This window comes from Phascolarctos cinereus, unplaced genomic scaffold (genome assembly GCF_003287225.1).
Source record: "Phascolarctos cinereus isolate Bilbo 61053 unplaced genomic scaffold, phaCin_HiC Scaffold_2;HRSCAF=192, whole genome shotgun sequence".
NCBI lineage: Eukaryota > Metazoa > Chordata > Mammalia > Diprotodontia > Phascolarctidae > Phascolarctos > Phascolarctos cinereus.
This window is the reverse complement of record NW_027555625.1, coordinates 317,695,431-317,839,609: the sequence shown is the minus strand read 5'-3', so window position 1 is coordinate 317,839,609 and position 144,179 is coordinate 317,695,431. Positions and strand designations below refer to the sequence as shown.

The following is a 144,179-nucleotide window of genomic DNA, read 5'->3' as shown; positions in this document are numbered from 1 at the left end:
ACAACTGGAAACGACCTAAATGTCCAACAATAGAGGAACAGTTAAATAAATTGTAGTACATTAATATAATTCAATAGTGCAGTATAATATTGACAAATATGAGGAATACAAAGAAATCCTCAAAGAACTCTATGAAATAATGCAAAGAAGAAAAAAAGAACCAGGAGAATGAAATACATAATAATCTCAACCAAATAAGAAAGAAAGTGAATGAGAATGAATGGACAAGGAATCCTGATAAGGACTTAGAAGAAGTGACTGAAAAGTTGTTACGATGCATTAATTTAAATGTAAATAAATTCTAGGGAAATTTGTTGTATTAATATTCATTGTTAAGATTTTCATAAAACTTTTAAAAGATTACATCCTTAATGATTAACTTTGTGTCCCTAGACTAATCTAAGGACCCCTCTCAAATCTTAACTCTCTTTTTTGTCTATAATTTTTCCAGATCTCAAAGCTGATAGAGAGGAATCAGTGATTAATGATTAGTGAGAATGATCCCAAGTGGGTCTATATGTTTACTTGTGAAACGTTTGCTTCACGGAAATTATTTTAAGATGTTTTAATAAAAGAGTTGTGTTTTTTATTTGTTCTTCCCAAAGAAATGGAATGATATGGTTCTAATCTGGTTCTCAGATAAGGCTAATAAAGCCATGTATGGTCTGGACACTGAGATCACACTATCTGGTGGCAGCATATTCTAATTGCAAGAAAGGTACACAAGATCAAAGGCTCTTGATTGCTGAAATTGCAAAGCTATAAAATGACAATAAAACTTCACTCTAACAACTTAACTATGTGGCTGCCCTTTATAGGTGCAAACTTCCCTATCTCCTTACTGGAAAATTACCATTGATTCACCAGATATAATTAAGCAGTCATTTAGGTTGTGAACCATTATTTGGAAAGCCTTACCATTTTCTCAATAGGGTTACTAAGTAATGTCTCACATCTAGCAGGCATATTCTGGAAAATCTCTGAATCAGACAGCAGAATAGGCTTCCAGATATATATATAAACCATGCCTAAGTATTGAATGGTACCAAGACCAAGATAGCTTAAATCACTGAAATGGATAGCAGTGGATGATTCTTTGGAGATTTCATCTACTTTCCTGATCTCAATTATCACCTCTGCTAATGATGCCCCCTCCCTCAAATTACATCTCCACTCTCATCTCCAGAGCTCTAATATCATATTTCTAACTGCCCACTAGATATTTTTACCTAGGTATCCCACCAATATCTCAAATTCAACACATCTAAAACTGAATTTATCTTCCCCTCCTTCTAACATTTATATTTCTGCTGTTCAGTCACTCAGACTGGTAACCTTAATGTCATTTTTGATTCTTAACCTTCATTCGACCTCCCAAATCCAATTGGTTACCAACTCCTATCAATTCTACCTTTGTAATCAAATCAGCCCACTCCTATCTAGGTTATTCTAACTGCCCAGGCCTCATCTCTTCTCATTTAGACAACTGTAACCTCTTAACTGCATTGCTTCCTCCATCATATCCCCTCTACAATTCACTCTTAATATCACTGTCTGAAGAATCTTCATTTGAGATAATGCTTATAAAATGCTTTTTAAACCTTAAAGTGCTACATAAATGTCAGAAGTTGTTATGATTAATGTTATTTTTATTCTTCTCATCTTTTTTGATAAGGGTCACATAGAAATGGTCCTGGGACAATTCATTATCTTGCTATATTAATTCTTGAATGTTCTACAGGTGGATAAAATAACTGCATTTTGTAGTTGAGTAACAGTATTAGGATGCTAGCTCATCCTCTGAGGGCTCACTGACAGCACCCTTGGTACAACTTGAATGCAGACATTGCAACAGTGATAGTACCTCATTTTGTTTCTGTGTGATTTTGATATGTCTGCTACATGACTATATTTTGAAAGCTATTGGTTCCATGAAGCTTAGAGATTTGGTATGGTAATATGTATTAAAATGGCTCTTCTTAAATTTTTATGTCTCAATGTTGTGTCTAGGCAACTTTGCGCAACAGGTTAATTTATGATAATGGTCTGGCCAGCCAGTCAATAAACATTGGTCCCATTACAGTATAATTTACTGGCTGAGCTCTTCAGGATATTTTGAAGTTTGTCTTTATAGCATAGGGATTTGTCATCTGTCCATGAACAGTGAGATTCTAATGTATAATTCTAAGCTATCAGGTCATTTTTTGCTAGGTGTTTGAAAGGTGCTAAATCTTTATAGCCCATAATGAGATATTGCAGTTTCTATCATTCTCTTGAATACGCCAAATTGATTAATAAATCAGGGCTCCTTAAGGATGACATTTCTGTAGTTTTGGATGGCAATGACTTATTTCTGAGTTGACATCATAAGCTGACCCCTCTGTTCCTACAAACAAATCTGCTGGACTCAACTTGTTCTGGTCACATTACCCCTCTACTAAAAAGTTTTCAGAGGCTCCCTGTTGCCAAAGTATAAACTCCTGAGTGTGGCATCCAAGGTCTTCCACAATCCAGTTTCCCCCGTGCCTTCTCAGTATTCTGTCATCCTTCTCCCCTCCACATATACTATGTTCTAGGCAAAATGGATCCTTTTCTATTCTCCATTCTTGTCCTATCCTCTCCTATGTCCATGCCTTTACTTTTTCCCATTCCCTATTCCTAGAATGGATTCCTTCTCTCCCCTACCACACTTTTATCTGTTAAATGTCCTCCCTTCAAGGACCAAATAAGGTACAATCTTCTCCATAAAGCCTTTCCCATGCTCCCAGTTGCATGTAATTTCTCCCTCATTCCTCAAAACTTCTGACAGAACATTGCCTTGACGTTTCCTTTGTACTGACCACACTATCTTATATAACAGATATTTGTGTATTTACTTTTTCTCCCTTATTAGACTCTAAACCCTTGAGAGCAGGACTTTTGTCACATCTATCTTTATATTCCTAGCACTTACCATAGTGCCTTGCAATAGCAAGTACTTAATAATTGTTTATTGAATTGAATTGGAGGCCGTCAAAATGCTACAAACATGGTGAGACTCATGCTTTGGGGATCAAAGTTGCTCAGCCTTACCTTGCAGAAGATCTTCAGTAAATTAAAACAACTATGTATTTCTATCTAGTCTAGATACGCCAGACATTGCCCCAGTCAGTTTCAGAAATATATATGGACTCCAAACTCTCAAGGATTATCACCTACCATCCTCTATCCACTCAGTGCCCTTTATACGGAGTTGACAGTGGTCTGTGTACTTAGCTAAGAGCCCTAGATGTAGGAGAAAAACAAACAAATCATTTATTTGGCTTTGTGCTCTTGGAAGTAGATGGTAAAGCATTTCTCTCTTTTGGAAAACTAAACAGTTTACAGATAATGAAACTAAGCAGTTTGAGATAACTAAGCAGGTTCTTAGAACTGGCATCTTAGGATCTGGTAGTTAGCCACAAGAAACCCAGTTTTCTTTCTCCCAGAAGTCTCTTCCATAGTAATTATCTTCAGGGATAGGAATAACAGAAAACATAGGGAAAGTTTGGGAAGATGTACTCTGTCCTCATCTCTGCTTCTTAGAATGCCTTAGTTCAAATACCACCTCCTACAAGGCCTCTCCTTATTCTCAGCATCAGTAGTACTCTCCTCCCTGAAAGCATTTTGTGTATATTTTATACTGACTTATTAGTCAAGTTTCCTCTCTCTCCTCCTCCCCCCCCCACTCCCAACAGAATGGAAGCTCCTTGAAAGCAGGGGCTACCTCACTTGTCTTTGTATCCCAACACCTACCATAGTGCCACACATATCCTTAATAAATGCTTGTTGGGTGAATGAATGAATTAAATTAACTATAGAAATAAAATAAAATAAGATGATTTTTTTGTCACCTGTAAAGAGTACTGCTGCCCTTCTTAAATGGACTTGATGGTTTTGGGTATACTTTATGGTCTGCATCATAATGTTACATTTCCCCCTACATTTTTGTTCCTGGGGGGCAAAGGGGAGGGGAAGAAAAGGCATAATAAGTGGTGTCAATACAGATGCAATATTTATAAACCTCATTGCTGCTTCCCAAGGGCACAGACTATGGTACATGTGTGGTTAATATGATAGTACTTGATAAATAATAACAAATCTCTAAACACAAAATAACAGATCTCCACATCTTTGTTCATGATGCCCTGAAATGCTCTCTCCATTTTGCTCCACCTATCCTTGAAGGTCCAGCTAAAGTCTTTCCTCCTGTACTACAAAGCTTTTTTTCTTGATGGCTACAACAATCTCTCCCTTCTCTGAACCTCTGTAATACTTTTTTGTCTATCCCAATTATTTGGCACTTAATCATTTATTTAACTTGACATTCATATTTAACTTTTTGTGAATACAGGCAGAATTTGTGTCTTGTACTTCTTTGTATCCCTCACAGCTGCCAGCACGGTGCCACTATATTCAAATGAACAAATGAATGACTATTAATGAATGAACAAACCTCAGACTATCCATATACCATCCTGCGGAAGAGATATAGGTAGGGCCTCTCACATTTCTTAGCTATAGCTTGAATGTAAATATGAACAAAGCAAATCGTATCTTACTCTGAGAATCTCAGGGATATCACTGACTAATTTCATTCATTTATTTTCATTTATTAAGCAACACCAATTTTTTCTTTTTCTTTTTCTCCCCAAGTCCAGAGCTCTTTATTATTAAAGTATAATAACTAACATTTATGTAGGTTTGCAAAGCATTTTACATATATCTCATTTTATCCTCACAGCAACCCTGGGGAGGTGGGTGCTGTTATAAACGAGACAAGCAGTATAAGTGACTTTCCTAGAATTACAGAGCGAAGAAGTAGAGGCTTAATAAATCATTGATTGATTGATCCTAGTTCTGCTATCTAGGTCCAGACAAAATTAGGCTGTCTTCTATGTGCCAGCCCTTCAAGTATGTGAAGACTTTAGGTTGCCTGGTGGATAGAATGCTAGACTTGGAATCACATATGTATAAATTCTTCATCAACATGAATCTTAATAAAGTAGTTTATTCCAACAAGCACTTGACTTTTAAATTCCATAGTCTTAAAGACTGGAAACTTCCCATTTTCTTTCTCTTCAAGCCATGTCTTTACCTTGTCTGAATTCTGCTGCATCTCAGCCATGGCCAGTTTGGCAGTCAAAATTCTTCGGCACATCATCCTTGCAAGTTTAATGGCAGACACAGAGTAAGGGATGGAGGATTGGAAGGAGTGAGAACACTACCATTTTTTTTCTAAACAAAATAACGTTCATTCTCTAATTCTTCCTCTTCTTCCTAGGATACTTTTCTGCTCAAGGTGATATCCTTGGGGTTTATGTCATAGACACGGTAGTTTATAAGAGTTTACATGAGTTTACTTTCTAGTTCACTTCCAAAGTTAGGATATAATTTAGAAATATATAATGTGTGAAAGGCTACATTCTACTTAAACAGAAAAAAGTACCAACAGACCTACATTAAGGAGTAGGAAATAGATCATACAAAGTAGATATTACATAGAAGACATGTTAACTGTCCTCATGGAGCTTACAAATCAACCCAGATAAGACATTTAAACCAATTGTCTTGCACTTGCTACTATATTTAGTATTGCTATATTTAGCATTGATATATTGTCATATCGACTTAGTAACAGGTCAAAAGTACAACATCCAACCAAAGTACTTAAGCCAGTAGACTTCACTCTAGCTTCTTGTGAGTTTGCCTTGGGATATACCCTATGGGGTCCCTCCAGTATCTAACTATGCTAAGTAGACTACACTGGGCCTACTTTAAGCAATAATCTAGAGGATCTCTGGAGGAGGCTGGCTTAGTCGAAGGAACTTCCTAGCAGGATCAAACTAGCTCCAAGTACAGACCTCCTAGGATAATTCTGGGCAAGGCTATAACTATCAATTTATGTATCTAGAGCAGAAGAGTTAGGGGGCAGGAAGAGAAAGAATAAAATGTGAAGGTTCTAAGCTGCTTTAAAGTGATAAGGCAGCCCAGAGAAGGCCACTGCTACCACCATCTTACATTACAGGGAAAAAAGGCACACGTTTGGGATCGTTTTGTTAGTACCCTTTAAATTTTCCCAAGGGGACACCCCAGATTATCCTACTCTAGTCATGGCTCTGATGTGGGTTTCCTTAAGGCTATCCTGAGTCCAAACCTAGATCTGACAACAATCATCAGAAGCTTTCTTAAGTTTGTGGAGAGAAGATACATGTCCCAGAACAAGAGCTGGAGGGGTATTGGCAGCAATAGTGATGTTCATGTCAGGCTGAATAGGTTGAATTGTCTCACACTACCTTAGTGGCCCACATTGTTACAGCACCTTCTGTCAGCTGGTGAAACAATCCACTTCATTAGATCCAGGGAACAGTTTAGAGATGGTTTCAAAGCTAATATATCACATTTAATTCAAACCAACAAACAAGCACCTGTTGTGTGCTTGACAGTGTAACCATTAAGATAAACTAGTAGAGTTAGAAATCTGTTCCATAGTCATTTTCTAGGGATAGGGGTAAATGGAAGGTGGAATTGAATTTAGTCACCCTGAAACTACAGATCAGAGATCCAATGATAACAGCCAATGAAACAGGAAGGAGCAGGAAATGTCCAGTTATCCCATTCTTCTCCATTATGAAAAGCCATTACACCAAAGAATTCACCATGGCACTACCATTCACTTACAAAGAATTTGCAGACTACTCCTATTCCAGAAGAATTGCTGTGCCAAGGATCTTTATTGTACACTTCTTGTGGCAGCTTCCATTTTAAGAACTGGCAACATATAGTAAGAACCCTACAGCTCTCCTGTGAAGAGTTGAAATTGGGAACAAACATCTATTATAAAATAAACAAAGTAAGATTTGGCAGCCCTACTGAAGCTACTAGGTACCTGGTAGGTACCTGGGCGGGAAGATCCTTTTCCCAAAGAAGTGGTACCAAAAGTTGGTGTTCTCAAGAGCTACATCCTAGGTTAGCATGCATACCTTGGGCAGAAAATAAATGCCTAGTTGACCTGTTAATAAGCACACTTCTGACATGCTTATTATTGTGCACAAGCATGTGCTCTGAGTAGTCAATCTGCTGACCATTTTCCATTCCCTCCTGCCCTAAATGGCATATGTTTAAATTACAGTCCCCGCAACAAAACTGAGCAAATGGTCCTCCTCCCTACTAGCCCAATGGACCCAGAAAAGCCTTCATTATGCATTGTACCCTTAAAGATTTCACCCCAACATCTTATGTCACCTAGAATTTCTGATTTTCCTTTTGTCTCATAACCCATCTTATTCCTCATTTTGACTAATACTCCCCCCCCCAAGTTCCATTTCATCTCTTCTTCTAGTTCTGATGCCCAGATCTCTGCCATAGCCCTCCTCCCACTTTAGCAAATAGCTCTCCCCACCCAAAAAGGCTCATCCTTAATCCTTGATTTGCTGACAAATTAGTGGCAGGAGGTGATAGGACAGAAGCCAGTATAGAAATGGCAAATCTGGCCCCACTGTTTAAGACAAGTTTCCAAACTGACAGCCTGACCTCAGGAAGAAATCCCCCAGAAATCTCTATGATTTGCTTACTACATGGATGGGAGAAAATGGCAATGGCTCTTACCTCAGCAACAGCATCATCTTCATCCTGCAAATGGAGAAGCAATGGAATCAAGCTCTCTAGAATTTGGCCCTCTATGTCCTTTTTATCCTTGCGTTTCGCCACCTTAATGGAGTCTCCAAAGAGGTTCATAGCCAAAAGATGAATATTTGGTCTAGCCTAGGAAGGAGGTGCCCAAAAAGAGACTCAGTTAAACATAATCACTCTTGTAGTGTGGCAATAATCTGTTACCACTCTCTTGCTCAAATATCTTCAGTAGCTCCCTATTGCCTACTAGGTAAAGCTGAAAATACTCTGTCATATTCAAGGACCTCCATTCCTTGTGTCACTTTAAACTCTTGGCCTTATTTTATAACACTTGTTGTGTACTCTACACTCCAGCGAAACTAATCTACCTTCTGTCCCTTAAATGTGTCACATTTTCTGTCTTTATTTTTTTACTCATACAATTCCTTAAATATACTCCTTCCTATTCCTCTACTGAATTTCTACCCCAACCTTTCTAAGCCAACTGAAATGTCACCTCCTTTATGAAGCCTTGCCTAAATTCTGCCCTCCTACACTCATTGGTAATGACCTTTCCCTTCAGACCTCACGCAGCACTTTGCTTTGCATCTCTCTAATGCACCTGTCAGTGTTAATTTGCATTATCTATGTGTATGCTTCATTCTCCTACAGGGCAATAAGCTCCATGAGAGCAGAGATCCTATCTTATCTAAACTTTGTGTGTGTGTCTCCCTAGTATAGTGCTCTGCATTCAAAAACCATTATTAAACCATTATTAAATATTTCTTGAATTGGACTAAATTAGGTTGGATTAAACTGAACTCAGATAAATTGCTCACCTAGACAAATCATTTAATAATTCTGCATAATTATTATCTTGAAATTACTTGGCAGAAGGAAGGAAATCTAAGATGGGTAAGGATCAATAAGACACAGGAGATGGAAATATTTGGCCACTGCCTGCATATGAGCAATGGAGCCCTTTCTATCTGTCAGTTTATAACTGACGTGGAATAACAAATATACATATACCCTATTCATGTTATCTTTCTGCAAGCCAAGCACCCAGCTTTAGCACATTCAAATTCACCAATCAGTTTTTGAAAGTAAACTCAATCTTCCTTTCAACATGTCCTCCTTCCCCATCCTGTAAGGGAGTCTGTTGTTGAGAAAGAACACCAGACAAGAGGCCAGAAGAACTAGATTTTAGTCCTGGCTCTGCATACAACTTACTCTGTGACCTGAGCAAGCCACTTGACTTTGTGGTGCCTCAATTTTCTCACATATAAAATGAAAACAATAATGCTTATCCTAACTAGCTCATATGTATATCTTCAGCATCAAGTTAGACATGGATACAAGAATGCTCTGAAAATGATAAACATCTTACAAACGTAACAAATTAGCATTATTAACAACTCTAATCACCATACACATACTTATGTATGCATACATAATACATACATGTATACATATATATCCATGTGTGTATACATATATATATATACATATATATATATATACACATATATATTTTTAAAGTACTCCATACTTTGTAAAGTTTTCCCTTCCCTTCTTTGTCTTACATCACTAAATAGGGAGAATAGGGCCTGCATGGTAGTTTTGAGTGTAGTAAAGTCCATGGAATTAAGGAGATTTCGGAGTATATTGATGGACAATAAAACAATCCTTTCATCTGTTTCACTTAAACTGCTAAGAAGACTGGTATCATGCCCTTGATAGCTTCCTCCTGCATACCCAAAAAGAATTCAATTAGAACCTTACTTGCAAAAGTCAATATAATATATATTTCATCTCAGATTGTTTTAGCAAAAGTTATTTACCCTAGTCCTTCTTTAGTGCCTAGTGGTTTGATTTCCAACAGGAAACAATACCAGGTATGGAGAAAGAGATAGAGACAAGGTTCCCAAGGCATCCTTTAAAGCCCCTAAGGCTATTCCTAACCCAATGGCCAGGTCTGATCAGGATGGAATATATTGCTATATCTCTGCCTCATTGACTTCTCTCTTAGATTGTAAGCTACTGGAGGGCAGAAATACTGTCTGTTTAATTTGTTTTGTGAGCTGATAATAATGATATTTATGATGAGTATACTATTAGCACAAGTTTCACGATTTTAGGTATGTGAGGCACCTGAGAGTATTCAACGGTTGTTTATTATACCTGGTAATAAGAGGTTGGTATATACTTTATATATGCTTTAAAATCAGTAATTCTATAGTTTTTTTTATTACAAGGGAAGGTTCTCTGGGGAGAATTGGGAAGTGACAGTGATATAAACACAATTTTAAAAAAAAAAGGTTATCAGTAGTTCTGGGACCTCTCTCTCACCTTTCCTTGATGATGACAGAGAAGGTTGTCTATTCCTTTCAGGCTGAGGACTCTGAATTGCTGATTTTCATGGTGCAGCCATTCTTCTAATCGAGTGATGGTATATCTGCTAGGAAGCCTCTTGGCCAGTGGACTCTGGAAAAGCTACATGTTGAGTGATAATAGCAAAATGATTAGAAAACTTGCTATTCACTGGAGAGAAAACACCACCCCCACCCCCACCCTCAATCATACACTTTGAGATTACAAGTCTGTATGAAGCTCATGAAGCTTCTACTGGTAAATTACTAATTTTTTTCATCCCACCCCTGAATATCCAAGATAGAATGGAGAACTCACCCAGCATTATTTCTGGGGCACAGCCTGGGAGGGAACTTATTGTCTTACATCCCTTCTGTACCCTACTTCTAAAGAATGATTCTTACCTCAACAAAGAAGGCTGCAGATGTAAGTCTATGTTTCTCATTCCCTCGATTAAGTAAAGGAATTAGCAAGTATAAGACCTTATGAGCAAGGATATCATGGTTTTCCAATAAAGCACTGTAAAGAAGAGGATTGGTATGATAATCCTATGTCAGAATGGGACTTGCCCAGGGGTTAACTGGAGCCACTGCACAGGGGCCCTTCAGGTAATCTGAACTTTCTGCATGGGATAAAGGTCTAAGGAGGGTGTGACAGTGGCCTGAATTCCTGCAAAATCTGCCTGGTGGCTTAGAATTATCAGTATTTGCCCTGCTCGCTTTGTGGAGGTCTTCCCACAGGCCACATACTATTAATTTCTTTAGGAGGCTAGGCTAAGAAAAGTACCATGACTAATAATGAAACACTGATGTCTTACTGGGCAAGAAGAGACACTCCTTCAAGATGAAAATTTTCTCCTTCTAGAAGCTTCCATCCTTTTTTCTTTTCCATGGCATCAAATTCATACCGACATGCTGTTCTTAGGAGGAGGGTCTTGGTAGCTTGCATGGCAAAGCTAAATGAAACCAATGCCAGAAATGAATGGATCCAATGTTTTCCTCACAGAAAAATCACATTTATACAACCTAAGCTCCATGCTCTGGTCTCACCACTGAGGGATGAGTACAAGCCCTAACAATAATTGTGAACCAGAGAATATATAATTGTATTTCTCTTCATTTCAGCTCCATTAAAATTCCCTTAATGTGCAAGAAACCCAAATGGGTAATATTGCCCGGGAAGACCTTACACTCCTACTTCCTAGCATTTGGAAATCCAATTAATTTTCTTTAGGGGAGGCATAGGTAGAAGACAGGATTGGTGACTATAATATGGGTGCTCTGAAGGATGAACAATACCTACTACTTTCTAAAACTGCTAAACTGTCCCACTTCTTATACTTGTAATAAGGACTTAAAATAAAATATTAGATTTGGAAAGGACACGAGAAATCGTCTAGTCCAAGAGGAGGTAACTGAGGCCCAGAGTGGGTAATTGGTTAGAGTGAGGTCTCATTGCCAATAAGTGGGAAAGTCAGGACTAGAAGCCATGCTTTCTGAGTCTTGCTTAGTCAAGTGTGAACTTTGCATTATCACGCTGCTTCTTCTCACAGCACCTTTCCTGAAAGAAGGCAAAATGATACACCAAGGACACCCAAAGGAGTTCCCACCAGCCCTATATATAAAAGGATGAAAAGCCATGAGGCAAAAATAAAATAAAGAACAGCACCATGGAAGTAATATTGTCTACATCTCAGTATTAACCTTGGGCACTTCTTTTTGCCTACTAAGGTTGTCACAGACAACCTGCCGGACATACTCTGATACTTCTCTTGTTGTCCCACTCTTTTGCAGAGAGCTTGCTTGGTACCTCTTGGTCAGGCCTAGCTACCAACAAAATGCTACAGGAAGTCAATGAGAGTGTCTAGTGACCCTCTTATTTTCTCTCTGTCTCATTAACTTTAAGCATGAGTATTATAACTAGCAGTACCTCAAAGGGGTAGAGGTGGAAGTCACTTCTTCCTTGGTATACACACCATTTGGGATAGTGATATCTGACATTGTAAGGCCAATGCTGTGATGGACCTGAATGAGGAGGGCCATGAGGAGTTGCGGGAAAAGTCAACACATTGCTGCTCAGAGCTTATTTCCCACAAATACCTCATAAAGAGCATCGGTTGCCTGAAAGAAACAGAAAGATACACATAATACCTGCCCACCCTAGTGCTAAGTTCCCATTTCACTTTTCTTCACACCAGCACATCTTACCTTAACCCCTTGTCTTACTGGTATAAGAGAACCTTATCAACATAAGCAAAAGAAATGAGAAAATTGCTCTTTGGTGGAGGTGCACTTGAACCCATGCTGTACATTACTGATGATAGAATTTGTTAAATATCAGAGCCAAGAGGGTCCTGAAATATGCCCTAGTCCAACCCCTCCTTGCAGATGAGACAAAGTGCATGGAGAAGAAGTGAACTGCTTAAGGTCATACAATTCAATGATGGCAGAGCTGGGTCTAACCCCCAGGTCTCTTCATTTCCAATTCAGTGCTCTTTCTGCATGGCATTACCACAGGGAGCCTCCAAGAATCACTATCTGAGTTTAGAGTTGCTGAACAAGAAGGCCTTGAGAGGAAGAGGGAAGAGGGAGAAGGGAGAAGGGAAGATAAAGAAGAAAATGACATCCCACCTAGCCACCTTTTTTTTTAAGGGTTGAAATCTATCCCAACACTTTTTAGCAACTTCAAAGCATCCCAGGTTAGTATCTGAATCCAGCTTTTCCTCTTCTCTTTTTCTTTTCCCTCCCATTTACACCGCATGTATCTTGTATATATGTGGTTGTTTACATGTTGTCTTAGAATGTGAGCTTCTTAAGGGCAGGGACTTTGTTTTTACCTTTCTTTGTATCCCTGGCACTTAGTATAGTGCCTGTCAAATAATAAGAACTTAATAAATGCTTGTTGACTCATTGACTCACTTCTCTGGATCACTAGAAATATATGCTAGGAAGCAGACACATTTGGCATGAGGATTAGAGGCATAAGCTAGGAATGAAGATGGGTCGAGAAGGTAGCTGTACCAAACTGGTAAGTCTTTTCACAAGCCATTCACCTTCCTCCCTCCACTTCCTTCCCTGTTCCCCTTGCTCCTTTCCCCCACATAGCACTCAGTACAGCACAGTGGGCTCAATCCGTGGGATATAAAAGTAGATAAGAGCTATAAAAGGGAGAACTCCTTCAATCTTTGTGCCTGCTTTCCAGACACCCCTGTCTATAACAGAGAGAACTCTACTGAAGATGGGAAAGGACATAAGATGGGTTACCGCCACAGCTACATAGTCCATCTTTTCCTAATACCCAGTGTGACACTCCTGAAGCTTCCGCAGCAGTCTCCACAGAATCCAAGTAGTGTTGGGCAAGTCAACATCAAGAGTCCTCCACAACTCAGACAAATGTCTGAAAATATCCCAAAGACCTTAGACAGAGGGAAAACAATGATTCAAGGAGCTAAAAAAACCCCATCATGTTGTCTGCTGGGAAGCCTCATTATGGCAAAAGTCATTGGTCTCAGTTCAGTTCCCCAGGACATGAGAAAACCCACCTTGTTAGAGCCGGTGAGCTATCTACCTCATTAGGCATAGAGATTGGAATTATTCTCTTCATCCTTATATGGATCTCAGCAAATTTTCTTAATAGTAAGTCATATGGGTTGAGCTTTCCCACCTCACCCAGACCGATATCTTTTTTTGCTTGTTTCTTTCTTGATTGAGTACCAGCACTGTTGACTCAAAAGCTGTGGGAGGTGGGGGAGAGGAGGAAATCATGACCAGGGAGACATGGGAAGAGCCAAGGAGGAAATGGAAGAGCCACCTACACAGTCATCTTGAAATCTCTTCTGTAAATATGTGGGCATCTTTGGTTTCCTGGGCCCCTGCTGTTCCCAAATTGTATTGTTCACTTGACAAACTTGATTAGTGCAAAAATTATAGCGTATTCCTTGCCTAAAAAAATATTCTAAGACATCTCAGACAGAATACTAAGCTTGACTACTAATGGGAAAATATGGAAGAGATATCTGAAAGTGTATGTGGCAGGGAAAAAAATGCCACTTCTAGAATGAAATGAAGAAATCTCTCTGCTCACCATTATTAATTACCTACAACAAGCCAACTTCTCTGAATTCTTGAGTTATTTCTACAGAGAACAGATGAGGTGCTCTTAGAAAATGGATTAATTCGAGCCATAAGTAAGTGCCTTTTTTTTTTAGTCTGTGGTTTGCTTGTCAATTTGCTGAGAATGCTTCAGGAAGAAAATGAGGGAATCTACTAAAACAGGGAAGCCTCCAGGGACTTGAGGAGGCACAGACCTTTTAAAAAACATGTGGATTGAGAGGTAGAATGGAATAAATTATCACACATAAGACAGACAAGAAAAAGCTTTTATAGTGGAGGGGAAATGGGGGAAGGTGAGAGGGAATGAGTGAATCTTATTCTCACAGGATTTGGCTTAAGGAGGGAATAACATACACACTCAATTGGGTATGGAAATCTGTCTTACTCTACAGAAAATAGGGGGGGAAGGGGATAAGAGAGCAGGAGGATGATAGAGGGGAGGGCAGATTGGGGGGGGGGTAATCAGAAGCAAACACTTCTGAGGAAGGACAGGGTCAAAAGAGAGAATAGAATAAATGGGGGGCAGGATAGGATGAAGTGAAATATACTTAGTTTTTCACAACATGACTACCATGGAAGTGTTTTGCATGACTACACATGTATAACCTATACTGAGTTGCTTGCCTTCTCAATGAGGGTGGGTGTGGAGGGAGGAAGGGAGAAAATTTTGAACCCAAAATTTTAAAAACAAAAGTTAAAAAAAATTTGTTTTTACATGCAACTGGGAAATAAGATATACAGGAAATGGGGTATAGAAATCTATCCTCCCCTACACGAAAATTGAAGGGGAAGGGGATAAGAGAAGAGGGGGAGAGATAGAAGGGAGGACAGGTTAGGGGTATTCAGAATGCATGCCATCTTGGGGTGGGGGAAGGGGGGAGATGGGGTGAAAATTTGGAACTCAAAGTTTTAGAAACACATGTTTTAAAAAAAATGTTTTCACATGCAACTGGGAAATAAGAAATACAGGAAATGGGGTACAGAAGTCTATCCTACTCTACAAGAAAATAGAATGGGAAGGGGATAAGAAAAGGGAGGGGGGAGAGATAGAAGAGAAGGCAGATCAGGGGAAGGGGTATTCAGAATGCATGCCATCTTGGGGTGGGGGAGGGACGAGATGGGGAGAAAATTTGGAACTCAAAACCTTGTGGAAGTGAATGTTGAAGACTAAAAATAAATTAATTTTTTAAAAAAACATGTGAATTGGTGAGGGAGGACACTACAGACAGAGTTGCAGCTGCCAAAAGAGCTAGAGATAGAGCTTAGAACAACTGCACTATGAGGAGAAACTAGCCATTAGCAGAGGAAAGAAGTGCCCTACCATTCAGCTTACCAGCTGCTACCGTAAACTTGTGGTACCTTGGGTAGCGAATTTGTACACATTACACAGTACTCTAAGCCCAGACTGGTGAATTAGGCTTTCTAATGGTCTTGACATTGCCAAAGAGTGTAGAGTTAGAGATAAGGACTGGACCTATGATTTCATATAAAGAACATAAAGAACTTATGGATGAGGAAACTCCTTCTGCTAATGAATTTATAGTCTTAGAGAGTTGCCTAGAGTATTAAAAGATAAAGTGATCTGCTGGGGTCACATGGCCAGTACATATGAAGCAGCATTTGAGCAAAGGTCTTCCTGGTTCCAAAGCCAGTTCTTTATCTACCAACCAATGCTGCCTCTCATAAGAATATAGTATTTCTCCCTCCAAAATATAGCATTCAACATACAGACATGGTCAATACTGAAAATAGTTGAGAATACAGAGGAGCAGAATTCCAGGAACTATCAATATACAAACTATTTAACAGTACATGTATATATGTATATTTTATACTATATATATATATATATGAATATGTGTATATAAAATTTGTCAAGAATATAGGAACAGCTAAGTTTCTTTACTAAATTGTTTCTATTCCTACCACCCATCAAAATCCTGATGTGATCCTAAGGATCAAGTAGAGGTCCTTGGAGATCTCCTTTGCCTGTCAAATGGAATTGGATGAAACAATAGGTGGTTGAGCACCACATCTGTATACTTGGGCCTGGAGATGAACAGGCTCACAATGCTCAAGGCCTGTTGGCGGGCATTAGGTTGACTGATGACGGGCAGCCGGACGCAAATAGCTCCTATGATGTCTGATACCTGAGATGAAAACAGTAAGCAACTACAACCTTGCTACTGTGTGTGACTGGATTTTAGTGCCATTCTTGTGGCCTCTAGAACTAAGAGAGGGACTCTCTAAGGCAACAGACAAGACTGAAAATGGGATATTCCTTTATCCTATCTTTTATGCAAATATGTGATAACATATTATGCGAGTTAATTTTTTTCTCCCAATGAGGCTATAAATTACTGAAGGGTAAGGCCCCCGTCTTAAATCTCTTTTGTATTTCTCTCACTATGCACATAGTAAATACTCAGCTCAACAAATGCCTACTTACTAAATGAAATAAAGAAAGCTTAGACACTGGTACAGCCTGAGTAAAGTTCTGGGCCAGGGTCCCTCTAGCAGCTGCACTGTATCCTCTAAGATAAGGTTTAACAGCCTAGCTTCAAATGTAACCATAAGCTTTAAAACTGACCTAGGCAACTAAGCAATAGGTTTGTTCCCCACATTTCTGATACAGGAGGTTAGTTCTCATGAATCTCTCACCTTCTCAAATCGTGTTTCAGCACTTTTAACCAATGTCACCAGCAACTCTCCTGCTGATTGTTGAGTACAAGGACGTTTCAGATTTTTCAGCCCATCCAAGGTAGTCACTATAAAATGACCAAGTTCATTTGGACTGAGAAAAACTTCAAAGACCTGAAACACATTAAGAGAAATGAACTCTCAGAAGTAGGGTCTGGTATAAAAGAGCCCCAAACCAAGAGCCAGTATCCTGGGCCTCTAGCTCCATCTGTCTCTGCCATTAACTAGCTCTGCAAAGTTGGGCAAATCACTTATTCTCTCCGAACTTCAGATTCTTCATCTGTAAAAAATTGTTAAAGGTCTTAGTAATGTAGGCTCTAATTAATAAATAACAACAAGGAAATAACAGGTGGGCTTAAGCAAAGATCCTTAACTTAGGATCCAAGGACCTTTTAGGGATCCATGGATACAGTAATATCTGCCCCACCTACCTCGCAGGTTTATTGTGAGGATAGAATGAGATGATGCATGTCTAAAGCATCTTAAGAAGCATAAAGTGTGACATAAATGAAGGTGATTCCATCCTTGATTCCTACACTGCTACATAAGTTGTACAAAGTGTTTCCATCACAAGGACCCTGGAGTAGGTGTATAGGCTTTATGACATGCATTTTTAAAGATGAGAAAACTAAGAAACAGAGATGAAGTGACCTGCTCAGGATCACATGTGTTTGACCTGAGATTCAAACTTGGATCTTCTGACTCTCAGACTAGTGGGCTTTCCACCACACCCAGCTGTCTAACAAGGTGCAATTACTGATACCCTAGAGGCTAGAGAGATGACTTGGAGAAAAGAAGGCTTAGATTTAGACAAAGTACTATATCAAATCCTTCTGTACCACCACTGTGCCTCAAATCATTCAAGTCAAGTCATATTAAGTCAATCCAAAAACTTTGAATCTTTGACCTTGAAAAAGATGAGAATATTTATAGGCCAAGTGGGAAGAGGTGGGAAGAGAAGAGCTTCTATAATATTCAAATAATTCTTTCTGCAGATCAAGGGTTCTTAACTTTTTTGTGTGTCATGGAACCCTTTGGTTTTTTGGTGAAATCTATGGACGCTTTACAGAATAATGTTTTCAAATAACTAGAGTAAATACTAAATTTCAGTTAGATTGTAACAAAAATAAAGACATGAATTTTTTTTCCCATCCAAGTTCTCAGATCCTCTGAAAAATATTCATGTATTTCTTTAAGGTCCAGGAGTCCTAGGTTAAGAATCTTTGCTTTAGACCCATCTATAACTCTTTGCTATTAGCTTTTAGGTAAACATTTCCAAGACTTTTAACAACACATACATTTTTTTTTAGGAGCAGACTAATAGATCATTACTCTATTTAGGGTAATATCTGTAATCCATCATAGTTACATATTATTTATTCTCTAATACATACCACTGTACAAAGAGAAACTACTCACCTTCATTAAGGAAACATGATCTACTTTTGATATAATTTCAGTACGATCTATTCTTAGGAAATACTTATTTTCCCAGTAGCAAAGGCTGGATATTTAGGATTGCTTAGGAGGGATTTTTACTTAGGTACAAGTTGGTCTTGATGGCCTGTGAAGTCTCTCAGCTTTCAGACTTGGTGATGTGATGATTCTGTGATTGTACTAAGTTTTCTACATTCTGTCATCCATTCTCTTAGTGACGAGGCCATGCTTTTGCCAATACAAATGACACACAATTGCATGGGGTTAGGGGTGCAATCTGTGAGAGAAGAATTGCATGGTTCATTCCTATGCAGTTTTCCATGAGCAGGGATCCAACCTGTGATCTTGGCCTCCTTCACACCATCTTCTAACTAACCAAGCAGACTAGGCCAGATCTATGCGGAGTGTTGAGAGAAACCAAGCACCTGCCTTCCAGAATCACGTCAATTACCTTTGCAATTTTGAAGGGGTTGCTGTAGAACTGTTTGATGCTGCAAATTTCTAGGAATTCTTTACATTTTTTCACTGCTTCTTTTAAACTCTGGTGATTCTTTTTGTCATTAGTGATACCTGAAAAATACATGGAATATGTTGCACACTTTCATCTTTGCTTCTTTTCTGAAGATTTTATAAATTAGTGTCCAGTGACTGAAGATCTTCATCTAATCTGCAACTGAATATTAGTATCTCCATGCCCAATTTACAGTGTTTTTATAACTATGATTTTATTTTTGCCTGAAAATACATGCAATTGTCTGCCAGCTTCCCTGAGGCAGCGACAGATTGGCAACTGTTCACAGATAAATCGGGCTACCGATGGTTACTTGTAGACTAAGAGACAAACTATCCTAGCAGGAAGTTTTAAAGAGAAAAATATCAATAGGAAAGATGGAGGATGTGTGTACATGGGGCAGAAGGAGGCTGGTTTGGGACAAGAGGGGCATAAGATGACAATGTATAGGAAGAGGAGGGATTCCAGACTGAAGACTTGCTCTAAACAGAACAGAGTGGATACTACCTCTTCTATTTGTTTCTGTCCCAAGTTTGGCCAACACAATCATCTAGGTTAGTACCCTGCTGATTAGCAGAGAGTCCCAGGATGCAGTGACTCCTGTTGCACTGCTGATGTGCACTGTGCACTGTGGCCACATACATTCCAGCAATTTTACTACTGCCTCTCAGATAAAATACAGACTACTCCATTTGGCATTTAAAAACCCTCCACAATCTTGTTCCAAACTGTATGATTATGCTGATTTCACATTTTACCCCCTCTCAAATACTCTCCAGCCCAACCAATGCTCATTTTCGGGTCCCAAAATTCTCCTTCTTGCATCTCTTCTTTCGTACAGACGCTCCCCCATGAGTGGTGCACTCTCTCTCATGCCTCTTGGGTGCCCTCGCTACCTTCAAGGCATAGCTCAAATGCTGCCTTCCTCACTAAGCCCTTCTGGATCTCCACCTCCTGCTCCACCCCAGGCACCACTGCTTCTCCCTGCCCACAAAGGACTTTGAATTTCTCTTGTATAGAGTCCCTATTTACTTTTCTGTGTAAATGTGGGTCTTCATTTCCTAAAACAAATAAGCTCCTTAAGGGTAGGGACTGTTGATATTTGTCTTTTTATCCCCAGTATCCAGCACAGACCTGGACAATCATTTGACAATGACAATTAGCTTTTATTAAGTGTCTACTGTTTCTTGCAATGTGCTAGATGCTACTGTACCCAAATATAATGAATGAAATAATCTATTTAAAAAGAGCTTATACACACAGTAGGTGCTTAATAAATACCCGTTGAATTGAATAACAACAACCCATATTTCTAGAGCCTTCTAAGATATATAAAACACTTTCCTTATAACAGCCCTGAGAAGCAGGTAAGGAAAATATTACTATAGGTGGTTTTTGCCTAGGGTCACAAAGTACCTAGTGTCAAAGCTGGGATTCAAATACAGGCATTCTGACGTTGAATCCAGCATTCTTTCTACTGTAACATATTGTCATATAGAGAAGTTTGGCCCATCGAACCATCTTGCTAGCTGGCATGTAGACTCTGGTGGCTTAGACTCTCTCAGCCTGTGGCTGCATTGCTTGGTCTCTACCCAGGGACTGTATGACTTGCCTGTCCTTCTCTTGTCCAGTTTTGGTTTTTTTAAAGCTTTCTGCAATGGAAAGAATGACGGTGGGGAGAAGTAGCTTATTATTGCCTAAAGAAGAAACCACTGAGGTCCTGCAGGGTTTAGGTGTTTACTTACACTTCAGCCTCAGGGTGATGTGGAGCAGGTAGTGGGTGCCCTCTGCAGCCTCTTGAGCCACTTCCTCCACCGGGTCCCCACAAAGCAGGGCCATCAGAGCCACCAGGTTCCCCAGTTTTTGAAACTGCAGAGGGGGCTAATTAGGAGGGAAAAGAGAAATGAATGAGTTAGCACCACCAGCTCTCTTTGGACTTGCTCTCCTGGTACTATACTTCAAACTTTACATTAGAGTTGTCATGATTCTACCCTAATGAAGGGCAGGTTTTGTTAGCAGCCTTCTGACCTCTCTCTGTTTGACTATAATTAACAACTGTGGACCCAGAGTCACCCACACCCAGCAGGCAGTATGAAAACAAGGAACTCCTGACCTAAGATGAGCATTTCACTCCCTTACTAACATCACTCTCGCTAATCACTTGGGCCTTGCTTCCTGGTCTAGGTTTATAATACTAACTTGCTCCTTAGCTAAATTGCCTGAGTTTGACTGCCTGCTTTCCTAGAAGGTGAGGATTTTGGTCATGGGAATATCCATAGGATTTAGAGCTAGAGAGGACCTTAGAGATCATTGAGTCCAATCTCCCCATTTTCCAGATGAGGAAACTGAGTTCCAGAGGAGCTGAGTAGCTTACACAAGGTCATACAGCTAGTAAGCAGCAGATCTAGGATTTGAATGTGGATCTTCAAACTCCCAAGCCAGTGTTCTTTCCATTTTACTATGCTGTCTCTCAGGTCTGTCAGGTGTGCTTCAGGGGCTGTGACCCTATAGGCCATTCCCATGTCATTGCTTCCCACCCCCCAGAAAGGCAATACTTCACAGGGGCTCATATCCAGGGCCCTTTTTGGGGTGGTCATAGAAAAATGGGAAACATAGTTCTTTGGGGGCCTATAGGAAAGAATCTAAAGCTTTACACCGAATCTACATTTTAGTCTAGTCCCAAGAGGCAAAGGTACTGAGCTGTGCTTCTAGTCTGTTTCCAAAATACTCCCTTGATAAGAAACTCTGAAGATTCCATTGAATGGAAAGGGATTTAAATGGATGGGAAGAGTCTCAAGAAAGATCTGTCTTCCCTAAACTGCAGCCAAGATGAAAGGTAGAGAAGACAGCTCTATTCAGAACAGTCAAATATAAATTTAGGAAGGGAGCTCAATTATTAGAGTCAGAAGAAATGGGCTAATCACTTGAGTCCAAAGGGTCACTTCTTTTTATGCCTTGGAATAGAGGAAAAAAGGAAGTGATACAGTTTGTGTATCATTTCAGTGGACAAATAAGGATACAGGATAGCTTGTTTATCTTTTCTGTTAGAAAAATAAAGAAGCTAGTACAATCCTACTAAATTTTCTCAGAGGTAGGATGGTTTCTGACCCACTTCACTCCCTAATTCAAGGGTGGCTTACTTGCAGGTTGAGATGTCTAGATAGGCATCCCAGCATTTGAGACACGCTGACTGTAGCTCTTTCACGTTCATGGTCTTTTGCTGACCGTAACCATGGCTCCATGTGCTGGAGGAAAAAGGGAGAACAAGTGTATTAATCAAATTCAATGGGACAGATGAGGGATTCCCAAATTACCTTTACTCAAATCACATGAGAATTAGGAGGCAGGACACCCCCCCACCATGCTCTTCTGTAACTGTCATATTATTTTTTGAATAGAGAAGTAATGCAATAGAGTTGGAACAGGAGATATAGTACAAAGAGCACAGGCCAGGACTCAGGAGGCCTGAACACTGCAGCTAACTAGCAGGATCACTTTGGGCAAATGACTAAATCTTTGAGTGCCTCAATTTTATTACACATAAAATGGGGATAACAATAATTTCCTTGCCTACTTCAAAGGGTCGTTGTGAGAATTAGCTGAGATAAGAGATGTAAAACTTTTTTTCTAAAGCATTAAATACCGCATTAGCACAGGTTTTGTTAGCATTACTGCTTTTTCTAGGGTGAGATCATCTGTCGTGCACTTCCCATACGGAAGGGAGTCCAAGTATTCATATGATCTTTGGTGCCTAGGACACAGGGCAAAACTTCTTCCTTTACCTTCCCCCCCCAACTAATAATCATTTTATTTTCCACTTCATTGTAACTTCAAAATTAGCAATTTAAACTCACTTTCACCCTAATTACCTTGAGAGAGAAATGAAAGTTAGTTTACAGCTTGAATTATCTAATACTTTCTCTTTCACTTGAGATTTAGTCTCCAAATGTCTAGCAACTGATGGTAGGACTATGTTACAAAGTTCTTGTGCCTATAACATATTGTATCCCTTGGTTTCCTTTCATTATTCCAGGCATAATTCCATACCATTTAAATAAGAAAGCCCTAGTACCTAGGGCATCTTTACTTGGGGCTAAATCCATACTCGCCACAACTACTGTACAACCCTGAGTGACAGAAAATCATACTATAGAATCACAGAATTTGAGATCTGGAAGAGATCTCAGCAACCATCTAGTCCAATCCATACCTGCAGATGAATCCCAACTACAACATGCCTAACAAGGAGCCATCCTACCTTTATCTGAATCCCCGAGTGATGGATAACCTGCTGCCTCCAGTCCTTGAGAGCTCTATTATTAGAAAGTTTTTCCTTACACCATACTTAACTTTGCTTTTTTGCTTCTTCTCCTTAACTGTTCCTTGTTCTGTGCTTTGAGGCCAAACAAAACAAATCTAATCCCTTTCATGTGACAGCCCTTCAAATACTTGAAGACAGCTATCATATTCCCCCTTAAGTCTTTTCTTCACCAGGCTTGAATACCCCAGTTCTACCGTATATCATCATGCCTTAAAGTTTAAAAAGCATTTCCACATATATCATCATAGCTGAATCTTCCAACATTCCTTGTGAGGTAGATGATACAGGTACATTACCCACATTAACCAATGAGGAACCTAAAGCTAAGAACTGAGTGACCTGTGCAATGTCACAGAGCTGTGGCTAAGCCACAAACACAGGTCTTTTGACTTCATGTCCATGGCTCTTTCCAATATATCTTGTGCTGTACAAAAGCTCATTTTGGAAGAAAGGGCATCTTTGATCTTCCTCCCAGATTCTGGACCCTAATATACTGTAGCTATAGAGCTGCACTAAAACTGTCCCCAGGCTATATCAAGCCCTAAATGCTATCTCCTTTATTCTCTCTATGGTAAAGTTCCACTAAGAGTTAAAAGGTGTGATCTGTTTTATGACCATTATTATATTCATTATGAATTGTCAGATTGGACTAGCCTCTGTTCACATTAACAATGTATTCAAACATCTGCTTCTGCATAGAAACATAAATATTAAATTTCATAATTGTTTGCTATTTTTTCCCATTCTAGTTGAGTATAAAGTTTCCTTGATTTGAATTTCCCTGATTATTAGGGAATCTGAGCATCTCTCCACATGGTTAGGCAGTTTATATTTTCTCCTTTGAAAATTGTCCCTTAATTTCCATTGACTACTGATTCATTGTGGAATACATACATCACCAATTTTAAAGCTATGTAATGATTTCATATGGATTCTGGTGGTTAGAACAACTCTTTATTTTAATAAATATTTTGACTAAATATTTCTCTAGTTCATTTGTTTTCTTTAATATTAGAGGTATTTCTTTTTGCTGTATGAAATCATTTTTATTTGTGAATAATCAAACTCACTATGTCTCTTAATAATCTCTTTCCATTGTTTCAGTGATAAAAAATGGTTTTCCACTCTATATTTGGGACCTAATCTATTATTCCTTTTTCTCCTAGTTTTTTAAATTGGAGAGTTTTTTCCATTTACATATCTTTACAACTGTTAGGGTTGTTTTTCCTATTCATTCTATTGGAAGTGAATATACACTTTCTTACTCTTACCCTTTCTGTTATTAACCTAAATAAACTTAATAAAACCATTCTAAAGAAAGCTCCAGCCAAATAGCTGAGTGTTTGTAACTAAGCAGCTTCTTTGTATCACCTTAAAACAGGGGTAAAGGCACCAAATAAAATAAAAGAACAGTGCAAAAAGATGGGACAGAAGGAAACTCTAAAAAGAAAAACTTCACAGTAAAACTAACAGAATGACTAAAGAAATGAATAAATAAAAAAGCGCTAATATAACAAAAAACAAATAAATATTATGGGGCAAAGGAAATCCATGTATAATCTCTGCAATGAAAGAGTAAGACTATACTAACCCTGGACTCTGGCTGCCCCAGCAATGTTAGAAGGCGGCAAAGCCAATAACCCATATGGTGGTTTACATAAAGGAAGCTCTGACATCTGTAAAACTGGCAATAAAACTGCTGAGAGAAGAATTCAGAAGACTGACATGAGAACTAATGAAAGAAAAGAAAATGGAAAGTTTCAATGAAACAGCAGATTCTGAGTGGAATGGCACAGGAAGAAATAAAGAATTCAGTGTCAAAAGAACAAACAACAGAGGAATATTTTTTATAAAAGGCAAAACTAGAAAAGACCTTCAGATCACTACAAGATAAAACAAGCACTAAAGGACAGAGCTCAGCAAGACTATCTGAGAATGATTGGTATTCCAGAAAAAAATTACAAAGTCTGAATACCATATTCTAGAAAACCTTACAAGAAAATTGTTCAGAAGTACTGAAAACACAAGGTAGCATGCAAATCAATATAGGCTTTAGGATGCCAACATAAAGGAATGAGAAATTTCAATCACCTAGAAATGGGGTCATGAAGTTCTAGAGCTTCCATGTAAAAGAATATTACAAGTAGCCAAGATGAAGCAATTCATGTGTAAGAAAATACTATGATAACTGCACATGTATAACCTATATTTGATCACTTACCATCTCAGGGACAGGGGAGAGGAGGGGGGAAAGGAGGGATAGAATTTGGAACTCAAAACTTTAAAATAAAAATGTTTTTAAAAATGGGAAAAAAAGAAAATACTATGAATTTCACAAGATGATTCAGCAATGATGAAAAGGCTAGAATGTGAACTGTAAAGTAATATAATAGATGTATGTATATATGTAATATATATAATGTATATAATGTAATAATGCAATAGAATGTAAACTGTAATGTAAACTGAAAAGTGAGAAAAACCAGTCTGACTTCCAATATTATAGATTCTTCTAAACTAAGCATATGCCATCAAGAGAAAAGCTGGTTTTGCCCCTCCTCTTCCTTGTTCTCTGGTTCTAGAACTTTCATGAGCTTAGTCACCAGAGGGAATGACAAAAGTCACAAGGTACATGGAAAAGGCAATGAGCATTTTCTTTCAGCCTAAAAAAGCCTCAGTGGAAGATGCTAACTGAAGGGGAGGAGTATGGGGAAATACTACATGTACCCTGTGGTAAAGGAGAGGTAAATGAAATTGAATTTCTCTAAACGTGGCAGGGAGTAAGAACAGGGGACCTTTGATTTAGAAGAGCCAAGTTGGGTTTTGATCACTTTAGCTAACCTTTTATGTGCCCATAAACAGTGCTATTGGTATAATTAAAAGTGTCTTAAATGCAGCCCCAAAGTATGTTGGCCTAGATAATTTCATTCTAAAAGAACTATAACATATGAAAACAATGTTTATTCTTGGTTTCAGGGAACTGATGATGGAACACATATCTCTCCTTTTGATAAAGTAATATAGACTATATAGGTATAGACTGTTGCAAATATAATTACTACATTGGCTTATTTTGTTTAATAATTCTTTGGCATAAGAGAGGATTCTGTTGGGGGAAATGGGATTCTGTTATTGGAAAGTGATGGCGGTGCAAAAAAAAAAAAGCATCCAAAGAACATTTTTCAAAGAACTCCAACACTTGGTGTAGAGAGTGCATGGCAAGTATAGAGGTGGGGGCATAGGAGAGTAGCAGCAAATCATTGCAAGAGAGCAAGTGATGCTAAACTTATTATGGGAAAGGAAAACCTTTTGGGGCAACTCAATTCAACTCAACAAGCATTTATTAATTACTCACTTGTGCCAGGCACCATCCTATAGATTGGGGATACAAAGACGAAAATAAAAGTCACTTTCCTCTAGAGGCCTTTTGAAGACAATGGAGACAGTCTTCAGACAAGCACTAAGGGAAAGTAAGGACACTACAAAAGTTGCCATGATTGGTCAGGACTGGGTAGAGGCCACAAAGCTGTGAATGTGGGAGCTGAAAGAAATCAAGCTATGGAAGTGGTGATGCGAGCAGCAGTGAGGGAAGTGATCAGATTCCAGGGGAAGCAAGAAAACACTCAATACAGAATAAGCCCTTCACTGAGGTCTCTATCAATTCAACGACACTAGGACTTCTCTTAATGCTTCACATATTGTTGCTGCAAACTTCAGCAGAAACTAAGACCAAACCATTCTGAAGGAAGCGTAATAATAAACAGCCCTCATCAGGAAGTTGGACTGTGACTATTCTTATTCTTTTTTTTGATAAAGGCAATAAGAACTGTCTGATGGACTGGTAACCAGTCCCTTCTCTGCCCTTGACTGTTTTAACTACTTTATGTTGAAATGTAGATTGGAAACATTTTGCTTTCAGGGACTCTACCTAAAGGTGAGCCAAAACAAGCCAGACCCTGAGATGCCCAAAGGAATATCTGGGTGAAAGCAGAAGCCACAGATGTTATTAATCATGAATAACTTCTAAAGTTGAACTTGAGTCTTGAGTCCAATTTGGGTAGTGGACCTTATATTAACTTGAGATTCATGAATCTTAACCTATCTTCCAGGTCCATCACTTAATTCCTCATGTTTTCCAATTCTTTGGATAATTCAGTGATTTCTGCTCTTGTTATTTTCTCCAATTAATCTGCAGTGGCAATACCTCTATTTTCCACTGAAATAGTCTGTTTTGGATTCGTTCTCTTGATTCATTTAGATTTTACATTATGTTCCCCATATTGATAATTTTCTTCATTACTTCTTCCTGAACTTGTTTTTTGCAACTTTTAATTCCAGCTTGTTTTTTTTCCCAAGATTTTAAACTTAATCCAAAGGAATTTTTTTCCATTGTCTCACCCTCTCTGGATTTCCCAAAGGCCCAGATAATTCAGAGAGGGTAAGGTACTAGTTGAGATAAATTCTGGAATTTCCCTGTGTGGGGAGGTGGTAGTTGTCTGTGTAGAAGTAATACCTCCCATATCACCTACTACAGAGGATACTCTAAAAAGAGCATGGCTATAATTTACTCCTTTTGAGACCTCTTGGTGCATCTGAAGTGATAACAAATTGGCCTTAGAAGAAGAAGAAGCCATCACAATCATCTGCTGTCCAGAACTTGCTGAGAACTGAGAACAGCTATGCTGTGTCCTTCCTAACATTTGGCTAGGGTCTGCATGATTTTCAAGAGGCTTTGCTTCTCTACTCTCCTCTGTCCTTGAGGGATAATAGCCATGTCCTCTCCCTCCCCAATATTTCATGAACTGAGGTACTCCAGCACAGAAGAATGCGGATGGGGAGCGGGGAGCAGGGTAGTATACCATATCTTACCCTGGGTATTAAGGGTAATAAGCTGGAGTGGCTGGTCCCTAGGCAAGGAGTAGCACAGTGTGTTTGTTTTACTTTCATTTTTAACTTTACTCATACTAAACTGAAGTTACACATATGTTGCCAGCCTTAACTGGTTGGATACAGGGAGGTAAAGAAATTATGGGAGAGAGATAATTATTCCAAACAGTGGAATCTAAGCTAAGATAATTGAAGTAATTACTATTTTGTTTTTTAAGTATTAAAGTATAAAAGTTGTGACACACATAGGAGAAAAAGTCACTATCAGCAGTCAAAACGAAAGGGGAAATGAACTAGCCATCACTGAAAGGAACTGTTCAAGCAAAGTGTCTGGTAGCTGGTTGAGAGGTTGTACTCAATCACTTCAAACCCCCCTGGCTGGATTTTAAACCATTTGACAGCTATCTCCCTGTATGTCAAAGGGAAAAATAAATCTGAAGTTATTTCTGGAAAAAACAAAAAGGAGGGAGCTGGCTTCTCTACGGAGGAAGTACATTCCAAATAATAATAAGGAGCACAAAAAAAGAGAAAGTGGTAGTTGGTGACTCCCTGCTCAGAGATACCAAGGTAGCTACCTGACAACCTCATAACAACAATAAAGATCTGTTGTCTTCCTGAGGTATGTATCCAAGATATAAAAGATAGCCTCCCAAGCCCGATTTAACCAAATGACTATTACCCACCTCTGGTGATTTATGTGAACACAAATGATACGCACCAGAAGAAACTTAAAATGCATGGCCAAAGAATATGATGTCTTGGATAGGAAATTGAAGATCAAAGTGGCATGGACATTGGGGTTTTTTTCCTAACGCTGCCCACTCTCAAGTGATGCAGAAGAGAAAAATTGATTTGAGATGTGAACTGATGGCTAAGATGATGTCTAAGAATCAGATATGTGTAATAGGGATGATAAGACTCTTAACCAAGAATGCAATGTATTTAACAAATGTTGGTAAAGATGTGTTAGTTCTGTATCTTACAAATCTAATCAAAGTGACTGCAAACTAAAAAAAAATATGTGGGAGGATAAAAATTCCTTAGGTATATATAGCAAACTAGATACCATAGAAAACAGCTATAACAAGTAGAAAAGATTAGAAGCTGAGACAACCAAAAGTCTATAGGAAACAAAATCCAAGAAAGAGACCAGTGTAAAATCCATGGACTCAAATCTTCATATAAAAATGTAAAAAGTTCAGTCAACAAGTAAGAAGAACTGGAAGTCCTAATGCAAAGAAGCAAATTTAATCTCATAGGTATCAATGAGACTTGGCAGAATGAAACCTATTATTGAAATATGGTTCTGAATAGAAAGACCTTATTCAAAAGAAGTAGGTGAGGTAGAAAGGAAGTAGTGAAATAGCATCATATATTAAGAAAGTATATTCATGTGAGGAAATCCAAGACCTGGAAGCAGGGAGCATTTGGACAAGCAGTGACTTTGTCAACAGAGTATACTAAATATATTAAGACTACATGGGCAGAAAGAGGAAAAGATGAGCAGTTCACAATAGAGGTATTGTATAGTAGTGACAAGAGCCTTTAATCATTTAAGACATCTACTAGATTTGTATTCTCTAGCAAAGTAACTAATAACTTGCTACATTCCCTTAATAATAATTTCATCCTTCTAAAAGTTGAGGAACAAACTAGGAGAAATTCTATCCTGGATCTGATTCTTACTAATATGGATGAACTAACTGCTAGCATATCAATGGTGAGAACATTGTGAAATGACAGCTCCTTCCTAGAGTTTATAACAGAGAAGGACTGGGCACAATCTGATATGTAATCTAGATTTCAGAAAGCAAATTTCAATGGTTCAGAAGAAGGTTAGGTAGGATTCCTTAAATTAAAACTCTGCATGGGAAGTTAGCCCAGTAGGGATGGAAAACTCTCAAAATGAAATTCTTTTTTGTGGGGGAAGGGGGTTGCTTTTTTAGGCAATTGGGGTTAAGTGACTTGCCCAGGGTCACACAGCTAGTAAGTGTCAAATGTTTGGTCTGAGGCCAGATTTGAACTCAGGTCCTCCTGACTTCAGGGCTGGTGCTCTATCCACTGTGCCACCTAGATGCCCCTTCAAAATGAAATTCTGAAGCCACAAAGGGAAGTAATTTCAAAGAGGAGGGAAATTAGGGATTGTCTAAAGAAACGAATGTGAATAAATAGGGAATCCACCAACCAATTTAGATTTAAAAGAGAAATGTATAGATGATGGAAGCAAGGGCAGGTTTCAGAGGATGAACAAAAGAGCATTGCACAGTCCTCTATAAATAGTGTCAGGAGTGTTAAAATTCAGAATGAACTGAGACTTGCTAAGGACAAAAAAAGGAGTTGGTTTTTAAGTGATATAAGGGGAAAGAGGAAGATCAAAGGATAAGACTGATGCTCAGGGAGTGCCTAATTGAATAAGACACATCTAAAGTCACATTCAACATGCAGATCAGTTGTGCTTTATTTTATGTTCATTTGTTATAAGGGCTTTTATTTTGAGGGGTAGAGGAGATATGGAGGGTAGGGTGGAGAGGGTAGTGATAAATGACACCAAAAAAGGAAGAAAAATGTCACTGAATTAGAATTATTTTAAAAATACACAGAAGAGAGTAAAAGAAAGTTCAGAAGGGGACAGAGACAAGAAGATCTGTGTTGGAACTAACATGTTAAATTTGAAATATACTTTTAAAAAAAGCTGTATGTAGTAGAGATTCACAGTTTTATAAGTAGTAGCTTTTTCCATTCTTCTTTGTATACAGAAATATCCATATTTGCTAACATCTGCCACATTCATAATATATTACTTATATATATAAAATTATATATAATATATAATGATATATGTAATATATAATAATTTTTATACATAATTTTAAACAGTTTTTTTAAAAGAGCATCTAGTTGTCCTTGATGAGCTTAAGTCACCCAATCCAGATGAACTACACCTTCAGATATTGAAAAAACTGGTAGATGTAATAATGCTGAGTTATTGTCAATGATATTTGAAAGACTGGAAGAATAGAAGGGGTGGGTGTTAGAAGACTAGATTAGGGCAAATATCAGAATTTTCAAAGAGGGAAGAGAACATAATCTATCAACTATTGGCCAGTGAACTTCACCACTTGACTTCTTTCAAAGGAATTTCTCCAATTCTGTGAAAAATTCTAGAACTGATCAATAAGAAATGTTCATTTACAAAGATGCATCTTGGCTTATTAGGAACAAGTCAATCAACAAGCATTTATTATGCACCTAATATAGGCCAGGTGCTATGCTAGGTGCTGAGGATACAAAGACAAAGAACAGAAACAATCCCTATTCCCAAAGAACTCTTCTATTGGGGAAAATAATATATGCATATAAACCTCTGTACTAATTAAACATAGAGAGAATAGAAAGCAAATACACAGTAGTTAAATAGAATATAGGGAGGGAGAGAGAGCATTAGAAGTTGTGTATGTTAGGGGGGATCAGGAAAGTGATGCTTGAGCTGTGTCTTAAAGGAAATATTCTATGAGGTGATGAGGGAATGAATTCCAGGTACAAAATATAACCAGTACAAAGGTAGGGAGATGGGAGAGGAGAGACTAGCTTTTTTTCATTTTTTGAAAGGTTAACTAAACGAGGAGATCAAGGGAATGAAGTATATACAGATTTCAGCAAAGCATTTGATAAAGAATTTTATTCTTATGGAGAAGATAGAGAGATGTAGACTATATGATAATATAATTAGAAGGATTCAGAATGAGCTGAATGAGTAAAATCAAAGAATAATCATTTATTGTTCAATGTTAGCTTGGCTGGAGGCCTACAGTAGAGTACGCTAGGCATCTATGTCTAGCTTTGTGCTTAAGATTTTTATCGGTAGCTTAAAAGTCATAAATGGCATATTTGTCAAATGTAAATGACACAAAGCTGGGAAGGATAGCTGAGATACTAGATGGCAATCAGGATTCAAAAAAGATCTTAGGCTAGATAGAGCATTGGGCTGAATCTAGTAAGATTAAATTAAATTAAAAAATAAAACTAAGATAAATATAAAGTTTTACACTTGGGTTCAAAAAATCATCTTCACAAGTACAGAGTGAAAAAGGCATAGTTTGATAGCAGTTTTCCTGGGAAGGGTGGAGAAGATCTAGGGGTTTTAGTAGACCATAAGCTCAAGGTAACTCAGCAGTGATATAGCAACTAAAAATCTAATGTGATCTTGGATTTCATTAAGAGAGGCATAGTTTCCAGTAATAAGGATGTGCTAGTCCCTCTGACTTCAGCCTTGGTCAGCCCACATCCAGAGTATGTGGACACCAGAAGCACACTAATAAGTTGCTCCAAAGGAGGGCAACCAGGATGGTAAAAAGCCTTGAGTCCATGTCCTCTCAGGAACAGTTGAAGAAATTGAGAATTGTAAATAGGCCACGGCCTAGAGAACAGAAACCTTAGGTTTTTGGTAGGGGGAGTATGATATGTGTTTTCAAGCATTTGAAGAGCTGTCATGTGGAAGAGGGATTTAGGTTGCTTCATCTGGTCCCAGGGCAGAAGCAGGAGCAATAGGTGGAAGTCACAAAGAAGCAAATTTAGCATTGAGGTCAGGAAAGGAAAATCCTGTCAACGAGAGCTATCCAAAAGTAGAATGGCAAGGGGGTTCCCACTCATTAGCGGTCTTCAAGAAGTCAGATAACCACTTGTCAGATACTGTGGGGATTCCTTTGGGGCATGGGATAGACAAGACAGCAACTGACATCCTTCCCAACTCTAAATTGTGATGCTGAGACTCTATGAAAGGGAGGTAGCACCAAAATCAAAGTGTACCTCTTTGTGTTCTATTTGGTCTTGTGGATTTTTTTTAACCAGGGTGAATTCTGGCTCAATGTCTTTGAATGTGTTATTAATCTGTCTGAGGTTGTCTATCTGGCAATTTTGCTTTTTTTCTTTTTCTCTCTGCATTATATCTGGACTTGAGCTCACAATAAGTTGCTGTGTCGTATTCCTATTGTCAGACTTTTCTTCATTCATTTTCCATTTGGATAGATTTTTGTGGGTGGATTTTTGAAAGACATTTGCCTTTTTCTTGGTCTTTCTCTTGATTGTTTCTTGAGGGACATGAGAGGAGCCCAGCTGCTTCCACATATTTCATACCACCAGCCTGACTCCACAGCCCTGCTGCCCCAAGCAAGAAGCATGGGCCTTTTCCAAGCAAGAAGCATGGGCCTTTTCCCCTCTATCTTCAATAGGGCTAAAGATTCTCTTTGAACAGGGGATTTTTTTTTTAGGCAATTGGGGTTAAGTGACTTGCCCAGGATCACACAGCTAGTAAGTGTCAAGTGTTTGGTATGAGGCCAGATTTGAACTCAGGTCCTCCTGACTTCAGGGCTGGTATTCTACCCACTGCGTCACCTAACTGCCCCTGGGATTTTTTTTTTCTACATACTTCTGGCTGTCAGGGTTATGAAAAGGGAACTCATTTGGGGATGAAAAGTGAGTTTTGTCTTTGCTGGCTATTCTCTCACCTCCCCCTTCTATGTCCCTACCTCCCAGTTAACCATCTACCTCCTGCTGCACACGGGCTGTCCAGGGGTACCCAATCAGGTATGTTCTCCTTGAGGAGTTCCCTCATACTCCAAAGTTATCTTTCATTCATTCAGGCAATTGATCGATTTTTTTTTCAGCCATATCCTGTGTGTTAAGTGTTGCAGAGGATGCAAATTTGAATAAACTCTGGTTTCTAACCTCCATAAGTTTATAGTAGAGATAAGGTATTGACATAAATACCCATAATAAAGATTATTTTTATATAGATGGTACAGAGTGTTCATTTCTGTCTGGAGTCCTAAGGGTTCATTTCTAGAAAAAGTAGCATTTGATATAGGTATTAAAGGGTGGTTTTAATTTCAAGAAATATGGGCAGGGTGGTGGTGATGAGGGCATTGTTGCTGCAGATTCCAGGTGGGGAGAAGGGGAAGATTAAGTCATCTAATTTGGTTGCAGCATGTATGGTATGGTAGGGTATGTATATAGAAGAATACAAAAATAAGCTAGTTTGGCCCATTTCTAAAGGTCCTGGATTGCCAGTGTCTTGCTCTCAACTAGACAGCAACCAGTTAGATGCCTACAGTTTATGTGTGAAATAATACACTCAGGTGTATTTCCATTTTAAAAGAGGGAACTAGAGGCAAAAGCCTTAACCTAACTAAATCTCTAAAAATGGAATTTCAGGCCTGCATCAAGTAGGTATAAGAAAAGTTTTGGACAAGGAAAGCTTTTAGTACTCTAAATCACATTTCTGGAGCTTTTCTGTTTACTCAGAAAGGCAACTTTGCTATTTTACTCCTGATAAAGTCCCAATAATCCTAGAGAGAAATAATAAGATTCTTCTTCTTTCATTTTTCATCTTCCACTAAAGAACAATTTTCTACCACTCCCCCAAAATCCTTTTTACCTCCAAAATTCGACCAAGATTTTCTGAATGTGGATCTTGCATCACCATACACTGAAGCATTTCACAGAATGCCTGAAATGTCTGCCTGTAGAGAGACTGAAAAGTCACAAGGTAAGTATTACACCAGACTCAAGAGGTTTCCAGCTTTCAAATATCCAGTATGCAAATGTTATTTCATCATTAATTTATAATCACACTTCACTTTTAACCAAGATACATATTCTTCAGCTTAATCAGTCATTTTATTTAACAAATTTGGCTCTAAATGACATTTGGTTCTTTCTAAAAGATAAAATACCGGAAATGTTACCATTGAAATTCAGAAGAGTTTTATAGGTTATTAAGACAAAACAGATAATTACCTCTGTGTTGTATTGTCCACTTGGCATAACTGTTTGAAGTATATTTAAAGTCTTTATGGAGGGCAGGGTTATTATGCTTTTAATAAGAACATTGAACAAGTCAGATCTATCTTCAGACCCATGCAGCAAATTGACATCCTGGTAACTAGGAAGAGAGAAATGCCAGAATTGATAAGATAGAGGAGTAGGAAAGGTGAGAAAATGTACAATTTAAATATAATAAGTGATAAATATGATAAAAAAAAGTGGAATAATTTGTTCATTACTCTGAGGGAAGAAATATAGAAGTGCAATGGTTTATCCTAGTCCTTTTGAACCTCTATTTAAAGGCTGAAAGGTTTCCAACTCTACCTTTCTGAAAAAAGAGTGGAGTGGTACTCAGCTTCATTTTATCCATTTTCTTAGTGTCCAATTGTCATACGTGTTTGTTGGATATACCCAGCACTGGTAGTAAACAAGTCAGCACACTGGCTGGGGACATAATGAAAGGATCTATGTTCCCAAGTGGCTTTGGAGCTCCATAATATCTGAATGTCCTTTAAAATCCTAAATTCCTTTGAATTGGTTACAGGGATACCTTAAACGAGATCAAAGACCTACTACCAAATAAATGGACATTTCTTACTCTTTCTTTCATAAATTGCACCTAGCCATAGTTCAAGTCAATTGGCTATGGCTTTGACCACAAATGAAAACACACTATGAAGGAGATGTTTTGCTGAGTTACCTCAGGTCAGTGATAGCAATGAAGACTTCCTGGCACACAGGACTAAAGAGAGAGTGAAGTGGTTCCTGTTGAATGAGCATCTGAAATGAGAGTGAAACAACCCAAGAGAATCACATTTTCAACTTGTCAGAAGACATACTAAGTGTAAAATCATTGGCTAAAAGGGTGAGAGTATATATATATATACATACACAGAGAGAGAGAGTAGGTATTTAAACAAAGCTTTCAAATTTACTGATACATTTTGTTTTGACACAAGAGATACTTCCCAAGGAACACTTAAACCACACTTTCCTCTCTCTCATTGTGCCCAAGTACAGGTTGTAAAAAAGTTAGTTTATAAATTGTTAACAGAAAGAGGAATGTGTCCTTTAACTTCAATAATTTGTTTCTCAACAATGACTTTGTATTTGACCAGTATTATTCTTTCTAAGTTGATATTATTTATACTGTAGCTACTATGTATGCTGTTCTTTGAGCTCTTGAAATCTTAATATTTATAATTCCTTACAGTGCGATAGTAATATTTCACTATTCATGTACTGTAATTTATTAAACCATTTCCCAGTTGTAAGTCACAAATACTGTTTCTTGCTTTCTGCTATCACAAATAACTTCATGCTTTAGCATTACAAATTTTTTTTTGGTACATGTGGGTCATTTCTTGCTGCCAAAAATGGTATGCAGTCATAGTAGAGGAATCTCTAGGTCAGAAGATATGCAGTAACTTTTCTTGATTGTATAATTCCAAATTGTTTCCCAAAATTCATAGCTCTACCAACAGTAAATTAGTGTGCCAATTTTACCACAGCCCTTCCATCAATGTGTTTTCTCATCTTTTCCAATCTTTCTTGTCTTGACAGAAATGAAGTGATATTTCATGTTTATTAAGTTGCATTTCTTTTGACCAGAGTGATTTTGAACATTTTTCAGGTGGTTATTTATAGGCTGTGGTATATGATAGTAATGGAATGCTATTGTGCTATAAGAAATGAAGAGCAGGAAGATTTCAGAAAAACCTACAGACTTATGTGAACTGATGCAAAGTGAAGTGAGCAGAGCCAAGAGAACACTCTACACAATAACAGCAATATTGCATGATGATTGACTGTGAATGACCTAGCTACTCTCAGCAAGATAGTGATCCAAGACAATCCCAAAGGACTCATGATGAAACATGTTATCCTCCTCCAGAGAAAGAACTGATAGAGTTTGAATGCAGATTGAAGCACACTATTTTCCCCTTTATTTTGTTCATGGTTTTTTGTTGTTGGGTTGGTTTTTTTGGTTTGAGTTTCTTCCACAAAATGACTAATATAGAAATATGTTTTACATGATTACACATGTATAACCTATATCAAATTGCCTGACTTTGCAAGAAGGGAGTGGGAGAGAAGGAGGGAGGGAGAGAATCTGTAACTCAACATTTAAAAAAAAAAAGTTAAAAATTGTTTTTACATGTAATTGGGGAAAAAATTTTTAAAAAAAGAACTCCTGCTCTAGACCATAACCTTGAAATTATTTTTCTCCTTTCTCCTTACCTCTCATACCCAATTAATCACAGAGTCTTTTTTTTTAAATTCTGAACCTAAGAGGTAAAATAAGCATTTCCATAACAAAGTAGAGTAGGGGGAAAAAAAGGATTGCACACGAAACTGCAAATCTATTATGTACAACTTACTTTTCCTTTTAAATATATAACAAAATTATCATGTAACTTTCTTTCCCTCTCCCTCTCCCCTGCCCTAGAAATAGCTATCATTAGGTACAAATGTATGTGTGTATGTAAAGCCATATTATACATAATTCTATTTATCAGTTTTTTCTCTGGATGCAGACAGCATCTTTCTTCATAGGTCCTTTGTAGTTTATTTGGGTATTTATAACAGTCAAAATTATTTGGTTGCCCAAAGTTGTTTTTAAACAATATTGCTGTTATTGTTCTCTTGGTTCTGCTCATTTTGCTCTTCATTATTTTGTACAGGTCTTTCCATGTTTTTCTAAAATCATCAAGCTCAGCATTTCTTACAGCACAGTAGTATTCCATCATGATTATATACTGCAACTTGTTCAGCCATTCCCCAATTGATGGGTATCCCTACAATTTCCAGTTCTTTGCCACACAAAGAGAGGTGCTATAAATATTTTACAATATATAGGTTCTTTTCCTTTTTCCCTACTCATCTTGGGAAACAGATCTAATAGTGGTATTGCTGGGTCAAAGGTTATAGGCAGTTTTATAACTCTTTGGGCATACCCCAAATTGCTCTACAAAATGGTTGGATTAGTTCACAGTTCCACCAACAGCAAATAAGTGTTCCAATTTTTCCACATTCCTTCCAACATTTGTCACTTTCTCCTTCAACCATTTTAGCCAATCTGGTAAATGTAAAATGATATCTCAAGGCTGTTTTAATTTGCATTTTCCTAATAATTATTTAGAGCATTTTATGTGACTATAAATTTTGATTTTTTTCATCAGAAAACTGCCTGTTCATATCCTTTGACCATTTATCAATTAGGGAATGACTCATATTCTTATAGATGGACAGAATTCTTCATCTGAGACACAAGACCATTATCTGAAAAATTGTCTATAAATTCCCCCCCCCCATTTTTGGCTTTCCTTCTGATCATGGCTACATTGGTTTTATTTCTACAAAACCTCTTTAATTTAACATAACTGAAATTATCCATTTTACACATCCTAATGTTCTCTATTTTTTGTTTATTCATAAATTGCCTGTCCATAAGTCTGATAATAATATGTTCCATATTATTCAAATTTTCTTGTAATATTTCCCTTTATATCTAAGTCATGTGTCCATTTTGATCGTATTTTGGTAAATGGTATAAGATATTAGTCAATGCCCAGTTTCTGTCAAACTGCTGTCCAGCTTTCATGACATTTTTTTTTTACCAAATAATGATTTCTTGTCCCCAAAACTCAAGTCTTTACATTTGTCAAACACAAGGTTATTATAGTAATTTGCTGCTGTAATTGTTTGTTTACTCTGTACCACTCATCTACCTTTCTATTTCTAAGCCAGTACCAGATAGTTTTAATAATTTACTGCCTTATAATATAGTTTAAGATCTGCTACTGCTAAACCTCCTTTCTTTACATTTTTTTCATTAGTTCCTTTGATATTTTTGACATTTTGTTCTTCCAAATAAATTTTGTTATTATTTTTTCTAACTCAGTAAAATAATTTTTTTTTGTAATTTAATTGGATGGCCTGAACATATAAATTAGTTTAGATAAAATGGTCATTTTTATTATATTGGCCCTGCCCACCCATGAACAATTAATATTTCTCTAATTATTTAAATATGATTTTATTTGTATGGAAAAAAATTTTAAATGTAATTTTGTTCATATAATTCCTGTGTTTTTTGGGCAGGTATTTTATACTGTTTAGAGTTATTTTAAATGAGGTACCTCATTTAAATAGGTAATAGGTAAATGCTGATGATTTATATGGGTTTACTTTATATCTTGCTACTTTGCTAAAATTATTGTTTCAACTAATTTTTTAGTTGTATCTTAAGGATTTTCCAAGTATATCATCATATTGTCTACAAAAAGAGACAGTCTTATTATCTCATTGCCTATTCTGATTCCTTCTATTTCTTTTTCTTCTCTTATTGCTGTTGCTAGAATTTCCAGAATAATACTGAATAATATTGGTGAAGGTAGGCATCCTTGTTTCACACCAGATCTTACTAGGAGGGCTTTTAGCTTATCCCCATTACAAATTATACTTGCTGATGATTTTAGATAAAGGCTTCTCATCAATTTAAGGAAAAATCCATTTATACCTATATTTTCAAGTGCTGGTAATAGAAATAAGTATTATACTTTATCAAAAACCTTTTCTGCCTCTACTGATATAATCATATGATTTTTGTGGCTTTTATTATTGACATAATCAATTATATTAGTAGTTCTCCTTAGTTAAACCATCCCTGCATGTTGAGGGCTGATCTTAAGAGTGTGATATGGGTTTAAGATCCAAGACAGAGTTTGACCTTTGCCCAGGCTTTTACCCAAAGGGCTCAATAATTAAGAAGCATGGCTTGCCAAATCTCTCCCTGTTAGGAGGTGCCTGAGACATTCCTTCTCACTCTTTGAACCTTAGATTTACATATTGACTCCTCTATTATAGGCGCCAGGAAAAAGCCTTGGAATTTACAACCCTATCTAGGAACTCTGATAAGGAGGAAATGTATGTTATCACATCCTTAGCAGATATTTTGGGGAGTATCTCATGGGGGGGGGACTCTTTTTATTTTTTTAAATTTTTTTTAGGCAATTGGGGTTAAGTGACTTGCCCAGGGTCACACAGGTAGTGTCAAGTGTTTGGTCTGAGGCCGGTTTTGAACTCAGGTCCTCCTGACTTCAGAGCCGGTGCTCTATCCACTGTGCCACCTAGCTTCCCCCAAAGATCTTGTCTTTCCATAATTCTTTTTTTTTCTAGGCAATGGGGTTAAGTGACTTGCCCAGGGTCACACAGCTAGTGTTATGTGTCTGAGGTCACATTTGAACTCAGGTCCTCCTGAATCCAGGGCCGGTGCTCTATCCACTGCGCCACCTAGCTGCCCCGGGGAGGACTCTTTGAAGTTAGGATGTATTTTCTCTAAATATCCTGTACCCTCAGAAAAATGAACTGAGTCAGTTCTGCTGCTCTGCCTGGCCCACTTTATTTTGCGCCTTTCCATTGGGTGCATTATCTGGTTGCGGGCAACATTTTGGTGTGTCGAACAGTGATGAAAAGTCCGAGAAACTGCGGTTCCCTTGTCCACTCCGGAGAAGAAAAAAAACCCTTGCTGGCTACTACACCAGGAGACGAGGTCCTTAAGTGGCTGGACGCTGCAGTACTAAGGTAAAGGGAATGAGGGTCATTACAGATTTCCCCTTAGCAATTTTACGGCTAAGAGGGGGAAAACCACCAGGTTTACGCGGGAGATTATAAATTACAAGAAATTGATTAGAAAGTTTAGAAACAGGTTCAGTACTTAGAGCATAAGAAATAGTGTCGCTTTGGAAAGGCCCACATCATACTTTAGGTCTTAAGAGGCGCCCTTAAGATCAAAAGTATGTGTCAGGCGCAAAGTGGAAAAAGAGATAGAGATTATTACCTAAGATTACTAAAGAAAATAGTAAAAGAAAGAGGTTTAGTTATTCCAAACAGTCAGCTACAGGAATTTTTAGAGTGTAGAAAAATGCTGCCCATGGTTTCCACAAGAAGGAACAATTGATTTAGAGAAATGGGAGATTGTAGGCAAGCAACTAAGTGAATACTACAGAGAAGAGGGCCCTGGTGCATTCTCGATTGCTACCTTTTTAATGTGGAATGTGTTAAAAATATGTGTTACACCCCTGGAGAAAGTACTAGTAGCTGAGAAAGTTATTTGGGTAGATAAGGGGGCAGGAACAGATGAGGAAGAAGAAATGCATAGGGCCTTTGAGGAACAGTTGAGCATAGTTGAGAAAGATGCGGAAGATGTGCATTCCCCTGAGCAACAGAAAGATGTGTATTTACCTTCAGTTAAACAACTGCCTGGGAGAAAATTTAAATGCAAGGGCTTGTTAGAAAAGGCTATACAAAGGGCAGAAAGCAGAGGGGAAGAAGTGCCCATGGACTTAAAATTAGCTAGGCAAATAAGTTTAAGCTTGTAGGAGAGAGGAGTATGTATAGCAAGCTTGAGGAAGGTATAATTTATTTGCACAGTGTGATTAGAGGTTTTGAAAGTAAAAAGGTTTTGAAACTTTTTGAGAATTGTTAGGAAAAAGTTCTCTTTCTTTTTTGCATTCTAAAGCCCTGGCCAAAGCTTTGGGTGTAAAATTGAAAGATTATCAAAGATAAATTGTTGGAAAATATTCTCTTCCTTTCTCTCACATTCCAACCTTGGCCAAGTTGGGGTGTGGCAGACAGAATGAGAATAGTTCTTTATGCATTTGGAATGCAATCAAAAGATAATTTAGCTCATTCAAATTAGTAATATGCTTGTTTCAAATTTTAAAAATCTAGTATCGTTACAGATTGGTGAACTTTTGTATTGCTTTGTGTTATGTCAAACAATTTTTAATAATTTAGATGTTACTAAAATGTGAATTAAAAAAGACTGAAAGACAGTGGGAAAGCTGTGTAAAACCCAGCTTAATTATTTTATCAAGTCTGGTTAATCTTGCTTTGTAATGTTTTATAACTATCAATTAGAAAGTCAGGTATTTCCGTCTTTACCTGTAATTAAAGAACAGCTCATAGTTAAAACAATTTGACTATCACTTATGAAAATTAACAGATTGTTAATTAAGTTATTTGAAGTTACATGTTAAAACCTAGAATTTTTAATTACTTATGAGTGAAAAGGAGGGGCAAAAGGCAATTCCCTCTACTTTGTAAATTTGCCAGGGCTCCTGAAAACTATCTGTTGTGGGCAAGGTCATCTGTCCTGGGGAAAAAAAAAGGGGGAGAGAGAGAGAGAGAGAGAGAGAGAGAGAGAGAGAGAGAGAGAGAGAGAGAGAGAGAGAGAGAGAGAGAGAGAGAGAGAGAGAGACTTGCTAGGATTATGCAGTTCCTAAATAATTAATTTAGCTTGCTGAGAAGCTGCAACTACATGAAATGATTTCTAATAATTGGCTTTTTTACCAGAACAAGTTTAAATTTGAGAAAGATGTTAAGTGAAATCTCTTATGTATGTGAGTTATAGTAAATCTTTGTTACTTATTACAACTCCATGAGAGTAAAATTAACTATATCTGGCTTTAAGCCATGATTAGTGAAACTTACTGCTTAAAAGACTCTTAGGACTATAATTTTGTTTTGAGTTTTAATTTGGGTATAGTCATTTCTATTAAATTAGTATTTGAAGTTTTCCTATTATGTTCCTTTAAGAAGGAATGCTTTCTACCATGTGCAAAAATTTTGTTCATAACACTATTAAACCTGTCGGGCAAAAATATTCCCAGACAAAAGTAATTTATTATATGGATGATAAACTTAGCGAACTTTCCTTATTAATGTGTGAACTTTAACTTTAACAAGTGTGAACTTTAACAGTCTCAAAGATTTATAATTACTCCTGATAAGGCACAAAAGAAACCACCCTTTGCTTACTTTAGACATATTGTTTCACAGTCTACTATCAGACCCCCAAAATATTACAAAATATGCAAGATTCTTTAAAAACTCTTAAAGATATTAACTTTAGCCTGCCTAATAGATCACCACTAATCAATTATTTTAAGATAAATTTAAACTAAGTAGAATAATAGATAGCTGAAAATTAATTCCCTTTAATTTGTGGGGGCAAGATATTTTACATCTAAGGGGAGCTGTTAGTTTGGGTGAAACAGTGGCTTTTGACAAAAAGGAAGCTTTTTACAGTAAAGCAATTAGTTGAACAAGACTTTTAAAAGGACATATAGAATTCTTTACAAATCCTTGGAATTCACCTGTTTTTGTTATTAAAATGAAGTCAGTGAAATAGAGGATGCTTCATGACCTCTGAGCTATTAATGAAGTCTCCTTTCACCCATTATGAATTCTGTTTCCTAGCCTTTGATAGTTATTGATTTAAAATATTGCTTTTTTACTATTCCACTGCAAGAAGCTGACAAATGTTGTTTTGCTTTTACAATACCCAGTGTTAATGCAGAACACCCTGCAACCAGGTTTCAATAGAAAGTCCTTCCTCAAGGCATGAAAAACAGCCCTACAATGTGTCAAAATTTTGTTAATAAAGCTATACAACCAATTAGGAAAAAATTTCTCAATGCAAAAATAATACACTATATAGTGACATACTTTGTAGCTGTTCCACTGAAAACTCACACATTTATTTCCTCAGCCTCAATTAGCTTTACAAGAATATGGGCTTATTATAGCCCAAGAAAAAGTTTAAGAAAAATCTCCATTTTCCTACCTAGGTCATATTGTCACTGAAACAACAGTGAAGCACTTAATGATTTTCAAAAACTTTTAGAGGATACTAATTAGTTTTGACCATCATTCCAAATTACTACAGAACAACTGGCTAATTTCTTTTTTACATTTAGAGGAGATCCTAATCTAAATTCCCCAGGACATTAACTCCTAAAGCAAAAAAGGAGCTTTATTTAGTCAAACAGAAAAATTCCTGAAGCTCAACTCACCCATATTTTTTTAAATGAAGAGGTACCAGGTGCTATTCTTAGTACTCCAGTGTCCCCTACAATTTTTAACTTACAGGAAATTTACTTTCTGTTATTAATTAACCTTATAATAAAAGGCAAATAGACACTCTTGTTTCCTCTTAAAGAACTGGCAAATTGCTATTACTATTTTTTCTGGTCATATTGATATTGATAATTACTTACCATTTCTTAAGATATTAACTTCTTTTACTAATTATTCATAGGTATTTCAAAAAGATTGTTAGATTTAACCCCATTCCTTCAGCACCCATGACATTCATGATGGGTTAAGTACAGGTATAGCAGGATATTATGAGCCTATTAATGTTGTTTCTGATAACAAGTAATCTGTTTATGTCTCTCAGAATATAGAGACTGCAAAGTTAAAATATATTACTAATACACAATTATATACTGAAAGCAATGCCATTATTGATTCTTAACTACAATGCTGCCACTTAACTTTTATTAAGCTTTTATTGAGCCTTTTATTAACTATATTCTGCCAATACAACAACCTTAACTGTAGAGAAGAAAACATTTTGTGACTATTTTTGAATAAACTCCTACAGTATTAGAAACATAGTATAAAGAATAATGATCATTTTTTAATTAACAGCCTGTTTCAAATGTATCAAGAGGCTTTTCTCCCAAACATATTTGACAATTGGATGTAACCTATATGCCTTCTTTTGAAAAGCTTTCTTATATTCATGTTATAATGGATACTTTTTCTTCTTTCATTTTTGCCACTTTACAAACAAGTGTACAATTAGTTAAATATGTGATCAATCATATTTTACAAGCCTTCACAGTTATGAGTGTACTTAAACAATCAAAACAGATAATGCTCCTGAGGAGCTTCCATTAGCAAAACATTTTCTTCCTTTTATGCTTTTTATAACATTTCTCTGATCACAAACATTTTATATAATTAAAAACAAAGATATTAAAATTATTCTTTTAAAAAAAAGGGGGAATCTGGGCTACTACCCCTCATTGATAATTGGTTATTAATTTTTGACAATTGGCTATTAATTTTTATAATTGGCTATTAATTTTCTAAATATTAACAAAGATGAGTACACTCCAGCCTAAAAACATCCAGAGGCCCGATCCATTACTGGATCCATTACTAACAAGGGGACAAGGGTATGCTTATATTTTTTCAGAAAACTTTGATAAACCTGTCCGGATACTGGGAAAAGATGTCAGAGCATGTATAACAACTCATAGCTTGAATACAGAGTATGAGAATTTGGGAAATGCACAGAAGGAGCCAATCTACAGTGACAAGTCCCTTCCCACATGGGGTCCAGTGAAAGCTCCCTCTCATCAGTGATAAAAGACTCCTGAACTTGTATTTTTAGTAATAGTAGCTTTACTTTCTGCTCAAGTGTGTAATGTACAGAGTGCTCAGCACTGGACTTATTTTTCCTTTTCCACCCTGGATGCAACCTCTCACATATATGGACAAATTGGGACTATACATACACTAATAACACCTGTATATTCGGAAGACAAGAAGATCCCTATCTCCAGGATAAAGTCAAGATTACAATTACCCTCAGATCTCTAGCATCCAGGACACCTATATGTTTTTCAAAATTTAGCAACAATATTGAATCCTGTTTTTTCCTTGTTACATCAGTTTTTAATACCAGTTTGTCTTATGGATATGTAACTTTTATTCAATCTAATACTACTTTTGAATAGTATGTTACTTGTGTCAATTGTACTCTCAAACAATGTATTGATAATAATGACTATATTGTATTTTTGGTAGAACAATCATCATTTGCTATTTTCCCTACCAACGTTTTACATGAATAGTTTCAGAATTCTGGTGAACATGTTCTTCAAATTATTACTTCCTCCTTAAGTCAATCGAAACAATTTATTGGTCTCCTTATTATTGGTTTAATCATTGTTGCTTCTTTTATTGTATCTACTGCTGTTTCATCTATTGTGCTACAATCTGAAATCTAAACTGCATAATTTGTATATGACTTAGCAAAAAATATGTTTAGTACTTAATGCACAAGAAGCTATTGATACATTGTATAAAGTCAATTTATTAGAACAATCAGTATTGTATTTAGCAGATAAGTTAGAACCCTTGAAAACAAGGTTGCTATTGCAATGTGATTACAGATATTCATATATTTACATTATCCTGCTACCCTATGATGCTTCAGATCCTAATATCTCATGAGACAAGACAAGTGCCTGCCTATTGGGGGCCTGGCACAATTCTAAATACCACCCAGGAGATTGCAGACAGTCATTCCCCAGGGGCCACCCAAAAAATCTGGCTGTAGAGATCTTAGAGAAATTAAGTGCGATCAACATATTTAAGAATTTACCTGCCTTGTTACTTCATGCATTTTCTTGGGCAGTATTATTCATAATACTATGTTTCATTATCCCCTGTATTGTTACCTTAATTAAATCAAGGATCACAGCGTTGGGAACAGATGTTCACCACCTCAAGCTGCGTGCTAATTCGAAAAGGGAGGAGCTTATTGAGGGCCCATCTTAAGAGTCTGATATGGGTTTAAGATCCAAGACAGAGTTTGACCTTTGCCCAGGCTTTTACCCAAAGGGCTCAACAATTAAGAAGCATGGCTCTCCAAATCTCTCCCTGTTAGGAGGTTCCTGAGACATTCCTTCTCTCTCTTTGAACCTTAGATTTACATATTCACTCCTCTATACAGGCACCAAGGGAAAAAGCCTTGGAATTTACCACCCTATCTAGGAACTCTGATAAGGAGGAAATGTATGTTATCACATCCTTAGCAGATGTTTCGGGGAGTGTCTCATGGGGAGGACTCTTTGAAGTTAGGATGGATTTTCTATATATATCCTGTACCCTCAGAAAAATAAACTGAGTTCTGCTGCTCTGCCTGGCCCACTTTATTTCACGCCTTTCCATTGGGTGCACTATCTGGTTGTGGGCAACACCTGCATTCCTGGTACAAATCCCACTAGTCACAACGTACAATCTTTGTAACATATTGTTATAATCTTCTAGCTAGAATTTTGTTTAGGATTTTTACATTCATATTCACGAATGAAACTGGTCTATAATTTTTTTTCTCTGTTTATATCCTTCCTGATTTAGGTATCAGTATAATAATAGTTTCATAAAATTTGTTTGGTAGGACTCCTTCTTTGCCTATTCTTTTTTTTTTAATCCAATCAACAAGCATTTATTTGATACCTACTGCATTCCAGTCATGGTGATAGGTGCTTGAGATGCTAAAACAAAAAACTGAAGCATCCCCTTCTCCAAAAGAGTCTTCGCTTTGCCTATTATTTCAAATAATTTATTTAATATTAGAATTAGTTGGTCTTTAAATGTTTGATAGAATCCACTTGTAAATCCATCTGGTCCTGGTGCTTTTTTCTTAGGAATCTCATTTATGGCCTGTTCAATTTCTTTTTCTAAAATAGGTTATTTAGATATTCTATTTCCTCTTCTGCTAATCTATGCAGTTTATATTTTTTGTAAATATTCTTTCATTTCACTTGAATTGTTAAATTTATTAGCATATAATTGTACAAAATAAAACCAACTCCTAGTTATATTTATTAATTCAATGGTTTTCTTACACTTGATTTTATTAATCTTGTCTTTAATTTTTAGAATTTCTAATTTAGAGTTTAATTGGGGATTTTTAGTTTGTTCTTTTTCTAGTTTTTTTAAATTGCAAACCCAATTCATTGGTCTGCTCCTTATTTTATTGCTGTAAGCATTTAGAGATAAACATTTTCTTCTGATTACTACTTTTGCTATATCCCATAGCTTTTGATATGTTGTCTCATTATTGTCATTCTCTTTAATGAAACTGTTTCCATGATTTGTTCTTTAACCCACTCTTATTTTACAATAGGTTGTTTAGACTCCAATTAGTTCTCATTCTATGTTTCCATGGTCCTTTATTAAATACAATTTTTATTGCATTGTGATCTGAAAATGATGCATTTAATATTTCTGCTTTTTGTTATAAAATATTTACACCCTAATATATGGTCAATCTTTTTTTTTTGCCTTTTTTTTGGGGGGGTGAGGTAATCAGGGTCAAGTGACTTGCCTAGGGTCACACAGCTAGTACGCGTCAGGTGTCTGAGGCCAGATTTGAAATCAGGCCCTCCTGACTCCAAGGCTGGGAGCTTTATTAACTGTGCCATCTAGCTGCCCCTATATAGTCAATCTTTGTAAAGGTATCAAGTACTGCTGAGAAAAGGTGTATTCCTTTCTATTCTCATTCAATTCTCTCTAGTTATCCATCATCTCTAGCATACCTAAACTTCTATTTACTTCCTTGACTTCTTTCTTATTTATTTTTTAGTTAGATTCATCTAGTTCTGAGAGGAGAAAATTAATGTCCCCAACTATTAAAGTACTACTGTCTATTTCCACCTGCAATTTATTTAACCTTTCTTTTAAAAATTTTAGATACTATGGTATTTGGTGCGTATAGGTTTAGTATTGATATTGCTTCATTATCTATTGTACCTTATATAATAATGTAGTTTCTCTGTTTATCTCTTTTAATTAAATCTATTTTAGCTTTAACTTTGTCTGAGATCATAAATTGTTACTCCTTGCTTTTTTTTTTATATTAGCTGAAGCATATTAAATTCTATTCCGGCCATTTATTTTAACTCTGTGTGCATCTCTCATTTTAAAAATGTGTTTCTTATAAACAACTTATTGTTGGATTCTGATTTTTAATTCATTCTGCTATCCATTTCAGTTTTATGGGTAAATTCATCCTATTCATATTCAAAGTTATAATTACTATTTGTGTATTTCCCTCCATCCTATTTTTCCTCACTATTGTCCTTCTCAGCTTCTCTTTTTACCCTATTCCTCCTCATCCATCTAGTTTACTTCTAATCACCCCTTCCCTAACTCATACCCTTTTAAAGAATCCTTTCTTCATTCTCCCTCCATACTGTCCTAAATCTTAATCTGCACACTCTACCTTATCCCATTCCCTCACCCTCTTATTTCTTTACAAATTTAAGACTTTTATACCCTTTCTAATATATATGTCGCTCCCTATACCCCAGATTTGACGACAGTAAGGTTCCAGCATTACCAGCCCTCCATTCCCATCTGTTTCCTCTATATCCATTCTTCCTTTCATGTCTCATTTGTATGAGATAATTACTCCTTTTTACCTTTTCCCAACAAATTTTGTTTTTTAGAATCACTCCATTATACTCAGCTTGGTCCCAACCTTTCTCCAAACTACCCAAGTAATAATGACAGTCTTAAGAATATTAAAAAACATTTTATGTATAAGAAGTAAACAGTTTAACTTATTGAGTCCCTTATAATTGGTCTTTAATGTTTACTTTATATTTCTCATGAATCTTATATGTTGAATTTTCCATTGAGTTCTGGTCTTTTTCTCACAAATACCTGAAAGTCTTTCAGTTCACTAAATATCCACTTTTTGTCATTCAGGAATATGCACAACTTTGCTAGGTAAGTTATTTTTGGTCATAACCTCAGCCTTTTGCTCTTTGAAATATTACGTTCCAAGACCTGCGGTCTTTTAGAGTGGAAGCTGCTAGGCCTTACGTAATGCTGATTGTAGCTCCACAGTATTCAAAGTGTTTTTTTCTTTTCTTATTGCTTGTACTATTTCCTCTTTAACCTGAGAGCTTTGAAACTTGGCTATGATATTTCTGTAAGTTTTCCCGCTGGAATGTCTTTCAGGTGGTGATCAGTAGATTTTTTTTCCTATTTCTACTTTACCCTCTTATTCTAGCATTTCAGGGCAATTTTCCTTAATAATTTCTTGTAATAGTCATTCCCCAATTGATAAGTGGTCAAAGGATATGAACAGGCAGTTTTCAGAGGAAGAAATTAAAACTATCTACAGTCACATGAAAAAATGCTCTAAATCACTATTGATTAGAGAAATGCTAATCAAAACAACTCTGAGGTACCACATCACACCTATCAGATTGGCCAACATGACAAAACAGGAAAATTATAAATGCTGGAGAAGATGTAGGAAAATTGGAACACTGATGCATTTGGTTGGTGGAATTGTGAACTGATCCAACTATTCTGGAGAGCAATTTGGAACTATGCCCAAAGGGCTATAAAAATGTGCATACCTCTGACCCAGCAATACCACTTCTAGGTCTATATCCCAAAGAGATCATAAAAATGGGAAAAGGACCCACATGCACAAAAATATTTATAGTGGTTCTTTTTGTGGTGGCAAAGAATTGGAAATTGAAGGGATATCTATCAATTGGGGAATGGCCGAACAAGTTGTGGTATATGAATGTAATGCTATAAGAAATGATGAGCAGGCAGACTTCAGAAAAACCTGGAAAGACTTATATGGTCTGATGCTGAGTGAAATGAGTAAAATCAGGAGAACATTGTACACAATAAGTCACACTGTGTGATGACTGACTTTGACAGACTTAGCTCTTCTCAGCAATGCAAGGATTTAGGACAACTCCAAAAGATTCATGATGGAAAATGCTATTCACATCCAGAGAAAGAACTTAGAAGTCTGAATGCAGATGGAAGCATACTATTTGCTCTCCTTTTCTTTTGTTGTTTTATTTTGTTTCTTCTTTCTCGTGGTTCCTTCCGTTAGTTCTAATTGTTCTTTACATCACAACTAATGGGAAAATATGCTTAATATGAATACATAAATAGAGCCTATATCAGACTGCATGCCGCCTTGGAGAGAGGGGAGAAGAGGGCAGAGGAGAAAAAAACTCAAAATCTTATGATAATTAATTATATAAAAATAGTTTCTTGTAAAATTGTATCAAGATTCCTTTTTGATTATAACTTTCAGGTAGCCCAACAATTCTTATGTTGTATCTCTTTGATCTGTCCTACAGATCAATTGTTTTTCTAGTGAGATGTTTCACATTCTCTTCTACTTTTTCAACCTTTTGATTTTGTCTTATTATTTCTTGGTGTCTTATAACATCATTTTCTTCCCCTTGCTCAACTGTAGTTTTCAAGGAGTTGTTTTCTTCCTTATGTTCTTGGATCTTTTTTCCCAATTGAATGACTTTCTTTTCATATTTTCTTAGATTGCTTTTTTTCCCCCCTAATTTTTCCTCAGTCTCTCTTATTTGATTTTTGAAGTCCTTTGTAAATTCTTCCAAGAACTCTTTTTGGGCTTACGACCATTTGACATTTCTCTTTGAGGTAAGAGTGGCTTTTTTTACTTCATTATCTTCCTCTGAATATGAACCCTAATTTTCTCTATTCCCATAGTAGCTGTCTATAGTTAGGTTCTTTCTCCTTTCTTACTCATTTTTATTTTTGCTTTGTTTTATTTTTAGCAGCTTATTATTGTAATCAGGTTCTAGTCCCGAGGTGTGGGTAATGATGTCCTGGGCCTCAGGTCCTTCTTATTATGATTTTCTGAACTCTGTAGGGGCCCAACCTCAGGCATTCCTCTTCACTCCTAAGCCATAGCTAGTGCCCCAGCCACTGTGTCCCATAAACACCTTTGCTCCCTACAATTCCTGCCATTGCTGCAAATTTCAGGTTTCTTTTCTGCCCTGACGCTGAAACCAAGGACTCCACTCTTCTACAAGTGCCCACAGGCAGCAGGGTTCCCTCCTGTCTGCTATTGTACTCAGTGGGCATGTGCTAGCTCCTTCTTGCCCACAGCAGCAGCCCAGGACCACATCTGGTCAGCATGGCTGTGCCTGGCATTCCAAGAAAGCAGAGGGTCTTTCAATCTTCCCTGCTCAGCTCTTCTACTTCCTCACTTTCTATGAGGTGAAAACTCCTGAGGCCAAATTTTCACCTCTGGAAGTTGTCTTTTCTGAGTACCTCTCAAGTTGTCTTAGGAAGACAACTGCTTTACCCCAACTTTTGTTTATTGTTGTCACTCTACACTCACTTTGAGGCAATGTTCTTTTTTTGTGTGTGTCCTGTCTTATTTGTGGAAGAAATTTGGAAAGCCTGGAATTTTCTGACCTAGTCCACCATCTTCCTTAATCACTGAGTCTTACTAAATTTTCCTCTGTCATTTTCTTCAGATTCACCTTGCCTACTCCTTTCCATTTCAACAGTTACTATCCTGGTCTTGATTCTTATTACCTTACCATGACATGCCCAATGACTACTGCTATGTACCCCTTCTCCAAGATGGGAAGACAAAAGTAATCTTAACAAGATATGTAGCTCTAGAATGAATTTGACCTATGTCTTTTAAAGCTAGAGGCTTTAAAGAGCTATGGCTAGGAAAGGAAGAAAAGGAGGGAAGAACTCCTTTCTAAACATAGGGTAAAAAGAATTATAGGAGATAAAATAGATAATATTGATTGCATAAAATTGAAAAGCTTCTGCACAAACAAAATCAATGCAGACAAAATTAAAAGGAAGTAGTTAATTGGGAAAAATCTTTGTGGCAGATTTGATAAAGATCTGCTATCTATGATATGTAGGAAATTCATTCAAATATATAAGATTAAGAGCCATTATATAGTAGATAAATGGTCAAAGGATATGAAAAGGCAATTTTCAAGAAAAGAAATCCAAACTAACCATAATCATATGTAAAATGTTACAAATCACTATTAATGTGAGAAACGCAAATTAAAACAAATAAATAGTTTTATCTCAATTCCATTAGAATGGCAAAAGTGACCAAAAAAGAAAAAGAAAATAACAATTATTAGAGAGAAAGGCTGGAGGAAATAGGAGGAAAGTTACAAGTAATGTACTATTATTAGTCAGCTATGAAATGGTCCAGCCATTCTAGAAAGCAAGTTGGAACTTCACACAAAAAGTAACTAAACGATGAATTTGCTTTGACTCAGTGATAAAACTAATAGGCTTATACCATTCATCCCACTCCCAAATAAAAGACAAAATGAAAAAACCTACATGTACAAAAATATATGGCAGCGCTTTTTGTGGTAACAAAGAACTAGAAAATAAGGGGGTACCCATCAATCGGTGAATGGTTCATCAAATTATTGTATATAAATGTGATGGAGTATTACTGTGCCATAAGAAAAAATAAAAGGGAGAAACATGATAAGGCTTATAAAAATTTATGCAGCATGAAATGAGCAGCACTACAGTGACTACATTGTAAAGAAAAAAACAACTTAGAAAGAATTAAGGGGGCAGCTAGGTGGTACAGTGGATAGAGCACTGGCCTTGCAGTCAGGAGGACCTGAGTTCAAATCTAGCCTCAGACACATAACATTCACAAGTCACTTAACCCCAATCACCTCACCAAAAGAAAAAAAATGACTGAAGAATTAAGAACTCTAATCAATGCAATGATCAGTCACAACCCCAGTGAATGAATGATCAAGCATGTTGCTACCCATCTCCTAGCTGAATGATATGCATGGATGTGAGATTTCATCTATCTATTTATCTATATAATTTCTTTTTTTTCCACTTAATAGTTTTTTTTAATTTTTTCCAATTACATGTAAAAACAGTTTTCAACATTCACTTTGTTTTGGGTTTTTTTGGGCTTTTTGGTAAGGCAATCAGGTTAAGTGACTTGCTCAGGGTCACACAGCTAGTAAGTGTCAAGTTTCTGAGGCCGGATTTGATCAACATTCATTTTTATAGGATTTTGAGCTCCAAATTGTTTTTTCTTCCTCCTTCTCTCCCCTTTCCCCTCCCCAAGCTGGCAAGCAATCTGATATAGGCTATACATGTATAATCATATTAAACATGAGATGTATATATATTTCACACATACAAATATATGGATTTATTTTGCTTGACAGGACTTACTTGACATGACATGTTTGTGTGTGTGTGTGTATGAATGTGTTTTAAATTCAACGGACAGGTTTTTTGGGGTGAGAAGTGAGAGAGATGAAACATTAAAAAAACCACAGAAGAGAACAGAAGGGAGTTTTAGAAGAGGATGCAAATAAGCAAAAGAGCTTTTAAACATGTTAAAAATATTTTATTTTCTATAAATATATAAACATATAAATAAAATAGAAATACATAAATATATTTACATATAAATAAAATACATATATATCATAGTAAAGATTTGAGGTTTCATATGTAATCCTTTTTTTCTGTTTCATGTATGCAGAAATTCTTGTGTAAATTGACATTTGTTAAATTCAAAATAATAAAAAGTTTTTTTAGAGAATGCATCTGATCTCTAGCTTTATCACAAACATTCTCCAATTCTAGTACATGTTATGTATAAGATCTGAAGCAGCATGAGCCTCAGCCCCAGATGGGCACAAACATTCATCATTATGATGAAATAGGGGGAGAAAGATACAGGCTCCAACACTGAAGCTGAGTCATGATCCTGCTCATATTCCATTCCTTTTCACAATCTTTCTGACCACCTCATCTATGCTACCCTGATAAAAAATAAACTAATCCTATTCTTGTTATTTGGGTCACCTAAATCCTCCGGGAGAAGTGCCAGTACAGCTAGCCTCTACTCCAGCTGATCTCTGCACTCATAAAGCCTCTGCAAGATCTCAAAGAAAATCCCACACATGGCTTGGAGGTGCTATCAGTGCTCTCTCACACCTCTGGACATCACAGTACCCCATTATCTATACAAGGCTAGCTCAGACTTTGATTGCTGCAAAATGCTTGTAGCCTATGTTATGCAGAGGTCACAGGTAACATTTTAGTTGTTGGCTAATACACTGATAGAATTTACAAGAATTCCCATTCCCACTCCAGAAATGAGAATAAAGGAAGTTGGTCTGCTGTTGGAATGGAGGCTAAGAGGGTGCCAAAGACAAACCTGGCTTACTTCTCGGTTTTGCCTGAGGCAGATCCTGATGCCCATATACAGTTATTATGCCATTAAAAATCTATTTGCAGGTAGGAGAGGAAGGATGAAAGCATTAGTACATACTGGTGAGCCACTGAAAATTTTGCTGGTGAAAAAATGAATCCTAGATAATTTATGAAAATTTAATGAGGCTGGAATACTCACAGTTATAGCATCCAAGATTTGTGAGATGTGTTCATGGATGAACGATTCAGTGGTTTCATCATAGGATAAAGTTCGGCTGAGAGTGGACAAAGATCACAAGAATGTCAGCTTTTCGAGATCACCCTGAATTCATGAGGAAAAAAAGAATTATACTTAAGGTTTTTTTTTTAATCATAGAATATTAGATCTTGAAGGGATCTCAGAGATAAACTAGTCTAACCTGCTTTTTACAGATGTGGAAAACAAGGCCCAGAGAACTTAAGTGCAGCCTCTTTTTTGTGGGGCTCAAATGCCCAGAATGCACATACGGAAGTGATTTGTTTGAGGTCACAAAATTAGGAGTAGAAACCTGGAACATAACACACCATCCTTTCCACTATACCAGGCTGCCCTTAATACCTTACATGCATATAATGCTTTTTTGATGCTTTTTTAAAACTTTTTTTAATTTTGAGGTTGAAATTCCCCCTATCCACCCCACTTCCATCCATTGAGAAGTCAAGCAGTATGATGCCCATCAAACACATGAGGTCATGCAAAACATTTTCATATTAGCCAAGTTGCAAAAATTTAAAAATAAAAAGCAAAATGAATAAAGTGATAAAAAGTGTGCTTTGACCTATACTCGAAGTTCATCAGTTTGCTTCCTGGAGGTGGATAGCATTTTTCATCTTGAGTCCTTTGGAATTGTCTTGGATCACTGCACTGATTACAGTAATTGAGTCTTTCACATTTGATCATCTTTACAATATTTCTGTAACTGTGTGCAGTGTTCTGGTTCTGCTCACCTAATTTTGCATCAGTTCACATACTCTTCCAAGGTTTTCTGAATCCATCCTTCTCATCATTTCTTACAACACAAGAGTATTTCATCACAGTCATATACCACAACTTGTTCAGCTATTCCCCAATTGATAGGCATCTCCTCAATTTCTAATTCTTTGCTGCCACAAAAAGAGCTTCGATAAATACTTTTGTACATATAGGTCCTTTTGTTTTTTCTTTGATCTCTTTGGGATATAGACCTAGAAGTGGTTTTGCTGGGTGAAAGGATATACACAGCTTTATATCCCTTGGAGCATAATTCCAAAATGCTCTCTAGAATGGTTGGATCAGTTCAGGACTCCACCAACAGTGCGTTAGTGTCCCAATTTATCCACATGCCTTCCAGTATTTGTCATTTTCCTTTTCTGTAATGTTAGCCAATCTGATAGGTGTGAGGTGATGCCTCAAAGTTCTTTTAATTTGCATTTCTCTAATCAATAATGATTTAAAGTATTTTTATATGACTAGTGATAGCTTTGATTTCTTCTGAAAATTGCCTGTTCATATCCTCTGATCATTTATCAATTGGGGAATGGCTCTTATTTTTATAATCTTGGTTCAGTTCCCTGCCTTTTGATAAATGAAGCCTTTATTAAAGAAATTTGTTGTAATCCCTTCCTCCTCCCACCTTGTTTCCTTTTAATTTTGGCTGCATTGGTTTTGTTTATGCAAAAACTTTTTAATTTCACGTAATCAAAATTATCAATTTTATCTCCCATGATCCTCTCTCTCCTTTGTTAGGTCATAAACTCTTGCTTTACCTACAAATAGAACTGTGAAGAAACTTTTCCAAATGTTTTAATATTTGTTATTTCATTTGATCCAATATTGTTATGTTAATTAGTATTATATATGTATTTTGTTTTGTCCTAAGACTTTTGTGTTGAAATTTATGATTTTACAAGCCAAAGAATAAATAAATATACAATCTTCATATTTCTCAGAAGATAGAGAATATGAGGGGAAATGCTACTACTAACCCAATTCAATTTGCCCAGCAAGAAGGATTTAAACTAGAAACAATGATAACCTAGGGATAAAAATCACCATTATTAATTCTAATATGTTAGAATTTATAATATCCAAAAATGGGGAGTATTAGGACTAGTTTAATGTGGTACCTAGATGTAAGGAAAGCAAATTTTTAAAAATTCAGAGAAAAGGCAGGTATATATAGATACTCTCAAAATGAAAATGGCTCAAGAAGGAGGAGGAGTTTCCAAAAACCAAATTCTAATGATACAATTATAAATGATCCCAATTAGGAAGAAACATAGAAGTAAGAACAAGAGAAGGAAATGAGGCTCACAAGGAGCCCTTGGAAGCACTCATATTTCCCCAAGGCCCTTATACAAAAGGCATGAGGATGAACACACAAAGAACAGTAAAAATAAAGGAGACCTTCCAGTCAGCCTGTAGAACAAGCATCGGAAAGGCTACAACCAGAATGAGGGTAGGCTTATGCTATGAAAATAGCAGAAAATGCTATAGAGGACAAAAACAGGGAAAGCAGAACTATTTCACTTCTGTTTATGTTCTCTGCCAATCACCTTCAGACTAAAAAGTGAAGAACAAATATAATTAAGAAGGGAATTTAAGCTAAAGGTAGTAAGTGCTTATGAGCATGGACCAGGTCCTAGAAAATTAAGTATCAATGAAAGAAGACGTATGAAAGTGTAGAAGTACCAATCAGAGATGATGTAAAGTCTGCTCATACCTTCCGATCACCATTAAGATAGTCCTGAATGGAATTTATCATCCTTTCTATTATAATCACACCTGGGGTCCCCTCAAGCTCCGATTGTATGACGTTTTCTGTAACAACTTTTAGAGAAGTTCCAGGGATATCAGAAATGTCTGAGTCTAATAAAAAAAAAAAAGAAAGGTGAAAGTTTAAAAGTTACCATGCTATGGTAAAATAGTAGGGTATAGTAAAAGGAATACTTGCAACAAATATGTATTAAGTTCCCTCTGTGAGGAATGGCACTCATGTCCTAGTCCATTAATATGTATATATGTGTATAGATTAAAATTAGAATGAAACAGAGTAGATTAGCACTTTGGGTTGTAGAAATTCAGATTAATAGAAGTTAAGTAATTTGTCCTAGGTCATACAGCTAGTAAGGATCTGAGGTGGGATTTGAACTCAGGCTTCCTGACTCCAGGCCCAGCACTCTATCTACTATGCTACCCAGCTGCTTCTGTTTTAACAGTGTGAATTCACAAAACACCTTGATCCCCATTTTGAAAGTATGTGGGGTGATACGTGATGATGAAATAAGAAGTGGTCCATATGAAGAGATAGAGATAGAGACTGGACCTGTGATTTCATAGGTTTAAGGAATTCTCAGGTAAAGAATCTCCTTCTGTCAATGCAGATCAGTATCTTCTCTGAAATTTAGAGTCTTGGAGCCTAGATGACTGAGCAGTTAAGTAACTTGCCCTGGCTGGCCAGTATATGTCAAAGGCAGGACTTGAACCCAGATCTTCCTGGATTTGAGGCTGGTTTTCTTCCATTATGCTAGCTGCCTCTTATATACATATAACTCTAATACAAAGACAAATAATTGCTAAGAGAAATCCAAAGTACAAAATACATTTGAAGAAAGACATCACTTCTAACTTGGAGACTGAAAAAGAGGCTTCATGGATAAAATGGTCCCTGGGGGAGTTTTCAGGCAAGGAAAGGATTTTCACAGATATGGGGGAGGGATGGGGTAGAGGAAGCCATCCTAAGAAGGAAGTAAAGAGTAAGTAACAGTAAAGAGATAATAAGGAGAAAAATGATAACAGAAAACTAAGCTGGCTACAACTACAGTTACCTGGAACATAAGGGATTGAATAGGAAGGGAAGTAGAGTGAAAAGTGCTGGAAGAATAGACTGGAGTCCAATTGTAAACAGCTCTGGACACCAGATACAGAAGCATGTACTTCAGTGGCCACTAAAAGTTTCTGATTTAATCAGAGTGATGAATTAACATTACAGGGGTAGTTGTGTGAAGGATGAGTGGAAGAAGGAAGAAACTAGAGGCAGAAATACTAGGAAGCAGGCTACTAGAGCTTAAAGAGGTCTGAACTTAAGGAGCAAGAAGAGAAATAGAAAGGAGAGAACAGATTAAAAAACCTATTGTGGAGGTAGAATCAATAAGCATTTGCTATTAATTGGATGTAGAATATGAGGGGAAAAGAAAATAAAAGGATGACTCCAAAGTTTGGAGTTTGGGTGACTAGAAGAAGGGTGGTACCAGAAATGGAAACAGAGATTTAGGTGGTAAGAAAATGAGTTCAGTTCTGAACATGTTGGGTTTGAGATGATGGTAGGACATGTAGAAGGTGGCTAAAAATATGGGAGAGGACTATAGGGCTCTTAGGAAATTCTGTCTTAGGTTGAACTGAAACTTGCTTTCCTATATTTTTTTCACTCATTAATACTTATTCTTCAACTGCCTTTCATATATCTTGATAGTGATCCTGTCCCCTATAAATCTTTTTTTTAAATATAGACGAAACACTCCTAATTCCTTTAACAAATTCTCATATGGCATGATTTTGAGTCCCCTTAACATCGGGCTCTCCCTCTTTGGGATTTGCTTCAGCATGATAATGGCACTCCTAAAACAAGGTGCCTAGAACTCAACAAAATTTTTCAGGTGAGGTCTGACTAGTTTGTTATTAGTGATACTGTATACAAATATAATCTCTTTTTTTTTTTCCTGGACACTAAACTTCTATAAGGTAGCCTAATGTACCACCTAGCCCATTTTAAGTACCAATTTGTCACGGGGATGCTCTAAGGTCAAGAATTAGAGTAAACCATAATTCTGCAAGAATTAAAACTGGTGGTCACTAACACAGGGCAATGGAGATGTGGCAGGTGTAAATAGGCTAATGTATATTACCAATGTTGACTTGCATACATGAAGTTGGATAAAAGATAATATCCAAGAGATGTAATGCCAACAAGGGAAGCAAGTGGATCATATAGTGACAGCAAGAGATCTTGCCCTGCAGTGATATCTACAAAATATTAAAACACTTGGAGGAAGGCCTCCTGTACATGGGATTACTCAATGGAAGGTTAAAGCAAAGACATAGACAAGAAGCATATGCAAAAAAAATGACCCATGAATGGGTCACAATCTGAAGCAGTACAGGAAGACCCTACACCAAAGAGATCAGAAATGGATCCAAATCCTGTTGATGATGTTAGACTTTTTTTGTCACTACAGCACATTACTGAATCATTTTGAGTTTGCAGTCGATTGTAGCTACTACATGTTTTATTTCACCTTTATCCCCAGGTAAAGAAATCTAGAAAGTAATAAATCTTTGAATCAGTGTTTTTGGAATTTTATTAAAATCTTCTTCATACAAATTGCTACCAAGCCACATCCTATCTACCTTGTGTTTCTGCAACTTTCTAAAATCTAAGCACAGAAAACTACATTCATCACTAACAATTTTCATTTGCTAGATTCAGCCTCTTTCTAGTCTGTAGAGTGATCATCAAAGATATTCAATATAGTGTATCACATTGTTATTTTCTTTTATTTATATATAGAAACAGGGCCACAAGAGCACTGGATTAAAGTCAAAAGGCCTGAGTTCTAATCCTGTTTCTGCCACTTACTACCTATGTGACATTGAACAAGTCACTTAACTTCTCTAAGTCTTGGTTTCCTCATCTGGAAAATGAAAAGGTTAGACTAAATGATCTCTAAATTCCCTTCTGGCTCTAAATTTTATGATTCTGAAGGTCATTCTTGTCTTCCTAACTTAGTTGCAAGTTCCCAAAGGATTGGGACCAGATTTGCAGCTTCTAAAGTGGTTAGTATAGTGCTTATACCCAGTTAGTTACTAGACAGATTTCTCAGCTTGACTTAAGAGAGGTTCTTTTTCTCCTTTGCCTATGACATCAAGGTTCCTTGAATTCTTCTTCATCCCTTCCAAGTTGCTTAGCTGTAAATCCACACTTCCAGAACCACTGCCAGAACTGTAGGGAGACACCATCTCTTCAATAGTGTTGAACCTAGTTATGAGCATAGTATTAAAAGAGAGCAATTTTTTTCCCTTGGGAGGGTAGAATTGTTGAGCTCTTTGTGAAAAATCAATGTTTTGCAAGTCTGAGCTATTCATCTGACCAAATAATGACTCCTGCCCATACGAGCTCAGAGAAAAGAAACAGTAGAATGTAATAAAACAGGTCACAGACCTGGGCTTACATCTTAGGTGGCACAGTAGAGTACTGGACCTGGAGCCTCCTGGAGGACCAGAGTTCAAATTTGCCCTTGGGAGCTTACTAGTTGTTTGACCCTGGGCAAGTCCCTTAACTTCTGCCTCAATTTCCTCATCTATAAAACAGGGATAATAACAGTACCTAACTTACAGGGCTATTGTGAGGATAAAATGAGATAATAATTGGAATGTACTTAGCAAACCCTAAAGGGATATACAAATACTGTCATTATTTGTGTGACTTTGGGCTAGTCACAATTTCTCTGGGCTTCAGTTTCCTCATCTGAAAAATAAGAGGGATGGACCTGATCTCTACAAGTCTTTTTAAGCTAAGTTTAGAGTTATGATTTTAATTATCAGCTTTTTTTACATACCCCACAAGCAGATTCTTATTGTTTCCTTAACTTCTTACCATGCTCCTAAAATAATTTTGTAACCAAGTCATACACAGGAGTGATTTAATAAGCATAATCTTTCCCTTAACTTCTCTCCCTCACTTTCAGGACTTGTACAATTATTTGGCAATGCAAAGGAAGTCAGATGAGATAGGAGCTAAATTCTATCAGAGTTCCTGTCTAGTGTTAGTCTCAATAAGGAATCCTGTACTAACCAGGAGGTAATTTAGGGTACAATACTAGTGGTGAGAAATGATCAATTAGTCTGAGTTAGGAAAAATTGTTTCATAGGTAAACACACAGGTAACACCGTTTGTTAGGCAGGAGAACACAGGAGGGCTCCTAACACCAACAGGTGTTCTAGCACAGGTTCACTTTTGATCCGATCAGACAGGAAGACAGCTTCAGAGGGGTTAAATAAACTTGCTTTATTCTAGTCTAGTCTTTTCATAAGGGTTGCTGACAATGGGAGCTCCAACTCCTACAGCATTCCCTAATCACACTTTTCGCAGAAGTGGGCTAGAATGGTAGGAGCTTCAATGGGGGCCAGCTGAGGCAAACACAGATTCTCCCCAAACCTTGATGGGGGCTGATCAAGGCAGGTACATGCATTCCTCTATGCAAAACTGAGTGAAACAATGTAAACAATGTGAGATCTCTCAGATGGACTGAGTGTAGCAATTTCTTAGACTGTTACAAACTCAAGGTTGGTTTCACTAGTCTGAATAGGCCCAAGTTTCAGGTTCCTAGAAAACACATGATTTGTACTGTTACATCAGCATCAGGTAATGGCTAATGCTAAAAAAGGATAAAATAGCTAGGATTGGTAGTATTATAATGAGATTCCTTGTTTCTGGGGTAGATTTTCGCGTTTTAGATTGTAAGGCTGAAATTCCTGTCCAATGGGAATTTAAGGCCAGTGGTGGGTGGGTATCTCTGCATTAGGACCATATAACCTTTGTTCTGGCCTTTGTGCCTTGCCTCGCTTTGCTCGGACTGCCGGACGAAGCAGATGCCTGCTTCTCGCGGGAACGTAATAAATCTTTCACTTCATACCTAGAAAATCTCTGAGTGTTATTTTTAGGTAGCTGTAGCACACAAAACCAAATCCCAAAATGGGGTCCCTTCTTACTGACCAGTGCCCACTTGATTTATAGGGCAACAGACAAAGAAGGCATCTTGCCAACATTAAGCTCACAGGTTAACTTTAGCAATATTGTCATGACCTAGCATAGTGCATGCATACATTACATCACCCCTATATGTGTACTGCGACTGCGCAGTAAAAATTGTTTTCTACCATAATTTGTGGGAAATATTATCTAGGATCCTGGAACTATTATCTAAAACAGAATAACAAAGTCCTCCTTACATACACTAAAATCCACCTTACTTACAAAAATGAAGTACATAATTTTGATTGGTTAAAAAATCCTCTTTTTTTGGTCTCTTTTCCATAAGGTTTGCTAGTAATAAATGACCTCTATTCTAAATTCACTCACCTCAACCCTCACACCCTCTTTTTCTATTCTTTCCTAGAAACTTCCAAGCCACAAGCCAGTACAGCTTTTGCTTTGCTGGACAATATCTAATTTCCTGATCTCAGATAGGAAAACAATCAAATGAACCTTCCTTCCTCCATATAAAGCCCTTGATCCTCGTTACCTGTATTATTGAACATCCATTGAATATCTGTGAATTAAAAACACTGAAATAAAGGCCTATCATTTTAAGTATTAAAATAAAATATTACCAAATTTGATATTTGTAAAGTGTAAATTAGCACAGTGCCTGGCACATAGTAGGCACTTAATTGTCTTTTCTAGTTTACTCTTCCTGCCACAAATCTTAAGGCCCAGTGACACAGGCAATTCTCCCTTTCTTCTCCTGCTCTCTGTAGTCCTTTTATTTTACTTTTCTTCCTGTGTCCTTTTCTCCCAAAAGTCACCTGGGGACAAAGACTTAGGCTGGTAAATAGGTAATTGCCTGGCATGGGAGGAGGCTGTAAAGCTTTGAGATCCAGCTCCCCAGGGAAACTACCATCAAAGGGAAGGGAATCAGAAAGTGATTCATAGGGGAAAATAAGGGGGGGGGCGCGGAGACTTAAATTACAAAAGATCTCATGAAGAAAACTCAAAGACTAAACATAAGCCAATAAATCAACAGGGAAAACATTAAAAGCATAAGCAAAGAAGCCTCCTTCCATGTTTTTTTTTTTTGCAGATGCATGGACCTGCTATCCTGATATTGTTCTGAACAGAAAAATTTTATACAACCTGATGACTGTGCAGCCCTTTAAAAGTTTTGTTTTTGTAATATACATAATACAAACATTTCTACTAAAAATGGAAAAACTGTGTAGTTTTATTATATTTATTATTGAATAATATAATGTTTTTCCTTTCCTGAAGGTAATATCAGGGGGGCTTTGAGCCTATCTTGCATAACGTCAGGTTTCTGAAATTAGCTAACTCTAGTAAAGTAATTACTAAGTCAATCATCATTTCACCATCTGAAAATAGAAAGGCCACCTATTTCATTCCAAACAGCCAGCCAGTCAGCCAAGATCACATGCTGATCCAATCTGAACCAATCCAATGGCAGTTGATAAACCAATTAGAATACAAAGAGCTTCAAGAAAGGAAAAACAACCATGTAAATAGAGATTCAGAATCAGCAATGTTTTGAAAAGAAAATCTCATCTGTGCTGCAACAATTCAGTGTGTGCTAGAGCGTCTCAGTCACTGAGTAGCTGTACACTCACGCAGTTTATTGGGAGCTTTGCTCCACACCAGTAAATCAGTCCAGACATCTATGAATAAATATTGCAAAATGAAGTAAAAGATTCAACACTTAAAAAGACAGAGGATCCTGTGGAATTTAAGAACATAGAACCACAAAATGCTGTCCCCAAGTGGTTTAAAAGAGAAATGAGAATTATGAGAGCAGAATTTTTGGATTGCATAGCAACAATAATTGATAGAAAAATTTGAATCTGGAATGATAAGACTCACCAAAGAAATAAAAGAGAGAAAAATCAATTGAGGATGCAAGTACACAAAAGTGAAGGACATTCTAGAAGAAGAGAAGAAAAAAACATTAAAATAAATTATACTCTCTGTCCAAACAAAACATGCTGACCTAGAAGACAGGGCAACTTAAGAGACAACCTGAGGATTATGCATCTATCAAAAGAACATAAGTCAAAAAACCTGAACACCAGAATGCAAGAAATTATACAAGAAAACTGCCCAGAACTTCTGAACACAGAAAATGCAATACTTGTTCAAAGAATTCACAGACCACTTCCGGAAAAAAACAAATAACAACCAAAAAAAACCCAAGAGTGCAGACTCCAAGACATAAAGTGGTTAAATTTACCAACTCAATTCAAAAACAAGAAGTTCTGCAAGTGACCAGGAGAAAGACCTTCAAATACAGTGAAAAGGAAATTAGAATATTATATATATAAATACATATGCATATAGATAGGTAAATAGGAGGCAGTTATGATGGGATGCTTGGGCCCCAGCCCTATGATCATGTCTCTGGAAGCCTCTCAATTTCTTAGTGGGCTCCTGTCCTGTAACAAAATTTTCTCTTGTTGCAGAACACAGTCTTATCAGAATGGACAGAGGGGTGCCTGGCCCAAAGATTTTTGTCCCTGGCTGGCTCACGGACTCTTCCTCCCACCATATCCCCAAGGTCCATGTCTCTGGCAGCTAAACAAAAAAACTGTCTTTTCTCCTTCCCTGTCTGGTATACTCCCTACACTTTCCCATTCATAGCTCCCAAAGACACCTGGACCCTTAGATTACCTAATTAGCATCCCTGGCATTCCTTTCCCATGCCCCTTTTCCATGTAAACCCCAGCACCAGCCTCAGTTTCTTGAAGGTTCCCTTATGCCCAATTTTGCTCAAGTGTTAACAATACACTTTTTGCCACTTGACTAAGCGAAGGCTTGAGTGTGAATTCATTCCAACCAACCCTGCCTTGGCATTCTCGGGTCCCAGTACCCCAAAACTTCTTCAGTTAGGTGGCTCAGTGGATAGAGCACTAGACATGAAGTCAGAAAGATCTGAATTCAAATCCAGCCTCAGACATTTACTAGCTGCACGAGCCTGACAAGTCATTTAATCTCTATTTGCCTTAACCCGATAGAGAAAGAAATGGCAAAACACTCTAGTATCTTTGCCAAAAAAATCCCACGGACAGTATGGTCCATGGGGTCATGAAGAGTCAACACAACTGAAATGACTGAACAACAATATAGGTAAATGTATATAAAACTGATATTTATGTAGCACTTTAAGTTTTGCAAAGCACTTTATATACATGATCTTATCTGAGCTTCAAAATAACCCTGGGAAATCAATTGTGTCTCCATTTTAGAGCTAAAATGGTGAACTGAGGCTCAAAGAGGTTAAATGATTTGCTCAGAGTCACACAGCCAATAAGTGTGAGAGGAATTTGGTTAAGAACTTAGTTAAGAATTTAGTGGTCAGCTTAATCTCTGGATAAAGAAATAAAACGTCTGCATTTCCTGAACCTCAAATAGGGACACATTATCTGAAAAAGAGTATTCCACCAGCAAAGCTTTAAAAAGCACATTTTCTTTACTTGCAATTGGGACTGGTTTGTAAACATGTTATAAAGAATGGTCACCTTAGACACAGTTCCAAGCACAAACAGGAATTGGAAGTAAGAAGCAGCTTAGAAGCCTCCTAGGTGACGAAAGAAGGCACCCTTCTACAATTAAGATTTTCTCTCAACTATCCCACAAAGCACCAAAGGCCCAGTCAAATAATCAAGAGTTAATTTATCCCATTGTCTTCCATACAACCCCCTTTTTCCGCGGGACCCTTTACTCTCATTGAGCAGTGTGCCGCAATGGGAAGGGCCCAGGCCTTGCAACCAGGCAGCAACACTTGTTAAGAGTTGGCAACATTTTACTAGCTGTGTGACTTTTAAGACTCAGTTTTCTCATCCATAAAATGGAAAGAACAATCCTTGTACTAGCTCCCGGCAAATGGAGTCTTAGAGGAAATGCTTATGTAATGGAATAAATGATTTCCATTTTTGTACAGCATTAAGATTTGCAAACTGGGAAGCAAAAGAATTGTGGTGCGTCAAGTAATTAAAATAATTAGAATTACATAGCTGCTATCCCAAACAAGGATGCCAAAATTTCGAGACTCCTCATTCCTATTCCTGTTTTTTGCCACCCAAAGCCTACTACTGTCCCTTTAAGATGAGCTATGAGAAGGCGAATGAATGACAAGGCCATTGGCCAATCAGCAGAAGCCCCGTTTCTGGTTCGGGTCCCCACCTCTTCTAGCCGTTTTCCTGAACCACCAGGAGCTTAACGGTTGCTATGCGGACTGTTCCATGAAGGCTCTGCTCCTGGGGGTGGATGGGCCTCGACGCACAGATTGTGTGCGTATTTTCAGGACCCTTCTCGAAAGATTCACACCAGAGCTTTACGAAGATGGATAAGAGATTTTAATTAGGGATAAAAAACCTGTCATTGGAGCCCATTCTCGGGAGAAAATATTCTGGCATAACCTTTCCACCTCCGCCGTTTAGTTGGAACCACTTTCTTGGGCGGAAGTCTGCGGCGCGCCAAGACCAGGGCTGGAGCTCGGAGAAATGGCGGTCCCGGGTGAGACGTTGGGCATGGCACTGGCTTGGTCTTGGGGAGCGGACCCACGAGGTCCTCGTCTCCCAAGAGGGAGACAGTGGAAACTGAATGCGCTCCGCACTTGAGCTGGAAAGGCGTGTTCTCCCGCCCTTTCGGAACAGGGTCATCTGCACGTTCCGGTTTCGCAGGGGAGGGCAGGGAGGAGGGGAGGGGAGGGCAGGGAGAGATTCGCTGACACCTTACGGGTCCCCGAGCGGCCCATCCCCAGCGGGACGTCCTCCTGCCGTGGGTGCGCGCGGGGGTGGGGGCGGGGAGAGGGGTAAGGGGAGACGCTCTGGCATTGGCTTTGGGGTGGGGGATCAGAGGAAGCGTGATGTGGCAAACGTGTTTGGGGCCCCGAGCAGCGTCAGGGAAGGCAGCTTGGTGCTCCTGGCCGGACTCATGTTTCAGTGACGATTTAAAGTTAGCGAAAGGCTACCTCGAAGCAGCCCCGTAGGAATCAGGGAAGTCGGGAGAGTTAGTGTTATCCCCGAGGCCTGGAGAGGTGAAGTGACTTGCCCAATAGAAGTAGGAAGGGTAGGAAGACTTAGGTGGTACCCAGGAGGTGATTGATTAAAAATGTTCATTCATTCCCTCAACATGCCTTCATTCCATTCATTCCTTCGATCAGTCAACATGTATTAAACGCTTACTACGTGCCGGGCACTGTGCTAAGTGATAGGGATACAGAAAGTGGCAAAAAACAGCCCCTGCCCTCAAGGAGTTGACAATCTAATGGAGAGAATTCCAGGGGCCTGCTCCATTGCCAGCCTCCAGTCTTAGGCCCCAGGAGAGAAGGAAGGACCTAGAGACCATCTAGCCCAACCCTCTTGTTTTTTTGCAGATGAAGGATCTGAGGTCCAGGGACGCTAAATGACTCGACCATGGTCACATATGTACTAAGTAGGAGCTTTTGACACAGTTGATCATCCTCTTCTTGATACCTTATTCTCTTGGGATTTTTGGAACACCTCTTTGTTCCGGTTCTTCTCCTACCCATCTGACCACTCCTCAGTCTCTTTTGCTGGATCTTCATCTTGGCCATGCCCACTCACTCACTAAGGAGAGGTGGTGTCCCACAGGGCTCTGAGCTGGGCCCTCTTTTCTTCTTTCTCCCTCTATACTATTTATTTCCTTTGGTGATCCTATCAGCTCCTGTATATTAAGTTACTGTTTCACATATCCTTATGAGTCTTAACCTCTCTGCTGATCTCAAGCTGCTTATTGAACATCTTGAACTTGATGCACTGTAGACATCTTACACTCAATATGTCTAAAGGTGAATTCATCATCTTTCTCTTCAAATCCTCCCTCCTTCCAAACTTCTGTTTCTGTCAAGAGTACCCAGTTACTTAGGCTCACAACCAAGGATTCATCCTCAATACCTCTCTCTCAGCTCCCATATCCAATCGGTTGCCAAATCCTATCATTTCTACCTTCATAACATCTCTTGTGGATGCCACCTTCTCTCCTTTGACACTGCCACTGCCCTTGTACAGGCCTTTATCATCTCCCACCTGGATTATTGTAATAGCCTTCTAGTTGATTAGCTTGCCACAAGCCTTCCCATTGCATCCCATCCTCCACTCAGGTGTCAAAGTGATTTTCCTAAAGTGCAGATCTAATCATGACAAACTACTCAATAAATTCTAATGACTCACCATCACCTTCAGGACTAAATATAATAATAATTGCTTACATTTATGTAGCTCCTGTGTGCCAGGCACTGTGCTAAGCAGAAACAACCCTGGAAGTAAGTACTATTATTAATCCCCGTTTTATAATTGAGGAAACTGAAGCAAACAGATTAAGTGACTTGCCTAAAGTTACACAGTACATGAGGTCAGATTTGAACTTCAGTCTTCTTGACTCCAGGACCATTATTCTGTTCATTGCTTAATTTAATTGTCTCTAGCTATATAAACCCGCTAGTATTCAAAGCACTTTATAACTGTATCCCACTTTTCCAGTCTTCTTAAACCTTCTTCCCCCATGATCTTAGGATACTGGCTTCTTTGCTGTTCCTTGAGCAAGACTCTCTATATCCCAGTTGGGAATTTTTACTGACTGTCCCCAAACCTGGAATGTTTTTTCTCATTTCTGCTTTCTGGCTTCTTTCAGTTCCCAGCTAAGATCCCACCTTTACAAGAAGTCTCCCAATCTGTCTTAATTCTAGTGCCTTCCCTCTGTTGATTACTTCTAGTTTATCCTGTATATAATTTATTTGTATGTAGCACTTTGCATGTTTTCACTCATTGCTAGGTGCTAGGAATTGCTAGATGGGGAATGGAAAGTTGAGTGAGGAGCTTATGGTCTAGTAGTGAGGAGAAGACGAGTATACCAATAACTGATCTATAAGATAGAATGCTATAAGTGATAACAATTACTATTGAGATTAGAAAGGGGAAATTATATTTCCTGGTAGGGAAATAATGGAGAGGTAACATTTAAGCTGGTCCTTGAAGTATCAGTAGAATTTCAAAAGTAATAATAGTTTACAGCTATAAATACTTTACATTCCTGATCTGATTTGACTGCTGCAACAACCCAATGGAGTAGGTAATAATGTAAGTTTTATCTCTTATTTATAGATTAGGAATGGGCTCAGAGAGGTTGAGTAACTTGCCTAAAATTACAAAGCTAGTAAATGATGGGACCAGGACTCCAGCCTACCAGGAGGAAGTGGGGAGGGGGCTGTGGAAGAGAATATTGCAGGTGGAGGAATCCCCATGAGCAAAGGAACAGAGGAAGTCAGAGTCATGTTCAGGGAATGACTCTTGGTGCGGCTTGGATGAACTAGGAATTTTAACAACTGAGGCAAATTGTTTTGGGAGTGGGGTCTAGGACATAATTGCTTTTGGGAGTGGTTGAAGTAGTCTCAGTGGTCTAGAAATAGGTCACAGGAGTTGAGGTTGAAAAACTGGGAGGCCAAGGTGAATAGTAAGAGTCAGGAATTGGGATAAAGAAGAGACTGAATCAGGTACTGAATTTATTGGGGAAGACAGGAACCTCCTTCCCTTCTGTTCATGGATAATAAGAATATGGACAGAATGAAGGGAACTTTAAAGGAGAGGTAGTTGCTGAGTGATGGTAACAGAGGAAGGTTCTCAGAGTGGCACTGGGAAGCGAGGAATATGCCAAGTTTTACCCCTGGCCATATTTGAGTGAGAGTAGAGCAACCAGCTTTGGACAGGGCTTCTAGAGATGTGATATCTTTAGAAGAAAATTAGGTTTAAGGAAAATGATAAATACTGGAGAAGGTGTGGGAAAATTGAAATACTAATGCATTGTTGGTGGAGTTATGAATTGATCCAACCATTCTGGAGAGCTATCTGGAACTATGCCCAAAGGGCTATAAAACTGTGAATATCCTTTGACCTAGCAATACCATTTCTAGGTCTGTATCCCAAAGAAATCATACAAATGGGAAATGGACCCACATGTACAAAAACATTTATAGCAGCTCTTTTTGTGGTGGCTAAGAATTAGAAATTGAGGGGATGCCCGTCAGTTGGAGAATGGCTGAACAAGTTGTAGTATATGAATGTAACGGAATGCTATCTATAAGAAATGATGAGCAAGCAGATTTCAGAAAAATCTGGAAAGACATATATAAACTGATGCTGAGTGAAGTGAGCAGAACCAGGAGAACATTGTACACAGTAACACAGTAACAGCCACATTGTGTGATGACTAACTTTGATAAATTTATGTCTTCTTAGCAATGCAAGGATCTAAAACAACTACAAAAGACTCATGATGGAAAATGTTGTCCATATCCAGAAAAAGAACTGGGGAGTCTGAATGCAGATCGAAGCATACTGTTTGTTTTCTCTCTCTTTTTTTTTGTTTCTTCTTTCTCATGGCTTCTCCCATTGGTTCTAATTCTTCTTTACAACATGACTAATGTGAAAATAGGTTTAATATGAATATATATATTGAGCCTATATCGATTTACATGCCATCTTGGGCTGGGGGGAGAGGAGACATGGGGAGAAGATTTGAAACTCAAAATCTTATGGAAGTGAATGTTGAAAACTAAAAATAAATTTATAAAAAGAAAAAAAGAAAACTAGGTTTAAATGAGATGGGAGCCAAAGATGGGAAGGTTAGGGAGGGAGAGATCTAGAATGAAAGAAGTTTGTTAACAGTAGAGAAGTATGCCATGGGGCACAGTAGAAAGGGAGGGCAAAGGCTGAATTGTAAGGGAATGGGTTTAGGACTATGCCTAGGACATATGTAGTAGGTGCTTGACTAATGATTATTGATCCATTAAGAGGTGTCAGGGGAAAGCAGATTTTCTTTTCTTTTTTAACTTATCTAGTATTTTATTTTTCCCCAGTTACATGTAAAAACAATTTTTAACATTAATTTCTAAAACTTTTAGTTCCAAATTCTCTCCCTTCCTTCCCCATCCCCCCAACCCCCATCAATAAGGCAAGCAGTTAGATATAGGTTAGACGTGTGTAGTCATGCAAAGCATTTCCATAATAGTCATGATGTGAAAGAAAACATAACCAAAAAAAAAACCTCAAGAAAAATAAAGAAAGGGGTGTTTTTTGAAGTATGCTTCAGTCTGCATTAAGACACCATCAGTCCTTTGTCTGGGAATGGATAGCTGAGAATAGCTAAGTTATTCACAGTTGATCATCCTATAGTAGTGCTGTTACTTTGTACACAATACATTTCACTTTTCAGCAGGTCATATAAATCTGGGAAAGGAGATTTTCTCACCCAGACAAAAGGTGCTTTGAATTACAAGGATCTGAGAGAAACAGCAAGAATTTATAACTATGGTGCATGGGGAAATACCAAGTATAGCGCTATTAAAATGGCCCCAAGGCATTAATTAAAATGATGTTCAGATGCCCCTGCAGATCTTGACCAAAGTGATGCTCCCTTAGTTAATTTGATCGGTTCTCTAGATGGCAAGGTGTATGTGGATTATTTGACCAGAGATATATCAGCTGTTACTATAGTCCTTGATAAATAGAGCTTTTTTGTGTGTTTGGTGTGAGAGAGGCCAGAGGAAGGTGTAAGGCAACAAGATCTTGCCTTCCAAGAAGTTTTTAACTGGGGAAGATGATGGACAACACCAGTGAGAACCATTTGTGTTGATCTTGGCCATCTTGTATGGCCAAGTTTTCTAGTCAAGACAGTATTATAGGGTCTGGTTTTCTGCTGCCGTCCCTTTTTTTTTTTCCTCCAGTAGGAAAGCAGCCCAAGAATGAGATGTGATGGCTGTGGGATCCTAGATGTTAGCAGCCCCAGGCCAGTAGGGAAGAGAGAGGCGTCTCAGATAAGCTTGGTGGTCTTATGTTGGTTCCAACTCTAAGATATGTGAAAAGGGAGTTTGTGAGAGATGTTGACGATGGAAATCTAAGGTGGAAACAGACTGGAGGGCTCTTAATACCAATCTGGTATTGAGGAGCCATGAAGATTTTTGACCAGAGACTAACATGATCAGAGTGTATTAGGAAAATCTTTGTTATTTGGGAAAAGTTACTTCCCTCCCTACAAAAGTATATACTCTCCACAAAAATTCTCCCATACCTGTCTTGTATAATCATAGCAGTTATAAATGTAAGCAGCCTTTTCTGAGTTATCAATCACTTTAAATGGCATTGGGATAGGATGTGGCTTATTTAATAGTCGTTATTAAAATAAATATCTTTTTCCCCAGGTTCCAACACCATCTTACTCTTGGCCCTAACCATCACAGTCATCCAGGCCCTAACACCCAGCCACTACCTCACTCAGCGTGATGTTGAACGATTGAAATCCTCTTTGAATCAGCCATTTTCAGATATGGAAACTGCGTTCTACTCCATCGTGGGACTCAGCAAGCTTGGTGCACAAGTGCCTGATGTAAAGGTGAGGTTTAAGACTTTGGTTTGCCTCCCAGTTTCTAAAGGCTCCTTCATTGCTATCTTCATTTCTTTTACTGGAGGGTTTTTTTTTTTAATATATCTCAAGCTTAAGTAAAGGACAGCAAGAGTTAATTCAGTTCATACATTTTTTATTTCAATACAAGTAAGTATTAGGCGCCTTTTTCAGGCTGGGTATTGTGCAGTGTGGGACATGAAGAGTATGTGATTTTGTACCTCTAGGAGCTTATAGTCTATTTGGAAGGCAAGATATAAACACTTAAGAGCATTACTAATAATACAAGGTAATAGAAGATAACTACCAGATGAGCAGGTAGTAAGTAAACTCTTTAGATTCAGTGTTCTAAGAAGAGAAAGATCACCTTGAGGCTAGTATGATCTAGGAGGGCATAGAAGAGGTGGTATTTGAGCTGGACTTGGAAGGATCCATAGGATTCAGAGAGGTAGAAGGAGAACATTCCAGGTGAGAGAAATGACATAAGCAAAGGAAACATCCACAAAACATGTTGAAGGCACAGTAAATAAATGAATTTGACTGGAATAAAATGTTTATTCCCAAAGGCTATAGAAAGCCAGTGACAGTTTTGAGGAGCTCTAAAAGAAATAATCCACCAATATTCTTATAATTACAGGAGTAAGGCGTTTTTCCTTTATTGATAACATGTAGCTACATGGGAGAGAAGCACTATAGATTGCAAGTTTTGTCTGGATAGCAAGCATCTCTCCATGGGTACAGGAAAACAGAACTTATCGAAATCTTGGGGAAACAGCTTAAAATCACAGGGTTTAAAATTTTAGGAGGGTAAGGAGTCTAAAGAAATGGTCACAAAATTTCATGGGTTCATTCAACTACAAACTGTTGAGGCTTAGCAAATTCTATGGGAGACTCCAGAGAAAGGAGAAAGATAAAATACTAAAATACTAAAAGATAATGGATTATCAAAAATTACACAGACAAGTAGTACAAGCCTTTTGTTCTATCTAGAAGCAACAAATTTCCACTCAGTTTCTTCAGGCTAGCCTTCATAGTAACAAAGAGCTTTCTAAAAACATAGCAGATAAGCTAAGCAGACATAGGGTCCTATTCCCACATCCCCCACTTTTTGTGCATAAGGGAAATAAATTAACTTCAATATCAGGACCTCTCTCATGAGCATGATATGGCAACCATCCCCAGTTAAGGATAAATGATCCTCATAGAGGTCAAGAACGATGAAGCAGAGCTCATGTCTTTGGGAGAGATTAATATTACCTTGCAAAAGGCAAAGGAGAGGTAGCAGTGACCAGGGGCTGTGGTAATGACACAGGGTTATATCTGATACCTAATCCCAAGTGCTAAGATGATAACACAGGTAGAGGATATGAAGATATCTCAAACTCTCCAAGTTTCCCCAAATCTAGCCAGGTACCGAACCATTCAAATTGATCCTTTATTTTGGGGTCATTATGATTATCTCTAAGATTCTCAGGAGAAGGAGAAATGTAGATACAGCTTTGCTGTCCCTTCTTTGCTAATTAGAACATCTGGTTTGTCTAATCTGTGTATTATTCAGTGATATGAAACAGAGCAGGATTTCTACCATCCCCATGAAATATCCCCTGTGGTAGGCCTATGCCTACCACAGTGGTTTTTATTTTAAATTTTTCATATATTAGTGAATGACATTGACAAAGGTATAATCAGTCTCAAGGTTCTAGAGTTCTTTTGTGGCTATGAAGCAACTTTGTGTATTCTCTTTGCTGAAGATTGGCAAATCTTTTTCCTCAGTCAAACTATCTGCATTTGTTTTTTGTTACTTTGCACCTGAGGCTTCAAAAAATCCAGGTAAAGGTGGCAGATGGCCCCTTGGGAATGGGGACAGAGTTGAAATGGGAAAGCCTTGGCAATTTACTGTAGTTTTGTTAGTAAGAACCTGGTATGGGCCCTTTTAGCAGGGTTCTAGGGAAGTCTTTCACATAGACTTAAGGTTCCTCTTGTTCTTTGGGCAAGACATTTTGTTACCTCAGTGTGAAAAACTTTGACTCATTTCATTAGTGTCTTACGGTGATTCAGGGTAGTATTTTAAATTGTAGCTCAGAGAATTGTCTTGCCATTAAATAAGTCCAGTTTTCTTGTTAGTGGTAGACCTTATGCTCATGAGAACTGTGGGTAAAATAACTTAAGACTTAACTTTCAGTAAAATTTTAGCTATCTTATTTAAAATCTATTTTATCATTCAATTATATCTACAGACTCAGGTAATATGGGCAGGGAAAACATTTTTGGATTTGGAATAGCTTATGGATTTCTTTTATTGTTTGTCCTGATAATATGTACCTCTGCCCTTATTGATAAGGGCACTAAAATTAGGAGTAAATTCTTTTTAAGAGTCTTTTGCCAATTATAACAGTATATGGTTTTATGCCAGTGTGGCTTTCATATATCCTGAATACATACATACATAAAACAACCCATATACCTTCATAGGAATAGTATTTAGATATTTAATAAATTAATTTGTATGTTTCTAAAAAGTCCCCACAGCAAGAATAAGCTGTTCTCTTTGCTCTTACAGAATTACCTACATCCTGGTCTTGGCAATGGTGCTTCTCATGAAGTATTGTTGGACCACACAGGAAAATTTTTAGAGCAAGCCAACTTTGAAAAACAGTTTCAATTAGCTTTTTCTTTTTGCTTATGTGTACCATGTCTTGGTGAATAGGACCAAGGTACAAGATTAAGCACAGCCATATGCTGTAGGTGCTTGGGTTACAGTTTGCCAGTCTCTAAACATCTTTCTTAGTTTCTGGGACCTAATCTTAGAGGTAGCAGTATCCTCAAGAGTAGACCATCAGAGACCAGTTCTTAGGGAGGGGGAAAAAAACAACACAGATGTAGCCTGTGGTTCAAGAAGGGCATATTCTATACTCTTAACTGCTGAGCTTATCTCATGAGAAGAAATACAGGGGGAGGTTAGCCATCACTACTCTTAGGATGTATATAAGAAAGTTATTTTACCCACCACTATGAATTCAAGAATATTTAGTGAAATGAACGTATCATCCTTCATAGGTCAGAGGATTTTATTATAAAGGAGGAAGAAGGAAGGACATACTTGTTACAGTATTAAGCTTCTGTCACATCTGGTTCTGAAAGTAACAGATTGACCTTTTTTAGTTATGTAAAGTCAAGGTTCCTTTAACTCTGTTTGATTTTGGTTTTAAAAGTCAGAAATATTTTTTTAAATAGCTTATTTATACATCATTATTTCATATCATTCAAAGGTTGTAATGCCAGAACTTGTAGCCTGATAGCTGGGAAACCTTTGGTTCATTTGTGGGTCAGGGTTACCTTTTCCCAGCCTTCACAAGACTGACCTTCTCAATAATCAGTATCTGCTTGGAACTGGGTTTAGGAATGTGCCATTTAGCGCTTCCAAATTGGTAACACTTGTATCACTAATTTATCAGTAAGCATTATTAAGTACTTTCTATGTGCTAAGCACTGTGGAAACTGTGACAAAAAGCAGAACTATTGCTGTACTCAAAGAACTTGGGAGGAGGGGGGCCTGACAGCATATACATACATAGGTATTTATGACATGTATACAAAGTAAATACCAAGATAGCCTTGGAGAAGAATGTACTAGCACCTGGGTGTACCAGTAAAGGCTTTATGCAGAAGAGGATGCTTGAGCTGAGTCTTGAAGGGAGCCCAACATTCCAAAAGGTGAGGTAAGGAAGGAGATGATACCAGTGATGGGAGACAGCCAGTGAAAAATCATTGAGAAAGGAAATGGAAAGACTGGCAAGTAAGCCAGTATGGCTAGACCATAGTGTTTGTGAACCAAGTAAGATGTGTGATTTCAAAGGTAGGAAGGGGTCAGATTGTGAGGCACTTATTTTTTTTTGGTGGTTCTTTTTTTTTTTAATTTATTTTGAATTATCAACAATCATTTCCGTAAGCTTTTGAGTTTTAAATTTTTCTCCCCCTCCCTTCCTACCTCCTTCCCCAAGATGGCTGCCATCTGATATAGGCTGTACATGTACATTCCTATTAAATATATTTTCATGTTAGTGATGTTGTAAGGAAGAATTAGAACCAATAGGACGAACCACCAGAAAGAGGAAATTAAAACACAACAGAAGAAAAAAAATAGCAAATAGTGTGCTTACATCTGCATTCAAACTCCATAGTTCTTTCTTCTTTGTGGATAGCATTTTCCATCATGAGGCCTTTGGAGATGTCTTAGATCCTTGTATTGCTGAGAAGGGTTAAGTCTATCAATATTAGTCATTGCACAATGTGGCTGTTATTGGGTACAACGTTCTCCTGCTTCTGCTCACTTCACTCAGCATCAGACCATGTAAGTCTTTCCAGGTTTTTCTGAAGTCAGCCTGTTCATCATTTCTTATAGCATAATAGTATTCCATTACATTCATATACCACAACTTGTTCAGCCATTCCCCAGTTGATGGGCATCCTCTCAATTTCCAATTCTTTGCTACCACAAAAAGAGCTGCTATAACTATTTTTGTACATGTGGGTCCTTTTCCCATTTGTATGATCTCTTTGGGATACAGCCCTAGAAGTGCTATTGCTTAGTCAAAGGGTATGCATATTTTTATAGCCCTTTGGGCATGGTTCCAAATTGCTCTCCAAAATGGTTTGATCATTTGTGAGGCACTTTAAATGTCAAGCAAAGGAGTTTTTATTTGATTCTAGAGGTAATAGGGGACCTCCTGGAGCAGGGGTGGGGAACTTGTGGCCTGGAGACCACATGTAACGCTCTAGGTCCTCATGTGCGGCACTTTGACCAAATCCAAACTTCACAGAACAAATCCCCTCTATAAAAGGATTTGTTATATAAAACTTGGACTCAGGCAAAAGGCCCCACCCAAGGACCCAGAAGGCCTTGAAGCCACAGGTTCCCCACCCCTGTGGGCCTGGAGTTTATCAAGTAGAACTGGTAACCTAGTAAGCCTTGTGCTATAGGAAAGTCACTTTAACATGTCTATAAAGGGTAGATTGGGAGACTTGAAACAGGGTAGCCTATGACTGGCAAAAGGCAATGAAGAGGGGCAGCTAGGTGGTGTAGTGGATAGAACTCTGGCCTTGGAGTCAGGAAGACTCAGTTCAAGCGCAGCCTCAGACATATAACACTAACTTTGTGACTCTGGGCAAGTCACTTAACCCCAATTGCCTCACCAAAAAAAAAAAAGGCAGTGAAGGCCTGGATTAGAGTTGTGACTCCGTGAGTAGAGAGAGGGAGACTTTTGGAAGAGATGTTTTGGAGATAGAATTGACATTTGTCATCTTTGGATATATTTCCACAGTCAAAGTGAGATCATAACCTTATAATAAGTAAAGCAATTTACATTCCCAAGAAATTCCATCTCACACAGTAAGTTCCGCTGCTTACAATTAAAGTAAGATGTAATTACACATCTGTGTAAGGTATTTGTTTAAAGGTGTAGCATAATACATGACAGCCATTAAGATTAATTCAGTAGAGTCCAGATTTTTCAGGGAACAAATCCCCACGTTCTTTATCACATTTTAATAACATTCTATAACGTATTGGTTCTTATGAACTGCACTATTTTTAAGCTCTGCTTTGTGTTCTTAAAATTGGCTCTGTCTGCTCTTAAAAGAATCTGATCTGATTTGAATAAATTCAGTATCAAAATAATACTAATAAATTGTTGTAAAGCACCATTTTTCCCATTGGTGGGAGAGGTTGAACAAGACACAGATACCTTTAGTCATTTTGTATAGAAAGGCTAATATACAAATGTATAAATTGTATAAAATCCACGTATCCTTTGGTTATTATTGTTCTGAAGTTTTAAAGTCCAAGCCCAGTTTTCCAACTCCTGTTGGTGTCCCCACCCCCCAATCTGTGATACCTGATGTCAGTCTGACTTAAATTGCCCAGTTCTAAGGTTACTTCATGATTTTAGCTTTCTTTTCCAGACCTACATCAGAATGGCCACATTGGTGAAATTAAGCCTGAAAATCATTAGTAGTCTCCCTAACTTCTTGGAAAAGAATTATCTCATTAGGAACATACTCTTGACTTAACCAGTTACTAACACGGAGCGGCTTATTCAGACTGGTTCCCATTAATTGACATTTTTCCACAAAAAAATGAAGCATTAATCTTCATGAGAGAAAATAAAATAATATGGTTGGTTGCAGATATTTAACGTTCTTAATTTCCAAATTAACAATTCGAAATAAATCCAGAGAAACTCCCATATAAAATTCTTTACAAATTCAGGTGTATTCCTTTTTTACTCAGTAAGTTCATATTCAAAATATCAGGCATATATTTTGTATTTCTGTAGAGTCATTAGTTTAAACTCCATAAATCTTAGTAACAAGAGAGTCTTTTCTTAACACAGTTTTGTTCTCATAATTGATATGATTTCTTCCTATGTCCCTTGATTGACCAGATCATGGGAAGGTAGTGTCACAATTTTGTTCTCATAATTGATATGATTTCTTCCTATGTCCCTTGATTGACCAGATCATGGGGAGGTAGTGTCTTCTCAAATTTTTATCCTTTTTCCTTTTTATGAGGGTTAATCCTACAGACTTGAAAGAGGGTATAAAAAGCCCAGCAAGTTCTTGCCATTATTCAACCATATAAACAATACCATCCTTTTTCTGGAATCCTTCCTAGCTTTGCTCTGTCAGGCTCTTAATAAATACCTAACCGTTTGGGCTTTTCTTCTTATTACCGTTTAAATTCTTGTATTTTTTTTTCCCCTTTGAGTCATCCCAAGTATAAAACTTCCACTTTTCTGGAGCTAGCAAGACCTAGGCCTCTACAGTATATTCAGACAACAAGCCAATGTACTTTTGGAGAAGACAAGGCAGGACAGATTTAAAGTACTTCCCTTCTTTTGTACCAGATCCCATTCCTCTCCCATTTAGCCTGTACATACAGTAGAAATGAAGGCAGCCAGTGCTGACAAAGACCCAGTAGCTTGATCATATAGGAGAATTTACGAAATAGATACTGTTGGGCTCATGGCTCACAAACAAGAACGACAACCATCAGGACCTGTGTCTCCTTTCCTGTAACTAACCTTATGATAGCTTGAATGAATCAGCAGTAAGAAAACAGACAGACATAGAGATGGATAAAATTCTGGCAACCAGGACCTTAGGGGGGAAAAGCCAGCAAACTTGTGCCTATAAAATCAACAGACAATAGAACCTTTTCCTGGGGAAGACTTGTGTTTTCTTGACAGGACTAATAGAATCAGAACCACAAGAGTAGAGGACAACCTTAGTTATACCCAACAGTGTGGCAAGGCATTGGCGGTCACAAAAACAGCAAAGTCTCCTTGAGTCAGAAATATAACAGATCAGGTACAGATGGCAGAAAGTCACCCACCCAGAGGCATCTCTGAGGCTGGGGTGGGGATCTCCATGAAGGGCCAGCCTTCAACCCAGAGCAGCTACCAAAGCTGCAAAGCCACTCATTTTGAAGAGCTTCTATTGAGAAAGAAATCAAACACACACAATCCATCTTGGGGAATTCCTTCTCAGAAATATGTGTTGGTTAAGCCAGGCAGTCTAAGACATCTGTGTATTCATTTCCTCTCAGAGATTAAATCTCTCTCACTTAGAGTGGGCCTAAAGAAGAACCATTAAGGTCTGAATCCTGCCACTTCCACCCCCCAAAGCCAGCATTCTGGGATCGGGGAACAGCTACGGCATCTGACTTCAGACCCAGGACTGTAGGAGAAATATTCTAACAGGCTTCTGCTAACTGGCCAAGACACGTTGTTTTCTTGTGTCTACGTGAGAGAGACTCATCCAGAGAGTAAGAATCTCTCATTCTTTGCACTAGTAGCCCGAGCACCTGGCCTAGTTTCTGGCACATACTCACTGGGCATTTAATAGACATTTGTTGATTGATCAAGAGTAGGCTTAGAGGCCAGATTCCACAGGACTAAGCTAAAGAAAGTGGAGTTTAAATAAGAAAAATGTGACACCCATATGCAGGGTAGCTTTAGAAAGGGAGCCTGGGAGACTAGTCAGGCTATTTCAGCAGTCCAGAAACAAAGTAATAGCTTACATTTATAGATAGTTTTAGGGTTTACAAAATACTTCCCTCACCTGAGCAAGATTTATGGCAGCAATGACAATAGAAAAGAAGAATGGAAGCAAGAGACATTAAAAAAGGATTAATTGGCAGGACTTTATAGATTTACTTGACAAATGCTTGAGGGAGGGGGAAGATTTCAAAGATGTTTTTAATTTTAATCCTGACTGACTTAAGGAACAGTAGTACTATTTATTTTTTTAAAAATTATTTATTTTTAGAGTTTTCAACATTGACTTCCACAAGATTTTGAGTTCCAGATTTTCTCCCCATCTCTCCCCCACCCCCACCCCATGATGGTATGCATTCTAAATACCCCTTCCCCCAATCTGCCCTCCCTTCTATCACCCTCCCCTTCTCTTATCCCCTTTCCCTTCTGTTTTCCTTTAGGGCAGGATAGATTTCTATACCCCTTTGCCTGTATATCTTATTTCCCAGTTGCATGTAAAAACACTTTTTAACACTCATTTTTAAAACTTTGAGTTCTGAATTCTCTCCCATCCTCCCTCCCCACCCACTTTCCTTGAGAAAGCAAGCCATTCGATATAGGTTATACATGGGTAGTCATGCAAAACGCTTCCATAGTAGTCGTATTGTGCAAGACTAACTATATTTCCCTCCATCCTCTCCCTCCTCCGGTTTAGTCTGTTCTCTCCTTTGACCCTGTCCCTCCTCAAAAGTGTTTGCTTCTGATTACCCCCTCCTCCAATCTGCCCTCCCTTCTGTCATCCCCCCCTCCCCCATGTGCTTCCCCCCATTTTCCTGTAGGGTAAGATAGATTTCCATATCCAATTGAGTGTGTATGTTATTCCCTCCTTCAGCCAAATCCAACAAGAGGAAGGAAGAATGATAGTACTACTGACAGAAATAAAAAAGTCAGGATTTGTTTTGTTTTGCTTTGTTTTTGGCTTTAGACATTTAAAGTTAGATTTGGTGGCAAAACATCTAAATGGCATCATCCAGCAGGCAGCTGGGGATGTAGGAGTAAGTTGGCTACACAGAGGTGTGATCTTTGTTGAGTTTGGTTCTGGACAAACAGGAATTGCATGTTCTGGTAAGCGTGCTAATATTTTGTAAATGGGTTAGAACTCTTAATTCAGGATCTTGATATTCATAATTTACTAAACATTGTCTTATGGAATTTATAGATTGGTTTAGAAAACAGCCTAAAAATGCTTTGGGGCTATTGATTGTAGTAAAATGTTGCTTCCTAAATTATACATTCTCTTTATTTTATGAAATATCTAGAAACTATGATATGAAAGATATATATGTGATAATAGCAGATTGTACCAAGGCCTCAAAGCTGTTCAATTTGCTGTCTAGCCAGTTGTTTGGACTGGACCCATCAAATTGAGAGTTATATCCTATTTGCTCCCATTTCGTTGCGTAGTGATGACATGACTCATTTTTCGTCTCTTGCTTTTTCAATTGGTGATAGAGATCTCCAAGCAGGGTATTGTTTTGCTTTTTGAAAACAGGTGAAAATATAGGTTTGACATTTTTAGCAGTGTTGGGAAGTGAATACATGAATTAAAATGGAAAGGAGTTATAGGAGTAAAGAGAGAGAGCCTTGTAGAATTCTTTTGAAATACAGTGTAAGAAGACTGTTCTCACTGCTTGTCAATCAGTTGACTGGGACTTTTCAAAGTTTAATGCTTTTGTAAAGTCTGATATGTGCCTTCCTCAAAGATTGCTGTTTCTATTATTAACTTAAGAAGCAGCAGTTTAAACTATAGTATCTTACACTGTGGGAAAAAAGACACCGAGTTACTCAAATTCACTTTAGCACATACACTTTAAAAATGCATTGCATTGCCCTCAAACTTCTAGCTGAAGTAATTTCACACAGATCTGTTTTAGTATCTTAATAACCAGATGTTATACTACAGCTTTTCCACAAGATGGAGACAAAGCATATGCTTAGCAAACTTTTTACATAGAGGAATTTGCGTGTTGCAGTAATTGGTTTCTCTTTCTCCCTGACTTAATTTACAATCTTCTAAAAGGTTTTCTTGTTTCCTTCCTTTCCACAATTGTCATTTTTTTCTAGATTCTTAGTTTATTCAGAATTTTAATGGAAATTCAGAGGTTTGTTGGGGTTTTTTTTTTAGATTCTTATTAATTGCTAAGCCATTTTTATTTTGTTTTTTAGGAGTTATTGGTTTTGTTCTGTTTTTGTAAGGTAATTGGGGCTAAGTGAGTTACCCAGCGTCACACAGCTAGTAAGTGTCAAGTGTCTGAGGCCAGATTTGAATTCAGGTCCTCCTGAATCCAGGGCTGGTGCTCTATCCACTGTTCTACCTAGCTGCCCCCTAAGCCATTTTAAAAATTTGTTTTGGGAAAAGACTCATGAGAGAAAATGCTATCTACATCTAGAGAAAGAACTGTGGAGTCTGAATGCAGATCAAAGCATATTATTTTCTTTTTTTGTTTTTTTCTCGTGGTTTTCCCCTTTTGTTCTGATTCTTCTTTCCCAACATGACTAATGTGGAAATATGTTTAATATGATTGTACATATATAGCCTATATTAGATTGCTTGCTGTCTTGGGCAGTGGGGAAGGGAAGGGAGGAGGAGGAAAAATTTAGAACTAAAAATCTTCTAAAAGTGAATGTTGAAAACTAAAAATAAATAAATTTTTAAAAAATTTGTTTTTGGAATAACTAGAACATGTATTATATCCTCACAAAACAATATTTAATGATGTTGTCTGTGTGAGAGTACCACCTTAGTATTTCTAACTTTAACTCAGTGTGCATCATGAGGTAAACCACAGTTCTACTTCTTTCAGTGAAAAATAGATGATCATAGGATAGAGTCATGTGTAAGTCAGTGTAGAGATAATCTATTATACAAGGTACTTGGGATTTTCCCCATTCCTCTTAAAATCACTACTTAGTCTTCTTTCTTTCTTTTTTTTCTTTAGCAAGCTTGTACCTTCATCAAGTCCAACCTAGATCCCAACAATCTTGACTCCCTTTTCTATGCTGCACAGTCCAGTCAGGTACTTTCAGGGTGTGAGGTAAGTCAAATCTCTTCAATCTAATATTACAACCACTGAACTACACAAACCTCTTTTGACATCCTTCATGTTATTGGGGTTTGGGGGAAGAATTGTTTGGGGTTTAAAAAAATAAAAGTATTATTGTTGTTGTTGTTGTTGTTTCCTAGAAGTTCTTTTTATAGCATTAATGAAGAGTTTAGTTTTTGCTTTTTTTTAATATGAAACTTTTTTTTTCCTGAATTTTGACTTTTTACGGCCTTATCTGTCTTAGAAGACAAGTGAACAATCCTTCTTGTAACAGTTTTTCCCCTTGCTGTTTAGAGATATCTTGATTTTCTTTTCTATCCCACCTTTTTTCTTGAAACAAAAGGAAAGAATAATATGTATGACAAATCCCTCCTCACCAAATTTCTAGAATGCTTATATTCCTGAATGTAGGACAGCCATTGTGCAGAGAAAAATGACCGTCCGAGTTAGGGATCAGAAGCATTAAAACATCAATGAGGATGTGCTGGCAAGTTTGATGCCTTTCCAGCATCACTTTGCTGTGACCAGAGGGAAGGGACCCTAGATTGCCTAGTTGCTTATACTGGATCTGAAATCCTCTGTGTTTCTACTATTCTTTCATAGATTTCTATTTCCAACGAGACCAAAGATCTGCTCCATGCAGCTGTGAGTGAAGATTCATCAGTCTCTCAAATCTACCATGCAGTTGGAGCCCTCAATGGCTTTGGCCTTCCTTTGGCATCTCAAGAAGCACTCGGTGCTCTCACTGCTCGTCTTAGTAAGGAGGAAACCGTGCTGGCGTGAGTCATTGTTAAGAAGCATTTCTTCAACTCCTAATAACCTGCAATACTATCCCTGTCACTGTGCTTAGAAAGTTGAATAGACAAGTTTTGCCCTCTAGGAGGAAGAAAATTACTAAACCAAGACATGAATGGACCATAAGGTATAGAGTCAGAGACAGAGGTAGGAAGGATAAGTTAATCTCATGGGTAAAGACTAAAAATAAGAGAGAGTATGTAATTGACAATAATATCGATTTACTAGGATTCATCAAGTATTTTCCTTACAGTAATCCTGTGAGCTAGGTATAGTTCAAGCTAATAATTATCATCCACATTTTACAGAAGAGACTCAGAGAGTTTAATTGATTTGCCCAAAATCACACAGCTACAAGGTATTATTAGAACTGGGTTTTGAACCCAGGTTTCCTACTTTAGGACCAAATTTCTCTCTGTGACATCACATTGCCTCTCAGTGATTAGTCATAAGGAGTTAGTTCTTTGTCTAGTCTGGCTGTACTGAGGATATTCCAAAAAGAAGTAAGGCAGAGTTTTAGGAATTCTTTAAATGAGATAAAAGTTGCTGGTGGCAGTTGGGGGGTGAGGGAGGGAGGTGAGAAAGAAAGGCTGTGGTGAATGAGGAAGGGGTTCTATATAGCAAATAGTCTAATGCCTTGAAAAAAGCATCTTCAATAGTAGTGGCTCACATTCTAATTTATTTAGTATTTAAAGCAATCTAACTTTTTGGATGGGCCATTTGTCCCCCTTACAAAGTAGATTTAAGAGAAAAAAGAATTTGAAAGTTGCCTATGTTGAATATTACAAATAAATCACCACAAATTGTTTGCATTGTGTTAGTTTGCTTAATACTCTCAAAAGGGAAGCAAATTGATGACTACGGAATAAGTGTTTAGTAAGGCTCATGACAAAGCTATCACTCTATAGCTAAGCAGATTTATTTTCATTTTTGAACTTCCTTTGAGAACTTCATATCTATGACATATCCCAAAACAAGAGGAAAGTTGTGTTTTAATTTTAAAATCCTTTTCTCTTACCTTCCTAGCTTTTTTCTGAGCTTTGTATCTATTATTGGAAAATGCTGAGATCTTGGTCATGTTTAAAGTTCAGTTTCATTCCCCAGCTGCATCATAGTAGTGATCCTTAAAGACTGTATTTCACATTGACTCTCATGCTTTCTTTTAGTGAACTAGCACTTCCTTGTTTTATAATAAAACATTTCAGTGGAGTAAGTTTTCCAGGGAACGTGGTAGAATTGTTGGAGATCATTGAACACAGGAAAATCTTTCACCTTGCATTCTCTAGAATATTGATTTTATAAATGGTGATTGAACCCTAGGCCAGACTCTGCCATTGGTCTATTACCTAAAAACAGTGAGCTCATTTGATCACCAGATGGCCTCAATTTTCTCTTTTTATCTAGAAGAGCACCATTTACATTTTTTGAGGTACTTTATGCCTTCACAGAGTAGATTTAGATGTGGAAGGGAGACTTAGAGAACATCTAATCCAGACTTCTAATTTTATGGAAGAGGAAACTGAGGTTTAGAAAGATTAAGTGGCCTAATTGCTGAAATAAACAGCAGGACCAAGATTAGAACCAGTTCTCCTGACTTGTAGTTCATTGTTTTCTCTAATGCGTTGTGTTGCTTTACAAAGGCAACATTTCTTTTATTGAGTCCATGCTCTGGGCATAGCATCATGCTAGGATTTGTGTGGCATTCAGAAATGTAAGATAGCCAGTTTGCAGTCTGTGAAAAATTAACAATGTAAGAGATATCTTTTTTTTGGGGGGGGGTAGGCAGTGAGGTTAAGTGACTTGCCCAGGGTCACACAGCTAGTAAGTGTTATGTGTCTGAGGCCGAATTCAAACTCAGGTCCTCCTGAATCCAGGGCCAGTGCTCCATCCGCCTAATGGCTTGGAAGGTTTGAATATACTAGTGGAAGTTAAGTGGATGATAGAATGCTATTTAATTTGTGTTCTTCCAAACACCTCTAGATGTTTTGTATTCCCTTTAGTGGCATGTTGCTAGTATCTCTTTGGGTGTCACAAAGTACCTGTGAGTTAGGGATCATACAAATATTATATTTGTTTGACTGTTGAGGAGGTAAAAGCACCAAAAGGCCAAGTTACCATCACATAAGCCCATCTAGGATGGTTTTTGGATCTCTTCCTTCCTTCTGGTGCCCTCTCTACTGCTCTTATGGCTTGTTCTGCTTCGTGACAGAGTGGAACAGATGGGGATGATGCAATAAGAAAGGAAAATAACTGATGCTGTTCTGGAAAGGGAAGAGTGCAGGGGTAGAAGGTGTCAAAAAACAATTTGTTGGTTTGTATTTTGGATGAATGGTTTTGCTAATATCTGCCTAGGATAATCTAAGATATAATAGACATTGAAACTGGTTTCTGAGATGGGGAAGCAGTATGGTTTACTGGAAACAGCACTGATCTGGGATCAGGAGACCTGAGTTCTAGTCCTGGCTCTGTCATGAACCAGCTATATGACCTTCCCCTCCCTGAGCCTCAGTTTCCTTATTTGTAAAATTAGGGAATTGTACCATTTGGTCTCTAAGGTCTCTTTTAGCATCCTATGATTATAAGTTTGACAATCACTAGGTTCTGTTTTCTAATTAGATCAGAAACTACTATTTTGTCTTTTGTTTAAATCAGATTGTTTCGAATAAGAATATGCATGTATATCGGAATACGCTTGCTCACTCCAGACTTGCCTTTTTTTCACTCTTACAGAACTATTCAGGCTTTACAGACGGCATCATACTTATCTCAGCAAGCTGATCTGAGTGGCATTGTAGAGGAGATTGAGGTAGGAACTGAGCATTCCACCTGGGAATGTTTACTTTTAATGCTTGACTGAAAACAATTATAAAAAAAGCCCTTCAAATTGGAAGGGACCTCAGATTGGGTCATCTAGTCTAGTCTTTACCTAAAGCATAAATACCTCCTATAGCATCCTCGATAATGATCAGCTTCTGATTGAAGAGCCAGAGCTGGGGAACTCCTTGCGGCCTGTTCCATTGTTGAACAACTCTCATCGTTTGGAAGTTGTTCCTTATGTAGTGAGCTAAAATCTGTTTCCCCCTGATTTCTACCCACTGGTCCTAGTTCTTCCCTTCTGGGACCAACTGTATGGTATAGTAGATCAGAAACTGAATTGAGACTCAGCAAACCTGCATTAAAATCCCAGTTTTGTCATTTATGACCTATCTGTATACCAGGCAAGTCTTTTTACCTCTCTGGGTTGCAGTGGTTTCCATCTCAGTGTGATGAGAGTATTTAACTAGCTGTTGCTAAGATACCTTCCAAGTCTAAATCCTGTGATCATAAGTCTAATTCCTTTATCACAGGATGGCACTTTAAATATTTGAAGACAGTGTCTGTCTGTTTGTCTGTCTGTCTGTCTCTCTCTCTCTCTCTCTCTCTCTCTCTGTCTTATAAGATCCCCTGTGGATTCTGATTCATCCCTAATACAGCGGGATTTATTACCTTATTTACCCTAGACTGCTGTTAGTGACCTGTCCCTTGTATTTGTGTAAGATAACATGGCACTCAAATAGGCTTTTATATTTGTTTCTACTCACTTTCATTTTCTCAGATTTGGCCCATCATTTTGGTCTTAAATGTGGATCTCTTTGGATCCCTATTGTAGTAGGATATCTGCAAATGGAACCATCTTCAGATGTTTTTCATCCTTCCATTTCAGTGATCTGTGTATTTAGGCTGTGACTCTAGGTGTTTTTCAGCTTGAAGATTCCATATGTGGATTTCGCTTTTACTCTCTCTAATCCCAGCAAGACAGTTTGTTCTGTTTCTCTAATGCCAGGTTGCTGTATGTTGGATAAGGAAAAATTATTTTCCCTATTAATAACAGTACATGCTTGCATAACTCTTTACTTTTTTATAAAGTACTCTCTTTAAAACAATTTGGTGAAGGAGGTAGAAGAAGATAATATGATGTTAATATCCCTATTTTATAAATGAGGAAACTGAGGCTCAGAGAAGTGACTTGTCCAGGTTCCTGTGGCTCACAAGAGGCAGGGCTGGATTTTGGGTCTTCTGACTCCCATGTTTAATATTCTTTCAATTCAAGAAATGTTTATCCAGTACCTCTTATGTATAGGGCACTGCTAGATACAAAGACAAAGATGAAATAATCTTTGCCCACAAGCTTCTATTCTGCTGGGGGATGCAATAAGTACACATGGTACAGCAAAAAGATCAGTGGCAGAGGATCTGAGTTCAAATTCTGCCTGTGCCACTGTCTGTGACAGTCAGCTAATCTCTCTGGGTCTCAATTTCTTCATTTGTAAAATGAGGGAGTTGGGCTAGATTGCCTCTTAATCTTTTTTCTGGATCTAAATGTATGATCCCAAGGAAATATGATCTGGTTTGAGAAAGAAGGGAATACTAATAGCTGAGGAGATCAGGAGAGGCTTCCTGTATGAAGTGACCCAAGTTGAATTTGGGGGGAAGGTAATGATCTTATAAGGCAGAGGAGAAGGGAGAGAATGAATTCTAGGTCTGGAGACACTTCTGCAAAGGTATGGGGATGGATGGAAAAAAAGATTGGCTCTCCCAGATTCCTGATGCTGCTTGTAAGTTGTGCATTGGAGTAAAGAGTGAGGCCTGTCTATATTGACAGATATCAGATGATCCTGTGATTGCTTTCTTTCTTGAGGAGCACTCTAGGTTTGCAGGAAACTTCTGAGATTCCTCAGAGCTCAGTATGCTCATTCTCATAGAATAATGATAAGCAGCTTTGTTTTAATTACACATATAGTTTCTTTGATTTGACATATTTTGGTTGTGTCTTTTTGTGGCAGGACCTTGTTGCTCGTTTAGATGACCTGGGTGGAGTGTATCTACAGTTTGAAGAAGGCTTAGAGCCCACAGCATTATTTGTTGCTGCCACCTACCAGCTCTCAGACCACGTGGGAACAGAGCCACCTTTTAAAGAGTATTAATTAGACAGTTAACAAAATATAAGACAAAAAACCTTTTATCTACTAATGCCAGATGGACTTTTTTTTTTTTACAAAGGCTAACTGTTAGAAAAATGTGAGAAAAATGTGATCACTTCAAATACACATTGGTAACCTAATGTACATGTTCACAGAAGCCCTGGTCAGAATTGTGAAGTAGATGAAATTCATATTCGTTGATCCTCTCCCTTTCCCCTAGCCCTACTTATTTCCTTTGTATTGTTCTCTGACCCTTCTTTTGCTCTTCTTCCTGTGGCTCTCCTCCAGGGAACGTTCTCATGCTTCATAATTACTCTTCTTTCCTGGTAGTTGAAATACCTTTTCCCCTGATTTGGATGACCTCAGCTAGCTGTTAGGAGACAATGTGGTTAAAGTAATCCCTAATAATCATCGAATCCTTTAGTCAGATGGCACTTCAGATGTCATTTAGTCTACCCATTACAAGGAGCATGAATCTGTGATGCAGTGGTCATCCAGCCCCTACTTGGATACATCCAGTGATGAGGAAAACTATATCCCAAGGTTCTTTTCCTACAGCTATAGTTTTTACATATTTCTTCCTTATACTGACTTAAAATTTTCATTAATCCTAGTTGTAACTCCTGGAGCCACTTGGAATAAGTCTAATTGTTCTTCCATACGACTTCTTTTAAGTACTTGGAGACAAAAACCAAACAAATATTATTTGCATATAGGTTTCATGTTGTTTATCCATTTCGCTGTTCTTGGTCTTGCCTCCTCCCCATTCTCACCCCTTGGATTCTCTCTATAGATATTTTTCTCCTGGCTATATAAACCCAGTTCCTTCTATGGATTCTTGTGTGACATAATGATTTTCTTTGCCCTCATGCATTCTAGCTAGCCAGTGTTCCTCTTAAGTGTGTGTAAATGACAGGTGATCTTAATCCTTGAATATGTTTCATTTTTTAAAGAAAGACCATGACTATTCAGATGCCTCTGTCATTGGTAGAGTAAATGTAGGCGATAACTTTTAAGCTGGGCTGCCTTTGTGCTTCTTTGTACTCATCCTTACTCAGAAGAACAGGAATCTACAGCAGCTGCCCCTCTTTTGAAAGTTTGCCAATCTCTGCCTCGGAGTATTTGTAAAGCAAGCTTCTGTTGTTCAATATTTAGAAGGAATGATTTGAATTAGATTATTGAAACTTCCCTGTTGCTATGCATTGTTAAACACTGGAATCTTCTCTAGAGAGTTCTTAGGAAATAGTAAACAATTAGTTGTCCAGGATGTTTGTATTATAGTCCTGCTTGAAAATCTCTGCACATTTCTTTCCAGTTTGAAGACTCTGCCTTATAGTTATTCATAGTAGTTTCATTTATATATAGGGCTTTTCCCTTCCACGTGAAAAAATTAACAAGCCAGAGTAGCTCACCTGCTTTAAAAGACCTTTTTTAAGTTCTTTCTGTAAGTGATAGTGGAGAAAAATATGCTACAGAGTGATAGAGACAATTTAGAACATCAGTACTCCAGGGTAGAGAAAAGACTGAGCTGATGAAACATATATTCAGGGATTAAGATCTTATGTCTTGGTTTTTCCAAAACAGGTGTGTGACCAGAGGAATTAATCCTGTTGTTACTTTTTACAGGGCAACTCTAGTGAGTAGTCACAGACTTTAAGGTGTCAGGGGCCAAGTGATAAAAAAAATATAATTGGTAAAATTACAGATCATGGTTTAATGTTGACTGAATTTCACTGTCAGGAACAAAAGGTTCTTGTTAGATAGTGAGGTATGTGTGTTATAGTTTGATGGAAGGAAGTATTTCCTCTTTAAACATGCCAGCTTCATAATTTTTATAAATACCTTTTATTCTTTTGGTTTAGGAATATCTTTTATTCTTAAATTCATCATTTAAAATCACTTCCAGATTTTTTTTTCTCTAAGCTAGTACATCATTTCCTAATGGATAATGGTTTAAGTTCCTTTCAGATGTAAATCTCTGGTTTTGAAAGTTCTTTTAAATAAAAATATAGCCCTAATTCGTCTTATAAGGATGGGATTTGGAGAAAGAAAGGTAGTGGAAATAGGAAGTGAAGGGATGTGGATTTAGTGAACAGTATATTTTGTTGTAAGTGCTACTACTGTGTACACTGTCTCATGTCCACAAGCATTAATTAAACATCTGCTATATGCCTGATTGTATGCTGAGCACTGGAGATATCTGGTGAAGGAGATAATATACAACAAGTACAAGCCAAGCAGGTAGAGAGGAGGACAGGAGGAAGAAAATTTTAGGCCAGCCAGTAAAAATGTATTTGATCATATACTTATGTGTGGATATATTTAATCTTAGGGAGTCGATTTGCCTTTATCTATACCTTTGATAAGTACATCAGTAATGTCACTAGCATAAACTACACAATAGTGAATTTTTTCTTTTAAAATTTCATGTCATCACAGTAATAATCTGCAGAAATATTTTAGTATGCACACATGATAAAAATTGGACCAAAGCCATCATATATTTCTGCTTATTCTCTTCCATTTATAAATTTCAGTTTATAACCAAAAGACCTTTTATGCCACTACCTAGAAAATGGAGGAGTGACTTTAGAAGGAGTTGACCTAATCCCCCCTTTGAAGCTGACAAAAAAACAGGAAGCATATTTCACATATTCTTTCTTACCTACTCATTATCTTGAGATGTTCCCCTTTTCCTTCAGGATCAAGTAATCCAGCTGGTGAATGCCGTTTTCAGCAAAAAGAATTTTGACTCTCTCTCTGAAGCCTTCAGTGTTGCTGCTGCCTCCGCTGCGTTTTCTCAGAATCGCTATCACCTTCCTGTTGTCATTGTTGCTGAGGGGTCAGCTTCAGTGTCTCACCAGCAACCTGTTCTCCGGGTAGGACTTCCACAAACTTACTTAGAGTCCACATTGAATAGCCAGTCATTGGTCTCATGAAGGAATACATGGTATTTAGGATACCACTCAATTCATGGAGGGAAACGATGCATGGATTTGCACCCTCTACAAATGCCTAATCCTTATGTTTAAGGTTAATTTTTCAAAGGATTTTAAAATAATACTAGCTTCTGTTGTGTGAGTTAACTGCATACGCAGCATTTCATTTCTGTGCCCATGATAGCCCAAGAGGCCTTCATCTGTAAGAATACACTCTTCAAGAGCAAGAGGAAGCTCAAAAGGGGATACAGACTAGCAGGGCAATTTTGTTACCATTATGTTAAATTTAATATGTACTTTTAAAAAAGTTGTATGTTGTAGAAGTTCACAGTTTCATATATTGCCCTCTTCTGTTGTTTATTGAAATGTTCATGATTGATATTTAAGGTCATAATTTTTAAATTTTTTCTAAAAAAGTAAACAGAAATGTACTCTCCAACACTAGACTCTTAGAAAATATATTGCTTTGAAATTTAAGATTCCTAGATTAACTCCTGTGTAATCTTAGAATTTGCTGAAATAGATAATTGAGTCCTTTTCATTCAAGGTAGTGAGGCTATAGCTGTCTTTCTTTTCCTTAAGTACCCATTGCATCACCCCGGTTTTCATCCATTAAGAGACCTTGCAGGATTCTATCATTGAATAATTCTAAAGTATAACTTTGTCAGGTAGAAATTGTGGCAGCTAGGTGGTGCCGCGGCTAGAGCACTAGGCCTGGAGTCAGGAAGACCCAAGTTCAAATATGGCCTCAGACGCTTACTAGCCGTGTGACCCTGGCCAAGTTACTTAACCTTTGTTTGTTTTAGTTTCTTCAACTGTAAAATGGGGATAATAATAGTACCTACTGCCCAAGGTTGTTGTGGGGATCAAATGAAATAGTATTTGCAAAGTGCTTAGCACAGTAACTAGCACAAAGTTGGTACTACAAAAATACTTATTCTCAATACCTTTCCCTTCCCTAGAAGTCATATGACATTAAATACTAGCATCACTTTGACATCCTTTTGAATATTTTTTTTTTATTGAACATTTTCAAACTTCTGTAGGCTCAAGAAGAATGCTTTTGAATATTTCAAGTCCAAGTGGGTGGGTTGACTGCAAACCAAAAATAAGCTGAAACCCTCCAAAGAAGTTCCTTTTGTAATATTTTCTAATATGTGTTAAACAATCTAGGACCCATCTATATGTCTGCAGTTGTCCCAATAGCAGTCATCTTCCAAAGGAATTCTGCTTGTTAAGAGTTTTTAGGCACTCTGCTGTAGCCTCCGTTGAAGTCCTCATAGTGGTGCCTCATTACAGTATAGTAGTGACCCTGGAATCTTGAAGGCTTTGCCACTGAAACCCAATCTAAGTCTTGCCAACTGGAAAAGGTTGAGATAACAGGTCTGGTAACAGATTGAATACCTTTCATCCAAAGACTGGCCCAAGTCGGTTCCAGAAGACTGGCAGCTTGGGGATGAATTTTTTTTTAGGTGTAACAATTGACAAACACTGGACAGAGGGGGGCTCACATTGTATGTTAGTGGAGTTTCTCTTGAAATGAAATAATGAATTCCTGAAGAATAATGTAAGTGTGATACATAGACAGCATGGTGTGGTCTCGGAGGTAAGAAATCCATGTGCTGGTTCTTGCTGTGCCATCCAATCCACTGTGTGTCCTTTGACATTTATCACTAACTAGGTCTCAGTTCCCACATCTGTATAAATGAAGGGTTTGGACTATGTGATCTCTAAGGTTCCTTCTAGTTCCAAAAGCTTGTGATCCAGTCCATTATTTACTATAAATGTTATCATTCAGGTCAGCTTGATTATATTTGATTTCTGATGTCAACTTATAGTCAAGAATTTTCTTAAGTAAATTCACCTGAGCAGATCTCTCCCGTAATTGTTTGAAAGGGGAAAAGGGAAAAAGCATTTATTAAATACCTACTATGTTCGAGGCACTAAACACAGATGTTTTACCAATATTATCTCATTAGATCCTTGAAACAGCCCTTTGATCTCCATTTTACAATTGAGGAAACCGAGGCAGACAGATCAAGTGACTTGCCTAGAGTCACACAGCCAGTATGAATAAATAAAAAGTAATCAGGTGATAGTCTTTTCTTCTACATGTAATTTTGTATTTCTTTCCAGCTGCAAGTTACTAATGTTATGTCACAACCACTGGCTCATGCTTCTGTCACACTAGAACGTGCTAAGTCTTCTTCTACTAAAAACACAGTCCTACAGCAGACTGCATTCACTCCTGCAGGGTAAGTCCTTAGACCACTCTGCTGGCCTTATAGCATATCTTTTAATTAAAAACAACAACAACAACAATTTCTTTCATTCAACAACGATTTATTGAGCGTCCGTCATATGCAGAGTGTGGTGATGAGCACTCAGCATACAATGATGTAAGATGTGATCCCAGCTTTTAAGAATCCTTTACTCTACTGGATATAAGATATTTGCATAGCAACTGTAATACAAGTAGACTGATAGAATATAAGGGAAGTACAAAGAATTACAGACTTTACTATATGAGAAGTCCAGTGTATTAAAGCCTTAGATTCATTTATAACATTACTTCAGCGCATGTAGAGATCATTCCTGGACCGGGTGGGGTGGGAGGAGGTGGAAACATGGAGGATCCAATAAAAGGTACATGAAGGAAAGAGCATTTTATATTACTGGTATGTTAATTTACTTTTAATAGTTAGCTGGAACTTACAGTTAGCTAAAGGCAGAGGCACTCACTGATATGGCATACTAAGAAAAAAGGCTGTAAAACATGTCTCTATAGACCTGGGGTATTGTTCTCCCATAAATACACAAAGCATCTGTGGTAAGAGTGGTTCTCTACGTAAAGTACATTGATAGTAAGGCACATACACAGTGAAAACATGCAGCCAAGGCAGCTCATGCCTCTAGCTCTTCAGGATCTTGACATCTTTTCCCTTCTCCTGGTGGCATCACACTGTCCCCTTTTCCTGGGGGCTGTTTTATCTCTACTGGGCAGGTAAGTCAGCTCAGTTCCCAAGGCCTGCTCTTGGCTAGCAAAATTAACTTGAGGAAAGGACATTTTATCAGGGTTTTGAGTAATGCAAAGGATTTCAACAGTTGGTATTTTCTTCTGTTACCTGGGTACATTTTATGTCTGTCCAACGAATCCACTGTTCCTGTCTTAGATTCTAAGTTCCTAGGGATGTGGGACTTGATCATATGGTATGTACCATAACACAAAAACACTTAAGTCTGGTTATGATAAATATCTGAGTATAACATTCCATGGAGAGGGAATGGTATGAGCAAAAACTTAGAGGTGGGGAATTGTAGTAGTCTCCTGGTTAATGAAAACAGCCATTTATTAATATCATGATTATAAAACCAAATCTAAGCTTATCTTTGGCTATAGAAATTCTTTGAATAAGCCTTCATTCTTATTTTACTTTCATACTTGGTTTATGGGCACAAAAAATTCTGGGCTTTTTATTTTTTTAAAAGTTGTCTTATAAAATTAAAAACATAGATCATAGTATCATAGATTTAAAGCTGGGAAGGACCTTCAAGGATATCTAGTCCATGCATCTCATTTTGCATGTGAGGTAACCAAGGTCTAGAGAGGTTAAAAGACTTGCCCAAGATCACACAGGAAGTAAGTGTCAAGAGCTGGGATTTGAACCCAGGTCCTTTAACTCCAAATCCAGATCTTTCTCTACTGCTGGTTCCATCTCTTATTACCTACCTTTTTGGGTAACTGAATGTTTGCAGTTGATCACATTGTTGTTTTAATAGCTTTTTAAAGCCTAACCAGCTTTTATCATTATCAGACTTAAGAAGCTTAGAATCTAAGATGGAAAGAACAGATTCATTGGACAGACAAAATATGCACAGGTAACAGAAGAAACATTTTTTAAAATACCAATTTGAAAAACAAAATAATTAATATAAAGAGGAAAAGTGCATAATGTGTACCCAGTAGTAAAGAGGTCCACGGGAGTTACATATTTTGATGGTTAGATTCAGGAATTCATCTTCTTTTTTAATTAGTCATGGAATTTTTAAGAGCTGCTATGAAAAAAGAAATAGAGTTTCACCTGCTAGGGGGTGTAGGATATCCCAAATAAAGTGTAACTTGGAAGACTTGGGCAAAACAAATTTGTTTGGGAAACAACAGAGGAGGTGGGATAGAAAGCAGTTAAAAGAAGTGAGATTAACTTGGGCAACCTTGAAATCAGAGTGAGACCCTTACTCTAGTTGTTATTAAAGTCAGCAGGTAAATAGTACCAGACTGTTGTATTAAAGAGGCAATATAATGTGGTTGTAGTAAATCCCTGGCTCTCCTACTTCCTATGAGATCAGAAATGAGTCGTTTAGCCTCTCTCTCTAAACCTATATTTCCTTCTCTGTACAAATGAGGTAAAAATCTATTCTGTTTATGTTATGGACTTTTTGAGCAAATTAAGAAATAATGAGTATAAAGCACATTATGAAATATAAATAACTAAGAAAGTTTTATAAAGCATTATTGTTGTTGTTGTTATTAATGACCTTCTTGAATAAGGCTTTGACAACTATGCTCCAATTCACATAGAGATGGTTTTGATCTGAACTTCATGAATGTCAAGCCTGCCAGTGGTTACTATGACTTCTCTATCCGCGTTGAAGGTGATAGCCACTACATTGCAAATATTGTAGAGGTAGGTGCTTTTCTTGTCATCTTTGTTGCTGTAGCAGTGTTGAAAACAGTGTGTAAACAGGAATAAATCATTTTTCATTTAGGGGATTTTGATCTCACCCTCTGACCAAGCCAGAGCAAGCCTATGGAAGAAAGTTAAATATTTGGACTGTCATTTAACAGTCTGCCAATGTTGTATTATATAAAAGAATTGAGTATATGTGCTTTACAGGTATTGTGAGTGAAGTGGCCTTTTTACATCAAGTTAAATGCTTGTTGATAGCTAAGCTTACATGGAGTGGTATATGATAGGCATTGAGAAGTTGCATATAATGTACAACCTATAGTCTTTTATAATGAGAATATGTTTGAGACTTTTAAAAATTCAGAGCAGTTGTAAAAGCAAAAATTATCTCATTTATCTAGTGATATCAGGGAATGAGCTCTCCCCAGTATGTGAATTTTGTGTGTGATAGGGGTTGTTTTGTTTTGTTTTGGCTGACACTTTTAATTTAACATTCCAGAAATGCCAGGACATATAAATTGAACTTTGTTTTCAAGATTTTTTTTTAATTTTAATTTATTTTTACCTACCCATTGAGAAGACAAGAAATAATACCCATTATACTTGTGAAGTCATGCAAAACATTTCTACACTAGACATGTTGTAAAGGAAAAAAGCAAGAAAAATTAAGAAAGTGAAAAAAAAATGCTTCAGTCTTCACTCAGAGTTCATTAGTTTTCTGTCTGGAGATGGATAGCATTTTTCATCATTAGTCCTTTGGGATTGTTGGGATCCCAATTGTTGGGATCAGTTGGGATCATCACATTGATCAGAGTGGCTAAGTCTTTCACAGTTGGTCATTGTTACAATATTGCTGTTTTCTTCTGGTTCTTCTCACTTCACTTTGCATCAGCTGCTATAATTCTTCCCAGGTGCTTCTAAAACCATACCCTTTGTCTTTTCTTATAGCACAATAGTATTCCTCACAGTCACATACCATAAGCTTGTTCAGCCATTCCTCAATTGATGGCTATCCCCTCAGTTTTCAGTTCTTTGCTACCACAAAAATAACTGCTATAAATATTTTTGTACATATAGGTCCTTTTTTTTCCTAAAAGCTAGAGATTTATTGTTATTTTGTGATTAATAAATTGTCAAATTGGCTATGACACTTTCCCACAACTAAATACCACCATTCACCAGTACAGAAGTTGGTACTTAACCAGATTGAGGAACAAGGCAGAAAGAGCAGACATGTGAACATCACTGGTAACTCAACTTACACTCTTTGTGCCTGTGTACTGCACATTATTCTCACCAAGGTAAAGTGTCCGAACAGATTAGGGGGGCAATATGGCTTCCACAACCTTTTTTTTGTAGCAAGCAGTTACAGAAGCAATAGAATTGAACTTCAATATTTCCCCTGATTTTATTGGTCTGCACCCATGTTACTTGAACATATTTCAGTTTTTTAAAACTATACACAAGGGAAACAAAAACCTGACCTAAGAGAATACTGAACCAGTCAGTCAAATACATGACTAACTTCTAGGTCATCTTTGAATTGGTTCTAAAGGAGTGTACCACCCTAACAGTTTGAGAATTAGGCAAATAGGATTTCTCTGGAAGAAAGTCTGTATAAAGAAAAGCCAAATGTTCTTACTATATAGTTAGAACAGCTCATGATCTTTCATCTGTAAATTATATTTCTATGCTACCCAATATCCATTTCAATTCAATTAGATTCTTGGTTACCAGGTATAATCCTGGTCCAATCTGGAGGCAGATTTCCTCCAAAATGTCTCCTTTCTGAGCCTCTGAAAAGCATAATGTTTGACTGTTTTTATAGGTAGGTCCTTTTTCTTTGATTTATTTGCAGTGATACCAGATCAAAGGGTATACACAAAGGTATGCCTTTTGGGCATAGTTCTATATTGTGCTCCAGAATAGTTGAACTAGTTCACAGTTCTACCAAACAGTGCAAGAGCGTATCTGTTTTTCCACATTGCCGCATCATTTTCCTTTTCTGTCACCTTAGCCAATCTTGTAGGTGTGAGGTAGTACCTCAGAGTTGTTTTAATTTGCATTTCTCTAATTATTAGTGATTTAGAACATTTTTTGGTATGATTATTGATAGTTTGACTTCTTCCTCTAAGAACTGCCTGTTCATATCCTTTGACCATGTATCAATTGAGAAATGGCTTTTATTTTTATAAATTTGGCTGTTCCCTACGTATTTGAAAAACAAGACCTTGATTAGAGAAACTTGCTGTAAAAAGTTTTCCCCTGTTTCCTGCTTTCCTTCTCATTTTGGCTCTGTTAGTTTTGTTTGGTGCAGAAACTTCTTAATTTTATGTAATCAGAATATTCATTTAACGTCCTATGAACCTTTGTATCTCTTATTTGGCCATAAATTCTTCCCTTATCCATAGATCTGCAACAGGTAATTTTTTTCCATGCTCCGCTAATTTGCTTTTTTTTATCACCCTTTATGGCTATATCATTACCCATTTTGAGCTTATCTTGGTATACTGTGTGAATTTTGATGGTAACTGAAATTTATGCCTTTTAAATAAACATCAGTCCTTTAATTTTTTTGTGAAACTCTTGTATGCACACTTTCTTGTTAGAGCATAGACTCAATGCCATCATTATGATAAGTCTTAAGAGCTTAATAAATGCTTGATCTAGTTGTGTGCCAGGCACTATGCTAAGTGCTGGGAATATTAGTACAGTTATCAAATGTTTTTTAAAACCAAGATCTCTAATTAAAGCATGAAGGGATACACACACACACACACACACACACACATTTAACTAATTTACAAAAATCATCTATTAAGGTATACAAAGATCATAATTTGCAATGAAATCTTGAATCTTTGAAGTAGTGAATTAAGCAATGGTTTTAGAGGTTGTCTTGCCTCAAAGTAAGGTTGAAAACCAAATGATTTCTTAGGGTCCTTTCTAGCTGATGGAAATGAGAATGGGGAAAGTAGTCAGGATAGCTGTTGATAAATCTCATTTATGTTTTAAGAAGAATGAGTTTTATTGATAGTCCCTAGGTGCTATTCCTAGTTTTATGCATGATTTAGGCATGTCATGTTTCCACTGTCCCAGTTTTTCCTCTTTAGTGAGAAACTACCACTTAGAAAGTGGTTTCAAGGACATTTGTCTAGTCCTCTGGGCTCTCAGAATTCCACTGTAATTGCTAATGGTAAGCATTTATCTCTCCAGAGAATAGTTTATTCATCGGTGAATCAAGCCTAGTATTTGTAAAATGCTTTTGTAGTAGTTAAAAAAAAACCTGAGAAATAAACGCACAGTAACAATAATTGCCAGTAGCTATTATTAATGTAAATACTAATGACTTCCATTTAAGTCATTGCCATCACTTTTTTAACATGATGATGGAGTTACTATTAGCATCCTGCCTGCCATATTCATCAAAGTGGGACTAATTCTTATTTATAAAGGCTGACCTCTGCTGCACATGTCAAATTTGCTTTCTAATTGCAATAATAATCTCACTTAGAGCATCAAAGCCAGCAGCCTGGTCCTGTTTAATCTCTCCCGGGGTGCCCTGAGTTGGCTGGAGTGCATTAAACACTGGCAGCTTTGCATGAAGGCCCCTAATAGCACTCATTGTTATTGGGCAAGTTGTCAGGGGAGCCATGGGTTTTGGAAGCTGTCATTAGCATTAATTGCCTCTAATGCACCATCATTTTTGACAGTGATGAACTAAACAGGATGGTTATTACTCCCAGCAGAAAGGCCACATTTCCTGGCATTAAGATATTTTTGTGATGTTTATGCCATATACTATAGTCACAAAAAGGGCCAGTGTGGACCAGCCCCCAAATCACCTATTGAATGAAAAACAAGTTCCCTGTTTTTCTTGTTAAAGCTGTGAAAGGACATTTTATAGTTTAAAAGAAGCAGCTAACTATCAGGAAACCTTTTAATTCTTCTTAGAAATGAGTCTGCTTAAGAGATGATATTGATGGTTTTTATTTTTTTGGTGTTTTAAGAGTAGAATTATTGTGACTTTCCTTTAAAATGCATTTTTAATTAACCATTTGTAGGTAAGTTTTGGAAACAAAGAGCTAGGAGTCTTCGTTTGGTGCTAACCCTAATATTATGAATGAGCATTTAAATAAGTGCTGCTACTGTTTAAAGGTTAACTTAAGTCTGATGTGATTTGACAGTCTGCCCTTTGGCACATTTAGGGGTGTGATTATATTATTTAGAATTATTTATTCTGATACCACAAAATGAATGTCTATGTATTATACTACAATATAATTTATCCATGTTCATAAAAGGCAAAGAGGAGAGATGAAAAAACCTGTCTTTCTACCCCTTCCAAAGGAGATGGTAATTCATACATGTGGAACATTGACTATAATGCTAGATTTCTTCAGTGTGATGGTTTGTTTTGCTGAAAAAAATTTCTCTTTAAAAAAACGTCTTTTGTTATAAGGGATTACTCTAGAAAGAGGGGGTTGTTATTATGGGGATTCTAGGTGATTTGAAATTGAGATAACAATAATGATCTTTTTTAAAAGAATATATGATCAGATTAAATGGAAATCTAGAGAACTGACTTAGTCTTCCCCATACCACTTATGCTACCTGTTTGTAGAGCAGGTCAGTAATCTATGTTTCTTTGATGAAAAGGGCTGTGATTTTTAAGAGTATTTTTACAATTCCCGATACTCTGTCATAGAAACAAATCTTTTTCTCATCACTACTACAAAGATTTTACTAAAATGTTTCCCCTAACTTCAGTGACTTACCCTGCTGAGGATTTTCTCCCTTGTGTTCTGGTTGGGGTTAAGACATGGGGGCTAAAAAGATTCCCTGTTTTTATCTTTGGGATTGGACTAATTCTTTGATCAGGAAAGAGTTTCCTGTGTAGAATAGGAGGCCTGGGGAAAGCTGCTTCTATTAGTCATGTCAGATATGATAACTAATCAGTGGGATTCCATTTTATGGCTTTATTTTCAATTAGAAGTGTGGGAATTAATATTCTTTTTAATATGACTAACAGTAGACTTCATTTATTTCTTTCTTATATTTCACTGTAGCTCAAAGTCAAGGTCTCCACTGAAGTTGGCATAACAAATGTGGATCTTTCTACTGTAGATAAAGATCAGAGCATTGCACCCAAAACGACAAGGTAAATACAACAGGGATATATACAAGGCCTTTAGAGCTGCCTCCTCATCTTCAGCCAGCTGAACTTGGATGGCAGTATCCAGAGAGGGGTCCCTGAGAACATCCTACCTCTCATGATTTCATTGCTGCATTAATACTCTTGTAGATTGTAGCTGGCTGCAGTTCCAGTCTGCATCCCAGAACTTCTGTGCATGGTAGGTCTTGGCCTGCTGGCAGGCTGAGACATATTCTAGTCTGGGTGCCCCAGTATTCCTCACAGGCATTGAGAAAATCCACAAGAGGCCCTAAAAGTGTTTCCTTTTGAGAATTTTCAAGCTCTGGATTGAGCATAAGCCGAGATTGTATTGTCTGGAAGTAGCTCCAGAGACCCAGTAGCTATATAACTTTCAAGCATTCTTGATGAAAAGACTAGAACTGAATAGAAAATTTGACTTTCAAATATGACTCAAGTGAAACATGAAAAGGTAAACAGGAAAGAGAAGTCATAAGAGACTTACTAAGGTTGAACTGTTTGCATTCCTGTATGGAAAGATGATATTTGTAACTCATGAGACCTTTGTCAGTATTAGGGTAATTGAAGGGAAAAAATTATATGTATGTGTATATATATGTATAGATAGTTAGAGGGCACAGGGTGAGTTGAAGATGAAGGGCTGATAATCTGGAGAATAAAATTAAGGGGTGAGAGAGGATTATACTGAGAGAAGGAGAAAGGGAGAGGTAGAACAGGTAAATTATCTCACATAAAACAGACAAGAAAAGGCCTTTACAGTGGAGGGGAAATGGGGGAAGGTGAGAGGGAATGAGTGAATCTCATTCTCATAGGATTTGGCTTAAGGAGGGAATAACATACACACTCAATTGGGTATGGAAATCTATCTTACCCTACAGGAAAATAGGAGGGGAAGGGGACAAGCAAGCAGGGGGAGGTTAGAGGGGAGGGCAGATTGGGGGAGGGGGTAATCAGAAGTAAACACTTCTGAGGAGAGACAAGGTCAAAAGAGAGAATAGAATACATGGGGGGTGAGATAGGATGAAGGGAAATATACTTAGTTTTTCACAACATGACTACTATGGAAGTGTTTTGTGTGACTAAAAAAAAGATTTTCTGATTTCTTCAAAATCTTAATTTCTTTTAGTTCAATAATATTCCAGTAGAGATATGCACCACAATTTGTTAAGCCATTCCCCAATAAATAGGGACATTCTCTTTCCAAAAAGAGAAAAAAGGTTGTAAGTAGTGAAGTTTATCTCTGTGCTTGTCAATTAGCAATTTTTCTGTGACATTACTTTTATATAATTACTTTGAGGATGAAATGAATGTTTGTCATAAGCACTTTGAAAAGCAGAATGTGCTATATTAGGGTAGGAGGTTCGTATTTTTGTAAGTGAAACCTGATTAGTCTCCAGTGGCATTTGGCTCATATGACCTGATGATATTAGCCTGAAATCTACGAACATAACTATGAGAAGAACAAATTTTCCTATTTGGTTTCAACTTCTGAGCAAATTATTTAAGTCCAATATTAAGTAGTAAAACAAACTGAGGATTTTGCCCTGAAAAATTTAAGAAAAGGAGAAAAATTCACGAAGTACCACATAGCTCTGTAGTTTAAATCCTTGGGTCATATTTCTAGGAACTTGTAGAAACAACACTATGACTACTTATACGTCTATGACAGAATGCCTCTAAAGCTTCCCTTGAGAGGCAGATGGACAGAAATAAAGTTTTTTCAATTTCTAAACAAACAGCACTTCCACTGGCCATACTCAGGAGACTCTTTAGTGAGACACTTTGTCATCACTCTAGAAAACAGGTAAGGACAGTTTGCTCAAGGACAACCATAAGCCTCTTTTTCACCAGCCTCTTCTCCTCATCCCTCCTGCTCCAGGTAGTAAGTACATGGTAAGAAGTTCTGATGTAATTAATCAATCAGTAAACATTTATCTAGCACCTCCTATGTACCAGGCACTGTGCTAAGCTCTGGATTGATTAGGTTGATGATTCTTTTTTCTTTTAAATTTTTATTTCTTTTTAACATTCATATTTTATATTTTGTATTCCAAATTCTCTCCCTCCATCACCTCCCACCTATTGAGAAGGCAGTCAAGATGATATCAATTATACGTGTAAAGTCTTTCGAAACATTTCCATGTTGTATTGGGGGGAGGTGGAAGAGTGGGGGGCTGCCCCCTCCAACAAAAGAAAGAAAGAAAAATTAAGAAAATAAAAAAAATGCTTCAATCTACACTCTGAATTCATCAATTCTATCTCTGGAGGTAGATGATAGCATTTTAAGTGATGACATTTTCTGAAACAAAAATGTCTCAATTCCCAGGCTCTGCACTCATTTCTGCCACTTCCTGCTGCCTCTATGGGCCCCAGGTTCCTCTTCTGAGTTGAACTAGATCAAGGTGAAGGCGTCAGACTCCCATCAGATAAATGTTTGTTTAAAGGTACAAACTAAAATACGTAGGATTACAAAAGAAATATATTGAAATATTTTTTAAAAACAAGTGCATAAACTCCAGGTTAGGGACCCCTGAACTAGATAACCTTATAAGGTCCCCATTACAGATTTTTTTTTAACCAAATGAATTAGTATTAGTATCAGTATTAGTACCCACTTTGGATACTTGGTACAGATCCTCTGAAAACTTGTTGTCTTTCTCTCTTTTAGGGTGGCCTACCCAGCTAAAGGAAAGGGCTCGTTCACTGTTGACAGCCACCAGAACTTTGCCTTGTCCTTCCAGCTGATTGATGTAAACACTGGTGCTGAGCTTACTCCTCACCAGGTCAGAAAAAAGCCACATTGAGCTTCCGATGTCACTTTTCAGCACAGATTCTTACAAGACAGTTGGGGTTAAGTGACTTGCCCAGGGTCACACAGCTAGTACGTGTTAAGTGTCTGAGTCTGGATTTTAACTCAGTTCCCCCTGACTCCAAGGCTGGAGTGCTATCCACTGTGCCACCTAGCTGTCCCTCACACAAATTCTTGAAGAGTACTCTTTTTAAGTTTAAAAATTAGCAATTGGTAGCCCTGGTGGACCAAATACAATACAAAACAAAACAACACAACAAACCCTTTAGATCCAAAGATTCAGGCTTCCTAGTTTCAAGTGTTTGCCAAGTACCCTGAAAATCCACCAAGGATTGAACTGTTTGTTCCTCGGTACTACTTTAATAACTTCTCCCACTACAGCTGTCAGGCCTTTTGCTTGGGGCATGCTTTTCTTGATGTAGGGCCAGCTGGTAGGTGTTAAAGAGAGATTAGCACCTAATTGAAGCTGTCTCCTTGGTGGAATAAGAAAAGTTGGTAGAACATTGAAAACAAAAATGTGGCAGCTGTTGGATACATTTCAAGCTGTCAAGAGCAAAGGAGGTTTAATTGTTGGTGGGGATCTCTAGAGAGAAGGATATCCTCTTAGGGAAAGTTACAGACAAATACTTTGTATGGCATGCTAGAGGAGAAAACATGGGGAAGAAACCACTTAAATCCTTTTATTCAAGGTTAATTTCTTAAATAATTTTTAAAAGTTTGTAAAAACATAAAATTAGTTTTTTAATGCCTGTGGGATGGCTTTACTTAGTTGGATCTCTTGCCAAGCTTTCTTTAAACTGGTTTTATACTCTTTGCTTCTCTCTACTTTATATATGTAAGAGGATATTACTTCTAGTCATCAGTCATTCTTCTTGGTAAGATTTTACAAATTTTTTTGGGGGGGGAGGCAGTTGGGGTTAAGTAACTTTCCCAGGGTCACGCAAGCTAGTGACTGTTACGTGCCTGAGGCTGGATTTGAACTCAGGTCCTCCTGACTCCAGGGCCACTGCTCTATCCACTGCGCCACCTAGCTGCCCCCCAAATTTTTGAATTTATATTCTAAACTGGTGTTGCCCTTAGCTACCATCTCTCTCCACTTGTCAAGTGTTTGCTGACCTGGGTGGTTTTGGGGCCCCCTTGATTACCTTTTTATGGCAGTTGATGTACATTGGCCAAACTTCCCTATAAAATTATTATAATTGTTGTCAGGGTCATTTCTCATGATCTGGTTTTCATAATCACTGTTACCTATTTGAATATCTAAGAATTGAATTGTTTCTATTTTATGTCATATTTATGCCATTTTATTCTGTTTTATGTCTTTTTCTCCTTGCTCATCTTGCTTTTTACTTATTCTGGTCTTTGCTCTGAATGGTATTGGTCTGACTTTACAGAGATGATTCAAGGATAATTAAATAAGAAGTCTTTTCCTTCATGTTAAAATATATTTCAGTTTTGTTTTTTGCAGTATCATTTGGTGTTCTCCAGGTCCAGTGTCTACCAATTTATCGAAGAAAGGGTTATATAAAGGCATAAGTCATAAGGCTTTTGTGTAGTCTACGTATCTTTGTCCTTTCTCATTTCTTTGTCCTGGACCATGTTTTCCCATATATTTCTCACTGTTCTCCCACTTTTCATCAAAGTCATCAAGTATCAGAGTGTAAGTTGATTTAGTTTGGAGGATTTTATCAAGTTCCTAGAATTTCTCTATCTTTTATATTCTGTAACTAAGAGTAGGGCCTAAACTGCAATTATTTTTAAGATGGTCTTTTTGCAAATACTTATAAGTATAAACAATATGAGATGACTCAAAATCACATGAAGTAAGGTTTCATGCTGTCTTTTGGCATACATAATTTAAAAAAAAATTTATTTCTCTCCTTGTGAGCTTTCTTCCATTTAGCTGCAGCTTCTTTTGTTATGGTTTTGTTTGTCATAGTAAGATCTAGATTGAAGAGATTCAACTCCACTGGTAGTTTATTCTACTCCATGGTCACTAGATAAGGATCTCACATATAGAGTGCCAGCATTCACCTGGATGAAAATGGAAGGGCAACAACAGAAGAAAATGGAAAAGAGCTTTAAAAGTTATAGTAAACCATTTTCACTCTTAATAATAGTGGAACTAGGGGCAGCTAGGTGGCACAGTGGATAGAGCACTGACCCTGGAGTCAGGAGGACCTGAGTTTGAATCTAGTCTCAGACCAGACACTTGATACTTACTAACTGTGTGACCCTGGGCAAGTCACTTAATCCCAATTGCCTCATATTAAAAAAAAAATTTTTTTTTAAAATAGTGGAACTACCAGACTTGAACTCTAACACGAATCCCAGATATACCTTCTAGGGGAGGTAGTAATGTCACTAAAGAGGACAGAGACAGGAAAGCAGCCATACTGGATCTTGGGTACTTGGGTGAGATCTGTGCTCGTGGTGGGTGACACAAATATGGTTGTGAGAGTGTTAAGGGGGTCTGTATTCAAGGTATCTGAAAGAGGTGCAGATGCCAAAGGCATAGAAAAAATGTAAACCTTGTTAATGTCCAAAAACAAAAAAAAAGCAGCTAAGAGAACATCAACAAGTCTGAACCTTTTGCCTAATTTTCCACATATAAAAAATTTCTGTGAGTCATCTCTGCATGAATCAAGATTATCCTTGATGAGGGTATTAGTAGGGAACAAGCAGGCTTTAGCAATCAATATTCAACAGTGGGCCACATCTTTACCATTTTGCAATTAACTGAGAAATGAAGAGAAGATGAGTCTTGATAAACATTTACCTCAAGGAGGTAAAAGAGCTAAAGGTTCCAAATACACCAAAATATTTATAGTACTTTTGCAGCGGCAAAGAACTTTAGCAAAGTAGTTAGCCATTAATTTTGGTGCAGAAAGTGAAATGGAATATTCCTGGATCATGAGAAATGACAAGAATTCAGAGAAGCATGGGAGTACTTACATGAATTGATGGCAGTAAAATCAGCAGAACTGGGAAAATTATATACATGATGATTGTATTAATGTAAACACAAGCCAAAAAATGAAATAAAAGGCTATGTAATTATAACAACTAAGCTTAGCACTGGGAAGAGTTTTTTTGTTTTGTTTTGTTTTTTTGGCTAGGCAGTGGGGTTAAGTGACTTGCCCAGAGTCACACAGCTAGTAAGTGCTATGTGTCTGAGGCTGGATTTGAACTCAGGTCCTCCTGAATCCAGGGCCAGTCCTCTATCCACTGCGCCATCTAGCTGCCCTGGCACTGGGAAGAGTTAAGAAAAATGTACTTACCTCCATTGTCAACATGAGAGACTATGGATGCAAACTATTACATATACTATCAAGCAGTGTAGTTGATGTATTGGTTGGGTTTTAAAATTTTTAATATTTTTCTCTTTCCTTTAAAGTATTTGTAGCAAAGGATGGCTTGCTGAGTAGGGGAGGGAAAGGTACATGTCTGCAGAAGAATGTGATATGAAAAGTAACATAAGATTAATTTTTTTTGAGAGATTCAGTTTTAAATGCCTTTAGTCCTAAACAATCATATTTGATATTTTGCATGAATTGACATTGGTCATGGTGACCTTATGTAGTTCTCCATATTAGGGAATAAGATTAGCCTGGATGAATGGTATTTATGTTTTAAAATAAGGCATATTGATGCTTTTTATTTTTACATCATTATCATTCCCTGATATATCACCTCCTCATGGAGGTCTCCCTTATAACAAAAAACAGTTAAGTAGAACAGTATGACACCATGATTGTGTCTAACAGTGAAACCACTAAATTTAAATCTAACAAGTCTAGAAAATTGGAAATGAACTGATGAGGCCTGCCTCATTTCCCTTTCTTTTCTTACCCTTCAGTGGAGAAGTTTATTATGCAGTGAAGTAACTAGAAGAAGAAAGGAAAAGTTGTAGTAATCAAGAGCTTGAATAATTCTATCTCAGATCTCTGTGAAACTGGCACCAGGATAGTCTGTCTACTTGCTCCACTCTGTTAGGCTTCTCTGTGACAGATCACAGGGCTGTCCTTGTGATGACGGAGCCAACAATTCAGTCTTGTTGACTAGATGTCAGACTCAAGGGCATTTTGGAAAATCTCAATGAAAGGTGGCTTTGTTGTTTCCCCCAGACATTTGTCCGTCTGCACAACCAGAAAACTGGTCAAGAAGTGGTGTTTGTTGCTGAACCAGATAACAAGAATGTGTACAAGTTTGAACTGGACACGTCTGAAAGAAAGAGTGAGTTTGACTCTGCCTCTGGTACTTACACCCTCTACTTGATCATTGGAGATGCCACCCTGGAGAATCCAATCCTCTGGAATGTGGTATGTACCTCAGTATCCCCAGATCCAATACTGATGACCCAGCCACAAGGAAATTACAATAAGAACATTTTTGCACAGTCTGATCTTGTCACTCTAGGCAGGATCAGATTGTCCTTTTGTGGATTATAGGTAAAAGCAGGACCTAAGGGGAAATTTTTGTCCTACTGGGTGCCAGAGATAAGGATGACTTTTAGGTAAATAGTCTAATTAATTCATTTGCTCAATTATTGATGGCCAGTTATGTGTAAAGCACTGTGCTAGATACCCTGGGGGATACAAAGATGTATAAGAGAAACTTTGTCCTTAAGGAACTTCCTTTAAGGGGTTGGGGTTAGGGGAGGAGGAGTAACATGAATAACTAACTATATTATATAAGGTAATACACAGGTTAAGTGCTGCATAAATAATGCAAAGTACTCAAGGAATTCAGAGGAGGAAGAGATCTTTTTTTTTTTTACTGGGAATTATCAGGGAAAGTTTTGTGTAATAGGAAAATATTAATGAAGGGCTTACTGTATGCTAAGTGCTGGAAGTATAAATACAGAATTGAGGCTGTCCTTGCACTGGGGACCTCCCATTCTAATGAGAAGTGATGGCACCTGTAGGAGGGGTCAGCTGGCAGGCTGATGGAAATGTCCAGTGGTCTTTAGTTCCGCAGCAGGTGAGATGGCTGGGCCCCTGTAGGGGCTACTCTTGCTGAGCCCTGCAGATGCCCTTTGATGTGTGAGCGGTTGGAGGCTGAAGTAGGGACAGGGAAATGGCTGTTCAGCTGGATTTCTGAAGCACAGATAGGCTTTGGAAGGTTGGAGAGGAAGGAAGAAGGTGAACAGAGGCAGAAGAGAACAAGACAGCCAGGTTGGCCAGATCACTGAAGTTCAGGCTGGGGAGTAGAGGGAGGAAATCCAGCTAGAAAGGTAGATTAGGACCAGATACTGGGAGGCCGTGGGGGGTAATTTGTCCTTTATGACAGACAGTGAGGCCATTGTATTTTCATGCTCCATCTAGGCGTTTTATCTGTATCTTTTCTACGATGGCTACTTCTTGAGGCAGAAATTCCAAAGCACTCAGTTTAAAAAAAAATTTTTTTTCAATTACTAAGCATTTATTTGCCGGCCCTCCTACATTCTCCCCAGTTGAGGGAGGGAAAAAAAGAAAAGAAAAAGAAAACCCTTGTAACTAAAATGCATAGTCAAGCAAAACTAATTTCCACATTGACCATGTCCAAAAATATGTTTTAGTCTGAATCTCTCACCTCTCAATCAAGAGGTGGGTAGCATGCAAAGCACTGTTTTGAAAATGATTTTGCTCTTTATAAGATGTCTTTGATTTGTGGGCTAATCCCCTCACTACTTTTGTTTTTTGGCTACAGCACAGAAGAGAACTGATTAGTTAATTCTCTGAAAAATGTGACCTCTCTTTTCCATCCCTATGTCTATTGCAATTCCATACATTTCTTTTGTAGGCTGATGTGGTAATTAAATTCCCTGAAGAAGATGCTCCCTCTACTATCCTGTCCAAGAACCTTTTCACTCCTAAACAGGAAATTCAGGTATGTGTTAAAAGGGAAAAGACTTGGACTTGTTAAGTAAGCATTGGGGAAAAGATCCAGTTCTAGCCAGTGGGATTAAGGGGCAGAAAGGCAGTGAACTACCAAGCTTGCTCTAACCTTTCTGTTAATGCACTGATGATGCTACCATAGGGATCCCAACCCTATCCCTGAGAATACCATGTGGTACCCAAATGTTATCGATCTGCTTAGGATGCTCTCCTTTTACATCCTTATAGTGGGTTGGGGTGGCTTACAAATGGAGACAGGCTTGTGTTAGTGGCATAAATGCAGGGTTGGGAGTCAGAAGCCCTTGGTTCTAGCCTTGACTCTTACTGTCTAGCTATATGACTTTAGGCAAGTCAGATAACAAACTTTAGACCTCAGTGTTCTCTTCTGTCAAACAGGAGCGAATAATACCATCCTTTACTTTATATTATCAAATGAGACATTAGATGTCAACGTACTTTGAAAGGTTAAAAGCACTTTACAAGTATAAGGTCTCACACTAAGATGAGTCTTAGGGGAGAGAGTAAGTCCGTGAGCAGTGGTAATAGCATGAGCACATGATCCTTAGCAGAAGTAGCAGAAGAGAGGCTTGTAGAGGAAATACAGCAGTAGGAGACTTGACAGGGTTTCTTTGAGTCACATTGCCTGGCAAGATAGAAATATAGTAGCAAGTTTAAGAAATGGAAGTGTGGTATTTTTCTCAGATTTATGTAATGGCCTGACCAAAAAATTAAGAGGAAGAAAAATGTTTGAACCTGTAAGAGAGACAAGCCAAAAGAGAAATAAAGAACCTATAATTCCTATAGAGGCATAGCAAAGAAATCACCTGTGACTAGAAACTTCAGTCATATTAATGATACCATTTAGGAGCAGTTCAGTTCAGTGAAAGGCAAAGGAAATAGAGACATTTAGTAGAAATTTGGCCACAGCAGGATCCAGTACATCTTGGAGATCAGAGAGCTCTCAGGTCTGGTATTTGGCCGCCTGCTTTGCATAATTTATGGATGTCCTCTTGATTGATTGCTTCCTCTGGCAGAATCACTCTGAGAAGGGATTTACTGAATTGTGCTCTGAGGATCATTTAGTTCCTTAAGGAGGAAGGTCATCTGTGGTTAGAAATTAAGCCCAGTAAAGTCAGGGCTCAGTTGTTTTGCAGTTAGGTAACTTGACACCTGAGGCACTTGACTATCATAACCATCTTTAGCGCCATCTGTAGGGACATTGGAGGGACCTATAGGTAATCCAGTCCAATCCCCTCATTTTACAGAGGGATAAAACTAAGTCCTAGAAAAAAGTAATTGATTTCCTCAATATGACACATAATAAAGGAGCCAAGTTTTATTATGTATGATAGCCACCTCTGTAGGGAAGGGAATGTACTAAAGTGTTTTTGCTGTATTTTCTGTTTTCAGCACTTATTTAGGGAGCCAGAGAAGAGACCACCTACTGTAGTGTCCAATACATTCACTGCCTTGATCCTTTCCCCCTTACTTTTGCTCTTCATTTTGGTGAGTAGACACAATTGATGTAATAATTTGTGTTTAGAGGATGAGTCAAAAGCAGCAACTCTGCCAAAGTATACTTGATGTTCTTTTATGGCATAGTTTAAAAGCAGCAGTGATGACTTAGAAACTGTGAACAAGCCAGATTCAGTAAGAAATGATATCCTGCAATGTAAGGTCTGTAGGGTGCCAGGCATATAAAGGTGAAATATGATGCAATCCCTGCCCTCAAAGAGCTTATAATTTAGTAGGGTAGATATGACATACACAAATAATTATGACCTGGATTAGGATGTGACAAAAGCAAAGAAGGAGGTAGAGGGCTGTGAGGGGGAAATCACTTTTCAGTGAGGGTGATTAGGGAAAAAAATATCTATCTTATGTACAACAAACATTATATTTCATGGGAGGTATGGTACCTGACCTGGACCTTGAAGAATGAAAAGGATGTCTGTATGTAGAAACATGGAGTTTCTGCACATAGACCATTGCAGTGGTATGTGTGGAGGTGGTTGGTAAGAAATAAAGTTGGAATGATAGATTAGAGTGAGATTGATGAGGGCTTTAAATGTCAGAATAAGGGATTGAGATTTTATTAAATTTAGTAGGTACTAGAAGAGTTAGAGGTTTCTTAGTAAAAGAATGACATGGTTGACTTATGGCTTACTCTGGTCATGGTGTGGAGGGTTAAACTAGAGGATAGTGAGATAGGAGGCTAGACCAGGTAGGTTAATCAAGAAGTTACTATGATCATCTAAACAAGAGGTAATCAATGAGGTTGTCAGTGAGAGTGCTGGCAGTAAGAAGGTAGAGATGAATACAAGAGATGTTGCAGAGGTGAAGTCAACAGGACTGGAGAGAGAGCTTTTGAGATATAAAGACAACAGGAGAGAGGAGCCAGAGATGACTGAAGTTTTGAATCTGAGTGATACTATTAATAGAAATGGTGGAATAGGAGGAGGGAAAGGTTTTGTGGGAAAGATTATTTTGTTTGGACATGTTGAATAAGGTGCTTGTGAGACATCCAAGTGGACCTAGCCAGTGTGCAGTTGGAAATGGAGGACAGGGTAGACATCTGGGAATCATTGCATAGGGCTGCTAATTGAAACAACGTAAACTGAACAAAGTCACCAAGGAAGGAGTGTTAAGAGAAAGGGGGAAAAGAGGCAAGCATAGATAGAGCTTTGGAGATAATACTTAGAAAATGGAGAGGGGAGACACAGAAATAGTTTAAGAGAGCCAGAAAGGTGTAACATTTGGAAACCAAGCGAGTTTCGAGGAAATAAGAAATGAAGAAGGGCATTGAATTTATTGATAAAGGTCAGGAGTGAATGGGTTGTAAGAGGAAATGATGAAGGGATAAGATAAAACTATGACTTTATGGGTTAACAAAGTTGAACCAAGGTTTGGGTTGGGTTTTAGTATAGAGCAAGGCTTCTTAAACTTTTTCCACTCAAGACTTCTTCAGCACTTCTTAAACTGTGGGTCTTGGGTTCTCGACCCACAGTTTAAGAGGTGCTGGATAGGGGATAATTGAACAAATGTTCAGCTGTAGAAGATTGGCTAAACAAATTAGGAAGTACTGTGTAGTTATTAAAATAGCTGGTGGACTATATTGATAAGTTGAATTGTGTATATGTAAAGGAAGTGAAAAAAGTAGAACTCAAAGTAATACGTAGAAACTGATTGCAGCTATACAAAAATACATCTGTACGATGACAAGGATTAGAAGAGAATTTGAAAAGCAGTAAGTAATGTTCCTTACAATCTTCTACAAATTTACACAATCTAGATAGTTAAATAAAATCTAAATGACGTGCTTTACATTTCTAAAAACTTGAACCAGGGTATGAAAAGCTTGCTAGTGATCCTCATTGTCTTGTATATCCTGGGGAGCAAACAGCACCACTTTGGTTTTATAGCAGATCCTACAACTACTAAGTTTGTCTTTACCCAATATTTGGACATTTTTAGGACTGGAAGCAGTTTGTGTGATGCAAGTGACTGTCTAGCTTTTTCAGTTTTGTGATTTTCTATCTTTTTACTCAAGTAGCTGTATGTCTGAAAGTTGGGATGCCTTGCCAGCAAACATAGTGAACTAATGACATGCCTATGATGGGGTGACTTGGGACTATTTTTTGTCACTGGGAGAAACTCTCATTCTTTCCAGACTGAACACAGGTTTTTAAGCCCATTTCGTTGTTGAATGGATTAGTAATGGCACTGACTGTGTGTTACCTGTATGTTAATGTCTTTTTAATGTGTGTTTTCCCATCTTGCAGTGGATTCGGCTTGGGGCCAACATTTCCAACTTCACCTTTGCTCCCAGCACTATTATCTTTCACCTGGGACACGCTGGTAAGTGCCCCAGACAGCTAATTCTGTTTCACCTTTCTGACATTCAGACTGCACAAGCAGAAGCCCTGTTAAGTGAACTCACAACCTATTAACTATAATGACTTAATAGGATAACATTTCTTTCTTCCTCCTGGCCTTTTAGAATGGTTAATATGGTGATAAACCTGTTTGGTCCATCAGCTTATGACAGGCTTCTCCAGGCAGCCCATTTACCTTCATTTAATAGCCATGTTCATTTCAAGAGATTACTTTATTATATCTTTACACTGAACCACCTTCCTAGATGAAGAGTGTTGATGGAGTTCCCCAGGGCTCTCCATACTGCACTAATGTTCACATTTACTGGAGGTAGTATCTGCCCACTTATTCAAAAGAAGCCTACTTCAGAGCCAAATGAGCTGATTCTACAGTGGGAATTTAGCATCCAAACCATGTGTAAAAGCACCATTTTATCATATAGGGGTTTATAAACCAATCTTATGACTTTAGTCTGTGCCCCTCATAGAACCTCATGCATAGTTCCTTCTTAGTACCCTTTGTCATCCTTCTTCCTTCTGGCCAAGAATGACTAGATTGAGATTCTCTTGGGCCCACTGTGATTAAAAAATAGACACCTTTAGTCTTGCCAGATCAGGCTAGAAGGAACCTGAAAGTGCTAATGACCCTTCATCTCCATAACTCTTTCACATACATTTTCTCATTTGATTCTCACAAGTATTCTGGGAGTTAGATATGGCTAGGATAATTACTTTTTCATCGGAGAGAAACAAGATATAGGTAGGCTAAATGAGTTGTCTAAGGTCACACTGCTAAGTGGTGGGTCCTAGGTCACTGCCACTAAGCCACCCTTTGTCCTTTCCATGTATTTTTTTCAGTTGTAGTATAGTCAAGGGTGCTATTTTTAAAGGTGTCACCACCATAGCAAGTTCTTGATTTCCTTCGGTGCCTGACATTCATATCCCTTCTCTTAGCTATGCTTGGCCTCATGTATGTCTATTGGACTCAACTCAACATGTTCCAGACCCTGAAGTACTTGGCCATCTTGGGGAGCATCACATTCCTGGCAGGCAACAGAATGCTGGCCTATAAAGCAGTTAAGAGGTAAAGTGGGGTGAGGTGGGAGCATTCTGAAGGAGGACAAGAGCCACCACGGGGATTGGTATCTCTTTACAAAATAATCTTGTTTTATGTTCTTAGTTAGTTCAGCTCTTTAATGGCCAAGCTCACTGGGGGTTTCCACCTGAACCTGTATGATGACTTTTGACATTTCAAGCAGACAGTAGTTTGCCTATTTCCAGTGGGCAAAACAGAAGCTAGTCAGTCAGCTGTTATCAGGGTGAATCCCTGTTGATATCAGTGCAGGTTGGGAGGTGGGGAGCATGAAGAAGGCAGCAAATGAAAAAGATGAACTGTTCAGTTATGAAGAAAATAACTAGAGATAATATGCTTCTTGGATTGGTATAATAGAATTAGCTTTGATCTCGTGACTTGGTGGATAAGGGCTGTATATTCTAAAAAGATATATATCTTTAAATACATAAAGGAGTACTTGTCACGTGGATCCAACTTAGAAGTAGACACTATAATCACTTTATACCAGAAAGGGGTCATTTACTGATCAGCATTAAGTATACCGAAGCCTCAGCAATTTTAAGTCTCTAGTGATTAAGAATGAGGATGGGGAATAATTACTCTATGATGATTAAAAGGGTTTAGAACATCTGGCATGAAATTTGCTTTAATTCACCACATATAAACATTGTCTTCCCTTCCTCTGCTAAAACTGAGAGGTTCCTTTTACGCATAATGTCAGTTACCCTGCCCTGTTAGCTCAGTAGAAATGCCATCCTGCATACCACTGAATTGCAGCAGGTCATGTCTGCAACCTTTGGTCCAGGGAAACCTTGTAAGATTCTCCTTCAGAACTTGAGACACTTTGTTTTCTCATCAAGTCGCTTTCCTAGAAGCAGCTACCTGTTCCTCCAGCCCCACGTCCTCCCAATGGGAGCCCTGACCTCCAGTGTCCTATAAGGAGTCTCCACAGTACTGACTCAAGGTCTTACCTTTTACCATGGGGGTACTACCTCTTTGACATGAGGAAAACAAGGCATTAAAAACTCAAATTCACCTGCTCCTTTAATTGCCAGCCCTTGTGGTGATTCTAGATACAGGATAACTTGAATTTCCAAACTGAAGTAAAGGCAGATGTAACTACAAAGAATTCTTTCTATATGGTTTGTCTCTGTTAAAACTTGCATTTTTCCAGCCAGCTAAAGGCTGTCAGATAAAGGTAAAAATCATGTTTTGTGGGCACAATACAGTTCTCTCCCTCTTCGCATTCACTTGGGTGTATGTACGTACACACACACACACACACACACACACACACACACACACACACACACACACACACACACGTCTGAGGGTGGTTGATACTTAGATTTGGTAGTATCTCATCTAATTTGGCCACCACTTTAGCAAATCAGAGGCTGACAAACACAGAACAGAAAGTTTTGCCATTTCCAAAGTGTCTATTGTAAGTCTTCCAACTGTCTTACTGTGGAGCACTGGACAAAGAAATATATGTGTACTCCTTGTGGTAGTCTGAGCTCCACCAGGGCTTCCCTTAGCTCGAGCACTTGCAGCAAGTTCATTTTTTTTTTCACCTTCCCAGCTCCTTCAGATACCTTCATTTACCTTTGCTGTGCCTTTTGATGGGAGCTGAGTGCTCCAAGCAATTTTTGAAACAGACTGGCATTCTCTTGTGACTTAGCATGTAGAATCCCAGAGACAGCAGAAATGCTTTAATTATGTGAAAATACTGCCCTTTTGAAGGTGCCCTGGCAAACCAAGCAGGAATGTGAGGGGAATTGTTTGACTTAGGGTTTGCACTTCTTGACCTTGCTGTTTGCTACTGGGAGAAGGTTGCCCTGCTGACTTGGGAGAGACAATTCTAACTGGAAAATAAGTGATACTAATGGAAGCCCTAATGGTGTGTGTGCCTTTTCTTTCTTCTGCTTAATTCTCCTCCTCACTATCCTTTCTTGATTCTCAAACCCTCTTTCCTTTGGCAGGATCGCTGCAGAACAGAGCAGTAGATTGGCAAAATATAGGACACTACGGTAAACCCAAAGGGGGGGTCTTACTAATGACCAGCTCTTCCCAGAAGTAAGGGCCCTTTCTGAATTTACCTGCCTCACGCATGTTGGTTGTTCCATCTAATTCTCACCTTCCTCACTTCCTGGGCCCAAGCAGTATTATTTGAAACTTCTTTCCAACCTGCTGGATAAATCTGGGACTCTGGAACATAACAACCCCACCCTGCCCCAGATAGGCCTGTTTTTTGGAGATCTCCACATTACTTTTACCAAAATGGTCCAGATGTCTCATGCCTTACATGAAGGATGCTATGACTCTCCTACTGTTCATTTTTATGAGGTGCTCTGTGCCTTTAAAGGGATTCCTTGCTGATCACAGTATAGTGGAATTCAGCTCAATGTAAGTGGGATCAAACTTTGACCACCTTCAAGGAGACCCCACTCAATGCCAAAAGGAACTCTTGTGAATCCCAAGGACCATGTTAGGAAGAGAAGCCAGAGTATTTGAGGTGAATGTTTTCTGTGATAGGTGTTTATGAAAAAGAGCAGTCAGTGCTGACGAGGGCCAAATTTAGTTAGTGGGACCTGCTGCTGTGGGCTTATGCAAGCAGTGTCTTTCATCCTTGTCATAAATTTTTGGTCACTTTGTAGACTTAGATCATGAGTCTCATTGAACTATGTGATAAGATGAAGTGGACACCAGAAAAAGGATTGGTGACCCCAAAAGCAAGGTGACTAGATAGCAAAGCTGGAATCAGAAAATAGGTTCCTGGAGTTCAGAAAATATCTAGGAGTGCCCTGGTCTGCCCCCTGTGATTCCAAAATAGCCAGTTAAAACCCTTTCTTCATTTTTAGGTCATTGTTAATGAGACCCCTTTCCAGGGGTTGGGAGTGATTGTTTGACACTTTTCAATCAGTTCCAGTAGGCTTGTAACTAGAAGGAAAATTATAATGATGATTGCATTTTAGAGGCCTGCCTATGGTTGTTACTTGTATTGAAAGCTGTTAAACCCAGCCAGACTGAAGCAGCATGGTTTTTGGTCATTCTCTCCAAAAGAGGAGAAATCAACATAGAATTTGACCTCATGCTATTTTATGAACCTAACCTGCTTTTCCTCAGCCCTCAGTGCAGAAAGATGGAACTCCTGGTTTTGTCATAAAGTCTGCTTCTTCTGTCTGAGGCCTGCTTGGAAAAGTAGTGGTATTGAAGTCCCTGTTCTTTCTGCTACATACTGATTATATTTAATTATAAAATGAGTCATTGGTTTGTTTCTCCCATATTACTTATGTTTAAGCCCAGATAGCTTTAGGGAAAGACAAGTTAACTTAATCATTTGGACTTAAGGGATTTTCTGAGGTTGGGATTTTAAGTAAAAGCCCTTGGTCTTTATATTTGTGTCCTTTTGAGTCTGAATTGGCAGAGTATTTCCTGTCCTTACATTCAAAAGGGCAAAAAGCTGCTAAATCACTTTGGGAGGGTTACAGTGCTTTGTACATAGTAGGCGTTCAATAAATGTTTGTTGGTTAATTAATTGATTGGAGTTAGGGTGGAGAACATCAAAGCAAATCGTCAAACCAAGGGAACAATCAGGAGTCGAGGTCAGGTAACCAGCCCGGGGTCGGAGATCCGGAGAGCAGGATCTGGAGTGAAGCAGAGGCAGCAAACAGGAAGCGAGGACAGGAGAACAGGAGATCAGGATCAGGTCGCCAAGGCAACAGCAGGAACACTGGAGAGCGGAGTCGGGTTGCTAAGCCAAGGTTAGGAACAGAGATCATAGTCAGGATGGGTAGGGGAAGCATAGAGATAGAATTTTAACTTATAGTTTTGGGGGGGGGGATGCAGATCATCAGCAAAATAAAGAGTACCTAGAGGTCCCAAATACCTAATGGTGCCTTCTCCACTTCACCCTGGCTTGAAAAGCTAATCTCTATTCTCACCTACCTGCTTTCCGCCAGGGCTTTAACATGCACTGAAAGGTAATAGGAGGAAGAAACTTCCTAGGACTCAAGGATATTACCTTTTTGTCCCCTTGTGCTACTCCCTTTCCTCCTCCACTCCCCTCTTCTTCCTTTCTCTCTCCCCTCCCCCCATCACATTTCTCAGTTATTCAGTGGAAATCAACCTACCACCCTTGATTCTTGGGCAAATATTTGAGTTTGAGGCATCAGCAGACAGTTTCTAGGCAGCATTTCTTAGCTAAAAAATCATTTTGTTCACACCTATACTTCTCATTAATCTCCCTCTTTTATTGCTTATCCTCTCCCCACTTTCCCATAAACTGGGTAGAAACATTGGGCTTAAAAGAATGCTTGGTTAAATAAGGGTGCTTTCATTGCATGCTTATGCTGCTGTCTGCATGTCAATTTCCATGTGAATGCATTCCATCTCTTCTGGTACTTGTCTTAGGAAGGAGGGATGGATTAGAAGCCAAACCAGAAAGCCTCTGGATATGTTGAATTTGGCTGCCCCTTTGGTTGCTTGTGGTTTCTAAGGAAAGGCTATTAAGTGTTTGTGTCCACCCTTGGAGTTTGTTTCTTCATTAGATTCCTGAACATCTCCGTAACTGAATCTTCACAATGTTGAATCCTCAGTGCTCTGTAGAACTACAGAGTGGAAGATGGCGTTCTTCTGAGCTTTTCTTTGTCCCTGACAGAGCTGGACTGATTTAATCACTTGAATTTATATACTCCACCTGTAACGTGGCCATAGCCAGGGCTGGAATTGTTGCCTGTTGTGCTTTTGCAAACTGGGAAAAGGGCTACAGGGAAGGAGGGATCATGATTACACAGTAAAATCTCCAGTGTTTTTCCCATGAGGTTTTGTTCTGGTGAGCCAGCTTCCCTTCCCAAAAACCAGGTTTTCCTTGGGTTGGAAGCATAGCTGGTCCAGTGGCAACTTGTAGCGGGTTTTGAAGCCCTTAATGCTTCCATGCATAAGACATTGTTTGGCAAGTTGGAGTCAACAAGATCCAGGCCAAATGTTCTTTAACAAACTTTTATCTGTTCCCTTGCTTTTCCTCTGGTTGAGATTCACCCTGTATTTGGGGGCTGTTTTGGATGTAGTATCACTGGCAACATTTTGTCTCTTCATATTTCCACATCCCATTCTCCATATTTGTTCATCATCTGTGTTTATGACCTTAAGAACCAGGATCTTTCAATGTCAGAGATGCTTGATGACCTGGTTGTTACTAGGTAGAACTGCAACAGCAGATTACAACCTGAGATAATTTTGCATTTCTCTCCCTCTTCTTTCAGAACAACACAGTAGTACCAGAAGGAAGAAGGAAAGTCTAAAAACTTAAAAGAATGTTCCATGGAATAGAAGCCAAGGAACAATTTATATCCTGGAGAGTGGAACATGGAACCAATTTTTGTTTAAAACAAACAAACAAAAAAAGTCCAGGATCTTATGGTTGTACTTTTGCTTGTCTTTTGTTTTGTCACTCTCCTATTGAGCAACTCTCTGTGAGCCTGGATGTTCGGTTCCTTTGGAATTGTGGCCATCAGCCATCAAGCGGCTGTGACGGATTTCTTAAGAATGCCCAGATGTTGAGTTTTGGAATGTTTGAAGTCTAATTACTGTGATTTGTAATAAAGAGTCTGATGAGAGAAACTGAGACCTCTGAGAGTTTTATTCAAATATTTCTGGGGTGGTGGATTTCTAGTGTGCATATCACATACTAGGTATAGAGTTCAGTTTGCTTGGCAGAAAAGCTAAGCAAGTTGACTGGAGCATTACTTTGGCAATTCTGGTCACGGTCTCATATAAATTCTCACTTGTTCTCATGTTAGGATTGGGAGTTTCCTTTGTTTTTATCCAGTGTGATTCTCTTTCCTAAGTGAACACCAGCTATATCTAGTATCTAACTTGCTTCAGCATCTAAGATTTCTGCTTTAACAAATATAGCGTGTAGTTTGTGGATGAGTGGGGCAGATACTGTCCAGGGTTCTGAAACAGGAGAGGCCGTATGAATTCTGTAATAGGGCCCACTTCTATTCTAATCAACAGAGGTGAGATCATAGACTCATAGATTTGGGGCTTTAAGGGACTTTGGAAGTCATCTAATCCAGCCGCCTCACAAATGAAGGAACAAAGGCTCAGAGTGGATGTGATGTCCCACAGATGGCGAGTAGCAGAGTCGGAATCTGAACTCACATTCTCTGATTCCAAATCTCAGGCTCTTTGTATTAAACCACAGTTAACCACTTTGCAATTGCAGTTACGTTCCCAAAAACAAGTATCTTGAAGCTTTGAGCAGGGTTGGCCTATCTATCTTTGTATTAAACCACAGTAAACCACTTTGCAATTGCAGTTATCTTCCCAAAAACAAGTATCTTGAAGCTTTGAGCAGGGTTGGCCTTATCTAAGTAGAATAATATGATGTGATTTCAGGTGCGTTGGAAAAGCCCCCTTTGCCCCAAAACCCTTTCATAAGACCTAAAATTCTTCACTGTTAACCTTTCCTGAAGTTGCACCATTTAAAAAATTCATAGTTCACCAATCATTTTGAGTGGCAGTTTAGAATTATGCTTAAAAAGTGACTAGGGGGCAGCTAGGTGGCGCAGTGGGTAGAGCACAACCTTAGAGTCAGGAGGACCTGAATTCAAATCTGGCCTCAGACCAAACACTTAACACTTACTAGATGTGTGACCCTGGGCAAGTCACTTAACCCCAATTGCCTAAATCCAGAGATTCCACTGCTAGGCAGATCAAAGACAGAAATAAGGAAACCACATATCCCAAAGTACTGATTGATTTTAGTTCTTTGTGGCAGCAAAGAACTGGAAGTAAAAAATGACCATTGATAGGGCAATGGCTAAACAAACTGCAACACATTGATAGAAGAGAAAGAAACAATTTGAAAAATTTAGAGAAGTAAAGGAAGCCAGTATAGTGTGATGGATGGGGCACTGGAACCCTTAAGACCTTGAATCCTGCCTCAGACATTCAGTAACTTTGTGATCGTGGTTAAGTCATTTCACCTCAGGTACCTTCTCTGTAAAGTGATGGGGTTGAACTTGATGGCCTCGAAGGTCCCTTCTGATCTAAAACCTGATCCTGTGACTTACATGAACTGATACAAAGGATCAAGTCAAAAAGTAAAACAACATAACGATATAAACAACTAAAAAATAGAAACTGAACACTAATGATTAATGACCAACCATAGTCCCTGAGAAGAGTAGAGAAAAATAGGCCAGTCTTCTCTCTTTGCAAAAGTAGGGGATTATGGATGGAATATTGCATATTTTGTCAGACGTAGTTCATGTGTTGGCTTGTTTTGCTGAATTACCTTTTTAAATCTTTGTTTTAAAGGATGACTTGCTGAAGGAAGGAGGAAAGGATATGCTTAGAAAGAAAGGTGGTATAAAAATAAGATTTGTTTTTGTTTTTTGTTTTGTTTTTTAAGAAAATGAATCCCTCTCCCCCAAATAAATTTATGTGAGTTAATGGATCATTTTTAAAAAAACAAATAACTTTGGATTAGTTGGGCTATTAAATCATTCATATTTCAGGGTAAAATTTTTTAATAATCAAATGTATTTTCTCCTAACATCTGCTGGGAGCAATTATATTGAGAACAGAAATGTTGATCTAGGAGGTTAAAGAGAGGCATTTTGAAACCTAAGACACTTGGGAAAAGGACGCCTGGGTAGGATAGTGGAGTGTGCAGGTTAAGGCAACATGGGTATCCCTGGTAGGTAGGCAAATGGGACGCTTGCAGGTTTATTTTTTTGGATCTTGTTTCCCTTTCCAGAAAAAGTATTGACCTTCTTTTATTGCTGTGTGTTGTGCCAAATCCTTTATTCCTTTTAATTACAACTTCCTTTGCTTTTCCCTTTAAATTATCTCAGGCTGATAATGAAGCATTCTTCTCCTTGGTAGAGAGGCTATGGATAAGAGGTGCAGAATTTATAGGTAGCCAAGGTGTTTATTTATTCCCTTGACTATGCCCGTTTGCTAACAAGGAAAGCTTTTTTGGGGGGAAGGCAGCTGGTGGGTAGCGAGAGCAGTACAAAAAGTCTATATGGAAAAGAAAGGAAAAAAGCATCAACACAACAGTGTAATCTACATAAAAGAGAACAGGAGGAAGTTCAGGAGGCCTGGCAAGCTGTACAGTTTTGTTACCACTGTGTTAAATTTAATAGAGACTGAGAAAAGCAAACTACACACAAATTCATGGTTTCATATACAGCCCTCTTTATATATTGAAATGTTCATGTTTTTGGATGTTTAAAGTTCATAATAAAAGAAAATTGTTTTTAATCCTAGAAAATGCCTGCACCTTGTTCTCTCTGTTTCTTTGTTCCATCTGCCTAGCCACTGCCTCTTTGTTTGTTTGTTCTTTTGGTGAGGCAATTAAGTGACTTGCCTAGGGTCACACAGCTAGTATGTGTCAAGTGTCGGAGATCAGATTTGAACTCAGGTCCTGATTCCAAGATCAGAGCTTTGTCTACTGTATGCCTAGCTGCCCCATTGCTACTGCTTCTTTAAGGTCCTCTAGGTTTTACCATCTGTCCTGGCTTCTAGACACCTGATGTTGTCATCTGATTTACTGATATAATCTATGGATACTTAGATCTTGGCATCTACCCTGCCAACTTACCTTTCGGTAAGCCCCTTCTGGGCCTTTTTTTCCTATCTGCCCTGACACAACTTTCTTTTGTGGGTTATCTCCCCCCAAATCAGAGTATGAGCTCCTTGAGGCCAGTGACTGTCTGACTTTTTCTACTCTTCTTTAATAAACCCTTTTCCATTCTTTCATTCATCTCCCTGGCGTAGGAAGCAGACTTTCAGGTAAGTATAGCTGTGCCCAGGACACTAGCACTGCCTGGGAACAGCATGTAAGTCTTTCTGTATTTAGCCAATTAGAAGGAGCTGTCTCATTTCAGAGGTATACCCATCTGTGGGGCTGTTACTGTATGTTTCCTGAAGGACCAATTCTCCCCTTGAAAGTTGTATATTTCACAGATTTAGAAACAAATAGACGATAGATCAAAAATAAAATGGTTCCAATATCCAATAGTGGGGAAAGTTCTCTCCATATGTTCATAGGGAAAGGTTAAGGCTTATAAGACACCCATTAGTGTAGCTGTTAATTGTAATAATTATACTTGTATAATTATACATTGTATTATATATTATAATTATTGCTACATTATAGTAATAAAAATTTTAATATATAATGATTCTAATTGTTATTACATGACAGTAATTCTAATTGTACATATAAACTCAGTAGTATGGGTTCCAGTGGCCATTATTTCATTTGAAAAACTTAGATTGAGACATTCCAATTTTGCTATTGTAGGTACAGGCCAAATCAACTAACCAAAAATGGTTAGAGAGTGTCTGATATGTGTGGAGTGTAGGAAAGGGGATTGTAAAAGATGGGCCTGTGAGCTTTGTGATTCTGACTTGTTGATTCCATGCAGTACTTCCTTCTCTTACTTTTCCTCACTAAATTCTCTTTCTCAGCTCCCAGAAATGTCTTGCTTACCCTCAATATCCCTCATGCAGTCTCTTAAGATTGCTCTCCCTTCTTGTTTTCATTGCTGCCATCGACACAGGATGCTGAGTGCTCCCATAGTTCTTACCTTCCACTTTGGCTTTTCAAGAGTGGGACATTAACGGGTGGTTAGTGTCACAGGTCTTCCTGATTTATCCTTCAAGTAGTTCTCAGGGGAAAAAAATGCTTTGTAGACCTTATGAGTTTGACTTCCAAAACAAATTTGACTCCTATTCTTCAAGACCACATATAGACTAAGAAAAAAGCAAACTGTACAAAATCGTAGCTTCGTATACAACCGTCTTCTGTTCTTTGTATACCGAAATGTTCATGTTTGTGGATGTTGAAGTTTGTAATAAAAAAGAATTTGTCAAGTCATGGCTTAATTCTGTTTCTTGGGCAAGGTTTCAGATTTGGAAAAGAGATTGGATTTGGGGATTTTGTAAATGAAATGGAAGCTGCCAGGCCAAAACAAAGTTTTTCAATAACCTCATTTTTATATCATGATCTCAATTATAATGTAGATTGATTGTGGCCAATAGATCGTTAGGCCAATCTGATCTTCCTCTAAAAAGATCAAAAGAGGTTTAAAGGGAATGGGACATTGGTGAATATACGTATATACATATACATTATATATATACATTTTATATATATATCTGGAACACTGCTTGAATTACTTTGCTGTTTTTCTCAGCAATACAATGATCCAAGACAATTCCAAAGGACTCATGATGAAAAATTCTATCCACATCTAGAGAAAGAAGTGATAGAGCCTGAATGCAGATTGAAGCATGCTATTTTTCACTTTATTTTTTTATAGTTTTTCTTTTGGTCTGTTTCTTCTTTCATAACATGACTAGTATGGAAATATGTTATATGCGATTGCACATAAATAACCTATATCAAATTGATTACCATCTTAGGGAGGGAGGAGGGAAAAGAGGGAAGGAGAAAATTTCGAACTCAAAACCTTAAAAAATTGAATGTTAAAAATCTCTTCACATCTAAGTGAGAAAAAAAATTTTTTTAATTTTTAAAGTTATTTTGCTATAACTTTTTGTTACTTGAGGAAGTAGAAAAAACAAAAACTAATGGGTCTAGGGTCAAGGAGATCTTGATCTGCTACTATCTCTGTCTGACCTTGTCAAGTTAATTAACCTTTCTAGGCCTCAATTTCCTCCTTTGTGAAATAAGAGAATTTGGACTCGATCTCTTAAAATGTCATGACAGTTCTGAAATATCTCACAACTTACTGGTCCTAGATATGGAAAAAGCTATTTCCACTAGTCAAAATGTAGGTTAGGCATTTTGGCTTTCCCTGAAAAGACTTGAGACCTTACTAATTCACACCCCAGCAAAGAGTCTGGTAATTTGAATTTTTTTTTTCCCCCAAGATAAATTTCCTTCATTGGTTTTTACTGTAGATGAAATGCTCCCATGCCATTATCTGGCATCTTCTGACTCTTACCCTGCCTTCATTGCCCTATTATTGTGATCTGCTGGGGTAAACATGTCTTCATAGTCTGTAGGAGATGGGTGGAAACAGCAATGGATTGAGAGTGAAAAGATTTCTTGGATTCCAATACTGACTTTGCTCCGAGCTTCTTCTGTGATCTCATTCAAATCATTTTACATCGTTGTGTTTTGGTTTCCTCCTGTGTAAAAATAGGAATGGAGAATAATAATGAAGCTATCAATATTCTCTCAGTGATGCAAGTAATGAAATATCAGTCTCTAAACATTTAGAATGGCACTAAACTAATATAAGGACCTATTATCACCAGCATGTGCTTTGAGGTCTGGGTTTATTTTTTCTCCCTAGTACTGAGGATGAAGTTAGCCTGATCTCTCTATGCCCTTTCACTCATTCAACTTCGCCCCCTGTTAATCCAAGATACAGACGTCTAAGAAAGTTGGCCCCTAATAAGAGCATGGCGCTGGCCATGGAACCATGAGCAAAGATTGCTTGGAGTTGAACCTGTTCATCATGGGGCTCCATGCAAATATACCACCACTGCATTACCTTAGAATTTTGAAGTTGAATAAGATTTCAGAGGTCATCTAGTTGCTTATGCCATCTAGGTGGAACAGTAGATAAAATGCTAGACTTGGAATCAGAAAGATCTGAGTTCAGATTTTACCTCAGGCACTTACTAGCTAGATGATCCTTGACAAATCACTTGGCCTCCTTACTAACCCTAATCCTAACCCTACCTTACTGAGAATTAAATGAGATAATATATATAAATTGCTTTGTAAACTTTAAAGTGCAGTATAAATGTTAGCAGTCATCATCATCATTGTCGTCATCATCTAATACAAATAGCCCACTTCTATAGACAACCTCATGACAATATGCCAGCAGGTGACCATCCGGTTTCAGTTTGATGGAAATTTAATGGGTAGCTTGTTTGGATAGGCTCTTTTTTGGAGAGCTCACTGCTTTACACATTAGCTCCTTCCCTTTCTGAATAACCCAAAGTTCCTTATCTTGGGAAGTTCATTATTGTTCAGTTGTTGCGATCATGTCTAACTCTTTGGGATCCCATTTGGGGTTTTCTTAACAAAGACACTGGAATGGTTTGCCATTTCCTTCTCCAGTTCATTTTACAGATGGAGAAACTGAGGCAAACAGGGTTAGGTGACTTGCCCAGGGTCATACAACTAGTAAGTGTCTGAGGCTAGATTGGAACTCAGGAAGATAGTCTTCCTGACTCTAGGTCCAGCATTCTATCCACTGTGCCACCTAGCTGCCTGCAGGTTCATTATATATGGTACTGAAATTTCTCCTTGTAGCTTCTACCAGTTGGTACTCACCTTTGATGCCATACAGAAAAAGCTTAAACCATCTTCTGCATGATAGTTTTTAAAATATTTAAATCTAATCTCACTGACAACATGGAATAATGGAAAGAGGGCTGGCCTCAGAGTCTAAAATAATTGGTTTCAGGTCCTGCCTCTGATATCTCCTATCTCTGTGATTATAAGCAAGTCACTTAACCTCTCAGTGGCCCAGGCAATTCTCTAAGACTGTTAACATATGAGTTGCCATCTGTATCAATGGAAGGAGTTTCCACACTGAGAATTCTCTACACAGATGAAATCACAGGTCCCAACAAAACACATATCTGGAGAAGAGAATGCACTAACTAGAAGGCACAGATAATAAAAACTAGACTAGGATTCAAGAGACCTGGGTTGGAGTTTCCACTGAAATACTTGCTAGCTTTCTGATCAGAGAGAAGTCTCTTGAACTCCCTGCCTCATTTTTTTTTGTCTCTAAAATGGGGCAATTTTACTTTCGCCATCTGCTTCACAGGGTTGTTTTAATGAAGGCACTTGAACTACAATATGAATATGTTATTATTAGTGTTTGTTTATAATGCTCAGTAGCAGCCTGAGTTTGGGATTCCAATTTATATATTTTAGGACTCACAATGAAACATACCATACACCTCCAGAAAGAGAACTGATAGACTAAAGCATATTTTCTTCTATTTCTTGTTTTTTCTTACTTTTTTTTCTTGGAATGTGGTTAATACAGATATTTGTTTTGCATAGCTATCCACATTAATGGATTATATTCTTCTTGCATCCTAAATGGGTGAGAGAGAGGGAAGGAGAGAATTTGGAACTGAAAATAAGATAAAATTGAATTTAAAAAACCAATTGTTTACTTTTCTTGATTTTATAGACAGCTATTAGATAGCCTTTGCCTCAGTTTCCTCAATTGTAACATGAGGATAATAATAGTACCTGCTACACAGAATTGTGAGGATCAAATATTTGTAAAGCACTGAGCCCACACAGTGCCTGGCACATAGTAGGTATTTAATGCTTATTTCCTTCCTTGTAGGCCAAAACAGTGATAGAGTGGTGATTCTAAAAAGGATTTTTACCAGTAAAGATATTAAATGTTCTAAGTGTAACCTAGGGGGAAAGGACAGGGAATGTGCAGAAAAACAGGGGTGTGAGGAGTTGAAAGCCTAAAGCAAAACAATTTCATTTTCAATTTGTTTTTTAAAATCTCAAATCATCCAAAGTGCAACATGCGGTGAGTACAACATTTATTATCAACAAGGAACTCCACAGGAGAAAATGCATAAAGGATATCTGAGAGATGTGTCATCAACAAAGGTGGTAGGGCAGTCGGGGAGTGAGAGCAAGGGATGAAAATGGGCAGCCTGTGTGCTCCATTGGTGCCCACAAAATGTCAAGGTATTTGGAGGGCCATCAGTATGTTGGGTAGACCTGTGCAAGATTTATGGGAGAATGTGGACAAAGAATCACTTAGGACGAGAAGGCTTAGATGGTCTGTACTTTACACCATTGCCAAGTACCATAACTATGAGATCACAGATCCATCAAGGTAATAATAATAACATAGATATTATTTACAGTCACAAAGCCCATTTGCATGACCTTCCAGAGCTCTTGTGGGACTAATATGTGTTTAGAGACAGGCAAGCACTTTGAAAAGTTCTAAACTGCTGTATTAGATGGCCTTGTTAACAAGTAAACACTTAGACTTGCAAACCTTGCAACTTTGAAGTTAGGCTTTAATTATTTTGAGTGCTGATGAAATTACATGGGATCATAGGATGGAGGAGTTGGAAAGGACCTTAAAGATTAGCTACTCTAACTCCCTTATTTTACTGATGAGGAAGTGGAGGTCCAGTGAGGTTAAGTGATTTGCCCAAGGTCACATAGGTAGTAAGTGTCCAAATCAAGATTCAAGACTTTTGACTCCAAAGCCAGTATTGATTCCACATTTACAGTACTTATTTTTACTTGTTTCCATGTCTTGTTCTCTAAGCTTGGTTGTTGATTTGAATTGAATGTTATTCACTGTATAACCTTGAACAAATCAGTTAATTTCTCTGAGCCTGAGTTTACTCATCTGTAAAATGGGGGTGACAACATCTATTCTACCTAATTCAGGGTTATGAACTTCAGATGCTCAGGGTTGTTGGGTGTGTATGTAAATATGTGTATAATGATAATGTAAATAAAGTGTTTTTAAAATATCATTTACATAAACTGTAAAAGTCAATATACCCCTCTGTCTATGCCCTTGATCCTATCCTGTCCAGTCTCTTCTAAGACCTACCTCTCAGTACTTATCCCTTCATTCTTTTGCATCTATGCTCTCTTCCTCTACTGGTTCTTCCCCGTCTTCTACAAACAAGATCAAGTTCCCACTATCCCCCTGCCCCAAATCTTCCCTTGACCACTCAAACTAACATCCCACCTCTTGGTGAGTTTACCTACCCCTACAGCTTCAACCGTACTTTAATTTAAAAACAAAATTTTTTTTGGAAGCAGTCAGGGTTAAGTGACTTGCCCAGGGTCACACAGCTAGTTGAGTGTCTGAGGCTAGATTTGAACTCAGTCCTCCTGACTCCAGGGCCAGTTCTCCATCCACTGCACCACCTAGCTCCCTTTCAGCCCTACCTTTACGCTGACCACTCAGAATCACAACATCTCAGAGCTGGAAGGCCCCCTCAGAGATCACATGGCCTAACATGAACAGGAATCTCCTTCGTAACATCCCTGAAAAGCGGTTGTTCAGCCTACTCTTAGAGAATTCCTGTGATTGGGGAACCCACCATCTCCTGTGATAGCCCACCTCACTCTGGGAGCTATTGGTTTTGGGTTTTGTTTTTTTTTAAGCCTGGGTCTCCTCATCTCATATAGGCTGAAAGTTCAGGGGCTGTTCACAGCCCTGATCTTGCTCATTGATCCTAATCAAACAGGAACTTTGACCTGATCTCTTACTGACCTGAGGAGGTTTGACCCTCATTATACAACAGGGTGCAGAGATGAGGGGCCCTGGGGGGGTGGCAACCCCCTTCCTGGGGGCTGATGACATTACTGCCAAGTTTAATGTAGAGACCTGACCAGCGCAGCTCAGCGTACGTAGCTCAGAGCTCCTGCGCTCGAAACTTGTCAGCTTCCACCTCCATGGTAGCCAGGATTACAGACACGTACTACCACTCCTAACACGGAGCTCTTAGTGTTAAATTTCCCCTTAAATTGAGGCTAATTACTTCCAAGCACAAAGCCTTGTTATATTAAGGAGGAATTTAATAGATGTGGAATGAATGAATGGATGGATGGATGGATGAATACACATCTCCCTCCTTTATGTAACTGTCCCCATGTACTATAATGTGTACTTTGTGTTAACATGACAAATGTGCAGTGATTCAGACTCAGCGGAAGGAGAGGAAGACTCAAATTACTGCTTGATGGGTTTATTTAGAACATCCGACATCCTACTTGGTCACAAAAATGGGAGTACAAAACCACCTTCTCTAATTATTATTTACAATTTAGCTCAAAGGCATAATTACAACAAGAGAAACAAGATGCTAGGAGTCTGGGTGGAGTCAGTTGGCTTCACTTGTGCAGGGGGTGGTAGAGAGCAAAAGGGCTTGAGATTCTTGGAAGATAGCTTCTCCACGAAGGGCAAAGAGGACTTTTCCTGCCTTCTCTGATTACTGGATTAAATGAACCTCCCATGGCTGGTAAGCTGAGTCTTGCAATGAGAAGCCTGGAGGGGGAAGCGACTTTCAAAAACCACTTAACCATATTTGCTCATTTCATAGATGAGGAAACTGACACCCAGAGAGAGGCGGTGAGTGACCTCCTCAGGTTTGCACAGCTAGTTAGTGGCAGAGCCTATGCCCAGATCTACTGATTACACACACTGGATTTTTAAAAATCTATTACAGCAGCTTTGTTGCATCAAACCCCTGCCTTCCTCCCAAAATTTTCTTATGTGGGTTTGGGGTGGGGGAGGAGGGAGAAAGAAAAAAGTGCTTATTAATTGAAAAAAATTTTAATTAAAAAAAAACCTTTCCAAAGAAATGAGTGTTTAAAATGTCTTTACATGTAATTGGGGAAAAAATAAAATATTTTTAAAAAAAATTTTCCAAAGGAATCCCCCAAAATTTGTTTCCTATGATGCTACAGAACTGAATTAAAAACAAATTATAGGGGCAGTTAAGTGGCACAGTGGATAGAGCTCCGGCCTTGGAGTCAGGAGGACCTGAGTTCAAATGTAATATCAGACACATAACACTTACTACCTATGTGACCCTGGGCAAATCACTTAACCCTGATTGCCTTGCAAAAAAGGAAAAAAAAATTACAAGCATGGTCTATCACCTGGTGGCTGCTTTGCTTGGGCATATTTTTATGGTTTCTTATCAATCTTTGTTCTTTAGGGCCTAGACAAAGGAGACATCTCAACTGGTGGTAGTTCTGTGCTGGGAAGTCTGCATTTTTATGTAGTAAAGAATAAGCTGGGGCCAAGAAATTTATTCTTGCATCATTTTTCAGGGCATGGTTCAGATGGGTGAGTTGAACCATGCAATTAACAGCAGACCTTTGGCAAGGGAGCAAGGATGGATTTATCATGCTGCTTTAGGGTTCTTCCTTAGCTTCAGGTGAGGTCTAAAAGAACTTCAATTGTTTGGGGGCTAACCTATGCATAAGAGCAGGGCTTCTTAAACCTGCCTAGTGAGAGCTGCTATGGGAGAGGCCACAAGGCAGCCTGGAAAGAGCACAGGGTTGGGAGTTAGAAAGCCTGACTTCTATTCTCAGCTCTTGCAGTGTCCTTAGACGAGTGATTTTGCCTCTTCAATTTTTCTTTGTGAAATAAGGATTTGTTTTGTTCTCTTTTGTTTCTAGCATAGAGATGGGGGACCATGGATACAGAATGTTGTCTGTCCCATCAGACACAATCATTTTGCCAGGTGATTTTATTTAGCTATATTTTCCTTTATTACTAGGGAGGAGTAGTTGGGGTGAGTATTTCTAAAAATTACTGTGATGGAAAAACAGAAATTATCAATAAAATTTATTTAAAAAAATAAAATGAATTTTCAAACTATAACATCTACATTTTTGTTTCTGGCTCAGATTCACTCAGAAAATTTAATTGAAAACCAGATCTCACTTCTTTTTCATTTCCCTAGTACTAGTCTTTTTGTGGATCCTGTTGCAGGGTTCTTTGCAGCAGCTGGGATGGCTGTGGGGGAGGTAACTGCTCCCAAGGAAGTGGTTTGCAAATTGGAATCCCCGGGGTGAGGAATTCAGGTCAGTGATGATTAAAAATGGGACCTGAGAGAGGAATCTCAAAATGAACATTTTCAGTGTTTGAATTTATGCTGTGCCACTTACTTGGCCAATTGTCATATGCAAATTTTGTACAAATTGCATGCAGATTCACCCACAGGCTTCCTAACTTACAAGACATGGCCTCTAAGAAAATTCTAGTGTCAACAATATGGATGAATTTTACAGTTTCCAAAGGAAAGATGAAGAAATGGATGCAATATCACACCTTCTTTGCTGCAGGTTGAGTATTATACAGATGGGCTCTTCATCTCTGGGAATTCCTCTGTTGCAGAAAGAAACACAAGGTTATAACAAGTACAGATGCCAAGGAAGGAGGGCGGGGGGGAGGCAGGGCAGGGGCATGGGTAGGAGAGTATACACTTAGAGAATTTCAAGTTGTGTGGAGCTACAGTGATTTAGGAGCCATGGCCAGCCAGAGGCATCCAGAGGAGGGTAAAGACATTAGATGGCAGGAGTTATCTCTCTCTGCATATTCCTGTCACACATTAAAGGGGCCCTGGTATTTGGAGCACTTCTGAGCTAAGACAGAAACAAAAGATCTGGCTGTTTTCCCAGCCCCATAGTCTTGTTCGCCCTGTGACTTTTCAGCTTTTGCATGACCCTGCTAAGTATTTGACTTCTAACTTTTAGGAACAATGCACCTATTCTTAGGACTTGATCTTGGTAGAGGTCAGACTTCAGGCAGCCCATGATGGTGGCTGCAAAAGAGGTGGCTGGATATGGATGAGAGCATTTTTCCCCAGTGAGGTAATTCAGATCTTCAGAGAGGTAAGTTATTCCCATAGTCTCCTTGGGAGGGCTCAGAAGAGTCCTCATTTGATAAAGAGTTAAGTGTTGGGACCTGGGTTTGCCGAATAATTTGGTTCAGAAACACCCTATAGAATTAAGCTAGGGTGTATTGCTCATTATATTTAGAACTGAGCTAGAACCAGTTGCTAAAGCAAAGTTTTTGCTGAAGGATTATGTGCAATGTCAGGTAGTTAGGTCCAAGCAGTAATGTCCTCATGTGGGAGAAAGGATACTTGGACCATTGTCTCAAAGTCACAGGATCTCAGAGTTGATGGGACCTCAGAGGTCATCTAGCCCAATAACTGCATGAGCAGGAATCCAACAAACGGTCATCCATCTTCACCCTTAAAGGTCTCCAGTATTGGGACTCCCAGCTGCTCCCAAGACAGGGCATTTTGCTTTTAGATAGCTTTCATTGTTAGAACGTTTTATGTTACACTGAGCCAAAATTTCTCTGTCCTGGAACTAGGTCTTTGGAATATTTACTTCTTTCCTTCAGACATCAGTTTCTCTGTGTGTAAAATAGACTAATTCTTGACCCTCCCTTCAACTTGGGAGAAAGGAGGGTAGAGAGGGTAAAGATCAATGAGGTTATTATAGGCATAAAAAGTCTGCATATATGCAATATATTCAGTATTTTTTTTTATTGAGTTGGACATATTAGACTACAGGGTAAGTATCCAAAAAGTTCTTGAATCAAATTGAATAAAATGAAATTTAATTGAACAAATGGTAAAATTCAACATGGATCCAATCAATCAAAAAGCATTAATTTAGGGGCAGCTAGGTGGTGCAGTGGACATAGCACCAGCCCTGGATTCACGAGGACCTGAGTTCAAATCCAGCCTCAGATGCATAACACTTACTAGCTGTGTGACCCTGGGCAAGTCACTTAACCCCATTGCCTAGCCTCCCCCCCCACAAAAGCATTAATTTAGCACCCACTATGTGTTAGATATTGGGAAAACAAAAATAAAAGTCTCTGCCCTCAAGGAGCTTATGTTCTATTGGGGGAGATAACATAAAAATTAACTTTACACATACAGGATGGGGGAAGTTATGACTAGACAATAGTTCATATAAAAAAGATTTAGCAATTTTGCTGGATTACAAGTTCAGTATGAGCTAACAGTGTAATATGGCAGCCAAAGGAGTTAATGGTATCCTAGGAAGCATTAGGAGAGGCACTGTGTACAAAATTAGAGAGTTAGCAGTGTTATTTTATCTGGCTTGATCTATCTGGAGCACTAAATTCATTTTTGGACGCCACAGTTTAGAAAGGACATAAGAAAATTGGAACATGTCCAGGAAAGGCTGGTAAGGCAAAGATCAGCCATAGGAGTTAAGGATACATATCACAGAGAATAAACGATAGGAACATGAGATCTGTCTTTAAGTATTTGAAAGACTGTCATGGGGAAGAGAAATCAGACTTGAAGAAGAAAGATCAGGCTTCAAAAGATAAAACCAGGAGCAATAGGTAGAAGGTAGATAGAGGCCAATAGATTTCAACTTCATACAAGGAAAATTTTCCTAACAATTAGAATTGTCAAGAAGGGGAATGGACCATCTTTGGAACTGGTAGGTTCTCATTCATGAGATCACAAATTTAGAGCTGGAATGTACTCTAGGGACCATCTATTTTACAGATGAGGAAACTGAGGTATAAAGGCTATAAGTGATATGTCCGTGTACATCCAGAAAGTGTTTGAGGTTTTTCTCTTCCATTAACAATGAATGAATGAGTATTTGTGAAGACTTACTATATACCAGGCACCATGCTAAACACCAGGGATATAAATACCAAAAGAGAGTCAGTCTCTTCCCTGGAGAAGCTTACATTTTGGGAGGAGGAGACAACAGGTGTAGGTAGGTGAATGGTGTCGAAGTAAGGGTGTTTTGGTCATAAGGGAAGCCACAGGGCAGTTGATTGAAACACCCTTTTCAGAAGCGGTGGCAGTGATGAAGCTGGCTGGCTGCTTGTTGGGGATGCCATAGAACAGGTTCTGGGTGGGTTCTAAGCTGAATGATGGTCTTTGTACTCCTTTTAACTCTTCAATTCTGGGATAGGATTTAATCTGTAAGGGGGATTGGGGTATAGTGGAAAGAATGCTGGGCCTGAAATCAAGAGACAGGTTAGAGTCTCCACTTTGGGCAAGTCATTTCTGCATCTGTGCCTCCCTTTCCTCATCTATATAAGGGAATATGAATACCCTAACTACCCATTTCATAGGGTGGTTATGAGGAACATCCTTTGTAAACCTAAAGACCTGTAGAAATGTGCAATTATTATACTGGTGGTGATTGCTTGTTATAGATACTATGTCATACCTGTTTGAGTACAGCAGGAGTTTTCTTGATTTCCTCCAATTTTACAGGTTTATGAGCCTAGTGAGGATCCCAGGTATGTTCTCCAGTTTGCTGGTGATCCCCTTAGGCCTGCAAAAAATAAAAATAAAAAAGAAGCATGGAACAGTCCCGAGCTCCATAGGGAAAATCCTCTCAATTGGGAGGTAAAAGTCAATTGTGTTTCAGAGAAAGAAAGTTTAGCATTGAAGAGAAGGGTCCTCAGATGGAGGCCTAGGTTATTTATTCATGGGCCCTTTTTAAGGTCCCACATACACACCACAGTGTCAACAGCTATGTATGTATATGGGTATGTATACATATATACCCATACATATCCCATATGCCCCTGAAAGCTTTCCCTGATCCCACCCCCACCCCCAGCTGCCATGATCTATCCCTCCTCTGGTCTCTGTTATCACATACTCTCTGTACCACTGCTTAGAGCTTTATTTTAGAGTGTCCTGTACTGTTACCTGATTGTTTCCTGCATGTGCATTAATTTGCTCTCTCCAGCTGGATTATAAATTTCCTGAGGCCAGGAACTCTATCTGTCCTCTTGAATCCTTCACTACACCTAGCACAGTGTTGAGCACATGGCAGGCACTTGGTGAATACACTGATTTTATACACAGTTTTATATCATCGCTACAGTCTCCTGCCCCACTGTTCTTTCTATTCCTCTAACCCCTCACATAGTTAGGGAGGGGGCAAGATTCTCAGTCCCCAAATCACATTCTCTGGTCACTTCTTTCATGAGATTTGACCTCTTAGGCCCCCGCCGTCTACCTTTGATTCTGCAGCACAGCTGCCAAGAAGTCCCGTAACTCCATCTGTTTGTGGTAGCAGCTGTCCATCAAGATGCTGTCTAGTTGACGTCTAGACAGTACTTCATGACCTTCTTCCTCTCTATTTCCCTGTCTGCTTTGGTTGGGAAGAAAAAAAAACGATGTCTATTAGGACCACAGCCCTAGAGTTGGAAGGGACCTCAAAGGGCCTCTAGTCCAACCTTTTGTTCTCACTCTTCCTCATTTTAGACATAAGGAAATTGAGGCCCAGGGAGGTTAAATGCCCTGCCCAACATCACACAGGGAGTCAGCATCAGAGGTAAGATTCGAACCTAGGTCCTCTGATTCCAGAGTCCACGCTCTTTCCTCTGTGCCACACTATCTCCCTTTGAGAGGTGCTATCTTCACATTGCTGGGGGCTTCCCAACACTTCTGGAAACCTGGGAACGTCCGTCAGCTGTTGCACAGAACGTGTGGGAGTAGATCAAGGGGAAAAATCCCTGTCGCTCAGGTTATGTGTCAAAGGCAGATCCCGACCCATGCTTCTAATGATACAACCTTTGTTGGAACCAAGAACTTGGTCAGAATATTGCCTTCTCTGTTTGGCCGGATGCTGGCTAGGGTGGGCCCTAGGCTGTGCTCCAAGAAGTCGGCTCTCAAGGCCCATCTCCTCCAAGAGGTCTTTCCCAACAATTCCATATCATGCCCTTCTCTCCCTTCACGACTTACTGCCCTTTGCTCTCCTATCTTCTTCCCTCTGGTGGCCTTGCCACCAAATCAGAGATCAGGCCCCGAAGGACATGGCAAGGAGGAAAGGCCCCTGGTTAGAGGGGCCAGCCTGGTATAGTGGCCACCCACGACTCACCAACAAGGACCTCGAGGCTCTCAGGGAAGGCATTTTGGAGCTAAAAGAGATGCATAAGACAGAGGCCCTGCTTATAAAAAGCTTACAGTCTAGTTGTCAAGGGAACAATTTTAACATGATAAGTAAGTTGAGAATTTTATAAATAACATTAATTGGAATATACAAACAATAAATTAAATGAATGAAAGAACATTTATTAGGCATTTACCACATGCTAAGATCTATGCTAAACACTAGGGATATAAAAACAAAGTAAAGGTAGTCCCTGCCCTCAGGGAGCCTACATTCTAATCAAAGTCCTGCCAGGGCTTATGTCTTGTGTATCTCTTTCAGTTCCAGAATGCCCACGATGCCCACGCCTCAAAGTCCTGACTGATGAATCTTCCTGTGTGGCCACTCTCTCAGGCCAGCTGTTCCAGCCATGCTTCATTTTACTTCCTATCATCTTCTCACCAGAAATGTATTGCCCTCCCTCTGGGGTAGGAGCAATAGCTATGAAATTAGGGGTCGCAATCAAGTAACTTTGGACCCAGCAATGCCATTGCTAGGGCTATTTCTAAAGATGATTAAGGGAAAAGGAAAAGAACCTATATGTTTTAAAATATTTATAACAGCTCTCTTTGTGGTGGCAAAGAACTGGAAATTGCAGGGGAATTGGGAAATTGCTGAACAAGATGTGGTATATGATTATGATGGAATACCACTATACTATAAGAAATGATGAGCTCAATGGTCTTAGGAAAGACTTGCATGAAATAATAAAGAGTGAAATGAGCAGAACCAGGAGGATATTGTATACAGTAACAGCAATATTGTTTTAAGAATGACTTTGAGCAAACAAGTCATTTTGACTATTATAAATACCCCAATTAACAATAAAGGACATGTGAAGAAAGGCGATATCTGCATCCAGAGAAAGAACTGATAAATAGAAGTATGTATGGAATAATTTTACATACCTGCATACACACACACACACACACACACACACACATACACATATACCTATTTGTGTGTAATGGTAGCCATTTTGGGGGCAGGGAGAAAAGAAAAGAAAGAAATTTACATGATAACTTTATTATATATTTAAAAGGAATAGCAAGTTGTACATAATAGATCTGCAGTTTCATATGCAACCATTTTTTATTATGCTATGTTATAGAAATGCTTGTTTTATTCCATAAATTAAAAATAAAATAAATTTTAAAAAATCAGGGGTTTTTAACCTTCTTGGTGTCCTGGACCTGGACAAATCTGGTAGTCCAGTAAAACCTCTGAACTCCTTCACAGAATGTTTTTAAATACATAAAACAAAATACATCGTATTACAAAGGAAACCAATTACATACTGGAATAATATAGTTATCAAAATGTTTTTAAAAAACAAAACAAATTCACAGACCCCAGATTAAGAACCCCTGAAATTAAGGCCTTGCCATACATGGCTAGGATAGCTTTTTTTTTCCCTTAAAAAGCAAGAAAGCTCTTCCTGAGAAAGTCCAGGGGGCTTAGGCTTGAGGCCTCAGTGTGACATCACAATAGCCTAGCATTTAAAAGGTACAGCCCACAAGGAATCAGTGCTCAGACTTGACTGATGTCCCACTGTGGTGAGTCACCACACTCATCTGACCCAATACATCTGCTGAACAGATGTGTTTCCATATGGTGAATGTCCTTTCCGTGCTGTGGCTAAGTAAACTTTTACTTAATTGTTAGATAAACTATGAGTATCTCATTTTATCCCAGTCCTGAACCCAAACCACCAGACAGAGTTGAGTAAGGCCTACCTTATAACATCCTCCATCTACCTTCATCTCAACTCAGCTTTGAAGTTTTAGCACCACAGTCAAATCAGTCCTGACTCTGCTACTGGAAAGCATGTGTCAGTCTACTCCCGCACATCTCTACTCACCACTCTTCAAATTTTCCAACCCAAAATTCTCCTCCTTACCCACCACCCTCCTACATATATTTGTTTAGCGCAGGTCTTAGCATAGAGTAAGTGCCTAATAAAGACTTTTTCATTCATTCATTTCACTTGTTTATTATTTATAAAATTGTCCATTTACCTAGTGTGTTAAAATTGTTCCCCTGACAACCAGATTGTAAGCTTCTTACAAGGGGGGGCCTCTTTGTTATGTTTTTCTTGCCCCTCCTGCTGCAGTGACTAGCACAGAATTGCTAATCACATGCAGAATACTTATTGAAGGTTTACGTATTGATAGATAATAGGAGGCTTGACTCTGGAGTCCTTAGAGAAACCTATCATGAAAAGGCCTAGAAAGAGAAGAGGTGATTGGGTCCCTGAATTCCCAGAGCAGCAGGAAGATGCCTAAACTAGATCCAAACTACCCCAGTATCTTTGCCAAGAAAACCTTCAATGGGGTCAGACACAACTGAAAATGACTGAACAGCAACAGCAAAGCTAGATCAACACTAGATCTAAAGTGGTACACCCAGGAAAATAATCAATATTAATACAAGAATTAATAATATAATAAAATTAATATATAATTAATATTAATAAGAAAATAATTTATAATAATAATATGTACTAGGGATATAAAAACAAAGTACTAACAAAATTGTACAGGCTAATACTAATAACTTGGAAAGACTTAGAAATGCTGATCAACACAAAGACCACAATTCCAGAGGACTCAGTGACACGTGCCGCCCAACCTCAGACAAGAGAGCTGATGGACTCAGGGCAGACAGGGGCCTATTTATTAATTTTCTTTTTGGATGTAGCTAGGTAGAAAATTGTTTTGCTTGGCTAAACATGTTTGTATTGGGTTGTTAGGAAAAGAGGGGGAAGTTAAAAAGAGAATTCAGAGCTGAAGATAAAATTGAATTTAAAAAATAAAGTTGGGGCAACTAGGTTGCACAGTGGACATAGCACCAGCCCTGGAATCAAGAGGACCTGAGTTCAAATGCGGCCTCAGACACATAATACTCACTAGCTGCGTGACTTTGGGCCAGTCACTTAACCTCAATTGCCTCATATAAAAATAAATAAAGTGATAGTCACTACAGAGATAGAAGTAGACAGTCTAAAGCCTCAACCAGAGGCTTGCTTACCTTAGTCGCTTGCCCATGATATTTTGTAGGAATTTCCGAGCTGAGATCTGACCCAAGACTTTCCGGTAGCTATTGCTAAAGATGGCATCTGCATGGCGTTGCATCCTGTAACAAAAGAGCACAAAGTCAGAGGATGGGCCATTAGGGAACAGAGGATTAGGGTAGAGGGATTTATGTTCACCTTTTCTCTGCAGAGTCCATCAGGATACCTTCCTTCTGTTCTTCCATGGAGAGATTGTGGCTTTGAGCTGGGCTGCTTTCTCCAAGCTGAAAGCTCATCTCCTTCCCTGAGATAGGCAGTGGATTGTACCTGGAAAGAGACAAATGCAGCCGCTGCCAGTTAAGGGAGCATGGGTCCCCACACTGGCTAACTCCCTGTCTATGCTTCATAGGATCATGGATTTTGAGCCAGAGGGGGAAACTTAGAGGTCATCTGGTCCAACCCCTTCACTTTTCAGATGAGGAAACAGGACCAGAGAGGTTAAGTAACTTTCATAAGGTCACATAGGTAGTAATTTGGCAAGTTAGATTTGATTCCACATCTAGCATTTTTCCTGACCATATCCATCTGCAGCTACTGACAGCTGAGCCTATGTTTCCTGAGAGTGTAAAAGTCATGGCTGAGTGATGGCATGGGCAGAAACAGAATGTCTGTGGTTGCTGCCACTGGGGGTTGAATAGGCCTTAGTACTTAAAAGTGTCAAGAGATCTCAGATCTGAAATGAGGAAGCTGGCAGAGCAGAAACTTTGTTTAGTGGGAGGCTGGAGGCTGGAAGGGTAAGAGAAGGTACAGGGCCAGGAGTAGTAACAGCAATGATTAGCAACTTGGTGTATTCCCAACTACTATTTCATTTATAGGATTTCAAGCTAAAAGAGAGCTTAGAGGTCATCTAATCCAAATCTCTTATTTTAGAGATGAGAAAACTGAATTAGAGAGATTGTGTGACTTGCCCCAAGTCACATAGGTAGTTAATAGCAGAATTGGGATTCAAACCCAGGTCTTCTGATCAGTCTGGTGTTCTGTGATTTTTTAAAAATCCCATGAAGCAAAGATAGTATCACCGGCATTTTACAAAGGAGGAGGAGACTAAGGCCAAGTCTCCTAGGTCCCAGCCAGCACTAGAAGAACCCAGACCTCCTGACTTCTTGTCCCATTTTTTTTTCCTTCTGCACTATGACACTTTTTTTTAAAAGCACCTAAGAAGTACAGGACTATCTAAAATTAAGAGCAAGCATTAACAGGGATAAACTAGAAGTCTTTCCAACATGATCAGGTAGAGAAGCAAGGATGTCCATTATCACCATTACTATTCAATATTATACTAGAAATGCTAACAATAGTAATAAGATAAAAAGAAATTGAAGGAATAAACATAGGCAATGATGAAACAAAGCTATCACTTTTTGCAGATGATATGATAGTATGCTTAGAGAGCCCTAGAGAATCAAATAAAAAACTAGTTGAAACAATGAACCACTTTAGCAAAGTTGCAGGATATAAAATAAAATCACACAAATTACCAGCTTTTATATTTATTACCAATAAAAGCCAGCAGGAAGAGATAAAAATTCCATTTAAAGTAACTACAGACAGTATAAAGTACTTGGGAGTTTACTTGCTAAGATACACAGAGAAACTATATGAACACAATAACAAAATACTTTTTACAAAAATAAAGACAGATCTAAACAATTGGAGACATACTCATTGTTCATGAGTGGTAGGTCAAGTTAATATAATAATAATTACAATTCTACCTAAATTAATTTACTTCTTCAGTGCCATGCCAATCCACCCACCAAAGAATTACTTTACAGAGCCAGAAAAAATAATAACAAAATTCATCTGGAGGAACAAAAGCTCAAGAATATGAAGGGAATCCATGGAGAAAAAAAAGTGAAGGAAAGTAGCCCACTACCACCAGGTCTCAAACTATACTAAAAAGTGGTGATCAGCAAAACAATTTGGTACTGGATAAGAAAGAAAGTGTTTGATTAATGGAACAGATTTAGGCACACATACTAAAAAGTAGTGATCAGCAAAACAATTTGGTACTGGATAAGAAAGAAAGTGTTTGATTAATGGAACAGATTTAGGCACACAATGTGCAGAAGTAAATGGCCACATTGAGTGTTTGATAAACACAAAGATCCAAGCTATTGGGGCAAGAAGTCACTATTCAGCAAAAACTGCTGAGAAAACTAGAAAGCAGTTTGACAGAAACTAGGCATAGACTTAACATGTCCCCACTGTTTGCCAAGATAAGCTCAAAATGGATACATGATTTAGACACAAAGGGTAATATCATAAGCAAATAGGGGAGCATGGGAAAAAATTACCTGTCAAATTTATGGATAGGGGAAGTTTATAACCAAACAAGAGATAAAGATTATAGAAGGTAAAATGTAGAATTTTTAGTTACATTAAATTAAAAAGGTTTTGCACAAATGAAACCAATGCAGTCAAAATTAGAAGCAAAGCAGGAAACTGGTAGAATTTTTTTACAGCAAATTTCTCTGATCAAGGTCTCATTTCTCAAATAAATACAGAACTGAGCCAGATCTATAAAAATAAGAGCTATTCTTCAATTGACAAATGGTCAAAAGATATGAACAGGCAGTTTTCAGAAGAAGAAATC

At 38.2% G+C, this 144,179-nt stretch overlaps 2 protein-coding genes across 4 annotated transcripts in view; one reads left to right on the top strand and one right to left on the bottom strand.

Annotated features, from left to right (window-relative positions):
- MROH8 (maestro heat like repeat family member 8) overlaps positions 1–60,482 on the bottom strand; it is a 62,050-nt gene extending 1,568 nt beyond the window's left edge. The window contains 20 exon segments of the mRNA XM_078150225.1: positions 3,199–3,264; positions 3,873–3,972; positions 6,700–6,822; positions 7,627–7,782; positions 9,982–10,125; positions 10,407–10,521; positions 10,820–10,957; positions 11,932–12,122; positions 13,266–13,398; positions 16,104–16,264; positions 16,776–16,928; positions 18,703–18,821; positions 20,508–20,643; positions 21,903–22,007; positions 34,404–34,499; positions 34,766–34,910; positions 35,493–35,572; positions 54,648–54,770; positions 57,190–57,335; positions 60,380–60,482. Coding sequence (XP_078006351.1) covers positions 3,199–3,264; positions 3,873–3,972; positions 6,700–6,822; positions 7,627–7,782; positions 9,982–10,125; positions 10,407–10,521; positions 10,820–10,957; positions 11,932–12,122; positions 13,266–13,398; positions 16,104–16,264; positions 16,776–16,928; positions 18,703–18,821; positions 20,508–20,643; positions 21,903–22,007; positions 34,404–34,499; positions 34,766–34,910; positions 35,493–35,572; positions 54,648–54,770; positions 57,190–57,335; positions 60,380–60,482 — 2,533 coding nt within the window.
- A 6,016-nt stretch (positions 60,483–66,498) lies between these two features.
- On the top strand, positions 66,499–121,622 carry RPN2 (ribophorin II). 3 transcript variants are annotated; one of them, XM_078150222.1, is made up of 18 exons: positions 66,499–66,765; positions 72,467–72,657; positions 83,702–83,797; positions 84,410–84,585; positions 87,332–87,407; positions 89,425–89,559; positions 92,265–92,441; positions 94,638–94,756; positions 97,081–97,186; positions 102,259–102,350; positions 105,031–105,145; positions 109,299–109,493; positions 110,956–111,042; positions 112,461–112,556; positions 114,833–114,908; positions 115,880–116,009; positions 117,983–118,030; positions 119,553–121,251. In XM_078150222.1, the coding sequence occupies exons 1-18, from the start codon at positions 66,753–66,755 to the stop codon at positions 119,767–119,769; spliced, it is 2,145 nt and encodes a 714-aa protein (XP_078006348.1). In that variant the 5' UTR covers positions 66,499–66,752; the 3' UTR covers positions 119,770–121,251. The 3 variants fall into 3 exon arrangements, with proteins under 3 accessions (XP_078006348.1, XP_078006349.1, XP_078006350.1); XM_078150223.1 differs by lacking the exon at positions 119,553–121,251 and adding an exon at positions 121,265–121,622 and having other exon boundaries at positions 66,503–66,765; positions 117,983–118,076; XM_078150224.1 differs by lacking the exons at positions 117,983–118,030; positions 119,553–121,251 and adding an exon at positions 121,265–121,622 and having other exon boundaries at positions 66,506–66,765.
- Positions 121,623–144,179: the final 22,557 nt, after the last annotated feature.

What these genes read in the sequence shown, in the direction of transcription:
- RPN2 (XM_078150222.1), top strand. An exon ending in ATTGCACCCAAAACGACAAG is followed by an intron (nt 102,351 to 105,030) that starts GTAAATACAACA and finishes TCTCTCTTTTAG; the next exon opens with GGTGGCCTACCCAGCTAAAG. An exon ending in ATCCAATCCTCTGGAATGTG is followed by an intron (nt 109,494 to 110,955) that starts GTATGTACCTCA and finishes TTTCTTTTGTAG; the next exon opens with GCTGATGTGGTAATTAAATT.